Source organism: Alosa pseudoharengus, unplaced genomic scaffold (assembly GCF_046254945.1).
Source record: "Alosa pseudoharengus isolate Yale_2024_CS ecotype anadromous, Long Island Sound unplaced genomic scaffold, YU_APseudo_1.1 YU_APseudo_1.1_scf_3, whole genome shotgun sequence".
Classification (NCBI taxonomy): Eukaryota; Metazoa; Chordata; class Actinopteri; order Clupeiformes; family Clupeidae; genus Alosa; species Alosa pseudoharengus.
In genome coordinates, this window is record NW_027468718.1 from 46,476,672 (window position 1) to 46,607,892 (window position 131,221).

General features: G+C 40.7%; 4 long non-coding RNA genes across 4 annotated transcripts; 1 reads left to right on the forward strand and 3 right to left on the reverse strand.

The window, feature by feature from the left end:
• Positions 1-17,067: 17,067 nt before the first annotated feature.
• On the forward strand, positions 17,068-19,112 carry LOC143099864 (uncharacterized). The gene is made up of 2 exons (XR_012981775.1): positions 17,068-17,626; positions 17,896-19,112. It is a non-coding gene; the product is annotated as an uncharacterized LOC143099864 (long non-coding RNA).
• Positions 19,113-25,377: 6,265 nt separating this feature from the next.
• On the reverse strand, positions 25,378-120,837 carry LOC143100893 (uncharacterized). The gene is made up of 3 exons (XR_012981965.1): positions 120,755-120,837; positions 26,206-26,280; positions 25,378-26,075 (listed from the first exon to the last, which is right to left on the reverse strand). It is a non-coding gene; the product is annotated as an uncharacterized LOC143100893 (long non-coding RNA).
• LOC143100890 (uncharacterized) lies at positions 46,672-51,292 on the reverse strand. The gene is made up of 3 exons (XR_012981963.1): positions 51,278-51,292; positions 47,901-49,801; positions 46,672-47,668 (listed from the first exon to the last, which is right to left on the reverse strand). It is a non-coding gene; the product is annotated as an uncharacterized LOC143100890 (long non-coding RNA).
• Positions 54,804-62,238, reverse strand: LOC143100892 (uncharacterized). The gene is made up of 2 exons (XR_012981964.1): positions 61,985-62,238; positions 54,804-57,051 (listed from the first exon to the last, which is right to left on the reverse strand). It is a non-coding gene; the product is annotated as an uncharacterized LOC143100892 (long non-coding RNA).
• Positions 120,838-131,221: the final 10,384 nt, after the last annotated feature.

Sequence of the window (131,221 nt, forward strand, 5' to 3'; positions counted from 1 at the left end):
TTCTTCTTAAGTTTTTTATTAAGTGTGCTTGCAAAGCAGCACACTTATTGTTCTTCTTAAGTTTTCTTATTAAGTGTGCTTGCAAAGCAGCACACTTATTGTTCTTCTTAAGTTTTCTTATTATTATTAAGTGTGCTTGCAAAGCAGCACACTTATTGTTCTTCTTATTAAGTGTGCTTGCAAAGCAGCACACTTATTGTTCTTCTTAAGTTTTCTTATTAGGGGTCCGAGCAGCGTAGCTGCAGGAACCCTATTGTTTCTGTATCGTTCATTTTTTGGCCAAAATTCTGTAAAAGTCATACTGCAGCCTAAACCGTAACTCCAAAACTCTTGAAATTTTCAGGTATGGTTACCAGTACCCCCCTCTACCCATAACCCAAAATTTGGGGTACTGCACCCAAAGGTGGCGCTATTGAAAAAAAAAGTTAATTATGCTTATTTCTCCTTACCAGATTCACCTAGACTCAAAATTCTTTCAGAATATTAATCTCTAAACTCAGATGCATCTTTTTGGCCCTGGTCTTATGGTCTACAAATGTTTACTTTTTCCACAATGTCATGGAAAAGCCAAACATTATAAAAAGTTTCACACTCTTCAAAAATAATCGAATCTTCACCAAAATTCTCACAGACAATGTTTAGACCAAGCCTCACAAAAGTTATCGCTCAGAATTTTGATATTTTGTTCCATTTCAGAGATATAGGCCAATAAAGTTAGACCACTTAGGCCTTTTTTCCTAGATCACCTATATTCCTATAAACCGTAAGTCCTAGAAACTTGACATTTTCAAGTATTGTTACCAGTACCCCCCACTACCCATAACCCAAATTTGGGGTACTGCACCCAAAGGTGGCGCTCTTGTCAAAAACGCTTATTTCTCCTTACCAGATTCACCTAGACTCAAAATTCTTTCATCATATTAATCTCTACATTCAGATGCATCTTTTTCACCCTGGTCTTATGCTCTAAAAATGTTTACTTTTGCCACAATTTCAGAGAAAAGCCAAACATCATAAAAAGTTTCACAGGCTTCAAAAATTATCAAATCTTCACCAAAATTCTCACAGACAATGTTTAGACAAAGCCTCACAAAAGTTATCAAAAGAATTTGGATACGTTGTTCCATTTCAGAGATATAGGCCAAATATAACCGCAAGCGGTGATTTACGGGGTCCGAGCAAAACGAACATGATGGCATAGCTTTTTAGTTTTACATATGCTTTGATTGTTTGGGCACAATTGTTCAAAAGAAACGTGATCGGATTTCGGTTATCGGATTTCAGCTATCGGATTGGATCAAATCTTGAAAATGGGTTGTTCAAAGGGAAACAAGGATCCTGAAATTGGATTAGATCACATAATCTATTCTTGGTTTTGATCTGGATAAAACCTTCACTTTGTGTCGTTCAACACTTTTGAGTTTGATTGGAATAAATTTGATGCATAAAATTAGGATTACCCTGTGCTGTAACATTATAGTGTGCTAACCTCCACAACCCAACAGTATTCTAACAATACTTGATTCTACAGGACTATTTATTTGTTGTGGATAAGATGAAGGGTTTGATAATGGAAGGCAGTGTTTCCCACAGAATTGAATTGTATTTGTGGTGGTGGGTTCTGTGTCGGAGTCAATAAGATAAACAGCGTATAATTATACAGTTATACTTGCCTTGCACTACAAGTCCATATTGACAAGTAGCTGTAATGCTGTAATGTTATAGTGTGCTAACCTCCACAACCCAACAGCATTATATTCTAGTATGCTAACCTCCACAACCCAACAGTATTTTAACACTAATGCTTCAGGTGGGATTTGAACACTCAACATAAGGATGACCAGTACAAGGCATTATCCCACTAAGCCACTGTCAATCCTACATCTTTGCCAGTCACATTCACATGCTGAAAATGTGTATTGGTAAACACACAAGAAAAACTCCAAGTATACATTTGACAATAAAATGAAGGGCTTTCCTGAAAGAGAACACCTGAAAACGTTTGGAAATTCTGGGACAATTAGACATTTGTAGAGAAGAACAGTAATGGATGAAATATAAATATGATAGACTTAATGATGAAGGAAAAATAGTAAACAAAGAAGTTCCCCTATATGTCTTCGAGTGTGTCGGCATTCTGATTCTTGGCAACTAATGAGTGTGAATGTTGATTGCCTGATGTCATTCAGGTGCTGTTCAATGGTGTGACTCTTCAATAACCAATAGCATGTGCATCTTGAGCCTAAAGCTCTAGCAGGATTCGAACTCTCAACCTAACAAACACCAGCACTAGGCATTATCCCTCTGAGCCACTAACAATCCGACATATTAGGCAGTCACATTCACATGGTGAAAATGTGTGTTGGTAAACACACAAGAAAAACTCCAAGTATACATTTGACAATAAAATGAAGGGCTTTCCTGAAAGAGTACACCTGAAAACTTTTGGATATTCTGGGGCAATTAGACATTTATAGAGAAGAACAGTAATGGATGAAATATAAATATGATAGACTTAATGATGAAGGAAAAATAGTAAACAAAGAAGTTCCCCTATATGTCATAGAGTGTGTCGGCATTCTGATTCTTGGCAACTAATGAGTGTGAATGTTAATTGCCTGATGTCATTCAGGTGCTGTTCAATGGTGTCAATCTTCAATAACCAATAGCATGTGCATCTTGAGCTTCAAGCTCTAGCAGGATTCGAACTCTCAACCTAACAAACACCAGCAGTGTGTAATGAGTGTGAATGTTAATTGCCTGATGTCATTCAGGTGCTGTTCAATGGTGTGACTCAGAAGGCTCAATGGTATGGAGTGATGACACGAAGATGGCAGGTTTCGGTGCAACACAAGTTAACTTTATTTGAGTTTCAATTCATCTGTTCTTTTGTTCTTTACTTGTATGTGTGCTGCATCAAAGAGGAAACAAACAGAAAATGGAGTAATCAGTGAAATGGGGTAAATCAGTACAGATCCCAACTCACAAACAAACCAATTGACATTTGAACAATAAACTGAAATCATAAGGCTATATAAGGTACAACTAAACAATACTTGACATCCCAAGTCAACCAACATCACCTAATCATCTCTCACATGGGACTCCAACACACCAAACCAACAAACAAAGACCTTAACTTTACACATGATGGCAGAGCTACTCTACAAACTGATAAACATCACAAAAGTCATAGTGAGGGTGATTAAAGTGATGACTTACGTTAACTCAAAGACGCACACAGAGCAGGACACACTGGAGTGCTGGGTTGAGATGAACAAAAGAGCGAACTGAGGGCGAGCAAACAATTTATCCTGGTCTGAGCCCCTGCTCCGGAGCTACAGGGTTTCCCAGCGGGTAAACTTTGGAAAGATTTGCAAAGATTTGGAAAAGATTTTTGAAAGACTACAGTCTCAGACCCTCTCACATCTAAAGACAAGTAGTAGAGTTTTAAGTCACAGACTATGATTTTGCAATGACTAGGGATCTTGCAGGGTCACTATTTACAAGACTGCAACATGATTCCTTTAAATTATTAACCATTGTGCAATAGATAAACAGGAACTGAAAATTATAGCCTACTAAACTCAAAGTCGTATTTTCATGTTTCTGCAGCATTGTTTCATGCGTGACATCCTTAACCGATATAGAGTTGTTCTGTCAAGTGGAAGAGCCGACTAAATATGTATAAGAAATGACAAATATTATAAGAATAACAAATAATTATAGGCTACAGCTTATAATTATACAGTAACACTTGCCTTGCACTACAAGTCCATATTGACAAGTAGCTGTAATGTTATAGTGTGTTATCCTCCACAACCCAACAGCATTCTATTGTAGTATGCTAACATCCACAACCCACTAATGGTTCAAGTGGGATTTGAACTCTCAACCTAAGGATTACCAGTACAAGGCATTATCCCACTGAGCCACTGTCAATCCTACATGTTGGCCAGTCACATTCACATGGTGAAAATGTGTATTGGTAAACACACAAGAAAAACTCCAAGCATGGAGGGGCGATTAGACATTTGTAGAGATGAACACTAATAGATTAAATATAAATATGATAGACTTAATGATGAAGGAAAAATAGTAAACAAAGAAGTTCCCCTGAATGTCATAGAGTGTCTCGGCATTCTGATTCTTGGCAACTGATGAGTGTGAATGTTGATTGCCTGATGTCATTCAGGTGCTGTTCAATGGTGTGAATCTTCAATAACCAATAGTATTCGAGGTAGAGCCTAAAGCACTACCGGGGATTCGAACCCTCAATAATAGAATAGAATGTTGTGGAGGTTAGCACACTATAACATTACAGCATTACAGCTACTTGTCAATATGGACTTGTAGTGCAAGGCAAGTATAACTGTATAATTATAGGCTGTTTGTCTTATTGACTCCAACACAGAACCCACCACCACAAATGCAATTAAATTCTGTGGGAAACACTGCCTTCCATTATCAAACCCTTTATCTTATCCACAACAAATAAATAGTCCTGTAGAATCAAGTATTGTTAGAATAATGTTGGGTTGTGGAGGTTAGCACACTATAACATTACAGCACAGGGTAATCCTAATTTTATGGATCAAATTTATTCCAATCTAACTCAAAAGTTTTGAACAACACAAAGGTTTTATCCAGATCAAAACCAAGAATAGATTATGTGATCTAATCCAATTTCAGGATCCTTGTTGCCTTTTGAACAACCCATTTTCAAGATTTGATCCAATCCGATAGCCGAAATCCGGTAACTGATATCCGATAACCGAAATCCGATCACATTTCTTTTGAACAATTGTGCCCAAACAATCAAAGCATATGTAAAACTAAAAAGCTATGCTACCTCATGTTCGTTTTGCTCGGACCCCGTAAATCACCGCTTGCGGTTATATTTATTATTATTATTATTCCCGTCTCCCTTAAATTTTTTCTCCCTGTGCCTAGGCCCTTTGAGACAGAGACACCGTTCCAACTTTAAAACGTCCGGGCAGTACCGGTGTAACTTGCTCGAGAAGATGACGTCAAGTGGGCGTGTCGTTCGTCCGCCATATTGGATTGAATAGAAAGCGAAACTAAATTTTCACAGGTCACAAATTTGGTCCGAACGCCACGAAACTTGATGTACATCATCATTGGACCAAGCCTCACAAAAGTTACTAGAAGGATTTTTGATTTTCGAAAGCGTTTGCCCGTCACAGCCAAACGAAATCGGCGGCGAAGCTCCGAAACAGGAAGTCGTCCATATCACAGGAACACTGTCACATATCGATACCAAATTTTGTATATGAACTGGGGACTCCAGTGTGAGGGTGCATAAGCTAAAAAAAAAAAAGAAATATTCCAAAAGTTTCCATCATTTGGCAAACCACCCACAGGTATTTGGTAACTCTCCCCGTTCACCTTTACACCATTCACCTTCTATCACAACGCCTTCCGAGTATGCTCAATCAATGTCTCTGGGTGTTCACAATGTCTCCGGGCAACCTTGCCCAACCATGAAATCCTTGCTCTGCCATGGGATAGTATGGACTTACGAACTGAAATAGCAAGGAGAACGGTAGCTATATATAGCTTACATAATAGAGTTGTTTTCACATTGACGGTATTCAAATAAAAATTTCCATTATTGTTACATATCATGATGGGAGAGTATTATTAAAAATGTTACAAGTATGCAAATGCATATGTTTACGGGCATTTAGGTTTTACTGTGTTGTTTTATTGTAAAGACATGCAAGGCATTCTGGGCCATGTAATAGACAAACAGTGGTCGGCAGCGTTAACTTGATTTCCATACGTATTAATATGAATAGGTGTTTCTGTAAACCTAGGGACAATAAACAGCTATCTCTGTTACAAAAACGAGCTGGTAATCGCTCATTGAAGAGGGAACTATGATAAAAAGATTTTTTTCCTCAAAGCATGGATTTGACGACAGTACAAGCAGAAAATACCTTGAAAAGACTCCGTTTATTTGATGTTGCCATAGCAACGCAGCCTTCAGAGCAAAGATTCTAGAAGAGCTTCAGGGAGACACGTTTTGAGTTCGTGGCCAAGTACCTAAAATATCGGTTTCCATGTGTATGTGCTGGATGGCGTGCTTCATTTATGAAAGTAAGTGTTTTATAGAGTTACAGACATAATGAGTCATGTTGTAGTGGTCAACATAAATGTGCCCCTTCTGTTATTAGAATGCTAAGCGGAGATTTAAAATCATTCATTTCTTGTGTGGCTAGAAGCTAGCTAGCTATGTCAGGGAGGAGATGTTGCTGTAACGTTAACGTTATGAGATTTATGTTGCTTGATATGCTTGTACTCGTAACTTCGTCACTCGTAACTTTAGGACTCCTATTTTTTTTTACTAAGAGTAATTCAGGAAGCATTTTAGCCCTAAGTAGCGCCTGAGTCTGTGACAGCTTAAGCGAGGACTCCTAATAAGACCGATTCACAAACAATGTTTTGAGGTGGCATTTCACGTCGCGATGTTTTGAAATGCGTCTAACAATCACGAGGGAACAATTTTGCATTGTAGGCATAATAACTAAGGGATGCAGTAACACCACCAACAACAACCAAAACTAGCCTACTCATTGTTTACATGTACATTAAATGTAACGTTTCATTGTGAATCAAATTAAAAGATTCTCCTCTTTGCAAACGTTGGCATAGGCATATGGTGACAGATTAATTTAATAATGCTGCTGTATGAATCACGGTAAGCACGAATGAAGTGGCCACTTCTTAATGGGACTCACTGTATGGAAGTAGGCTAAGTAAAATAGAGATGTTTAAAATAAGATAAAGTTAGGATATGCCCGCTTGACAACGGCAGAGATAACTGTGGCCTTTGGCCATAGCAACCATCCATTTAGAACGACTGGCCTTCATAGCAACCAAGGATCTTAGCTGTGATTCATGTAGCTACAGTATGCATGCAATGTGATGCAAAGTATAGAAAGGTGATGAAATATACAGAGACAGGTCAAGAAATATAGTGCAATGTAGACAGTAGTATACAGTTGATTTACAGAAGGTGGTTTAGAGTAATATGAATTAAATATAAATATGTGCAGTGTATTAGCAGTTATCTCATACAATAAGTAGAATAATGCATGTAGATGTAGCAGTAACAGTATAATAGTAGAAATAATAATATAGATATAGGCAGTGTATTAACAGAATATAATAAAACAGAATAATTATGGATATTCAATTTGACAAATATATAACAGAAATGTACATAACATACAGCTATGTGCAGTGTGGAAACAGTGTCATTGTAGTGCAGAAACAACAACTTAAGAGTAGTAAGAATAAGTCTATGTGCAGGATGAATAGTATAAAGATCAGTAGAATAACTATGTATAAATGTAATTACAGTAGGCCTATGTACATTTGTAAATAAATAAAAAACTATGGGTGAGAGGGATAAATTAATTTTATTTAATCGTAAAAGTAAATTGCATTCAATTAAATTGCAATTAAAGATCTTTCCAGTAGGCTTTAATGTCACGCAAAAAGTACAACCAAAGCTGAGCTTGATCAACTAGAACGTCTAAAGAACCAGAACTTGAGTGTAGTTTTTTGCTGGGTCCCAGGCCATGTTGGTCTGAGGGGAAATGAGAAAGCGGACAGTGCTGCTAAGCAAGCCCTCAATGAAGAAGTCACAGAATGTCAAATCCCTGCCCCAGACCTTAAACCTATACTGAACTCTTACATCTCAGATAAGTGGCAATCTGAATGGGATTAATGTACCAACAACAAGCAAGGAATGTGAATTTTGGCACATTTTCATGATCCACTGGGTCGTTATGGGCCACACAAAATACGGTGTTGCTAAAATTACTCCTATTGTGGCTATTAGAGACATGCGTTCATGAGTATCCAGCTACATTCAATGAGTTAAGTAAAATACATTCACACACACAAAAAAAACATCACTAATGTTGTGGACATTCCTTTATTCTGAGATACATCAATAGGCTCTCAAAACAATCCCAAACAGATATAAGTTCTTTATAGAGCAAATCCATATAGATTATTTGTCAAATAAACCAGTAAAACAGAATTAGGGGATGGAATATATAACATTCACACTCATAGCTCATATTTTTTTTTTTTAATAAATCAGTGAAAAAGTATCCTGACAAACAAGCAGCTTTTTAATGCCTTGGTCATATTTCATAATTTCAATTCCTCTGTAGGTTACCTGATAGCCCAGTTTGAGAGGTGCAAGACGCGTGACATTATTTATTTTTTGCAGCCAATCACTGCTGTCATTTTATTTTATTGATTTGATCTCAGTCATAGAAGCTAAATTCGAAGGCAGGCCAAAGGTAAAATCCAACAAATCGCATTCAACCCGCAAGCCAATAGTTGAATAGCCCTCTCCTAGAGCTTTTAAGATATTGCCACTGCTCCAACATTGAAAGGCACTGTTCAAATGCCTGGATCAAGCCAGGTTCAGCATAGCGTATGTCACTGTCCGCTCACGTTGCTGACCGGACCAGGGCAAGCACACTTTCGCAGTTCCCACCGGAAATGCAGTCTAGTTTATTTTTGCAGCCAATCACTGCTGTTGTTTTATTTGATTGATTTGATTTTAGTCATAGAAGCTAAATTCGAAGGCAGGCCACAGGTAAAAGCCAACGAACCGCATTCACCCCGCAAGGCAATAGTTGAATAGAGCTTTTGAGGTATTGCCACTGCTCCAACACTGAAACGCACTGTTAGAATGCTTGGATCAAGCCAGGTTCAGCATAGCGTATGTCACTGTCTGCTCACGTTGGTGACCGGACCAGGGCAAGCACACTTTCGCAGTTCCCGCCGGAAATGCAGTCTAGTTATTAATATTATTATTATTCCCGTCTCCCTAATTTTTTTCCAGCTCCTGTGCCTAGGCCCTTTGAGACAGAGACACCGTTCCAACTTTAAAACGTCCGGGCAGTACCGGTGTAACTTGCTCGAGAAGATGACGTCAAGTGGGCGTGTCGTTCGTCCGCCATATTGGATTGAATAGAAAGCGAAACTAAATTTTCACAGGTCACAAATTTGGTCCGAACGCCACGAAACTTGACGTACATCATCATTGGACCAAGCCTCACAAAAGTTACTAGAAGGATTTTTGATTTTCGAAAGCGTTTGCCCGTCACAGCCAAACGAAATCGTCGGCGAAGCTCCGAAACAGGAAGTCGTCCATATCACAGGAACACTGTCACATATCGATACCAAATTTTGTATATGAACTGGGGACTCCAGTGTGAGGGTGCATAAGCTGAAAAAAAAAAAGAAATATTCCAAAAGTTTCCATGATTTGGCAAACCACCAACAGGTATTTGGTAACTCTACCCATTCACCTTTACACCATTCCCCTTCTATCACAACGCCTTCCAAGTATGCTCAATCAATGCCTCTGGGTATCCACAACGCCTCCAGGCAACCTTGCCCAATCATGAAATCCTTGCTCTGCCATGGGATAGTATGGACTTACGAACTGAAACAGCAAGGAGAACGGTAGCTATATATAGCTTACATAATAGAGTTGTTTTCACATTGACGGTATTCAAATAAAATGTTTCATTATTGTTACATATCATGATGGGAGAGTATTATTAAAAATGTTACAAGTATGCAAATGCATATGTTTACGGGCATTTAGGTTTTACTGTGTTGTTTTGTTGTAAAGACATGCAAGGCATTCTGGGCCATGTAATAGACAAACAGTGGTCGGCAGCGTTAACTTGATTTCCATACGTATTAATATGAATAGGTGTTTCTGTAAACCTAGGGACAATAAACAGCTATCTCTGTTACAAAAACGAGCTGGTAATCGCTCATTGAAGAGGGAACTATGATAAAAAGATTTTTTTCCTCAAAGCATGGATTTGACGACAGTACAAGCAGGAAATACCTTGAAAAGACTCTCCGTTTATTTGATGTTGCCATAGCAACGCAGCCTTCAGAGCAAAGATTCTAGAAGAGCTTCAGGGAGACACGTTTTGAGTTCGTGGCCAAGTACCTAAAATATCGGTTTCCATGTGTATGTGCTGGATGGCGTGCTTCATTTATGAAAGTAAGTGTTTTATAGAGTTACAGACATAATGAGTCATGTTGTAGTGGTCAACATAAATGTGCCCCTTCTGTTATTAGAATGCTAAGCGGAGATTTAAAATCATTCATTTCTTGTGTGGCTAGAAGCTAGCTAGCTATGTCAGGGAGGAGATGTTGCTGTAACGTTAACGTTATGAGATTTATGTTGCTTGATATGCTTGTACTCGTAACTTCGTCACTCGTAACTTTAGGACTCCTATTTTTTTTTACTAAGAGTAATTCAGGAAGCATTTTAGCCCTAAGTAGCGCCTGAGTCTGTGACAGCTTAAGCGAGGATTCCTAATAAGACCGATTCACAAACAATGTTTTGTGGTGGCATTTCACGTCGCGATGTTTTGAAATGCGTCTAACAATCACGAGGGAACAATTTTGCATTGTAGGCATAATAACTAAGGGATGCAGTAACACCACCAACAACAACCAAAACTAGCCTACTCATTGTTTACATGTACATTAAATGTAACGTTTCATTGTGAATCAAATTAAAAGATTCTCCTCTTTGCAAACGTTGGCATAGGCATATGGTGACAGATTAATTTAATAATGCTGCTGTATGAATCACGGTAAGCACGAATGAAGTGGCCACTTCTTAATGGGACTCACTGTATGGAAGTAGGCTAAGTAAAATAGAGATGTTTAAAATAAGATAAAGTTAGGATATGCCCGCTTGACAACGGCAGAGATAACTGTGGCCTTTGGCCATAGCAACCATCCATTTAGAACGACTGGCCTTCATAGCAACCAAGGATCTTAGCTGTGATTCATGTAGCTACAGTATGCATGCAATGTGATGCAAAGTATAGAAAGGTGATGAAATATACAGAGACAGGTCAAGAAATATAGTGCAATGTAGACAGTAGTATACAGTTGATTTACAGAAGGTGGTTTAGAGTAATATGAATTAAATATAAATATGTGCAGTGTATTAGCAGTTATCTCATACAATAAGTAGAATAATGCATGTAGATGTAGCAGTAACAGTATAATAGTAGAAATAATAATATAGATATAGGCAGTGTATTAACAGAATATAATAAAACAGAATAATTATGGATATTCAATTTGACAAATATATAACAGAAATGTACATAACATACAGCTATGTGCAGTGCGGAAACAGTGTCATTGTAGTGCAGAAACAACAACTTAAGAGTAGTAAGAATAAGTCTATGTGCAGGATGAATAGTATGAAGATCAGTAGAATAACTATGTATAAATGTAATTACAGTAGGCCTATGTACATTTGTAAATAAATAGAAAACTATAGGTGAGAAGGATAAATAATTTTTATTTAATCGTAAAAGTAAATTGCATTCAATTAAATTGCAATTAAAAATCTTTCCAGTAGGCTTTAATGTCACGCAAAAAGTACAACCAAAGCTGAGCTTGATCAACTACAACGTCTAAAGAACCAGAACTTCAGTGTAGTTTTTTGCTGGGTCCCAGGCCATGTTGGTCTGAGGGGAAATGAGAAAGCGGACAGTGCTGCTAAGCAAGTCCTCAATGAAGAAGTCACAGATGTCAAATCCGTGCCCCAGACCTTAAACCTATACTGAACTCTTACATCACAGATAAGTGGCAATCTGAATGGGATTAATGTACCAACATCAAGCAAGGAATGGGAATTTTGGCACGTTTTCATGATCCACTGGGTCGTTATGGGCCACGCAAAATACGGTGTTGCTAAAATTACTCCTATTGTGGCTATTCGAGACATGCGTTCATGAGTGTTCAGCTACATTTAATGAGTTAAGTAAAATACATTCACACACAAAAAAAAACATCACTAATGTTGTGGACATTACTTTATTCTGAGATACATCAATAGGCTCAGAAAAACAATCCTAAACAGACATAAGGTCTTTATAGAGCAAATCCATATAGATTATTTGTCAAATAAACCAGTAAAACAGAATTAGGGGATGGAATATATAACATTCACACTCATAGCTCATATTTTTAAAATAAATCAGTGAAAAAGTATCCTGACAAACAAGCAGCATTTGAATTCCTTAGTCATATTTCATCATTTCAATTCTTCTAGGTTACCTGATAGCCCAGTTTGAGAGGGGCAAGACACGTGACATTATTTATTTTTGCAGCCAATCACTGCTGTTGTTTTATTTTATTGATTTGATCTTAGTCATAGAAGCTAAATTCAAAGGCAGGCCACAGGTAAAATCCAACGAGCCGCATTCACCCCGCAAGTCAATAGTTGAATAGCCCTCTCCTAGAGCTTTTGCGGTATTGCCACTGCTCCAACACTGAAAGGCACTGTTAGAATGCTTGGATCAAGCCAGGTTCAGCATAGCGTATGCCACTGTCTGCTCATGTTGGTGACCGGACCAGGGCAAGCACACTTTTGCAGTTCCCGCCGGAAATGCAGTCTAGTTATTTTTCCCGTCTCCCTAATTTTTTGTCAGCCCTAGCGCCTAGGCCCTTTGAGACAGAGACACCGTTCCAACGTCCGGTCAGTACAGGTGTAAGTTGGTCGCGAAGATGACGTCAGGTGGGCGTGCCGTTCGTCCGCCATATTGGATTGAACAGAAAGCGAAACTAAATTTTCACAGGTCACAAATTTGGTCCGAACGCCACGAAACTTGACGTACATTATCCTTGGACCAAGCCTCACAAATGTTAGCAGAAGGATTTTTGATTTTCGAAAGCGTTTGCCCGTCACAGCCAAACGAAATAGGCGGCGAAGCTCCGAAACAGGAAGTCGTCCATATCTCAGGAACACTGTCACATATTGATACCAAATTGTGTATATGAACTGGGGACTCCAGTGTGAGGGTGCATAAGCTAAAAAAAAAAAGAAATATTCCAAAAGTTTCCATCATTTGGCAAACCACCCACAGGTATTTGGTAACTCTCACCATTCACCTTTTCACCATTCACCTTCTATCACAATGCCATCCAAGTATGCTCAATGTCTCTGGTCAGCCACAACATCTCCGGGCAACCTTGTCCAATCATGAAATCCTTGCTCTGCCATGGGATAGTATGGACTTACGAACTGAAATAGCAAGGAGAACAGTAGCTATATATAGCTTACATAATAGAGTTGTTTTCACATTGACGGTATTCAAATTACATTTTTCATTATTGTTACATATCATGATGGGAGAGCATTATTAAAAATGTTACAAGTATGCAAATGCATATGTTTACGGGCATTTAGGTTTTACTGTGTTGTTTTGTTGTAAAGACATGCAAGGCATTCTGGGCCATGTAATAGACAAAGCAGTGGTCGGCAGCGTTAACTTGATTTCCTGTATTAATATGAATAGGTGTTTCTGTAAACCTAGGGACAATAAACAACTATCTCTGTTACAAAAACGAGCTGGTAATCGCCATTGAAGAGGGAACTATGATAAAAAGATTGTTTTCCTAAAAGCATGGAGTTGACGAAAGAATAAACAAGCATCACGTTAATGTTAAATAGCCTACCTATCTGAATGCTAGGTGGCAGCGTTGTATTACATTTCACTAGTGTAGCCTACTTGAAATACGGTGTGAGATTCACAAGTAAGGAAGGTGCAAATATTATGTCATTTATCATGGGAAATTATTGGAAATGTTATTTCTTGTTTATCCTAATTGCAAACCACACACATCCATTCGGAATCACACGTACACATTTAATACTGAAAGACTATCATTTCGTTTATTTGATGTCGCCTAGCAACACAGCCTTCAGAGCAAAGATTCTAGAACAGGGCTTCAGAGAGACACGTTTTGAGTTTGTGGCCAAGAACCTAAAATATCGGTTTCCATGTGCTGGATGGTGTGCGTCCTTTATGAAAGTAAGTGTTTTATACAGTTAACGTTACAGACATAATGAGTCATGTTGTAGTGGTCAACATAAATGTGCCCCTTCTGTTATTAGAATGCTAAGCGGAGAAGCATGCTAAGCAGAGATTTAGTATCATTAATTTCTTGTGTGGCTAGCTATAGGGAGGAGATGTATGTTGCTAATTGGGATTTATGTTGTTTAGGTAATGCCATGGTTATTTGATATGAGATGCTTGCACTCGTCACGTGTAACTTTAGGACTGCTATTTTTTTTTACTAACAGTAATTCACGAAGCACTTTAGCCCTAAAAGTAGCACCTACATCTGTGACAGCTTAAAAGAAGTGGCAAGGACTCCTAACGCGATGTTTTGAAATGCGTCTACTATTGTCTACAGGAGCTTCCAATCGCGAGGGAACTTGCATTGTAGGCATAACTAAGGGATGCAATAACACCACCAACAACCAAAACTAGCCTACTCATTGTCAACATGTACATGAAATGTAACGTTTCATATGAATCAAATTAAAATGTTTTCTTTGCAAACGTAGGCATAGGCGTATGGTGACAGATTAATTTAATAATGCTGCTGTGTGAATCACGGTAATCACGGTGAATGAAGTGGCCACTTCTTAATGGGACCCACTGTATGGAAGTGGGCTAAGTAAAATAGAGATGTTTTCAATAAGATAAGGTTAATCAGAATTCTACGATATGCCCGCTTGACAACGGCTTGACAACAGCAGAGATAGAACTGGCCTTTGGCCATAGCAACCATCCATTTAGAACAACTGGCCTTCATAGCAACCAAAGATCTGAGCTGTGTTGCAATGTGAGGCAAAGTATAGAAAGGTGATGAAACATACAGAGACAGGTCAAGAAATATAGTGCAGTGTAGACAGTAGTATACAGTTGATTTACAGAACGTGGTTTAGAGTAATATGAATTAAATATAAATATGTACAGTGTATTAGCAGTTATCTCATACAATAAGTAGAATAATGTAGGCTATAGATGTAGCAGTAACATTATAATAGTAGAAATAATAATATAGATATATGCAGTGTATTAACAGAATATAATAAAACAGAATAAATATGGATATTCAATATGACAAATATATAACAGATATGTACATAACATACAGCTATGTGCCGTGTGGAAACAGTGTCATTGTAGTGCAGAAACAACATTATTAGAGTAGTAAGAATAAGTTAATGTGCAGGATGAATAGTATAAAGATCAGTAGAATAACTGTATAAATGTAATTACAGTAGGCCTATGTACATTTGTAAATAAATAGAAAACTATGGGTGAGAGGGATAAATTAATTTTATTTAATCGTAAAAGTAAATTGCATTCAATTAAATTGCCATTAAAAATCTTTCCAGTAGGCTTTAATGTCACACAAAAAGTACAACCAAAGCTGAGCTTGATCAACTAGAACGTCTAAAGAACCAGAACTTGAGTGTAGTTTTTTGCTGGGTCCCAGGCCATGTTGGTCTGAGGGGAAACGAGAAAGTGGACAGTGCTGCTAAGCAAGCCCTCAATGAAGAAGTCACAGAATGTCAAATCCCTGCCCCAGACCTTAAACCTATACTGAAGCAAGGAATGTGAATTTTGGCACATTTTCATGATCCACTGGGTCGTTATGAGCCACAGAAAATACGGTGTTGCTAAAATTACTCCCATTGTGGCTATTAGAGACATGCGTTAATGAGTATCCAGCTACATTCAATGAGTTAAGTAAAATACATTCACACACAAAAAAAAAACCCATCACTAATGTTGTGGACATTCCTTTATTCTGAGATACATCAATAGGCTCTCAAAACAATCCCAAACAGACATAAGGTCTTTATAGAGCAAATCCATATAGATTATTTGTCAAATAAACCAGTAAAACAGAATTAGGGGATGGAATATATAACATTCACACTCATAGCTCATATTTCTAAAATAAATCAGTAAAAAAAAGTATCCTGACAAACAAGCAGCATTTTAATGCCTTAGTCATATGTCATAATTTCAAATTTTTCTCTAGGTTACCTGATAGCCCAGTTTGAGAGGTGCAAGACGCGTGACATTATTTATTTTTGCAGCCAATCACTGCTGTTGTTTTATTTTATTGATTTGATTTTAGTCATAGAAGCTAAATTCGAAGGCAGGCCACAGGTAAAAGCCAACGAACCGCATTCACCCTGCAAGGCAATAGTTGAATAGAGCTTTTGAGGTATTGCCACTGCTCCAACACGGAAAGGCACTGTTAGAATGCTTGGATCAAGCCAAGTTCAGCATAGCGTATGTCACTGTCTGCTCACGTTGGTGACCGGACCAGGGCAAGCACACTTTCGCAGTTCCCGCCGGAAATGCAGTCTAGTTACTTAATATTAATCTTAGACTGGCGAACTTCAGGGAAAACTCATGAATCAAGTTTATTCTATTACAAGCAGAGAGAGTACAAAAAAAAGGTCTATGGTCTATGTAGGCCTAGCCCAGGCCTGAAAGGCCTAGGTTGGCCTGTAGCCAACTCCTCCTCTCCTCAGTTCTCCATGTTCTAATCTTGTGTCTTACAATGCAAGTTAATCACTTTTGTATGAGTTAAACAAAGAGGAAAATGGCGCCAAAAACAAGCCCACTTGATTGGTTCTCCAGTTGGCATCAGACACACCTACTCACACCCACTTCACACCTATCTGAATAGCATGAGGAGAGATATCTTATATATCAGAAATATCACTTATAGAATGTTCCAAACATTCTCAAATAATTACAATCCTTGTACTGAGACTATCAGAATGATACCAAACATGAATACATTTACATTTCATGACACATGGATACATTATATCAAGGTAATATCCTTGGTCCTGTGTAAATGATAGGCCTTGAACCAGCACATAAGCATTCCATTGGGGGAGGGGATGGTGTCTTTGTTTAAAACCAAGAAGGGTTACATGGCTAACTAAAAGTAGTCTTGAAATTAAATTATTATCCATTTTAACCATAAATTTATTGCTATCATTGGCCACTATGGGAAATGTTCTACCTATAGCGCCAGGATTAAACCTCTTCTATGTATGTCTATGTATTTCATCTCCTCACCAGCTTCCTCTTTCTGTCCTAACCAGCTTTTCCTGTGGGGCAACATTACTCAGGTGCAGAGATACATTTACTCTCCTGCAGGTGATGTGGAACACAGGTGCACAAAAGTACTATAAAAGGATATTTTTTTCAGTCTCTGACTGACACATCTCTCTGTCAACATGGAGAATATTGAAGCCCTTTTGTCTTTCTCAAGGAAGGGGGAATATGCCTTCAGTGGATTTCTCCTTTTTGTCTTGTTAAAGTATCATTTTTTGTGTCCTTGTGATCCAGACCATGGCATGCACATTCGCCTCTGTGTTTTGTACGTCCTGTTCCCTTCAGTTCTGTGTTTTACCTTCTCCGTTGTAATTGGCTGTCTGCGCGTGAAGCTATCTAGATCGAAAGACGACTGCTGCTGCTCTAGCTGTTCATGCTGCTCTATCTTTCTGAGGGCTTTGTCCATGGTGCTTTTGTGGGTGACCATCGTCCTTTTTGATGGAGACTGGTATGTGTGTTTAATGACACACAGTGAAAGTAAAGAGGAGGAACAACTTGCCTGCAAGGTGGAGACGAATTTGACGAAAAATGAAAAGATTGACATCAGGTATCACACCAATGTATCCCGTGTAAGTAACTGACCAAGTTATTTTTAAACTGGACAATATGCATTCCTTCTTAATACAGACATGTGGATAGTTCTGAAATGAAATATATAGGTTACGTCCTGAATCACTGGCCTATTGATATTCAATTCAGTAATTAACAAAATGGTTGATTAGCATGAACAAATATTAAAGGAACAGTCAATGAAAGTTGATATTGAGCTCAACAGCCCTCTGTTTTGTGCTCCTGAATGAATGGCAGATAACAACACTGTCTTTTTCATATTCTCTAGGTCATTGCCTTGGTTTTAACTTTGATGTTGGTGCTAATATGGTTGTGTCTATCACGTCGAACAAAGTCTTCCAAGCAACATCACAGCGAGCTCCAAAATGAAGAGGAAGAGAACTTCTTATAAATGCCTTATCACATTATCTTAAAAAAAAATACCCATGCAAAGGTACGCACAAAGTGCCTGTGATGTTTGTGTCATACATTCTTAAAATGAATGTATTTGAAAATAACACAACTTGTGTTTTTTTTAACACATATCTATGTCCAGATAGGCACAACACCATTATATACACATATATAATACACAATTACAATGAATGTTTTGAACATAACACAACTTGTTGCTTTTTTAACACATCTCTATAATTAGATAGGTGCAACACTGTTTCTGTTGTTTCTAACACATTTTTTTTAAGATTGGACTACAAAATATGTAAAGGGTCCTCTGGGTATGCGGAAATATATTCAGCCTTTCTGTAATTGAAACTTTCTCTTGGGCAACACAGGCAAAAAAGATATTGTATTCAGTTCCTGTTGAGATGAAGCTATGATAACACAGAAGGAAGGCACAAGCAAGCCTCCACAAACATGTTCATAGGAATTTATGAGGCTATTTGACATGAATGTGAGAAGGTAATGTTTTAATTACCTTTAGTTGAGTTCTTGAGCTGCTGTTCTTGAATTTGTATTGCTGGTTTTCTTGTTAGCGACTCACTTTGTTGTATGGCTATGCTAGTTGAATGATTACCCTATTACAAGTTTGTTTACCATCAAATTGGCTTCATAAAGGTTACATTAAGGTGAAAATCTTGCATAGGGTACCTTTAAATTAGGGCCCCACGTCACATTAGTGTGATGTGGGGCCACAAGTAAACAAAATAAGCAGATTAGCTGAAACCTTTTCTTTATTTTCTGGTCTAGTGTGGCCCTCAGACTATGAAATAGCACTGCCATGAACACACTTCATAAGAGCTTCATAAACTACATCTACACAATAAGCACATCTAAGCACTGCAGACTGTGGTAAAAATAGTTGCAAATGAATGAATGAATCACATTTCAATCACTGTACAAATCACAGGAAGTGAAGCTACCTTAATTTGTAAACACTGTTATTGAATGGGATTGTGAATACAATTAGTTCTGTCTTATCTGAATGTGTTCATATAGTCATGAATATGACATCTGTTCATTTTTAAATAAAATGTTGAAATGAAATACTGTATTTTCCGGACTATAAGTCGCTCTGGAGTATAAGTCGCATTAGTCAAAAAATGCTTCATGAACAGGAAAAAAACATATATAAGTCGCACTGGACTATAAGTCGAATTTATTTAGAAATGTATTTCACAAAATCCAAAAACAAAAACACAGACTATGTAACTGGACTATTGAGGCCAAAAAGATTAATGTTAATGAAGATGAAGGAGTGAAGGCAGCTAGAGGAGGGATGAAGGTCTAATTGTAAAGCAAAAGATTCACTGAAAGAAAATTCCATGTGGTACACCAAAATTTAGCTAAAATGTGGATAATACAATGCAATCAAGCATTTTGGGCAATGTGGAGTCACAAGCCGGCAGCAGATTAAATGTTCATGAGAGAGAAAAAGATGGTTTTAAAAGGACATGACCGAAGCAAGCCAGGCATAGACCTATAGGCCTGACAGTAATTGTAAAGCAATTTACAAAAGATTCACTGAACAAAAATGTTGATGTGGTACATGAATATTTAGCTAAAAATGTAATGAGAATGCAATGCAATCAAGCATTTTGGGCAATGTGGAGTGACAAGCCGGCAGCAGATTTTAAAAAGACGTGCACAGACTGGTTTTAATAGGACGTGCAGACCAAAGCTGCAGCAAACAGGTGATATTTATAAATTTATTTCACAAAATTCAAGACCAAGAACAGACAGATGTAACTGGATACATATACTGAAAAAATATTGAGAATGTTAATGAAGACGTGCTGTGCCTGTGCTAATTGTAAAGCAATTTACAAAAGATTCACTGAATGCTGATGTGGAACATGAAAATTTAGCTAAAAATGTGGAGAATGCAATGCAAGCAAGCATTTTGTACAATATATTGGCACAAGCTGGCAGCAGAAGAAATACTCAGCTGGCCACCTAGAAGAGAGCGAGAGAAAAAAATATGCGCATTTAAAACCAGGGCCTAAATTTCAGGGCGGGATTGCGGGTATTGCGCATAAGTTATTAAGTATTGAGCATAATAATAACAGTCCCACAACTCCATCATAATGAGAGAAATTCCCACAGATGTTACAGCACTGTCTGATAACCTGTTAATCTAATAATGGAGCGGCTTGAAAGCGTGACTATTGACTGGACGGACCAACTCTGACTTCAATTGAACCCCATGCACACACACGCGCGCCACTTTGCGGGTGCCTCTCTCTCTCCCTCTCTCACCGCTTAAGTCAAATTATAGCCTAGGTGCTTCTACATCAACCGCGATCGACAGGAAAGGAAAACAAACGTTTATCGATCAGGAACCGTCAGGAATTTTGCAAACACAGAAGCATGACAGCCAATAACGCTAACAATAATTAGTAGCAAAACAGTGATCAAATATTAGCCTACATGGCAGTGAGTTTTGTTTTCAAATGTTTTCATTCATGTCTAGATAATGGGTGAGGAATGTTTAGGAGACAGACTATCGTAAATCCTCAAATTATGGCAGGGGTCTTTTTATTTGTGGCATGGCTTGTACTGTTTGATATTGCTAAATATCGGGACTGATGACCACTGAAATCTGTGGGGTATTTGATGGTTCCTGTATGTAAGGGTGTCGGGATTTCCATCCGCTTATTGCGAGATAAGGCATCCGCTTTCATTTATTCATGGCACGGGTAGACTGAGTACAGTTGAGACACTTTTTGCCCACACAAAATCAAACAAAAAATAGATACTGAAAATAAGTGATTTTCCACACAATATTCCACATGCCATTTCCTTAGCTTGTAGACTAAAATATTATAAATCAATAATACCCATAAGTAGTTTATATTTTCCACAATTAGCTCATAAACATAAGGTGCATTTTTTGTATTGACTGTGTCTCAACTGTACCCTATAGAGTACAGTTGAGACACCTACCTGGTACAGTTGAGACACCCATCTTTAATGATGTAAAGGTAACTAACCGTTAGTTGGAAAGTTGAATAAATAAAAACATAGCAATTGCAAAGTGTAGTTCAAATTCATTCATTTCATTTAAATTAGCGTTGGTTAAAAGGAATACATCATGAAGAAAATGTGACACAGGAACAGATAGCGAACAGTAGCCTACAAATGGAATGTTCAAGTAGCCTAACACAATCCAATGTGTGTCTCAATTGTACCCCGCTGACCACCTCACACATTTCTCTAGATTTTGCAACGACCTTACATGACAATGCCATAAAATATGCCAGTTTTTAGGACACAGAATAATGTTTATAATGATACCAGTTACGTTTAACAGTAACATAAGTGTAATGAGCTATTCATTGTCGAAGGTGCATGGTGAAGTGAAATTCTTACTTTGGAAAAAAAACATTTGCCGATATCCTTGGATGGGAGATACTTGTGTCGTTCAAATTTTCGATGATCAAAGAGGGCACTAATATGCATGTGCATAGCAAAAATCACAACTTGGGCTTGCTGTGCAAGCAAGATATTTAAGGTGTCTCAACTGTACACATGTCTCAACTGTACTCAGTCTACCCTGTGTTGTGCTGAAATGGAAACCTTATTCCGTATAGCCAAAGAGGTCTACGATAGCCTAAATTTATTATGACTGCCGCTAGCGAAGCTAGCGAAGCGGTCATATAATGATTGTCAATTTTTTATTTTTTTTTTTTCTCGCCATCTACTTCCTGAATTTTTGGTCAACGATACCCGGGACACCGAAACACTGGTGCACATGAAATTTGGTGGGTATGTAGCCCCACTAGACTTTTACGAAAAAAATTTGTTTCGTCCCCGGGGGCCACCCCCCCCCGTGCTGGGCCCCCCGAACCGCAAAAAAAGCAGTTTTTCCTAAATAACTACCTGAACCGTGGCACTGAGGATGAAGAATCTTTTATGGTATGTTGGTCTCAAGGGCCCACATCAACCTGGCCCATAATCACTCATTTGTGATTTGCACCCCCCCGGTAAAAAATGAAAATGCAATATTATTCTGCTTTAATCGCCCCTATCTTCAGTTAAGATGTTCAGAATTGCACCAAATTTTATGTGTATGATTGACCTGGCATTCTCTGGAGGGAATGCCAAGTTTCGTAGAATTTCATCCATGGGGGGGTCTAAAAAAATTAGGTTATGTGTACATTTAGTGACTGTACACTCATTGGCCTGTAGATGGCGGTGCACACATATACACATGCACACACACACAGGCACCCACATACTATCGGTATTAGAACGGCCGATACATAATTACAAATTCAGTAGGATTAAAAGAAAGCCAAATATCCATCATCATCATCATGGCTGCATTTCCAGTATTGGCGATAAGTAGTCGTTTCTCCACTAGATGGCACATTGTTGCAGTGAGACGTAATTTTGTTGGAAGTTAATCTAAAGTGGGTTGGAAAAACAATGGACGCTTCCTACAAGGACTGTAGTTTACCGCAGAGAACGTCTAATAAGGATACAGTGGGTCCCTGTTAAGTTTGGACGGGTACCTTCAGGAATCACGATCCCCATTTTCTCGGCAGAAATGGCACAAACTGCAGTTGACACAAACAACCACAAGGTGTCACTTTGGTGCCACTACTATTTTTGATGCGACGTGACTTACTGCTTCCATGATGCAGTTTCCAAGTCAGTAGAACAATCAGAGAAAGCTGAGCCATTACCAAACATATATGATAATACAATAGCGTGAGTTTATATATCTTATACCCTATTTGTCACGGTTACTTATAGATTTGATAGTGTAACGATAAGCGCATAAGAGCATAAGAGACTTTCAGCGGGGGCACGGAAACTTAAATGGATCACGGTAGTTTAAGCTTACACTTGACAAAACATTCTAATATGAAAATGTAGATGCAATTGTTGTAAGATTGTGCAGCTCCTTTAAGAAAGCACCGTGCAAAAAAGTAGACGTGCTGTTGAGACTGGAGCGAGTCATATTCAAAATGCAAAAAATAACACCGCAGATAAAACCAATTATCCTCATTCATTGCAACCGCAGCATGCCTGCTTGCCGACGTTTAAACAAAAAAGATATCAAAGCACCTTTTGCGTTTGAATGTAACACGAAAAAATGTTTAAACAGCTGGACAAATGATTTAGCTAATTGATTATAGCCTGTACACCAGCAATTGTTGAACATTTGGAAAAAGATCGCTCAGCTGTTGCCACAGTCACAGGCAATGTCAGAAACAACATGAGACCAGTACACACTTCCCCGAATGTGGATGTTACACTGTCATAATCTACCACCAGCATTTTGGCAAGTTGAAAAATAGATGACTTCTGTGAAATCTCTGCTTTAAAGCAAGACCTAAATGAGTGGAGTTGTGTTGGGAATGTCAGTGCAATGTCCATGCTATAATGGTCTGACAAACGTACTGCCTTTTCAAGCAGTTCATCATCACCTGCGAGTTGAAGGGTCATAGGACGTAAAGACTCAAACACATAACAAGTTTCCCGCATGCTTGCACATCTTTGGGAGAGCTGACTGATTATGATGTCAAGAGTTGCATTAGATACCTGCACTTTGAAGTATCTCTCTGCATCGGTTAAGCGTTCATCTTCCGATAGTTCGTCAAAGTGACGCTTCACTCTCCGTGCTCTAACATTTTCAAATGTACTCTGAACCCCCATTTATTTGCGAGTGTCTGCGCTGTAGCCTTGGCCTGGTCAAAGGCACGCAGGTAGTCAGAAAGGACCGGTATAGAATTTTCCAGCAATTGCATTGCGGGGGTAGCGACGGGCCCCGGGAGGTCACAGGCCCTGGTGCGACTGCACTTGCTGCACCTACTATAGTTACGCCACTGCGTGGAGCGCTAATGTGTCTACTGTAAATCATTCATGTGTGAAAGTCATTAGGCTGGAAGCGCTAATGTGTCTAAGCTCATTAGTCTACTTTCAATAGGCCTACTGTACAGCCTGAGAGGGGGAACATAACCTATAGCCTAGGCTACTGTAGAGTAGGCCTACAGTAGGCTAAACAATCTGTTGTGAAAGTCTGCAACGAAAGTTTCCTAATGGAAGCGCTAACGTGTCCATTGAGCTCATTAGCCTACTTTCAATAGGCCTACTGTACAGCCTGAGAGGGGGAACATTGTTTACTCTAGAGTAGGCTATCAGTTTACTTAGTTACATTTGTTTAGTTAAATCCAGTTTTCTACTCTATCTCCATGATATGCTTAGCCTATAGAAAGACGAAGTCGGGAAAGTGCTTCAGAGAAAACGTATTTATTGAAATAATGAACAGTCTACATTCTACAGTCTAAATTTAAAGCACGTTGAATCCCTGGGAAGATCTGCGTGTTGTGAGGAGGAATTCGTTGATCTTATTGATGCAGTCCTTCAGTTCATTCCTCCCCATAGCAGGGAACTTTCGTTGCAGTGTTGAGACTAGGGCTGTAACGATATACGATTCGAAACCGAAATCGCGACATTCATATCCACGATACTGTGTCGCGGTGTGAAAAGGCAGAATCGCGACACACCCTTTCTAGTGTTTCACGCAGTACTTTGCAGCTTACGCGCAAAAGCAACCCACATCTCCCGCTTTACTTATCGGTAGCCTACGTTGTCCAAAAACAAACAAATAAATAAATAATAATTTCATACCTCTCCTTGCTTTCATTGTAGACTATGTGTGCAACTTTACCAAACAGTATAGAAGTAAACCCCCTCTCCTTGCCCCGCTCTCTCCCGCGCTCCCTCCCTCTCACTCTCCCTCCCTCTCCTGCTCAATGAACACGCGCGACTTAAATAAAACATTCACAATCGTGAAAGCAATGATATGACGCATAGAAGACGACTAGCTAAATTACTATTAAATCCGCTTAGCATCATTAGCAAGCTGCACATATTTGTTTAAAACTCTTGCATTGAAGTTGACTGATCATCTCAATACCAACGTTTCCCAAAAGGGCCTGTCCCAAGGAGAACAAGTATTACATTGAAACTTAAACACACATGGGGAAACTGAACAGTCCAATCAGTAGACTGATAGGCTAAGCTAGCCAACTATGCTACTTTGTTTACAATATTTCCAGGCTTCAACCAGACAGCTGAATTAAAGAGGTAGAATTGTAATAAAAAATAGTAGGCCTAGGCTATAGGCTAATCTGCAAGTGTGCTGTCATAAATGTCATTCAGAAAAATATTTTTATATCAGGATATAAAATAATAGATATATTATATTGTAATCCTCTGGTGTTCTAAGGGAGGCTATTAAAATGTTATTTAATAAAATGTCTACCCCCCCCCCCCCCCCCCCAAAAAAAAAAAAAAAAAAAAAAATCGAGATTCATATCGAACCGTGGGTCAAAAATCGTGATACAAACCGAATCGTGAGGTTGGTGTATCGTTACAGCCCTAGTTGAGACCACAACGTTTTTCACATTCTGCGGCAATGCTCGCTTGCCCTTCGCTCCATCCCAGTTGGTGGTTTTGCTCCAGGCTTTATAGTGTTCCTCTGTGACGATGGACCTGAAGAGCAGGCATCCGTATCTGCCCACTTGGCCGTAGCTCTGTTGGTGAATCTTAGCGTGGTCTTCGGGACCAACATCACGCAAGGTCACGTCTGCGTGTTGACTAGGAACTTGGATGCTGTCGTTGAGTGTGACGGAGAGGGCCAATGGAGACATCTGGAAGGAGGACGTTTCTGGAGCTGGTGTCGAGGTGCACCTGGGGATTGGTCTCTCAGGCGTCGAATAACTTCTCTGCTCACGTAGCGTCGCCTGAAGTTCTCCGATTCCAGCTCTCGTCTCCTGTAAAATGTCTCTGTGGCTCTCCAAGTGTCTGGTCTCGGAGTTGTTGAAGCTCTCGTTTGAGGTCGTTGACCTCCGCTTTCAACCGAACATTCTCGGCGTCTCTCTCGACTACTCAAGCTTTCTCTGCTGCAAGCTGCGCTGTTCTGTCGGCCAGGCGGCTTTCCAGATGTGTCACCCTGTCTTCATGATGGTCCAGAACCAGCTTTGTAACAGCTGCCTGTATTAGAGATAAGTCACAAGTCATGGGTTAGTTAAGCAAGGGTGCTGACCTTATGTAGAGGTACAGTAGGCTACTGCACAGTAACCTATTATTCCATTGTAGGCCTAGACTACACAATAACACTTACCGCCTTTTTTTGGACGAAACGCTTCTGACGTTTTGCTTTCGGCAAAGATGATTGCGGACGTTTCACTGCAGTCACCTGTAACACAGAAACATTACAAAAAATTAGAGCCTTTAGATAATATATATAATATATGAACAGATATTTTAATATACTGCAGTAATAGCAAAGTAACTTCTGATTCTCCAAACAACAACATTTAGGCTACTTGATGTAAAACTTACTCTTTTTTGCACGCCTGCAGCTCCAGGAGATGAGTTCTCCTTTGGTGGGAAGAGAGTCTTCACCACTTTGGAAGGGGGTCCTCTTACTTCTTTCCCGCCGTAGAAACTTCTGGTCTCCATCACAGTGGCTTGTAGATTCTATTTTGTAGATAGCTACAGCAGAATAACTTTTACTGTCAGCTGAACATATATTTATATCACGAGCGGGGGAGGAGCTGCGAAGGGGCGTAACTAATCCACACCCACTGGTCAAGATAAATAGCAGTGTTTCACTGCCATTGTTAGAGATGGCTGTGATCAACACGGAAGTCAGTGAGGTCATCAAGAGTCTGCGGAAGAAAGGCTGGACGACTCGGTCTATCGCCAAACATCTGGAGATGAGTGGAATTAAACCTTCCATGGGCACTATTCGGCGTCATTGCTGACATGCTGTTGTGTTGAAGCATAAACGAAGGACACGAAAACTGAACAGTCAGGTGATGGAAATAATAGACTACATCCTGAAAACAGATGACGAGTTACCGGCAAGAAAAGTGAGAGCGCTTCTCCAAAGGCGGCACAACATACAGTAACGATGGGTTTAAACACAGTGAGAAAGGCAGTCCGGGCTCTTGGCTGGCACTTTGGGAAGCCCAGATTTATCTCAATGACCCGGGAAAAAAACAAAGAATTGCGTCTACGTCAAGCGCAAGAATGGAAGACTGCTGGTGAAAAGTTTGATGATGTTCTCTTCACCGATGAGTCAACAGTGGCATTGGAACGTTTTCCATTGCAGTGCTGGAGAAAGACAAACTTTAGGGGCATGGCAAAACCTAGAGTTAAGCACCCAGTCAAACTGCACGTCTGGGGTGGAATTTCGCGTTGTGGCCCGGGCCCACTCCTCATTTTTGATGGTGTTATGGATCAACAGTTTTACGCGGAAGAGATCATCAAAAAAGTTGCCGGTCCATACTTGAGAGCATTTCCTCATGTCTACACATAGATTCTTCCAAGACAATGATCCAAAACACACCGCTACCAGTGTCAGAGCCTGCATTCAGAGTGAGGGGATCAACCGGGTGCCAACACCGGCAGAGTCGCCGGATCTGAACCCCATAGAGTTAGTCTGGGCTTCGATGAAACGATATATTCGCTGCGAGGCCAAACCCACGAGCAGAGACGAACTGATCTCAGCAATAGAGTCATTTTGGAGGTACAAACTCACCACAAAGGTCTGCAATAACTACATATATCACCTGGATAAAGTCATTGAGCAGGTCATAGCCTTAAATGGAGGACCAACTGGAATGTGATCTTCCCAGGGCTATGGGATCCCCTACTGCTCCTGCTTCCATTTTACATTGACTTGAAATGGACTTGACATGTCATTTGCAACCAGCCAACTCGTTGATTTGAATCGAAATCCAAACAAAAAACGTTTTTCGCAAAAAAAAAAATGCCTTTTCATTTCAGAATGCCAAAAATGCCTTTTCAGAGACAGTTGAGCCAAACACAATACAATATTGGGATATTGTAGGCCTACTATAAAGAAAGTTTAACGTGTCCCAAAACAGCTATCAATTAATCACCAAACGTCAAGAGGGTTGAGTCTGAATGACACTAAAATCATTGAGCATCATTCACACATTGTATTCTGCACAGTCTCTACACGTGGATCGCTAATGTGTCTAGGCCTACTGTAAATCATTCAAAATGTGTGAACAAGTCGTTTTATGCGCTCATTATAAAGAAAGTTTAACGTGTCCCAAAACAGCTGTCAATTAATCAACAAACGTCAAGAGGGTTGAGTCTGAATGACACCGAGTTTTAGACACTGAGTTTTTGAAGTTAAGAAATATTTTCGTAATAAAAATGGTAATTTAACCAATAAAGGCTGAAAACATGTAGCCTACAGTAAAACTGTAGGCTATAGCCTACAGTACATGCAACCCAGTAGAAGACTATTATAGGCTATTGGCAAATCATTGAGCATCATTCACACATTGTCTTCTGCACAGTTTCTACACGTGGAGCGCTAATGTGTCTAGGCATACTGTAAATCATTCAAAATGTGTGAAAGTCATTAGGCTGGAAGCGTGTCTACTGTCAGTGACTAATGCAAGAAGCGGGTTCTGTGTTGTAGGCTATGCATTTTTCTGACACTTGGCTGCAAGCTCCCCTCCCCCACCCCCTTCTTTCACAAGCAGTGCAGCTTTCTGAAGCGGTGCCTTTTGAAGCTAATGTAACTAATACCACCAATATTGTTGTGTGGCAATAAAAGTCTATCCAGGGTTTGCGCAAGTAGCCTAGCCTAAATAGGCCTATATAAATAAATTAAGGACATACAATCCTTAAAGCTTAACGTAGCCTAGATTAATGTCCCAAAACAAGTCGTTTTATGCGCTCATTATACATGGATTTCACGAAAACATGCTGTGCGCAACCAAGAGGCAGAAAGCACCATAGAACAGCAAAAGAGCAAAAGAATAAATGACTTTTTGTGCTGACAACTGCACCAATTCGAAATCACGATGGTTAGAGAATGTTAAATATGTTCAATATCCCTAACAGAATGCATGTCTTCGCCAAAAATGACAAAATACGATGTTATGTTAATAATGCAAATGAACGGCACACTTTGAAATATAGTCGGAAATGAGATGTTATTATCATTGAGACAACAGGGGTATACAATAAAATCCGATTGTAGCTTACAGCAGCCGACTATTTAGGTTAAGTTTATAACGTTGTGGACGGCCACCAAGTGTCTTCTGCCCCACAGCTGCGGCACAGTCTTGAGTGACCGGATTCGTTTTCCTTTGTCATATGAATGCTGTCATTTTGTTAACATTAGGCTACTGTTAAGGAGATGCTGTAGGCAAAAGCTATATTTCAACCTCGTTAGTGTCAGAACTATTCACAAGGTTTCTGGGCAGCATTTTTATGTTCTGTTAGCAAGCGAACTTCTAATGACTACCGACAAAGTAGCCTACTGCCAGCTGACGAAGCTCTCATTTTAAAACATTACTGAGAGACAGACACTGTACAATCAAGAAATCTTGCCACTGAATCCAAAACTATGTTTAACATTATGTACAAGGCTTAGGCTACAGTGGACTAGCATGTTGCAGGGGCTGCTAAAAATACAGAGAAACGCACTGAAAACTCGGCCAATCACAGCCCTTGCTGTCGAATCCGTCTGGTTCGACCGTGGAACTCCACAGCGGACTATGCTGCCCCCAAGCGGCTGCAGTTGTACTTACATTTCACCATTCACCATGATCGTGAATGAAGTGGACGATGTTCACATGAAATGTAATTCCCATTTCTTCTCGAAGCCGAAATAAATCTGAGGATGTTTATCGGACATGCTTGGTTTTTACTGCAGGTACGTTAATCTTATAATAGGTCATAGGTAATGTTACCGTTAGCGTTGGTTGAGTGATTGAGGCCAATTTGATTGATTGCATTTGTAGAAAGCTATAAATGCGGTTCACTAGTTCACATTCCTGAATTTGCATAAAGACATAAAAGCATAATACATAAAAGCATAATAGAAAGCATGTTTGGCGAGGTCTCTGGCCATGGTCCTGAAGGGCTTCGCGGAATCGTGCCGGAGTCGACTGCGCAGGCAGGAGTCGGGCAGGATTCCGCCATACACCCCCTTATTCTTTAAATATGGAAGACGGGAGGCGTAAGGGGAGGTGGTGGGTTGCGAGCGGAGTAACACCGATGCTGCAACTTCGGCAGGTAGAGTGCAAATAAATAACCTGACTGATTGAAGAAGGAGGCGTGGCAAATTCCGTCACGCTCCTCCCGAACTTCCGTTTGTAAAACGCCATTTCACTAGTTCACATTCCTGAATTTGCATAAAGACATAAAAGCATAATACATAAAAGCATAATAGAAAGCATGTTTGCCGAGGTCTCTGGCCATGGTCCTGAAGGGCTTCGCGGAATCGTGCCGGAGTCGACTGCGCAGGCAGGAGTCGTGCAGGATTCCGCCATACACCCCAAAAATTGCATTTGAAGATGAAGGACCCTATGGCCAGAACCACGCTGAGCAAATTCAATGGGAGTGCGCGAGGTGCGCTTCCTCAGATCAGAGATTTGATCTGATATACGAGTGATAGGCGTCAGAGGACCACCGGCCGAGAGTTTTGAGGGCTTGATCGGACAGACCGTTATTTGCCGCAGTGGTGGCTGCACCAATCCTAAAGAATAAGTTGAGTAATGGTCTGCTGGGATTCCGACTTGCGTTAGAACAGCTTTGAGCTGCATTTGAAAACAGAAGCAAGTGACGGAGCGTCCGTCATCTGTATCAAATGGGGGATCTAATGGGGATGCGATAGGGGAACGACTTGAATTAAGACAGCCAGGGGCGCCTGTCGTCTATGGCAGATGGAGGTCTAAGATGATGCAAATGCCAATCTATGAGTTGACATGCAAAACAGCAAACTTGTTTGGCAAGATCCCTAACCAGGGTGAAGGAGTGCTTAGCAGATTGGTCAGACCACCAACCGCGGTGGTGGCTGTACCAATCCTGAAGTAATGGGAAACTTGAGCGCTAACTTAACAGGCATGCACTTGCACACATACTGTAACATGCACTTAACATGACATGCAGGGCAATGAGCTAGCAGTTGCAGAGCTCGACGTCAGTGCAGGGGAGTACAGCTTGCAGTTGCAGAGCTCGGGGTCAGTGCAGGGGAGTACAGCTTGCAGTAGCAGAGCTCGGGACCAGTGCAGTGGGAATAGAGGACTGATGTAGTTGCTGATGCTCATGGCATGTGATTCGAAGATTTGTGAGTGATTCATAAAGTTAACATTCCAAATTACGATCTACAATTCTGCTGTTTGGCAAGATCCCTAGCCAGGGTCATGGAGTGCTTTGCAGGGATCTTGCAGGAGTGTACTGCGCTGGCAGGAATCAAGCAGGATCCATGTCATGTGATCACCCCAAAATATGCAACCCAATTGAAAAGACCCTGGCTAGGACCGTGTAGGCTATAGATAAGGTGATATGAAAGGTATCTAAGGCGCCTAGAGTATTCTACTACTCGGGTAGACCGTTATTTGCCTGAATGAAACCTAAACGGTCTGTGCCAATACCAATATGCGTTGGTAGATATCCGAGTTGACCTTAAAACCAATGAGGGTTACATGTGCAAAAAATGTCAAATATATGCTATAAGGGGATCTTAGACATTACATAGCATACACATGGTCTGAATATAAGGATAGTTACTGAAAGGTGATAAATGGGTGTTACAGGTTTCTACTTTGCTGTATTAAGTTTGTAGAGAACACTGAGCTACCTAGCAATATGGTAGCCAATCTAGAGAGTAAATATATCTTGAAGCGAAAACTGATTAATGGATGTTAAGAAACCCATGCTTGGCAGAGTCTATGGCTCAGCCAAATTGCTCTGGGGGGATCGTGCAGGAGTCACTGTGCAGGCAGGAGTCAGCAGGATCCGTGTATACAGCCCAAAGATGAGGGCAACTAAGGCACCTTAAAAAATGAAGCAAAAGGGTTTGTAAAGAGCAAACATGAAGAGCGGAAAGAGAAGATTGACCTGGGTGTGATCTGGAAAACATTGTTAGAAGGATGCGGTGACCAGTGTTTCCCACATAATTGAATTCCAATTGTGGTGGTTGGTTTGCAGAATTAACTTGAATGGAACAGTTTATCAAATTAGCACAGTGTGGTTATGATGCTAACCAGATTTAAGCACAATTTAATACAACCTGGAAAATCATTGTTTGGTGGTCAATGTTGATATTGTGGTAGGCCGCTACAAATAAGTCAATGTATGGGAAACACTGGGTGACCCCATGGGTGGTGGCACCAATCCAGGGAAAGAGGGGTGAGGTCCCTGGCTGGGGAAGAGACACGGGCACGAACGCGGTTCACGCCGGTGGGAGATGATGGGGAAAGGGAAAAGGTAGCGATGCGGTCGCTACAGGGGAGGGGGAGGAGGTTGCACAGTACCCTGGGTCTGCAAAGAGAAGAGGCTTGATTAGCTGGAATAGAGAAAAGAGACCGCAGTAGTGGAAGGCAAGGTAGAGGGCTGCACGCGGGCACCCATAACTTGCTGGGTTGACAAAGCATGTTGCATGGACAAAGGGAGAGATGCCGGAGGAACGGAGCTCCACACTACGGTGCAGGTGCTTGGCTGATTGGCTAGCAGGAGGGAAAGAAAAAAGGATTGAGCTCAACACTCTGACTGAGGACAAGTTTCAGGAGAAAATCGGGAAAGTGTTGGCCTTGATTTGAAATTGTTTAAGAATGTATGTTTCATTTTAGCCAACACCTATCAAGCAATTCAAAATGAGCAAATTACATTTAGCCACAAAGTACAATGGAGACGATAGTAGTCTAGTAGTTGTAGGCTGTTGCTTACAACATGCTTTGATGATACAGGCCTAACACCCCAGGATAGTGCATATAATTACATAGAGTTGTGATAATTGAGTTTGAGTAATCCAGGGATAGCAATAGCGCCAATTTAGCAATATGAGGTGCTATGGAAACCAGGAAGTAATTAAAATACTGTAGCTAACAGCAAGAAAAGTGGTGAGCAGCACATTATTAGAGAGGATTCCAAGGAACAGCAGAGCTACACGCTGGTGTAGGTGCTTCCATGGTCAGCTAGGAGTGTAACAGAGCAAAGCTACACGCTGGTGTACCTGTGCGCCCATGTTAAGCTAGGGAAGGCTTTAATATGCTGGCACTCTCAACACAGAGGAAGGCGAAAAACTCCGAAACACTTTAAAGGAGAAATTCCTTCCTTGCCCTCTTAGCAATGAGCGACAGAGCAACAGCTCCTGTGTATCAGCTGCCTTACGGCCAAAGCCGGCATTGAGGTGGGGGTAAAAGCGGCAAAACTGACCTCAACTCCGCATCTCACACACACTGGGACTCCATATTTGTGCATGTCTGGATCAGAAAGATACCAGATTGTTGCGGCACAGAATCTGGCCGAATGACAGTTCAGCTTGGTGTTCATTAAAGGTTAGCATCATGAACACCGCAGCGCAATGCGTTCAATACTAATGCATATTAAACTGTTCTTATCACAAATCAAATGCCGAGATAAGACTCTTTAAACAGGCAAAGTGGTAGCCGTCAGCAACATGTAGATGTGTTAGCTGTAGAACGCAGCTGAGTTTGTTAGCTGTTTGTTATGTAGGTCTACTACTGATCTTTAATGAGATAGAAACTCGTCACAGCAATTGAGACTTTAAAGTTATTATTGAAATAATGTAGCAAGAATTAGCCTACAAACTAAGCTAGAACCCACTGCATAGCCCACGGTGACACACACTGACTAGCAGGGGTAGGCTAGTCAGTAGCCTACTAAAATCAAAACAGTAGGCTAGGTAATTTTAGCTAACGTTATACAATTACCCTTGGCAAACGGCAGCAGTTTGTAGCCTAGTACCAACTTCATGTGTAGGCTAACCATTAGCCATCTGCAATGAGGGAAGCTAGTTGCTTGCTAAAACAAACAAAGTGGCAAGAGATGTAACGTGTTAGAAGTTACAAGCTGGGACCCATGCAAATCACGGAATACAGGCACATTGGCTACTGAAGCAAATTTGAGTGACAAACAACTTAGGATAGACAACACGTTGGTTAACACAATTCCAAGCAAACTTTACCAAAGAACCACGAAGGACTGGAAGCCTGATTTATCAGAAATGTCACGTCTATATAACATGGCCGCTTGCAATGTTCAAGTGTGATTCACGGGATATTTAGCCTACACTGACTTCAGTTCACCCTATGCCTCTAGACAAGAACTCCTTTAGCCTGTAACTATTAACACGGCCAATGTGACCGAAAGTTGTTAGCTAAAAACAAGTAAGGCAAATAGCTAAACAAGTGCCTTCATCTAGTAGGCTATAGCCTACATGTTTGTGACATGTATCTCAACATTCATCAGGAACGAGTGGGCTTTACAAACAGCTCTAATACAAAGCAACAAGATAAGAACTACCTCCCTGCAGTAGTTTCCCACGCAACCTACACCATGAAAGTCTGTAACACATAGTGGGCAGCAAGTTCTGCTTGAGACAGGCGAGCAAACCGGTAGTCACTGCGAGCGGAGTAACACCGATGCTGCAACTTCGGCAGGTAGACTGCGAATAAATAACCTGACTGATTGAAGAAGGAGGCGTGGCAAATTCCATCACGCTCCTCCCGAACTTCCGTTTGTAAAACGCCATTTATACCAAGCAAATTGATAGCAGCACTGTAATTGTATTTTTCGACTGTCATTTGTTGCACGTGCTACAAAAATCATTCTGTGCAATGGAAGATTTACCAACGTTACACCGGTCTAATACAGTTTTGCCTATACATGCGTGAGACTGAGACGCCTGTTTATTTGTTTTAAGTGCGTGCAGGGTGTGAGAGGGGAATCGATGTGCTTTGATTCCAGCTTGGTAGTTGTAGTCTGTGAAATTAAAAAGCATGTGTGTGTGAAGTATCCAAACAATTACACCTTCATTTCATTATGGCTGCTTTAGCAACACACCTTAAGCTACTGTGTAGTGGGTCCCATTTTTGGCTACTTTATTCGCGCTTTCCTTGACTCATGGAGCTGCGTGAATTTTATTACAACTTTTCGCCACGATATGGCAGTTTAAGTCCGCTTGATACTGTAAGGTGTAAGCCATTGGTTTCCAAAGGAGATTTTATTTGTGTCGCCAGCATAGCCTATTGACAATTTATGTTGTAAATAAGCCTACCTGTAGCTTAGGGAAGCTAACAGCTTTCTATTAGGATCTAGTTTGTTAGTTACAGTTTTGTCATAACTCCCTGATGCATTTATGCATTTAGAATAGCCAGAGCGTGGATATCTCAATCGGAAAATTAAACAATATCGGGTGCCTATGGACTAGGCTGGGTGAACCCAGCCTGATCTGCCCGCTATTTATTTTTTGATTTCTTAAAAGATTGAGCTTGGTCTGGTGAAAGCCAGACTAGCCATGGACCTCAGTTACACAATGCAAGGGAACATGAATCAGCCTATATTTGCACGAACAATAACGGACAACAGCTCTTCAACTTTGGCTCGTTAAAATGTGTTTCAACAGTCTAGCGACGCATTTCATCAAGGCCTATTTGGACATGTCAGTTATTTGCACCACTGGTTAGATGTAAAACAGCATTTTGTTTCAGTTACTTAATTTGTGCATTAACAATAACGTTTCAGACTACTGTTACTTAATTTGTGCATTGACAATGAAGTATCACATGAACTAAAGATGACTAAAATCTTATGTAGAAGAAGAAACATTCACAAAAAATCCATCCATCCAAAAATGACCTTTGTTTTTGATAGCTGTTGAAAACGGCATGGAACTGACAGAGATGTTTTTGTTTATAAATAAATAAATAAATAACATTATGCTGATACCTTTTGCTTTTCCCAAATACAATGTAGCCTACAGGTGTAAGTGACCTTTCATCAATCCAGTTGCAATGGATGAACTGTGATGAACTGCCCTACTTGTGATTGTTTAGAGATTTTAAAGGTTTTATAACAATGCTACATCTTCTTTGGCTATTCTACAATCTATTCACCTTTTCAGCACCAGTAGGCTACTTTCTGTGCAGCTGCACACACACACTCAGGCATGCCAAACAAGCATACACAAAAGTTTCAAGAGTGGGGGATGGAGTAAAAGATGGAGACAAATTGAAGTGTGATTTATTTTCGCGGAACGGATGTACAGGACTGAGCGGCGGTCATATTTTGTACCGCTATGCGGTACATCTAGTTTATTTTTTTAATTTTGCATGATTTACTTTTTTATAAAATTCGTAGGCTGATGCCTGGCAGCAACAATTGTGTTTAAATGTAGATTACTGCTTCAGCCTCTGGCAAGCTCAGAAGGGGGCGGCATGCAACTGGTAGCTTGAGAGCAATGTGTTGGAGGCTCGTGGTGTAAGACAATGACTTTTCATTGGCAACAATATTAAACCAACCAACAATATAACATATTAAGATGAGCTCTTTTATGAGTTCAATTGAAACAAAATTATTACTGGCCTTTATTTGTCAGAATCCCCCATAATTTGAGGATTTAGGTATGCACATGTGCTTCAGGCATAGGGGCTACCACTAATCTCTGACTGAAAGTGCACAGAACTTGTGCATTTGAGAGCGCTCTCTCGTGGCTAGACAGTAATGTTTCATGTAGGGTTCATGTCAGTTAATATGAATTAACATTTAAGAACATGTTCAATTATATATTTTTTCATATATAAGTCGCACCTGACTATAAGTCGCAGTGCCAGCCAAACTATGAAAAAAAGTGCGACTTAGTCCAGAAAATACGGTAAACTATTTCTGTGTTTGGTATGTTCCCCATGATCAATATCTCAGTGTAGGACAACAAGCACAGAATTATCAAGATTACACCCTATGTCCTATCATGGTTCCACTGAGAGAGGGCAATAGCCATGGTGCAAATTATAGGATAGTTAGGATACAAGATGATAACATTTTGTTCTTCTTTTAGAAGCAAAACCGCTTATTTTGCTAAAACAAGCAGATTGTCATTACAAGTGTCAGCCAACATGGCAAAATTCCTATAGAAACACGCTTGTGCCTGTTCACCTGTATTAAGCCCTGTTCACCTGTATTAAGCCTTAGGGCCCAGTTTTGACACTAAGGGCCCTATCGTGCACCCAGCGCAACGTGCTGCAAAGTGCAATGCAAGTCTTATTCATATCTTACGCCCAATCAATGATGAATTTTTCGCCATGTGCTCCACTTTTATTAAACCTTGCGTCTGGGGTATGGCAATTAATGATGTTAAGTGTGGTCGGGCACTTGATCCAAAAATCACTATCTACACCCTCTAAAAATCATTACGCCACTCACCAAGTAAAATCTGGTCTATAGCGAAAGGCGCATTTTAAGCACAGCTGAAGACAATGTCACAGGATGTAAGCAGCCCTAGCAACAATTCCCAAACAACTCCAGCAACATCCAACATTATTGTGGTAAGTGTTTTTGATTTTATTTTATTTTCATATAACAGCCCTTATGTTTTTGATTTTATTTTATTTTCATATAACAGCCCCTATTTTTTACATTTTGAAGGACTTAGAGTTGTCTGCTCCTTAGCATTTTGATATCACCACTGTCATTACTGTGCACCTGACTGTTGACTTGATAACTTGTTTTCTGCCATGGCGCATTTACAGGAGGTCAGACTGTTGACTTGATAACTTGTTTTCTGCCATGGCGCATTTACATGAGGTATTTAGGGCCAGTTCTACTTTTGGGTGGGCTGGTAGAATTTGTGGGTGGGCAACCTAGCAAAAAACGGTCAAATTGGACAAAATTGACATAAACACAAAACAAAAGCACAGACAAATCGATAATACCTAGCTTGAGTTGCTGCAGTAAACAGCCAGGGATAGGCAGTATTTCTGATAAATGTATTTAATCATCGCCAGAAAGGAATTGTGATTGATTTTGTGTTCAGAAGAGAAGTTACGTAAAAAGGAAGCTTTCCCAGTAATGCCTTATAAACAAAAAATAGAGGGAAGATCATCCTACATTTTGGTAAAGTTTAGATCTAAACCCATCCCATGATTAGTTTGCTTACACATCAACCTCAAGTTTTCTGAGAATTTTAATAATCCAATTGGAAAGCATGGAACAAGCAATTTAAGCAAATTTGTTTTAGAAACAAGCAAATTTGGTTATGTGGTTATCCTGAAACATTACTCAATCTGGGCATGTATTGACGATGTCATAGACTTGTCTCCACTTTGTACTGCTTGACAAGTTCAGTTGTGACTTTTTGAGTGCATCTCTGATACAGTGTTTAGGCTATAAGATGTAACAGGCAGGGCAGCATAGTTGATCTATTGACTGTTTGCAGGTTATGGCATGCCTTGTAGGCAGAGAAATGTTATTGCTCTCAAACACTGTCCACTTTATCAACAGAGTCAGTGTACTGATGATTAAACTAGATGTACCACAGAGCGGTACAAAATATGACCGCCGCCCAGTCCAGCACATTTTTTCCACAAAAATAAATCATCTTGCCTGTTCATAATTCTGAGAAATTCTTGAATTGTGTGCATGTGTGCGTGTACACGTTCATGTTTATGTGTGTGTGTGTGTGTGTGTGTGTGTGCGTGCTTGTGTGTTTGCCTGCGTATGTGTGTTTGTGCATGTGCATGCATGCGTACATATGTCTACTGTGTGAGTATGTGTCATATGTATGATTACTGTGAATGTATGTGTGTGCGTGTGTATCTGTTTATGCACATGTGTGCACATGGAATGGGTTAACATGACCCCTGGAGGCAAACATACGGAAAAAAATGGTCATCCTAGGCCCTACGGTTCTCAAGATATTCACAGAAAACTGTGTCTGCCCTACCCTCCTTTCGGGGGGTCCAGTACAGTGGCGGGGCTACAGATCAAAGCGAAAAACGACGGTTCCATGCTATACATGTGGGGTTACATGCCCACCAAGTTTCGTGTACCCCGGTCTTTCAGTGTCCCGGGAATCTTTGTTGGTGTACGGTCACTAAATGTACACATAAATTATTTTATTGTAAGGCCCCCCATGAACGAAAGTTCACAAAACTTGGCATGCATTCGGAGAGTGTCATAATGATCCTACACTTTCAATTTCGTGCAGTTTTGACCATGTCAGCCAGAGATATTGTGATGAAAACACCTAATTTTTTGCTTTTTAATTTTTAACTAGGTGGCGCTATACATGAAATAAGTGGTAATGGGATGGGTTGACATGCCCCCTTAAGACCAACAAACAAAAAAAAGGTGGACCTCCTAGGCCATACGGTTCTCGAGATATTCACAGAAAACTGTCTCCGGCCACCTACAGGCCAGTTGGTGTATAGTAACATAAATGAATTTATTGTGTGGCCCCCCATGAACGGAATTCCACGAAACTTGGCGTGCATTCAGAGGGTGTCATAATGATCCTACACTTCCAATTCCGTGCAGTTTTGACTATGTTAGGTCATAGATACCTGCGATTACAACACCTCATTTTTACTTTTTTATGTTTAACTAGGTGGCGCTATACATGAAATGAGTGGTTATGGAATGGGTTGACATGGCCCCTTGAGATCAACATGCAAAAAAAAAAAGGTCCTCCTAAATCTTACGGTTCTCGAGATATTCACAGAAAACTGTGTCTGCCCTACCCTCCTTTCGGGGGGTGCAACAGATCAAAACGAAAAATGATGGTTCCATGCTATCCATATGGGGTTACATGCCCACCAAGTTTCGTCTACCCCGGTCTTTCAGTGTCCCGGGAATCATTGACGGAAATTTGGACATGCGAAAAAGAAAAAAAAAAGAAAAATCTGACTAAACCTATATGACCGCCGCTTCGCAGCACGGCGGTCATAATAAATTAAATAGATAGATATGGAAGGTTTGCAAAGTGATATCATGCTCCTTTTAAGGAGTATGTTTAGTACTTTCAAAAATACATATTCAATATTTTGTTTTGATACATGGTGTAACTATGTATTTTGTAGTTTATTTTGATACCGTTAAAACTAGGGTATTTGATATTTTATTTTAAAATAAATATAATTAATAAATAAATAAAAATTCTTCCTCACAAAAACGCTGTTGCTAAAATGTAGACATTTAGATTTCGCTATCACGTCTGTTGTACAAGATATTGACAACGCAATAACCAGAAAACAAAAACAATGTTAAGGCATTTGTGAAGAAGAAGGCATTTGTGGAGAAAAAGAACCCCTGTATTGTATAATCACATCCCAATGGCAGGGGCGCCTTAATACCACCTGAGGCCCCTGGGCTATATGTTTTGAAGCCCCCCCCCCCCCCCCCCCCCAAACCGCAAAAATGAATTATGATTAAATGATACCCGGCCCGTGATCTGACCCGTCTATTTAACGTGCGCTTTTGGTTAATATAGCCTATAACATGCAGTGTAGCCTATCATTATTGAGCCTATGTAAAACATTTACATAAACAGGAACAGAAAGCCCTCCTTAATCACGTCAGCCTACCCCTGACATCGCTTATCAAAAAGGCTAGCCTAAGCCTACTCCACGAAAACAAGCGTTGAACTCTTACAACACTGGCTGGCTAAGTTAAAAGATGCGTTAGGCTACACATATGGACGTTTCAAGCTTTTCAAAAGTGCATGTGTTTGTCGTGTCGGGGTGTTCCCCAGGAGGTTTTTTGAAACTCTGTCCACTTAACACACCATTTTAACGCAGCTTGGGAGGGACATAAATACTTTTAGCCTACAGAACAAGCAGCTGGCTCATGTGATGTGAACATTGGCTACCTTATGCATTATCACTATACTACCCTACATGGAGACATATCTCACGTTAACAATGGAGAAAACATAACATAGGCTATTATTTGTGCGAATGGGTTAGCACAAACTTAGCTTTTGGTGAAGGTATGCAGATCACTAATTCATTTCTTTGCGCAACAGCCCATGTTCTGCGTTCACTCCAGTGAGACAAGTGAAATTTGCCAGGCTATTTGCTACGATATTTACCTGCTATGCCTTCTGTTTTCATGGACAGTTACAGGAATCCACGTCATTCGTTTATCGTTGCTTCAATCCAACCCACGTTATCTCCAGAGTTTGTAAGTTTGTCATTCAGTTTCAGCCTCTCCTCTAGCTCCTCTACACACCCATTGGAATTTATTAAGTTTTGTTACATTTTGTTACACTTTAGAAGAGATGACAAAGGGGGCCTCTGCATGGATGTCATTGTAGAGCAGTGCGATGTGCTCAATTAGGCTAGCTCATGACTGACGCCGCGAATACGGACACGGCCGTTTAATATTATTGATTATCATTATTATTATTAGGAGGCCTCTCATTGGTCGAGGCCCCTGGGCCGAAGCCCAGGTAAGCCCCTGCATTAAGGTGCCAGTGCCCAATGGCAGTATGACTCATAGTCTGATTTTATCAGGCTAAGATAATCTAACAATAAGTTAAGATGAGAAATGACAAATGAGTTCTCATAAGAAGTTTTAACATACCTTGCTGATAAGTCATTGTCACTACCCTAAAAATGTTAATAAATAACTTATTAAAAAATAAGTGTTAACATATACTCTCAATAGTCATGTGTTCTCCTCCAGTTGAGCAAAGTATTGCTTGTTACTGAATCGATCTTATGCAATTTCAAGCCTGTACATTTTTTTTTCACATTCAGCAATCATCTCTTCACGATCTGCTAACTGCCCAGTCCATGAGTACACAAAAAAAAAAAACCTCTGTAGGCAGTAGAGATGCGCGGATGGGCTATTATTTCAACCGTAACCGCATAGCAAAACTTATCATCCATCCGCCATCCATCCGCACCAACGTTTTTTGACCAATTTTCAAATCCGCACCCGCCCGCCATCCGCTGGTTGTTTTAATGTATATGGGTGATGCGGTGCTGCTGACGTGAGGCTAGAAAGCTCTTGCCTGTTCTAGAAAGACTGATCCAATGCAGCAAATATATTAAAAGGCTAAAGTCCTACATTGGCTATGTTGTAGCCTATCCCCAGAATATCAGCAGCAAACTCAGTCTGCAAAAGTCTCCAAATAAAACGCAGCCTGCAGCCTACAATTGTATCATTGTAATAAAAAACGCAATTTAGCACATCATTTCAACATGCTGCTATTTAGCCTACTAATTAATGCCTATTGTACTTTATTTTTTGCAAAAAGAAAGAAATCCTTAATAAAATAACAAGTCATTCACATTATAGGCTACTTTACGCACTGTAACCCACCGCACAGCAGTGCAACGTGCATGTTTACATTTTTAGTAACAACTTGCTTGCTTGCCTTACACATCTAAGTTTTCCGACTATTTTTCTTACCTTCTTTTTTCCGCTGTGGATGTTACTGAGCTTGTAGAAGTTTTAGCTCTTACGTTCTGAACATCTAGCACTGCCATTGCCCGATGTCAGTTCTGAGTCATATCACACCATAATCTGTCTCCCTTTTAAATGCCTATTCCCTGAATGGTAGGCTAAAATGACTATGTGTTTTATATATAATATCGAAACAAAATAACCCAGTCAGTCTCATCTACGAGATGTTTAGGCCTCCTCCAATACTGGCAGCTGGGCTCATAGGTTGCAGATTTGCTTAGTGGCCTACCAAGGCTCTGCAACGAGACGCGACATGGGAGATGAATCATCGGTCAACTTGCACTGTAGCCTATTCTACTTTATTATTGCACACTGGAGAGAAAAACATGCTGGTAGGCTACGATAGGCTACTTAATTTAAACTTTGTTACCTTTAGTGTGTGTGTGTGTGTGTGTGTGTGTGTGTGCGTGTGTGAGGGGTTGCTCAGTGAAACATCGGAATACACCAATTCCGCAACACCGTCTCTGATAGATAAACAAAGCAGCATGCATAGAAGCAACTAGGCCAAACTGCCTGATGAAAATTTGACTATTTCAAAGTGTGCTCGTTTTTTTCGGATGTAGGTAACACAATTTAACAATGTATAGGCTATATTTTTTTCATTTGATTGGTTCAACCGCCACCCGCCCAAATTTAATTAAAATATTATATTTCTTCACGTCATCCGCCCGATCCGCGGTTTAACCGCGGAGTCCGCGGCTGTAACCGCGAACCGCGCATCTCTAGTAGGCAGCCCAGGCACTGAACAAACTGTAAACAAAGTGGGGGCATCAAACAAAAACGAAACACTGTATGGATGGAGTTTCTCTGGGAATACTGAAGAGTCAGGACAACATTTTTGGACAAAAGTGTCTGCTAATCATTTGAAATATCAACGTAAACATGAACAAAAGTGTCTGCTAATCATTTTAAATATCAACGTAAACACACAATGAGAGGAATGATTGGAATGAGGAACTGGTACATAATGGGCAATGTACAGATCATCTGGAGGGACACTCAAAGTTCAAGAGGATTTTTTTTGTGTGGTTGTGGTGCTAGGAAGAAGTGGGATTTTGGGACTTTTTGTTCCCAAAATACTGGGTGCCAACCACTGTGGACAGTGTCAGGGTGTGTGTGTGTGTGTGTGTCCTCCTCATGCTCCATGGGTTTAGGGAAGTGTCATTGTGACTGAGTACCATCACTACAGTTGCACTCTGACAGCCATACCAACTGGCCTGGCTCTTTGGCGTTGCAGTCAAGCTGCAGGTTTAGTGCCCCGGAGACCTGGGTTCAAGACTGTGTGGGGTCACTGCTCTCTCCTTTCGCTACATATGGTGTCAGAAGTGGGATGGCTTGCCGTGAGGTCATCAGAAGCTTGCCCAATGTGTGAGTCGTATAAGGGACCCCCAGGATAGGTTGACCCCGGTGAGAGAGCCCAGAGATGGGTGAAGCATGTGTGTGGAGCACCCTAGGATGGGAGAGGTACGGCTGGTGGTTGCGTGAAGGACGCTAGTGTGCAAGAAGCACATGGGTTAGCTTCCTGAAGAGGAGGGCAGTGTGACGGAGTACCGTCACTACAGTTGAGTATGCGCTCTGACTGCCATACCAGCGGGCCTGGCTCTCTGGGGTCACTACAGTTGAGTATGCGCTCTGACTGCCATAGCAACGGGCCTGGCTCTTTGCCGTTGCGGTCAAGCTGCAGGTTTAATGCCCCGGGGACCTGGGTTCAAGACCGGGTGGGGTCACTGGTCTCTCCCATGCTACAGTCATATTGTATCATCCCAGATAACATACACACACACACATTAGTGTGGTGGTAGGTAGAGTTTAAACTGTAGGTGAAAGAGGAGTTTATCACTGATTGTGGCCAGGATTATGGGCCCTATCATGACATTCTAAAGTGCATCGTCACTCGTCAAAAGTCTATTCAAATTTAGTAGGATGTCCAGTTCACATTGGGAGGGGTTTCGTTGGAGCGCATGGCGTAACAAGGTGTTCCTAGGTCTTTTAATCAGTCATATGGGTGTGTTTGGGGCGTAACATCATTTTAAACCAATGAGAATGACATCTGTCATTCCCTTTAACGGCGCAACGTGCGATATGTCAAATAAATGCATCGGTATTTTGGCATTCAACGGCGCATTTGAAGGAGGCTGCTTGCGAGACCATATGGAATAGTCATTCTTAAACCACGCTTTACTAAAACCTAGCATAGCCTTCACGCATTTGCACTCGTCTATTATTTGAACTCATTGGCAAAGTGAAACTAACTTCACCAAGGAGTCAGTCAACGACAAGACAGTTACATGCAGTTACTTTCACTATTGACTGACAATGGGTTACCATCGAAAACATAGGCTGGAAAAAGCAACACTTACCCTAATGTTGCTCAAATGACTGAATAAAACAACATTTATCCTGCAGAGGAGTTGCTTATATCTCGTGACAGTGCGTCTTCAGCTGTTCTCCATATGTGTCTCTCGCCTCTCCCCTAATCACTTTTAACCGTCATTACCAATTTGCAAATGGTGAATAACTACTCATCATGAGATGTACAGTATTTTGTAATATCTTTATTCTAATTATGTTTCCCATTGTAATCGTGCAATTTAATGCTTTGCATTGACGTGCGCTGGTGAGCGTTCATGAATGATAGAATGATGGTGCGTGCACCTGCCAATATGACTGTTGACATGCGCTCTTAAAATAGCATATGAACAACTCGCCATTGACTTCTGACCAGGTTTAGGTGGTGTATGATAGCGATTTTTAGACAATGCACGAGTCCCCTCCCTAGGTTGTTAATTGCCACACCCCTGGGCGCAATGCTTAAAAAAATAAACGTGCAAAATACCGAATTCTACGGAGCCCTCCGGGTGACATGGGGAAAAAAAACATGGGTTAGAAAAAAAAAAAAGTAGTGGGGAAAAAAAACATGAAGAAGAAAAAAAAAACTAGGCTGAAATTAGGCTGCTGTCTGTTAGGCAATTTATTGTAGCCTGCTGTGTGTGCGTGTCTGCACGCAGGTGTCTCCCTCTCCCTCCCTTGTCATAGCTATGTAATGTGTCCAGAAAACCCACAACACGCAACAGTGATAGAGCAATCATAGTATCATGATACGATTGCCATCTGGCGGTAGTGGTTTGTGGGCCTATTGGGGTCAAGTAGGAAGCCCAGCAAGTTCCAAAAGTAGAAAAAAAGTTTTGCGAGATCTCGCAAAGTTTTGCGAAATCCCGCAAAACTTTGCGAGATCCCGCAATGAGATCCCGCAAAAGTGCATCGTTTTTTTTTTCTTCCTCATGTTTTTTTTTCCCCACTACTTTTTTTTTTTTTTTCTAACCCATGTTTTTTTTCCCCCATGTCACCCGGAGGGCTCCGTAGAATTCAACTTTCCGCGGGTGAATAACGAGTATTACGTCATGCGCTGGTGACCCAAAATACAGCCCTATGTCTTTTTTTCTGTTTGTATGGCTCTGTAAACTAAACTGTTTGACATCTGGGCCAAAATATAGTGTTGAATGATGCTATTTTCTAGCCTGACAAAAAAGAACATAAAAAAGAAAAAAGGTTGGCATAACACAATTAACTCAGTAATTGTGGAGAAACACTATTGGTGGTAATAACGCTTCAGTTGTTTTGTCTTTGCGCGTTGGTTTAAAGTACATATATGAATGAAGGCATGAGGCAAAATAATAATCATTAATCAATAATGATCATTTTTGTCAAATCTGACTGAGTGATTTTGAATGTGATACATTGACTGGCATAGTAATTTTGTGAGACTGTATCATGATAGACTGTGTCTGTGTGCGCGAATAGTAGTAGCATATTTGGAGGAAAGTCCGTCTCTGGGTATCACTCAAGTCTTTGTGTCTCTGCACTGCACCTCTGGAGGTTGGTGTAGCAGGGGTAAGAAATACCGGTAGATCTTTTGGTTTGCACATTTCACCATGCATAGATTCAGCCTCATAACAGAACCACTTTCCTATTTTAGTCAACAGCAATAGTGATTAGTAATATAAGATAAGATAAGATAAGACTTTATTTGATCCCACACCGGGGACATTTACTTGTTACAACAGCCAGAGAAGATGGACCTAGCAATAATTTTGCAAACTGAATTACCTGCAAAAGCATTTTGCTCAAAATACTTAGTTTCAGATCCAGAGATTGAGAGATCATATAAATCATACAGGAAAAAAGATCAGAGTATTTTACAGTACAGGAACACTTTCAAAAAAGTAATATAAATGCTAAATTACATATTACATTTGACAACTGGTTCAACACTTTTCATATAATGACTCAATCAATAAACAAAGGAGGAGAACAGGAATTAACTGAGAATACTTTGAGAGATATTTATTGTTAAGCTGAACATACAGAGAGAGAGCGAAATGATACACACAAAATGATGACCATGAATAAAATATTTATATGATCCATATTTAGATGTTAAAAATATAGCCACTGTTTGACCTTTTTGCATTATTGGCAATATCATATCAGTTTAATGAGTCACAAGGAAAGCTTTTGAATTATGTAGCATGAGTAAAAGAAAAACAGTTTACAGAAGCTGAACTTGAAAAAACTCCAGCTGACTTCCTGAGGCTGGCTGAGAGAATGTCAAGAGTGTGCAAACGTGTCATCAAAGAAAAGTTTGGGTACTTTTCACTAAATAAAGAAAAAAAAAACATTTTGTTTGTTTTTACTACATACTGTTACACTTACTGGACTAATATTTTATCTTTGTATCTCTACTTTCTGTCAAGTACAGGGTTGACCACCACAGCAATAAGAGGAGTTGTGTCAGATACAAGAACATCTAATTATGATGGGCTCTCTTTTTCAGTAGGGTGGTAGACCACTTTCATCTTCAATCTACATCACTGAAGCAGCCTCTCCTCCTCTCCTGCTCTCCTCCTCTCCTCCTCTCCTGCTGTGCGTCTTCTGCCTCTCTCTTTTCTTTCTCCTCTTCCAGCTGGAGCTGCTTCAGGAATCTCCCCTGCTGCCACAGCCTGTGCATACAGATCTGGTGAAGAGATTGTCCTCCAAGCCTCTTCAATTTCATCTTCATGGTTTTGTCCGTCTCTGAATATTAGTCTTGGGTCACCTCTTATCATTTCAAGGGGGATCAGACATAACCGCTTTGCGCTTTCTTCAGCTATTTTGGTTAACTCCTCTTTAAGATGTTTCTCTACTGCCTCCCGTAGTGAATCCTCATAAAACTTTGCATAGAAGGGCGGGAAGCATTTTTTATTGCAGCACCGAGCAAGTCGAGGAATGAAACACCACAGAAGTAATGATGCTGTGATGACAACCAACCCCCAGAACTGTGTAAAAGAGAAAAAAAAATGTCATTCAAAACATAGAGACCACGCTAATAGCCTCTGTTTACAGTATATGCCCACATTAGGGTGAATTATGGCTAAATCAAAGTTATCATTAAAAGAAAACTGATTCCTCAATGTTGTATAAAGCAATGTCTTATAGTTGATTGAGATTTTTGTGAACCAAATAAGGTGAATAACTACAAACAACTAGAGCTGATGAATTGGTACTTACAAATGAATCATTTTTATAGAGTGCATTAATCATTTTCTCCTCTGTGGTGAAGTTACGTGGATCCTTGCAGGAAATCCTCTGGTGTTCAGTCACATTCTTTGTGAAAACACACAACCACCAATCTCCCTCTAAGAGGACAGCGCTGAACCAGAATGACGTTGCAGTGCAGGCGATACTAATTATGTATAGCAACACATTGCAAAATTGACATTTAGTTACATTTTGAATATTAGATTCAAAAAGATAAACGACTAGACATATTATGAGGATAGGCAAGAGTATAAATCCAACTTCATGCTTTGCTATTTCAGGTTCACATGAGCATACAAAGTCCAGTTCAAATAAACTCTTGACCAAGTAGAGTATAGCAATGAGCACAAAAATGTTTTTCACTTTTATCAGACTCAAGAAGATTTCTGGTACGTCATGCACAAGGTGTGTCATGTTTATGTAGGTGTATTATGAGTGATAAAAAAATAATGTTTCTTCTAAATTGAACTCTAATAATGATATTTTGAGAAGTTGAATCACGAGAGAAATTGTCAATATTCACAGTTTCTGTGTTCAAAGTTTCTGGGAATCCTTTTTCTCAGGTCAGGAAATATTATCCAAAATTTGATATCTTGAAAATCAGAAGTCTTCAGAAGAAGACTGATTACATCCTTCTATGGTTTATGGAGAAATATAGATGTATGCAGCTCCTTGACTATCCAGCGGCTTTGTTTAGCTGTTCATCTGCACTTTAAGTAGATCCTAGCAAGTACTGTGATACAAGTAGGTGATGCAAGTACTGTCATTCTTTTGAAGGTGTCTGCACTGTCTAGCCTACAGTACATCAATGGGTGGGCCTACTGGAGGGTAGTGTGGGAGGCACTGGTATGGGAGGGGGCAGACTGATGTGTAGCTCCCTGTGGGGGGTGCATATGGGTTACCAACTTGAGAGAAGAAATTATGAACATTCTCATATAGAAAGCACTGGCATTCAATTTTGTTAAAGGAATTTCGCTAGTTTCTCGATTGCTTAAACACTATTACCAGGCTTATGAGCTACAAAGTAGCTTCTTCCTTTTTCCTAAATATCAAAGTACATTTATATATTTTGATTTTGACATAGATTTATTTAATATTACCTGGAAACTATAACCATACATCAGCTCAGAGATTCATTGTTGGTGGAAACCTAATGGTGGAAACACACACGTTCATCTCAGCCTACCCACTCTGCCCTGTGGTTTCCTACTCACATGCCGCTTCTTTGCAACTGAAACTCTTGCATGACATTTTGAAGAAGCACTTTGAATTACAGTAAATACACATGATCTACTTAACTACTGACAAATCAAAACCTCAAATAAAACTGTAGTAAATGTGTACATATGTTTCTTCCTTTATCCTAAATATAACATGTTTAATAAGCAGCACATGAATGTTCAGAAGATGACATAACATAGTTTAAAACTAATACTGTTTGGCTGAATTTCTTAATGTGATAGGCCATTTAGAATGTTAATTATTCTTCAGATATATGCAGGTTTTTTGGCCGCACTACAGTTGTATATCAATTCGCCAAGCTCCTTACCTGTTATGAGACAGCATACCACCCACGTCACGCTTACCCCCCTCCTCACCTCTCCCCAACATTATAAATCAATTGTATACACCATATTGCTATAGCATAGTAATATTATATACCATTTGAAAGCTTGAACTCTTGAGAATCCATACACGACAATCTTTCCATATACAATCTGTACAGTGCTTTACATTGTCAAATGAATCCTACTATGTCTCAATTAAATTGAATCAAAAATGCTCCCCTACCCCTCCTCCACCTTTTGTGCTTCCCTACCTTCCAGCCATAGTGTATATCCTTAGCAATGTGTAGATGCTTCATATTGGGCCTGGAAATAACCACAAGAATCCATAGAAATATATTCATGTTGTTTTGTCCAATATTAGTTGTGCAGATGTATAGTCCATCTTATACACCAGTGTTTCTTAACTGGTGGGTCGGGACCCAAAAGTGGGTCGCGGAACAGTTCTGGGTGGGTCGCGGAGCTTGTGTTAAAAAAATAAGAAACCACTTAAAAATGTAAAATGCTACATTATCAGATCTCATAGACAATGTTGATCTATGTGACAGATCATGTTAGACATCATTTTAGTGGTAAACACAAGCTACAATCCTGAATATTTGAAGTAGGATATGGATTCACTTAAATTGGGGACAAAATGGGACAGAAACCCCAGTGTGTGGTGTGCAGTGAATTGCTGGCACATGAGAGCATGAAACCATCAAAACTAAAATGTCACATGGAAACCAAGCACCCCTGCCAATGACAAACCTGTCGAGTAGCCTACAGTACTTTGAAAGGTGACATCAGGGTCAGTAACTTAATTCTGCTTTTGTGCAACAGGCCCCAGGAGTTGAAGACTTCACAAATGTAATGCCAAACATCAGCATGTTCCAAACAAATAGGCCTACAGGCACTTTGCGTGTCTTAGCATGTTGTTCACCATATCTGTTGTCTTGAACGCTAAAAAAAATATGGGTTGCGACTTGATGAACATGGGAAATTATGTGGGTCCCAAAGCCAGACTAATTAAGAACCACTGCTATACACAACCATTGCACCAACGACAAAAATGCAAAAATAGAGACTTATTGTTATTCCATACTTTCCATAAATCGTTCAGAGCATAGCAACATTTTAGCATATGCCTGAGCTCAGTTAAACTGCATTTGGAGTAAGAGCATAGCAGCATTTTAGTCAATGATTTTACAAAGCTAAAGGTCAAAAGATTCTTGGGATATGTTGCCTTGACATATGCCTTGAGAGTGATGGTACTAACAATTGTTTATTCAATTGTTTAAGTGCTATCAAAGTGATTTTGGGAACGTTATGGTAAGGTAAAAAGCTTAGTAACTCTCAATACAGATGTATAGTATTTTAAAGATAGATAGATAGATAGATAGATACTTTATTGATCCCCAGGGGAAATTCAAGAAAATGTTGTGATGTTGGTACCCTTCAACTAAAACCATTCAACATATTAGTGATGAGCATCATATTTCCATGCAGACAATTCTCCATTTAAACACAACATTTTAAAATTCATAGACATATCTCTCGTGAAAATCATCTCTCTTGTATCATAAACAGGCTTGAATCTAACCTCCCCATCTATCACACACAGTTCATTCCTGCAGGAATTACTCCTTCCTCTCTTCACTGTCATGTTTATCAAATACACAGTACATTGTACACTGTCAAATTGCACGTCCTAATGAATGTGTGTGCAATATATAGTTTTATCAATTTCAAAAAGTGTGGGAAAATGAGCAGTCAAGAAGCACTAGGTAAATGCTACATTACCTCCGTTTCCTGTTGTGTTTCCTGTTGTCTGCTTTTGCACTGTGCAGATTGTGTCATGGCATGCCAGGCTCTGCTGTCTGTGGTTTTGGAGACAAATTGACAAGCGTGATTTATTTTTTGCGGAGAGAATGTGCAGGGACCTTGACAATGGGACAAACAATTAAGTGAACTTCTCAATATGGGTTGTCCTTCATCTTAAACTAGATGTAGAGCGGTACAAAATATGACCGCCGCCCAGTCCAGCACATTTTTTCCACAAAAATAAATCACGCTGAAAGGCCTATATGATTCTAACTGTCTCACTAAATTGCATTATCCACTCAATTCTCACTGGTATCTGCTAGACAACAAGTACCAAAACATGATTAGTTCATAGATTTCACATGTAAAATTGATTTTATACAACCCCATCTTGTCTGTTCATAATTCTGAGAAATTCTTGAATTGTGTGCATGTGTGCGTGCACACGTTTATGTTTATGTGTGTGGGTGTGTGTGTGTGTGTGCTTGTGTGTTTGTGCATGTGCATGCATGCGTACATATGTCTACTGTGTGAGTATGTGTCATACGTATGATTACTGTGAATGTATGTGTGTGCGAGTGTATCTGTTTATGCACATGTGTGCACATGGAATGGGTTAACATGACCCCTGGAGGCAAACATACGGAAAGGATTGGTCATCCTAGGCCCTACGGTTCTCAAGATATTCACAGAAAACTGTGTCTGCCCTACTCTCCTTTCGGGGGGTCCAGTCCAGCGGGGGGGCTACAGATCAAAACGAAAAACGATGGTTCCATGCTATCCATGTGGGGTTACATGTCCACCAAGTTTCGTGTACCCCGGTCTTTCAGTGTCCCAGGAATCCTTGTTGGTGTATGGTCACTAAATGTACACATAAATTATTTTATTGTAAGGCCCCCAATGAACGAAAGTTCACAAAACTTGGCATGCATTCGGAAGGTGTCATAATGATCCTACACTTTCAATTTTGTGCAGTTTTGACCATGTCAGCCAGAGATATTGTGATGAAAACTAGGTGGTGCTATACATGAAATAAGTGGTAATGGGATGGGTGGACATGCCCCCTTAAGACCAACATACAAAAAAAAGGTGGACCTCCTAGGCCCTACGGTTCTCGAGATATTCACAGAAAACTGTCTAAGGCCACCTACAGGCCAGTTGGTGTATAGTAACATAAATTAATTTATTGTGTGGCCCCCCATGAACGGAATTCCACGAAACTTGGCGTGCATTCAGAGGGTGTCATAATGATCCTACACTTCCAATTTTGTGCAGTTTTGTCTATGTTAGGTCACAGATACCTGCAATTACAACACCTCGTTTTTACTTTTTTGTGTTTAACTAGGTGGCGCTATTGAAATGAGTGGTTATGGAATGGGTTGACATGGCCCCTTGAGATCAACATACAAATAAAATGGTCCTCCTAAACCCTACGGTTCTCGAGATATTCACAGAAAACTGTGTCTGCCCTACCCTCCTTTCGGGGGGTCCAGTCTAGTGGGGGGGCTACAGATCAAAACGAAAAACGATGGTTCTATGCTATCCACCAAGTTTCGTGTACCCCGGTACAGTACAAAGTGGAGACAAGTCTATGACATCGTCAATACATGGGCTTGTGAACTTTGACAAAAAAAAGAGGCCGAACAAAATCGACACCCCCCTCCCCCTGTAAAACTGGCTGTATCTTGGAAAGTATTGATCTTACATAAGAGTAATTTTACAGTGTGTCTCCTGGGTAACATAGGTACACCTGGTAATTTTTTCAGAATTTTTTGAGATCTAAGTGCGTGGGCCCTGGTTGAATTGACGTGGAATGACCCCATTAATACAAATACATTTCCACGCAGAATTGGTGTATATCTGTTTATTAGCTGTATGGCTTCCTTAAAGGTCCAGTATGTAGGAAATAATGGAAAATAAACTGTAACCATTCCAAAAATGATCACCATATGTTGTCAGAGAGTGAGGAAACACGATGAATTGAAGTAATGGCTTATTTGACAACATTACTCTAACCCGTGAAACCCCGTAAAACCCATGAAAAAAAATCAGTTACGGGGCGGAATCTCTTGGAATGTTCGTTTATGTTTTGAACGATTAATTCTAGAATAGCGTATTAATAATGGGCTGGCGCGTCCTCCTATTTGGGTTGCCAAATTAGCAAAGGCCAACTGTCAACAGCTGTCAGTTGTAGTCATGAACGCCTACAAGAGGCAGGCAAATTTCCAAAATTAAAACAAGAAACAAATTAAGTAGACATCGGAGGAGCTTCCTGAAATGGTGACGTCTTCGTCAAACTAAGAATATCAAGTCTGACGCAGAGCTGGCCATATTTCTCCACAACAGGTAGCCTATGCTAAACTTCATCTGCATCGCTAACTTCAGCTAAATATGTTACGTTGGTTAGAGAGGTATTTTTTGTTTTCACTGTTTCCGTAATGTGTAGCTGGGTCATGGCTGGAGAAACGTTAAAGCAGCTGCAGGTCAACTAACGTTAGCTAAGTCTTCATTACATCTGGCAACCCAGAAGAGGCTTGCGTCTGGTAGTCTTGAGAACGTTCACCAGTGTTTTGATTTTGGCCTACAGAACGTTCGTAAACAATCCTACAAATCGCACCTTTAAGTAGCCCAACTGTGTTTATTCAATGCCTCATCTCCCGCTCTAAAAAAGATTCTTGACCTCTATGCGGGTACTCTGAAATCATCGGTTGCTATATTGTACTATTCATTACATATAGTAAGTCATGGAAATTCATTTTTTTTGTCAGGAAAAGTCATGGAATTTTACATTTGACTTAGATCCAGGGTTCCCACTCTGACAGAACAAGTGCATGCTTAGAGGCCAATGAGGCAAGGAAACAACTTTTTATCCAGGTCAAGATCCTTGGGGACTGGGGATGGATTGATACAGATGCAGGCTGGCAGCTACGTTGGACAACACTCCCTGAGGCATCACAGGCATGCTATGAGCTTGTGCACTGTGGTTGTAAAAAGGGTTGTACCGGGCACTGTAAATGCAAAAAGGCAGCATTAATGTGCACAGCACTCTGTGCTGGTGACTGCAGTGACTAAAGCTGTTTTGTAGGCCTTTTTCTTACCCCCAAAAGCTAAGGCCTCTACAACAACTTTCACTGTACTATTTTAGAATGCTGATATGTTACCTGTAAGGGTGTCACGATTTCGATTTTATTTCGAAATCGATCGAAATTACATCTCAATCTCGAACTTCGAACTTAAAAGTAGAATCGACGATGCAGCCACACCCCCAATGTCACGTCCAGCATGTATGCCAAGACGCACAAACACACATGCACGTGCTGAACTGCAGCACACTCCTCTAATTTTAGGCTGCAGCCAGTTAAAATATAGGCCTACACATCAACCTACCGAAATCAAAGCCACCGGTGTGGAAGTATTCGTTCATTCACGTCAATTAAACCTAACTTAGCCTACTGTCATGGAATTTACCTCAACATATTAGACACAAGAACCACAACACGTAGTATTGGTTTGCTCACAGACTCTTGGCGCCACGAGGAGAGAGTGCTAGTGAAAAGTTTGAAACCCCTCACCATCAGTCTCTGATCCTGCAGCCCAAAAAGTTATCTTTTATTGTACAGATGCACACAAAAAACAGGATGCCAGACACTCCTTCTGGCACTCTCCTTCAGCTTGATTTCCTCAAAACCCACGCACAGACGCACACGAAGAAGGGAGGCCTTTTCCTGTGTGTCCCAACTCGAATTCTGTGTCCTTGAAACTCAGTATAATATTTTTGCTTACAGAGGTGATTTATATATCTGTTTACACAGGTGTTTTATACAATGATAATAATAATTCCTTTACATTTCCCTCCTGTTTATCATTGGTAACTTTCACAATCATCTGTTCCATTGTAACATCTCCAATACAGGTTTTCTGTAACAACTTCATTGCTGATCATGAGGTTAATCAATTAATCATTACACTTCACTGTTGCCCTCAGCGAGGAGCCTACATGCCTCTTCTTGCAAAAGCAAAGCATTCATATTAGCAGTTACAGTCTTGGTTATAAGCTGGCAAAAACAAGGTAATACACATGTTGTGAATACACAGAACAAGATTAATACAGCAAATATAGGAGCACATATTTTCAAGATTATCTGCAGCCAGGTACCGGACCTAAACCATGAAAGAGGATCCCATCCTTGGTTAACCGTATCAGTAATCATTGCTTGTTGTACATTTTTCATTTGGTGCAAAGCTTCAGTAACATCATGACTGTTCGCCTCATCCGGAATGTATGTACAGCATGTATCATTCAGCATTGCACAAACACCTCCTTCTGCAGCTGCCATTAGGTCAAGCACCAATCTATTTTGCAATAACATTAAACGCATAGCAGACATTTCAACGTTTTGTTTCTCATTTACTTTGATAGATGAATTTACAAACAATCCAATTCTGTATTCTTGTGTTTCCATTCTTAACAGTAACTTTCCAACCCCTACCCAGGGGAACAGACTTAACCTTATTTTATGACTAGCAGACCACAACTTATGCTCATCAGGGACATCCTTTCCCCAAATAGGATCGTGTGGTTTCACATCTACTACAGCTCTGCGGCTACAACGGTGGTGGGTAGCCTGAGTTATAATGTAAGTGTGGTCAGTCAGACGCACCGGAGCACAAATTCCTACCCACTTGGGTGGAAGATTTAGGTAGACTTTGTGGCCACACATCCAATAGATACCGTCTAATGTGGTCGTACCATCAGGACTAGGCAAAACATAGTCACTCCAACACCTGCACCTGGTCTTATTTCTAGGATTGGGCCATGGACAGATATCACCACCTTCATCAAAACGTATAGTTTTCTTTTGACCTTGCATCACACACGTTTCCATAGGAACCGCTGTCTGACGACACCTGTAGAGAGGCAAACTCCCCACAGGCACTGAACCATTTCTGAAGAAACACAGCGGGAATATTGTTTTAGGTCTAACAGTGGCATAAGGGGTCAATGTTACGTTAGAATTTAGGTACTTCAAAGGGTGTGTCACTGCACAGGGTTCACTGATCGTGAAAGTGCCATTGTCATTTATTGTTAGGTGGGATGAATTATAAGCGCTGTAAACGCCTTGTTTGTTAGACGTTCGCTCACCTACACACACACTCTGTCTATAAGGGATTTTGGCGACTGTTAAACGGGGATGAGAAGCAGATATTGGCATCATAGAACATACATAACAGTCAGACACATTATTCAAATCAGCTAACATTTGAGCATAGCGATACCATGAATTCAAATTATACACATGTGTTATGTTGTAGGTATGCAGATCTTCAGACAAAATCCATCTTTTCCATCTTTTGTATCGGCTTCCTTTGTCAAAGTCGAAAAAGTCATTGTTCAGTCCTTGTAGCAGTCTGTGCAGTTCCACTTAGGCCTTGCAGCACAATTCCCAGCAAGGTGAGGGTAATGACCCCTCAGAGGACCAGCCTCCACACCAAAGGTCCGTGACCCCCAGGCATCGTCACTAAGCCGTGGAGGCTCTGTAAAAACACTGACGTTGAGACGACTAGATTCTATACCTCTAGACCCCTTTGTAGTCAGATTTCCTCTCCACAGCGGTTGACTCTGCAGCTGGAAGGTCCCGTATCTTACAGTGCGAGATGCGTCCAAGAAGTCTTCCCCTGTACCTTCACTGCGGTAGGAGTGGCTAGTATAATTCTATGATGAACACCCAGTCTCCTGGTTTCACTTTAGGGTCCTGTGGAGAGAGAGAGAGAGGGAGCAGTATTCGTGTCTACACATTTAGATGACAGAGTCTTAATCAACTGTCCCACTACTCCTTCATCATCATCATCAGGCGTGGACTTACTACGAGAGAAATCAGGCATGGTGTATGGTCTACCATACAACATTTCAAAAGGAGTTAGCTGTGTGGCAGCACTCCTCCCGTTGACACAATGACCATGTGTCACTATAACTGCCCATTTATACATATATTTAGGTAATACTGGTTTGCCACTTGGACCGACGTAGACATTGTCTTTTAGGTAGCACCCATGTTTCTTCCATAGGTCCCTCTTTTTAACAGACGCTTGCTGCTGTCGTGTCTGTAGGATTTCGTCAGTTTCCGTTTGCAAGAGGAACACGCCTGTGGCTTCCTTTGCACATTCATCTGCCAGGGCATTTCCTCTTGAAACAGTATCAGTTTTGTTAGTATGCGCTTCACATTTACAAATGGCAAGCTTTTTTGGTAATTGAAGAGCGTCATATAATTTCAGAAGTAAGTCTTTATGTTTTACTGGTTTTCCAGTAGAGGTTTTGTAGCCACGTCTTTTCCAATGTACACAAAAAATGTGAGACGCAGCAAAAGCATATTGACTGTCTGTGTAAATTGTTACTTCCTTTTTTGCAAAAAGCTCACATGCTCTGGTTAGGGCTGTCAATTCAGCTGCTTGTGCAGAGTATGAAGTGGGCAAACGTTTTGCCTCTATTTTTGTAGTTAGGGTAGTCACTGCATAAGCTGCTTTATTTACACCACATTTATCTTTTACGGCTGATCCGTCGACGAAAATTATTTCACCTTTTTTCAGCGGTTGATCAGTTAAATCAGCTCTAGGTTTCATGTTCGTTTGTGTAATCTCCAAACACTTATGCTCCACCCCGTCCTCAGCTGTTGGCAACAGAGTGGATGGGTTTAGGACAGTGCAGCGCTCTATGGTGATGTGTGGTTGTGATAACAACACTGTCATACACGAGAGGTGTCTTGCGGGAGATAAGAATGTCATGTTGGTTTGTAACAGCAGTAGAGAGACAGCATGTGGCACTTTCACAGTCAGTGGGTGAAAAAGCACGACTTCAGCTGACACTTGTACTGCCATTGCTGTGGCGAGTACAGCCTGCACACACACAGGAGTTGCTCTCGCCACCGGATCCAGTCGTGAACTGTAAAATGCCACTGGTCTATTTTTTGCTCCCCACTGCTGCGTCAAAACAGAAGTCATGAAACCATTTTTTGTATCGACCATTTGTGTGAACGGCTTAGTGTAATCAGGCAGCGCTAAAACAGTGGACCCAGCAATTAATTGTTTTATGTTTTCAAACGCAGTTTCAGCCTCTTTAGTCCATTTTAGTTTATCGTGCGCAGCCATGGGCTCGTCAAAGATTAATGCTTGTAAGGGGCGCGTCTTTTCGGCATAGCTTGGGACCCACATTCGACAATAGTTACAGAGCCCTAAAAATGACATCATTTGTTTCTTTGTCATCGGTTTTGGTGCTTCTAATATTGCTTTTTTACGGCTAGAATGCACATGTCTGCCATCCTTGCCACCTGTCAGTGTGTGTCCCAAATACTTTACTTCAGATCGCCACAATTGCAATTTGTCTTTGCTCACTTTATGTCTGGTTTTGTGCAAATATTGTAGAAGTGCCAGTGTATCAATTTTGCATTTTTCTTCGTTAATTCCTGCTATGAGCAGATCATCAACATAAGCCAAAATTTGACTTCCGCAGGGCGGGATAAACTTTGCCAAGCAGTTATGTATTGCTTCGGAAAATATTGTAGGCGACTCACAATACCCTTGGCTTAGGCGTGTAAATGTGTAACGTTTCCCTTCAAATGTGAATGCGAACCAATGTTGACTGTCTTTATGGACGGGGATTGAGTAAAACGCGTTTGACAGATCTAATACTGAAAATACTTTAGCTTCTGGATTTAATTGGTTCAACAGAGTATGGGGATCAGGCACATTTGGAGCGCGGGCTATTACTGCATTGTTTACGGCTCGGAGGTCTTGTACCATGCGCCAACCAGTAGATGGGGCCGCTTTCTTGACAGGAAATATCGGCGTATTACACGGTGACTTAGGGCATGGCACAATAACCCCAGCTTTAATCATTTCTGCTATCACAGGTTTTATCCCCGCTTCTGCGTCAGGTTTAAAGGGATATTGTTTTTGGCATGGATAATAACCTGTTTTTGCTCTAATTCGCACGGGCTCTATGTCTTTAATCAGACCCACGTCCGTAGGTCCTTTTGACCATAAGCTTGACGGAATTATTTTTAGCGCTTGATCCTCAGCCTCTGTCAAAACCATCAATCATGTCTCTGTTTTGTCATGTAGTATTACTGTTGGTGTAAAAGTCACCACATAATTTAGACTGGTGCGCCTCCAACAAGTGTTGGGGCTTTTTTTCAACATCTTGAGTTTCAGTTCTCCAATCTTGTATTTGTGTTATAAAGTTCACATGTTTGTCTAGACGTGACTGTTTTTCATTTGGGCTAGTGGACAGCTGCATGTGGGGTTTTAGTTCCCAACTCATCAGTTTCTGCGCGGGCGGTGGCAGAACTGTTTGACAAAAAGGTTCTTTGTCCAACCAACACAAATAAGTCAAAGTCACCCTAGTAGGTCCTAGTTTATCGACTAGTTTGTCATACTCTGGGTCTGGCCCAGGTGTAGGTTTGCGTCTCAGGTCAATTCTTAATTCGTCAGGGGGTATCAGACTAGCCAGTGGGTTAATTCTTTCCTTAACCTTTTGTACTATCGTCTCTATTGTTTTTCCTGGGTCCTGGTGCGAAGGCTCTAGGGCCCAGACGTAATATGGCGTACCTTTCCCCTCGACTAAGTGTATGTCAATTTTATCACATGTCCTAGACTCCATACCCCCCTGTAGATTTGGATAGATGGCTAATTTTAATTTCACCATTAAATCTCGTCCTAACAGGTTGTAGGGACAGCCAGGGGCCATGACTACAGGGGCGAAAACAGTGCTTCCTGTTTCTGTCAGCTTGACAGCCACAGGCTCACTGAAATATTGTTTTTGCACATGACTGTTGGCTGATTTTACGAGAATAGCTTGATCTGTTTTTTTGCAGGCCATCTATGTCTTTCATTACAGTTCTGCATGCTCCAGTATCACATAAAAAGATTACAGGTTTGGCATTAATATGTATCACTTTCTCTGGTTTTTGCTGTCTTAAAAGTGACAAAATGTTTTTCTATCCACCCTTTTATCTTTGACCTGAAACTCTGGAGTAATGCTTGTTTTAATTGTTGTTCATAGATTTTCTTATTGTCTTCAGTATCTGTTTTTAAACCGCTATAGGCTTTAAACACTTTTTCAAATGTGTCTCTAAACTCCCAAACGTCCTCATTATCTTTTTGTATTGTGGCATATATTTTGGTGTAATCGCAATGTTTTTTGAACACTAGTCTACATTTATCCTCTAAGTTCTGAACTTGTTTATTTAGTTCAGTGGAGCCGGGGGCATATGCTGTACCACCTGTATGGGCTACAAAACTGTCTTTCACGCGGCTCCAATCGGAGCCCATTTTACAGCGGAACATCCTTTCGACCTCGTGGTACACAAGTATTATATTTTTCATTTCGTCGCAGAATTCGTTGATCTGTGCTTTGTGAGAGGCTACTCCCTCAATTGCCTTCTTCACGTCCTCTTGGGTCCATGTCCTGTAGACATGCATTATTCGACGGTTGTCAGCAATTTCTTGTTCGCCTGGTCTAAATGTTGGATTAGGTAATTCTACCATTGGGAACGCGTTTATTTTAGACGGCTGTGGAGGCCAGCTTGGCGTTTTGTCATCATAATCAAAATCATCAACGTCATCATCATACAGATGTGTATGTGAAGTTGGCGGTTGTGGCGAAAGGTGAAGACCTGGAGAGAGACGGGGATATAGTGGGAGATTTACCGCGTCTAATAGAACTGGATTTGCGGATGCTCTAGTTCCTGTCTTTAAAACTTTATTTACGTCCCCAGACATCCTGGTGTCCCATTCTAAACGTTCACCGTGGGACCGCGTCAGTTGTCTAGGTCTTTAGGGCGTTTTCTCCTCCCCTCCCCTGGCTGGCGTCGGGACAGGGGGATTCAAGGTTACAGGAGCTGCCGCGGGCGACGGTGCAGACACGGAGGCACTAACCACAGCTGCTTGTGGTTGTGGTCTGTTGTAAGGAGGTGGTGAGGTGTAAGGCATATTGTCTTTCTCTTTTACATACGCTACGGTACATTTTTTTCCGTTCTTTTATTTTATTTTCGCGCTTTCTTGCCTCCTCCAAACACAATTTAACTGCATCAATTTCTTTTTGGTGCTGTGTTTTTATACCATTTTTCTTTTTCGAGTGGTGCATCATTATGTCGCGTAACAATTTCGAACAGCCAGGAACTGTTAATTTCCCTTCAAATTCGAACTTATCTTTCCATTGTGTTAGCCAATTTTCAATTCCTGGGTGAATTTTGGACATAAATTTGGCATCGCCTTTCAAAGCATTTTCTTTGTCTTGGGTATTACCCATTTTTACAAATAGGGGGTTATACTGTGTCGTCCTCAAATGGGCAAACAACAAATCTAGAAAGCAAGCTTCTAGATGTCAGGTGTTAACCTAACACCCGGCTTTCTCTGGGTGATCACACAGATTCTGTTGTTCGTTTTAACTTACAGATAATCCCCTCATTCACTCACATTCAAACACATTCAAAACTTTCCCTTTCTTGGAGAGACTTTTAGGCGGGACTCGAACCCCCTGTAGTACTCTCCCGATAAACTCAGGTGGGACTCGAACCCCCCTGTAGTACTTAGTTTATCGTTAGGCCTACTTTAACAGTACTGTATACAGAAAAGAGCAACTTAATGCGATCTTTCCCTTTCAAACATAGTCCCAGACTAGTTTTTACTCACGCTGTTATGGTTCTGCTCTGTTGCTATTCGGATCCCGTCAATCCAGTCCAGGGCCTGGTCGCCGTCGGTTGGCCAGCACGGAATTCACCGTACTGGGCTTTCCACGGTCCCGGACCGCGGGCTGTGCACAGTCTTCAACTTCCGACGATCAGTCCCAGGAACTTGGGTGTCTTGGGATCCGGCTCGAAAGGACCAAGTAATGTCATGGAATTTACCTCAACATATTAGACACAAGAACCACAACACGTAGTATTGGTTTGCTCACAGACTCTTGGCGCCACGAGGAGAGAGTGCTAGTGAAAAGTTTGAAACCCCTCACCATCAGTCTCTGATCCTGCAGCCCAAAAAGTTATCTTTTATTGTACAGATGCACACAAAAAACAGGATGCCAGACACTCCTTCTGGCACTCTCCTTCAGCTTGATTTCCTCAAAACCCACGCACAGACGCACACGAAGAAGGGAGGCCTTTTCCTGTGTGTCCCAACTCGAATTCTGTGTCCTTGAAACTCAGTATAATATTTTTGCTTACAGAGGTGATTTATATATCTGTTTACACAGGTGTTTTATACAATGATAATAATAATTCCTTTACACCTACTCAACTTAGCAAGTGAAAAGATGGTCTAATTACAGTCCAAAGTTACTTTAAGGCTTAAAATGCACATTTATAAGTACATATTCCATGAACACTAACCTTGGGTCTCTTCGGAGTGTGCTGAAACAATCAAATTAACATTCTGTGTTGTTTCATTTTACTATGTTCACGTCTCTGTTTTAGCCTAATGTTAGTTCTGTTTACATTACAACCTCGCGGTTGGAACGGTTTCAAAGCGGTTTCAAAATAAAAGCCCCCTGAAAAAGAAAAGGAAAAGGCCAAAAAGAGTAAATAACATATAAGGAATGCATTAATAGTAATATTTTTAAAAATCGAAAATCGAATCGAATCGTGATTTTAAAATCGAAAATTACATCGAATCGAGGATTTGGAGAATCGTGACACCCCTAGTTACCTGTTCAATGTTACATTGGGGATTTGTAATAGGAGTTCAAGTTGTGACTATTTGATAGGAGCTCAAGTTCAAGTAGGGCTACATTTTTGTCATGTCCATATTTACATGGAATTGTTTGGTGAAATGATACATTTTGTACTTGGATTTGCCCTATCATTGGATCTTTTGCCAGTGATCTTCACTGCACGTAATGATGTTGACCTCTTAGAGTGCTATCAATGCTATAGATAAGTTCCTCATGCCCAGAAACATGGAAAAACATATTTAGTTTATATTTCTATCACATTTAGATCCTAAGATAAACCCATTTCTAATTTCGGGCCTTGAAATTTCACAAAAATCACAGTGGTATAGGTGCTACAGGTGAATTACAGGATAATAGAAGTAAATGTCCGTAAACCCCTCGGTAATTCTTTTCCCATCTCATATGACAACAAAATTAAAAAAATATTTTGAGCCTGGCTTTATCAGACAATCTGATTTTGTTTTTTAAAATGTATGCAAATTAGCACATTTTTAATGAGATAAGGTCTAATTTGCATATTTAAACATTAACATATAAAAAACTTTCAATACATTTTTTTTTTAGTTTAACATGAGTAATCAACTGAGAAAGTTTCATGGTGATATCTATTTTTATTTTTTTTTACCCTATTTACCTGTAGTGTCATAACATATTACAGAGGTCAGTGACCTCTATCTGACCTCAGAGGTCAAACTGAGAATGCCTCCAGATCTAAAATCAAAGCTTAGGTCATCAAGAGCAAACCCTGAAAGTTTCATGCTTCTTTCATAAAAAGCAAGATCGTTGAGCTTAACAGCCCCACTATCTGCCTATCCAGCCTTTACAACTCACACTGGGCTGTTCCGATACTGTGTTGATGAACACTCAGATGATGTCTGGGTTAAACTCATTTAGCTGGCATTCAGAGGGGAATTTATATTAGACAACGTAATGCTATTCCTCCACTAATAATACCTTTGTACTGTTCACTTATTGAATTATGGCACATGCTCTACCATAAGCCTCACTGCATCACCTCAACTTACAGTATGCATACTGCATCACAGTGTCTGCTCTCTGCCTGGAATCTGAAATTGGGTGAATAGACTATCGCCTCTTGAATTTCCCCTGGGGATCAATAATGTATCTATCTATCTACCTCCCAATTGTTTTTCCATCTTTAGTGAATCTTCCATCTTTAGTGTTTCCATCATTGCAGTGCAACTGTGAGAGAGATGGTAGTGTAGAAACAGTCCCTGGGTTTATGGGGTGTACACATGTATTTAAAGTGTATGGTAGATGCTCATAAAAGTAGTACATCTTCATGTGTATATATATATATATATATATATGGATGATTAAAATGTAAATATGATTTAGGGATGTACTAAAATTTAGAATGTGCAACTATAGTTGAATTGTTAAACATTATGTACATTTTAGTTCTATTACCTGCAAACCTAAGTACTGAACAGTCTTGCTTTCATCTCAGCTCACCCTCTTTGCCCTGTGGTTTCTTACACACATGCAGGCAGAATCCTGCAACGGGTCTGGTATCCGCGGGTACCCGATGGGTACCCGCAGAAAAGTTGCTAAAACGGGTAAATTATGACGTCCCTAAAATGTACGGGCGGGTATGCGGGCGGGAAAAGAACTCCTTGCGGGCGGATACGATGAGAACCAAAACAGTATAGAAATAAAACATCATTTAAAAAACTCTGGGTCTTCAATCATTCGTTTTCCAAGCATTTAGGCTACATGAAGCACACGATATGCTGAAACGCATTCCATTCAGATAGCTAGGTGGATACCAGGCTCATAATTCACTTGTATTCGCAAAACGAAATGTGAAGCAACATGTCATTGCATACTTCCATTTCCAAAGCAATGAAGGTTGCTTAAAACAACTTAACATTGTGCATATTATTACAGTGCATGAAAATGCACTGTACTGTTCTTCCTAGGCAACTTCTTCTTATTACAGTGCATGAAAATGCACTGTACTGTTCTTCCTAGGCAACTTCTTCTTCTTATTACAGTGCATGAAAATGCACTGTACTGTTCTTCCTAGGCAACTTTTTCTTATTACAGTGCATGAAAATGCACTGTACTGTTCTTCCTAGGCAACTTATTACAGTGCATGAAAATGCACTGTACTGTTCTTCCTAGGCAACTTATTCTTATTACAGTGCATGAAAATGCACTGTACTGTTCTTCCTAGGCAACTTCTTATTATTATTACAGTGCATGAAAATGCACTGTACTGTTCTTCCTAGGCAACTTCTTCTTCTTATTATTACAGTGCATGAAAATGCACTGTACTGTTCTTCCTAGGCTTCTTCTTCTTCTTATTATTATTATTCCGCTTACCACTTTTTCTAGACGCAATTTCTCTTGAACAGTTTAACTTAGAAACTTCATTCAAACTTTGTAACGTAGGTCTTCAAACAGATCGGGTTGCTATCTCTTTTCAACTTTGAAACTTTTATACTTTTTAAACTATTAAAGAAAAACTTTTTAAAAATCCCCATAGACTTAACATTGCCGATTATGACATCATAATACGGCCATTAAGCAATTAGAATCCTATGGCAGGTGTTCAGGCCACCTGGATCTCAACTGCCAGTCTTAGGCTTTAAGCATACAAACTGGCCCTATTAAGACTACACATCCTGTTAAACTGCTTCCTCTGCCAAAAACTGTTTCAAAATAAAAGTCCTCACTACAATATTTCACTGTTAAACAATTTAACCCTTTAAACTACTGAACTTTTTAACTGTTTAGCCATTGTAACTATTACTTGTCATCAACTATGACTCCTACCCACTGTAGCTAGTTAGCATGGTTAGCATAATTAGCATGCTAATTAGCATTTTTAGCAAAATTACTAAAAATGATTAGCTAAGTTAGCTAAGTCACATGGTTAGCATAGTTAGCATGCTAGCATGTTAGCATTTTTAGCAAAACTGCTAAAAATGATTAGCTAAGTCACATGGTTAACATATATTAGCATGTCAGCAAGTTAGCGTGCTAACATGTTAGCATGCTAGTTAGCATTTTTAGCAAAATTACTAAAAATGATTAGCTAAGTTAGCTAAGTAACATGGTTAGCATAGTTAGCATGCTAGTTAGCATTTTTAACAAAACTGCTAAAAATGATTAGCTAGGTTAACTAAGTAACATGGTTAGCATAGTTAGCATTTTTAGCAAAACTGCTAAAAATGATTAGCTAGGTTAACTAAGTAACATGGTTAGCATAGTTAGCATAACTGCAAAAATTATTAGCTAAGTAACATGGTTAACATAGTTAGCATGCTAACATTGTTAACATAGTTAGCATGTTTAGTAAAACTGCTAGAAAATGTTAGTTAAGTTAGCTAAGTAACATGGTTAGCATGCTAGCACTGCTATAAAACATTAGCTAAGTAGCATGGTTAACAGAATTAAAAATCTTAGCATAACTGCTAGCAAACATTAGAGTTGTTCAAACTTTCAGTTATCGTCAAATATCTACCTATGCACAGCCATTAAACTATTTGAATATCAACATTCATTAAACTGCTAGAAAACGTTAGCTAAGTAGCATGGTTAGCAGGTTAGCATTGCTAGCACTGCTATAAAACATTAGCTAAGTAGCATGGTTAGCATAGTTAAAAATCTTAGCATAACTGCTAGCGAACATTAGAGCCATTCCAACTTTCAGTTATCGTCAAATATCTACCTATGCACAGCCATTAAACTATTTGAATATCAACATTCATTCAACTTTCAGTCTGTCAACAACTTTTAAACGATTTACCTTCAACTTTTAAACGGTCTACTTTTAAACTATCATTAAACTATCTATTAAACTAGCTGTCTATCAACAACTTTTAAACTATCTACTGTCTATCAACAACTTTTAAACTATCTACATTCAACTTTTAAACAGTCTACTTTTAAACTATCAACTTTTATTAAGCTATGCAACCACCATGTCTATCCTAGCATCACCGTAGTAACCATCTCTTTATTATCTGTTTTAACTATACATGATATTTTACATCACAACTTTAGCATTTTCATGCACTGGTAATTCCTTGGAATTGCATTTCTAGTTATTATTATTCCGCTTACCACTTTTTCTGTACGCTATTTCTCTTGAACAGTTTAACTTAGAAACTTCATTCAAATTTTGTAACGTAGGTATTCAAACGGACAAAGCTGCTATGTATTTTTCATCTTTGTAACTTTTATACTTTTTAAACTATTAAAGAAAAACTTTTAAAAATTCCCCATAGACTTAACATTGCCGATTATGACATCATAATACGGCCATTAAGCAATTAGAATCCTATGGCAGGTGTTCAGGCCACCTGGATCTCAACTGCCAGTCTCAGGCTTTAAGCATACAAACTGGCCCTATTAAGACTACACATCCTGTTCAACTGCTTCCTCTGCCAAAAACTGTTTCAAAATAAAAGTCCTCACTACAATATTTCACTGTTAAACAATTTAACCCTTTAAACTACTGAACTTTTTAACTGTTTAGCCATTGTAACTGTTACTTGTCATCAACTATGACTCCTACCCACTGTAGCTAGTTAGCATGGTTAACATAGTTAACATGCTAGCAAGTTAGCATGCTAGCATGTTATCATGCTAGTTAACATTTTTAGCAAAATTACAAAAAATGATTAGCTAAGTTAGCTAAGTCACATGGTTAGCAGGGTTAGCATGCTAGCAGGTTAACATGCTAGTTAGCATTTTTAACAAAACTGTTAAAAATGATTAGCTAAGTTAGCTAAGTCACATGGTTAACATAGTTAGCATGTTAGCATGCTAGTTAGCATTTTTAGCAAAACTGCTAAAAATGATTAGCTTAATTAGCTAAGTAACATGGTTAGCGTAGTTAGCATGCTAACATGTTAGCATGCTAGTTAACATTTTTAGCAAAACTGCTAAAAATGATTAGCTAGGTTAGCTAAGTAACATGGTTAGCGTAGTTAGCATGTTAGTTAGCATTTTTAGCATAACTGCTAAAAATGATTAGCTAGGTTAGCTAAGTAACATGGTTAGCATAGTTAGCATGCTAACATGTTAGCATGCTAGTTAGCATTTTTAGCAAAACTGCTAAAAATGATTAGCTAGGTTAGCTAAGTAACATGGTTAACATGCTAACATGTTAGCATGCTAATTAGCATTTTTAGCAAAACTGCTAAAAATGATTAGCTAAGTTAGCTAAGTAACATGGTTAGTGTAGTTAGCATGCTAACATGTTAGCATGCTAGTTAACATTTTTAGCAAAACTGCTAAAAATGATTAGCTAGGTTAGCTAAGTAACATGGTTAGCGTAGTTACCATGTTAGTTAGCATTTTTAGCATAACTGTTAAAAATGATTAGCTAGGTTAGCTAAGTAACATGGTTAGCATAGTTAGCATGCTAACATGTTAGCATGCTAGTTAGCATTTTTAGCAAAACTGCTAAAAATGATTAGCTAGGTTAGCTAAGTAACATGGTTAGCGTAGTTAGCATGTTAGTTAGCATTTTTAGCATAACTGCTAAAAATGATTAGCTAGGTTAGCTAAGTAACATGGTTAACATAGTTAGCATGCTAAGATGTTAGCATGCTAGTTAGCATTTTTAGCAAAACTGCTAAAAATGATTAGCTAGGTTAGCTAAGTAACATGGTTAACATGCTAACATGTTAGCATGCTAATTAGCATTTTTAGCAAAACTGCTAAAAATGATTAGCTAAGTTAGCTAAGTAACATGGTTAGTATAGTTAGCATGCTAACATGTTAGCATGCTAGTTAACATTTTTAGCAAAACTGCTAAAAATGATTAGCTAGGTTAGCTAAGTAACATGGTTAGCGTAGTTAACATGTTAGTTAGCATTTTTAGCATAACTGTTAAAAATGATTAGCTAGGTTAGCTAAGTAACATGGTTAGCATAGTTAGCATGCTAACATGTTAGCATGCTAGTTAGCATTTTTAGCAAAACTGCTAAAAATGATTAGCTAGGTTAGCTAGCATGTTAGCATGCTAATTAGCATTTTTAGCAAGATTCCTAAAATAATTCAGTGGAAATGCATGGATTCCAGTTTCTTTCAGTAGCAGCAACTGGAATCCATGCATTTCCACTGAATTATTTTTGGAATCTGATCCCTTATCATACCTGTTCATTCTTACTCGTAGCTCGACTTATCGTGACTAAATTCAAGATGGCTGCAAACGCTAAACTTCGTGAAGATACTGTCTGTATAAATCGTCTTGTAAGTAAACTACCAGTGCTTTTTCAAAGTTCTCAATGTCTCGTTTTAAATGTCAGGGCCCTCGGAAGTCTACCAATTAAGTGTGGAGATACATTGAGCCTCGTAAATGGTGTAAAACAGTTATTTATTTGCATGGCTAGCCCGATGCAGAAGCACCACAATTGAAAAAGCTGTTGGTAGCATCGGCTAACTAGCGCCAGATTTTGGAGTGCAGGGGACAAGCCGAGATGGGCTATGAGACATACGTTCACACTCGGTATCATGTTTCAATACACTTTAGGTCAATATCACACCGGAATTTTCCTTTAAGTGCCTGTGGATGAACGACAACAAAAAAAGCTGCACTATTTCACTATCAAATGCTAAAAACTAACAATGCATTTACATTTCTTACTTACAAAAATACACTACCGTTCAAATGTTTAAAGTCTCTCAATCATGTTGTAACACCAGTACCAATACCCCTCCCCACCTCCGTCGTCTCCTTGTCACCACAAAGACACAACAACATGGAATACACTACTGGAATACATGCTGAAAGCGGATCATCTGCAACAAACTTCCCAGAACCTCAGCAGGCAGATGGAGGGCTCTATCTTCCGTCCCGGCGCAATTGACTTTGTATACTCGCGCGTTTGTCTTTCCTATTTTGCAGTCAGCGCATATTGGAATTTTCCCTCCACAGGAACATGCCTGTAAATTAGGGAATTCGATTGCGCCCACGGGGGCGGTTCAGCAAAAAGACGGGGCGTGTTCCGGCGCAAACGTTCACTGTTGATATTTTGCAGTTTAAGAAAACAATTCCGCCACAGACCGGGAACTCCCGGGTCTAAAGTCTGTGGCGAAAATGCAGATGCTATTTTAAGGGCGCATGCATGACCACAGGCCTGCATGAATGAATGCGTTGCACACCAATCTAAAGACACCCCCGTGCACAGACGGAAACATTCAAAGCCTTGATAATATTTGTCCATTTCCCGGTTTTGTTCGTGCATTGGTGACCTAAATATTTAGTAGCCTATAAAGTACAACATCTACATGCAATATCTTTACAACAACGCCTAATTACGACCTATTAATCTGGACAACTTTATAGGCTACAGCCCTATAAAGGCTAAAGTTACTTTTAGTTTTGTTCCAATTTACCGTTGTGTAAGGTTTTAAGCACCATAATTTTGCCTACCTTGTTGTAGCCCATCTGAAATAACTCCAAGCTTTGCTATGTTCCCTCCATCCTTTCGTTATTTTCAAAAAACGTTTTATATCCATGATGGCCTTGAAGTCTTGAGTTAGTGAATTAGCTTAACTCAGCTTTTCATGTGCTGTTAACCAGCAACAGATATTACAAGAAAGCAGCAAGTATGGTTACAATTTCTGTACAATTTCTGTAGTTGCTGCATCCATTTATTGTTATTCTCTCTCCTGCTCAAATAAATGTTGTGCGTGAATTAAGTTGATGATAATGTGTTTACAAACTCTGCTTTACAGAAAATATTGTAAATAGTCTACTGTCACGCAGTTAATGGGATACTGTGCAGAGTTGAAAGTTAGGTCAACTTAAACAAAGCCCTTGCTTGGCCGCCTGTGCTGTGCAACGCACACTTAGCTCCTCTCATCTATACAATGTAGTTCCCATTTCTGTAAACCATACATAATTTCAAAGAAAAATATTACCACTCGAGGGAAATCAGTGTGGTGTCCATGTGAAAAAATAGGCATAAATCTAGCGTACACATTTTCACGAATCACTGATGTGTTGATGACATAAATTAGGAAATGTTAGAGGACTTAAGGAGACGTGATGTTGAACTGCATGCCGATGCCATTTAACCCAAATGCCCCAGCGGCAGCACGGGAGAGAAGAGATTAACTGACTGAAGATATGCATTGTCTATAGAGAGGTAATGTTAGATTACATTGTACATTGCAAATATATCACCATGCATTCATAACCTCGTGATTCAGTGAGAATGATCCCAAAACATCGGAAAGTATGTCTTTGTGACAATTCTGTATTACATTTTGTCAAGATGAAAAATCAATAGCTAACTGTTCCCAACTGAACAGTGATTATAGCGCTGTGAACGCTCCTGGCTGCGCCTGGCAAATACGCCACCATAATAGCAATCAGCTATGGAACAAGCGTGCCTGTTGTTAAAGGGAATGTGAGATGACGCTCTGATTGGTTTATTGCACGTTACCCCCAAACCACACCCATGATTAATGTAGCTACTTCAGACCACCCCATTTTAGATTTGCGTCGGGCGCCACAGTCAATATCGCGCCGGTAAAATAGCATCAGCGCCCAAGATCCGCCCACAAAGTCACTTGCGTTTTGCGCGAAGACACTTCCGTTTCAGACCATTAAAATAGGGCCCGGAGACTCTGGATCAATTTTCAACCCCAACCTCCTTGATTTCCCATCACCACCCACACCCAATCACATCCCCACCCAATCAAACTCCCCAGGCCACACAAACCCCCCTAATCTCCCATCACCATCCCTACCCCGTCATCCCACCACCCACTCAAACTCCACAGGATCCCCTGAATACCCATCACCATCCCCACCCAAGCACATGATGTTCCCTGCAAGAATGGAGAGACTGCTACCAGTAGCCATGCAGAGTTTTACTAGCCCAAGATCATTAGCACCAAAGAAGCGAAGGGCACCTCCACCCCCTCGCCCTCCCCGTTTAGAAGGATCTCTTAAGCAGCAGCAACCCCTTAGTTCATTTTCTCAGCCGGCATATAGCATGGAATGTGCAGTGGAAAATACAGATGGCAACAGCAGGGGACAATTGTATGATGACTGTGTTGTATGATATTCTCAGGGTCCCTGCAATATAAATGGTACTGACAGTAGTTTTGAGAACATGCCGGGACCCAGTAAGCCCATGACATTCTCTATTCCTGTATTGACAAGAAATAGAACACAAATGCATCGAGCTTATAGGGTAAACCAGTCCAATCTCCTACCCGTACCACATCAACCTCAGATTCGCCCCATGGATCATATTTCCCCAACACTTACAGCAAAATTAGCACTCCTAAATATCAGATCTCTTTCAAACAAATCATTCTTAATTTATGATCTAATTTGCACACACAACCTTGATTTTTTACTTTTAACTGAGACATGGTTAGATCAAGCAAACAGTGCTGCTACTCTCATCGAATCAGCTCCCCCATATTTCAGTTTTTTGAGTGCTACCAGAGCAAATAAAAGAGGTGGGGGGATAGCTACAATTTTCAAGACGTCTTTTCAGTGCAATCAGTCGTCATTCGGTGACTTTACTTCATTTGAATATCTGTGTGCATGCATTAAGTCTTCTCCTCAGATTTTATTACTGACAATTTACAGGCCTCCAAAACATTCAGCTAAAGTTTTTCTTGAAGAACTAGGTGAACTGCTATCAGTTGTTTGCATAGAGTTTGACTGTCTTATTATATCAGGGGATCTAAACTTGCATGTGGATAATCCTGAAAACAATTATGCCAAGGAAATTCATTGCACTAATCGATACTTTCTCCCTAACACAGCATGTACAGGGGCCAACACACTCTCTCGGCCATACCCTCGACCTTGTTATCACAAAGGGTCTCGATGTCTCTACAGCTGTTAAAGACCTGGCCTTATCTGATCATTTCTGCGTGTTCTTTGATGTGTCTATGTCCCCACACACTCAAAACACAGCTATGATGGTAAAAAGGAGAATCATAAATGATCAGACAAGTGCTCTCTTTGAGCAAGCACTTTCACTAAAGTCAAGTCAACTGTCAGACTCTGAAGACCTATTTGATCACTTTAATGCAAAAATGGCAAACATTATGGATGACATTGCTCCATTACAATTCAAGAAAGTTAAGGACAAACAGAAAGCACCATGGAGGCAAAATCCAGCAGTTAAACTTCTAAAAAGAGAGTGTAGGAAGACTGAAAGAAAATGGCGTAAATACAAACTTCAGATCCACTATGAAATCCATAAAGAGATGCTCCGCACATATAACTCTGAAATATGCAAAGCAAGACAGTCTTTCTTTTCTAACATTATCAATAGAAGTTCACTCGTATTCTATTTTCAACTGTTGATAAGTTAACAAATCCCCCCTCACAATTACCGCCTGAACTTCTCTCAACTAATAAATGCAATGAGTTTTCATCTTTTTTTAAAGGTAAAATTGACAAAATCAGACTCAACATATCTGCTCAATTACAAATTCAACAACCTGAACTTCTAGCAACAAACAGAGGGAAACTAAACTTGATGTCAGAGTTCAGCTTGATAGACTACGAAACACTTGAAAAAACGGTACAGAATCTCAGCTCTTCCACATGTGTCTTAGACACTCTGCCTACCAATTTCTTCAAAACTGTTTTTCACCTCATAGCGGCGGATGTCCTTCAAATTGTAAATGTATCACTGCTGTCTGGCACTTTTCCTAAGTCACTGAAAACAGCTGTTGTAAAGCCACTTCTCAAGAAGAATAACCTGGATGCCTCCATGCTAAACAATTACAGGCCCATATCCAATCTACCTTTTATTGGCAAAATTATTGAAAAAGTAGTCTTTAATCAATTAACCACCTTCCTAACATCAAATGGGTATTTTGATTACTTTCAGTCTGGTTTTCGGGCAAATCAGAGCACTGAAACAGCTCTCATTAAAGTTTCCAATGACATACGCCTCAACACAGATTCAGGTAAAACATCAGTCCTAGTGCTACTGGACCTTAGTGCAGCATTTGACACTGTTGATAACAATATTTTACTACACAGACTAGAACACTGGGTTGGATTTACAGGCATAGTTATCAGCTGGATAAAATCATATCTACAAGAAAGGAGCTTCTTTGTTGCCATCGGAAACTGTACCTCAACACCAACGTCCTTGACCTGTGGTGTTCCCCAGGGGTCAATCTTGGGGCCACTATTATTCAACCTCTATATGCTTCCACTTGGACAAATCATTCAAAATAATTTGATTTCATATCATAGCTATGCAGATGACACACAAATTTACTTAGCTCTATCACCAAACGACTATGGTCCTCTTGAATCTATGTGTCAGTGTATAGAACAAATCAACACCTGGATGTCTCAAAATTTTCTTCAGCTGAACAAAGAAAAAACTGAAGTAATTATATTTGGTAAAAATGAGGAAAGACTTAGGGTTGCCACTCTCCTTGGCACAAAAGGGTTGAAGGCAAAGGATACTGTTAAAAATCTTGGTGTATTAATTGACAGTGATCTAAATTTCAACAGCCACATGAAAGCGATAACTAAATCAGCTTTTTACCACCTCAAAAATATTGCCAAACTCAGAGGGCTGATGTCAAAATATGACTTAGAAAAACTCATTCATGCATTTATCTCCAGCAGGGTTGATTACTGCAATGGACTGTTCACAGGCCTTCCTAAAAAGACTATTAAACAGTTTCAGGTGATACAAAATGCAGCAGCTAGGATTCTAACAAAAACTAAAAGAACTAACCACATTACTCCAATTCTTAAGTCCTTGCACTGGCTTCCAGTAAGTCACAGAATTGACTTTAAAGCACTATTGCTTGTTTATAAATCAGTAAATGGAGCAGGACCTAAATACTTGTCAGACATGCTTCAGCAGTACACACCTTCTCGTCCTCTCAGGTCCCAGGTGAAAAACCTGCTAGTAAAACCTACAGTTAGAACTAAACATGGTGAAGCAGCTTTTAGCTGCTATGCGGCTCAGCTGTGGAACCAACTTTCGGATGACATCAAAAAGGCCCCAACTGTAGCCAGTTTTAAATCTAGACTTAAGACCAAACTGTTCTCAGATGCTTTCTGCTAACTGTGCCGAGTAACAAATTCTGAATCTGCCTTGATAATTATTCTACTTTGTCTTTTATTACTTTTTTTACTACTTTTGCCTTTGTTTTGCTTACTAATTATTCTTTATTTTTAAATGATTTTACCTTGTTTTATGTTTCCTTTTTATTATGATCTTTACCTTTTAACTATTCTTTGACTATATTGCCCTTCTATGCTTTTATTTGTTATTATTGTTTGGTTTTGTTTATGTAAAGCACATTGAATGACCTCTGTGTATGAAATGCGCTATATAAATAAACTTGACTTGACTTGACAATCACCCTAGGTAAAACACTGACAATGATTCCCAAACAATCCTAAAGGAGTTTTCCAAAAAGATATGTATGGAACAACCTTGTACTAACCTTGTATTTCTGGACCAAGTTCTCCCATCGCTTCCTGATGGCTTTGGCATCCAGCCTCCCCTCCAACCCCTTTTTCTTAATGAATTCCCTGGTAAAAACACAACAGCAGATCATATCAATGCATTAAATAATACAGAAGCCCACTACCAGAACATTTAACATGACACGAGTACTGGGTTCGCCCACCTAATGTTATGTTACACATGAAATGCAACTACAATATTTCTTATGTTTTGTTTGCAACAACAATATCAGAACATTTATTTTGAGGAGATTATTTATCCTGGGGTTGGGCCAGAGATGCATAGACTGCTTTACATGTGTTTAGCCCCCACTACAGCACTGTCAATAACGAGCATATGTGATCACGTTAGTTTGAAGTGAAGAACGTAGCGTAATACAACTGGTAATGCAATGTACTTACTCGAATCCAGTAAGGGTCGCATTTCTCCTCCCCGTAAACAAATCTGCGTTGGCAGCACACCATGGGATAAGCTCCCTTGTATCTTCGTCCGTCCCTAAAACAGATCAAAATACCTCGATGAGACAAAAGGAACTCACCTTGCCCGTCAATAGTATACGTGATATCAAACTACAACGGCACAACACTGTATTCACCAGCACATAATCTAAAATAGTCACGAAGCCAGTTTCATAACTTACTAGCGTTCACACAGATAACGTGCTCGTCCCAATGGATGTCTTAACGTGCTAGGTAGCATTAACATATAACGTTACGTTAACTCGCCAAATGATTATGTCGGCTTCAATCTGTGAGGCCACGTAAGTAATGCATTATACGTCAGTAAACGTTTCGTATTACTGCAGTTACTTAACATTAATACGATAGAGTTCACATTTATAACGTGCTCATCCCAATGGCTGGCTTAACGTGGCTTAACGTGCTAGGTAGCTATAGGTAGCTAGGTAGCATTAACATGTAACTTACGCTAATTAACTCGCCAAATGATTATATCAGCTTCAGTCAGTGAGGAACATGTAAGTGATGCATTAGACGAGAGTACAATGCCTCGTATTACCACCATTACTTACATTTATATGATTGCGGTGTCGCAGCTCCGGCTGTCTCGGCTGAATTCTCCGCCATTATTTTCAAAATGGGAAAATCTTCCCGACGTCCCTAGTCCCTCCCTTTCCGCTTTGTAGTCAAGATGGCGTCTGTTTAGTGCGAGTAGCGTCCATCGTTGCACACTGCATTTCACACCGTTTTTAGGGGGTCATCCGGGTACCTTCAGTGCACTGACTTTTTGTGTTATCTACACTATATACTTAAAACTAAGTGTTCGAAGTGTAGAAGTAGGCGGAATGAGACAGACCCTATGACTCCTACCCACTGTAGCTAGTTAGCATGGTTATCAAAGTTAGCATGTTAGCATTTTTAACAAAACTGCTAAAAATGATTAGCTAGGTTAGCTAAGTCATATGGTTAGCATAGTTAGCATGCTAGTTAGCATTTTTAGCAAAACTGCTAAAAATGATTAGCTAGGTTAGCTAAGTAACATGGTTAACATAATTAGCATGCTAACATGTTAGTTAGCATAAATACTAAAAATGATTAGCTAAGTAACATGGTTAACATAGTTAGCATGCTAGCATGTTAACATGCTAGTTAACATTTTTAGCAAAACTGCTAAAAATGATTAGCTAAGTAACGTGGTTAGCATAGTTAGCATGCTAATTAGCATTTTTAGCAAAACTGCTAAAAATGATTAGTTAGGTTAGCTAAGTAATATGGTTAGCATGTTAGCATGCTAGTTAACATTTTTAGCAAAACTACTAAAAATGATTAGCTAAGTTAGCTAAGTAACATAGTTAGCATGCTAACATGTTAACATGCTAGTTAGCATAATTGCTAAAAATGATTAGCTAAGTTAACTAAGTCACATGGTTAATATAGTTAGCATGTTAGCATTGCTAGCATAGTTAACATGTTAAACCAAACTACTAGAAAATGTTAGTTAAGTTATCTAAGTAGCATGGTTAGCATGTTAGCATTGCTAGCACTGCTATAAAACATTAGCTAAGTAGCATGGTTAGCAGAATTAAAAATCTTAGCATAACTGCTAGCAAACATTAGAGCCATTCCAACTTTCAGTTATCGTCAAATATCTACCTATACACAGCCATTAAAGTATTTGAATATTAACATTCATTCAACTTCCAGTCTGTCAACAACTTTTAAACTATTTACCTTCAACTTTTAAACGGTCTACTTTTAAACTATCATTAAACTATCTATTAAACTAGCTGTCTATCAACAACTTTTAAACTATCTACTGTCTATCAACAACTTTTAAACTATCTACATTCAGCTTTTAAACAGTCTACTTTTAAACTATCAACTTTTATTAAGCTATGCAACCACCATGTCTATCCTAGCATCACCGTAGTAACCATCTCTGTATTATCTGTTTTAACTATACATGATATTTTACATCACAACTTTAGCATTTTCATGCACTGGTAATTCCTTGGAATTGCATTTCTAGTTTCATTTGTAGTGTCACGTGACAAAGATTTTGATGCTCTGTGTGCCGTTGTTTGATAGCTGTTGCTTTTAAAACAAACACAAAAATAGTAGGCTAGACTCCTTTGCACGTACCTTTGATGTTCGATGCAGGCTACAGGATCCTGTGCCATAATTTCTGTTACTTCTCAGGCGTGGTCTGGAAGGTCCTGAACATTCAGTCGTGTTATCAACTTTATAAGTTTGATCACGAGATTTACAAGTTTCAGTAACTTAATACTTTCTATTGTTAGGTGAAAGCAAGACTGTGTGTTGAAAATCCATATATTAATAAGTTGAGACAGCTTTCTTTCTTTTTCAGTATTACAAACTCCTTAAAATAAGTTGTCAACTCACCTATACATGTACAAGTAGCAAACTTAATTTTTTTATGTCGAAAATGTTCTTCATTTTAAGTTTTATCTACTAACCTCATGAATCATTTTTTAGAGTGTATAGTTTTGTTCTATTTTGTTCTAGCGTAACGTGACGTCTTTAGTGCAGTCTAACGTTCTGACAAGCACACCAATTGCCTACCTTGTTCTTGCCCATCTGGAATAACTCCTAGCTTTGCTGCCTCCATCCTTTGTTTTCGTTGTTTAAACTTGTGATATCCATTGATGAGTATTGAGTTAGTGAATTAGCTCAACATTGTGTGCTGATAACCATATATAGATAGCCGAGAAAAAGAAAACAACAAGTAGCCTATTGCGTGTCTGCGTGCGTATTCTCTCTCCTGCTCAAACAAAATGCGTGCACGTTAATTTTGATAACGTGTTCACTAACTTTATGTAATAGAAAATGGTAAATAGCCTAATGGCATGCAGCTAAAGGGATACTGTGCATAGTTGGGAAGGTATGGTAGGCCAATTTGGTGTGAATACACACACAAGGGAAATTTTCTGTTGTTGAGTAGCACAGTGTGTATGGACGTAGGGGAGAACGGGTACAATTGTAACAGCGGTACAAATGTAACAGTGTTTTATTCTCAAGATATGGTGTAGCTACGGAAACGTAAACAGACACATATCATGTAATTATGTATAATCTTACAGCCATCCAAATATGAATGGTCTACTATACATACTACCAGAGATATTAAGCAAAAAGGTGCAAAATTCAAGCATCACGATTTTTTATTTATTTTTTAACCGCAACTGTTTGTTTAAGTTTGCTTTGTGAAATTTGAGCATGTGGACTTCAATCACATGTCATTCATATCTTCAGTCCCTCTGTTTCAAGTTAACATGAGTGCCATTTGATTTATGTAGTCACAGCAAATGCAATTAAATGAAAATAAAAACATGACCTGTGCGGGTCAGTTGTAACACCAGTCTCTATGGCAAAATGAACTGATTTAACATTCTCATTGCGAGTTATGGATTATGGTTTTTGTGCCGCCATCACCCAATTAAAGTTAACACAGCAACTTGAAATATCACTGTTGGCATGTAAGAAATAAGCAGTTTATCAACTATATTTACTGGTTTTATCAAGTGGATATGGCCAAAATAAGCACATTTAAAGGTTATTGTGAGCTAGCATAACACCGTAATATGGTCTGCACTGTAAAAAAAAGTCTGTAAAAATTACAGGGGGAAACTGTGAAATGGCAACAGAAACATACCATAAAACCTAAAACAGTATATCACTGTAGAAGAAACATCTAATTTCCCTAAATCAAGAAACGGCACAAAACTTTAATTTTACTGGCAAAATATGTGGAATATTACGATGAATAACTAGATTTGGCTACAGTAATAGACCATAAAACCTAAAACAGTATATTACTGTTGAAGAAACATCTTATTACCTTAAAACAAGAAACAGCACAAAACTTTCATTTTACTGTCAAAATATGCGAAATATTACGGTGAAGAACTGTCAATTGGCTACAGTAACAGACCATAAAACGTAAAACAGTTTATCACTGTAGTAGATACATTGAATTACCCTAAATCAAGAAACAGCACACCACTTTATTTTTACTATCATAATATGTGGGAAATTACAGTGAAGAACTGTGAAATGTCAACAGTAAATGGGCATACAAATGTGTTTTTTTTTTTCTTTTTAAAACGGCTGCACCCCTGGTAAAGTTGGGGAAAAAGAGTTATGAAAAAATACCTTTTGGTGATTTCTTAGTTTCAAAGTGAAAAATCCAAAACCTTGAAGACAAACATACATACTTACTTCCAAAATTACTGGCACCCCTCATGAACAAGTGTTACTGAACTTTCCCCCCCATTTTTGTTCAACTAGACTACTAGGCCACTGTTAATCAGTTTGAAGCAGTAGGCCTGACTTCATGTTTCACTAAGGCATAAAATAGTGACACTGAAGTCAAAGGTAATTATGAAGACTCTAATGAAGGGAAGGGTAGGCTACAAATGAAACGTCTACTTGCTTGGAAATGCCCATATTTAATATAAATAAAATAATAATAACCTTATTGGACATTATTTGATTAAAACAACTATTCACCAACTGGAACTTGCCATTCAAAAAAGCCATTTTATTTGGAGAGACCATATGGTTGAAAGGTCCACCTCAAAGGCATTTCCTCTTCAGCATGACCTCTTCCAGTATGTCAGACGCCCTGCAAACACCGAATTCAAGCCACAGTACTCAGTGAAGACAATTAAGCATGGTGGTGCAAGCATCATGATATGGGGATGTTTCTCCTACTACGGTGTTGGTCCTATTTACCGCATACCAGGGATCATGGATCAGTTCGAGTACATCAGGATACTGGAAGAGGTCATGCTGCCATATGCTGAAGAGGAAATTTCTGATCCATGATCCCTGGTATGCGGTGTTTGTAGGGCGTCTGACATACTGAAAGAGGTCATGCTGAAGAGGAAATGCCTTTGAGGTGGACCTTTCAACAAGATAATGACCCGAAACACACCAGCAAGCGAGCAAAAGCATGGTTCCAGATGAACAGGATTCAACTGATGGAGTGGCCAGCACAATCCCCGGACCTTAATCCCATAGAAAACTTGTGGGCTGACATAAAAAGTGCCGTGCATGAGGCAAAACCAAGAAACAAAGAGGAATTGTGGAATACAGTACAATTAACCTGGGCTGCAATACCTGTTGAACGATGGCAGAAGTTGGTTGACTCCATGCACCACAGATGTGAAGCAGTTATCAGAAACCGTGGTTTTGCAACAAAATATTAGTTTAGGATACTCAGCCAAGTTCACTTATCAAGAATTTCTTAGTTTGTACAATACATTTTTGAGTTTCCAAGGAAAGATGGCAACGCTGCTATTTCTTTGAACATGGCATTTCTGACTTTCTATGAAATATCATTATTATTATTTAAGTTTTGATGACTTTGCCCAATTGTTTTGCTTTAAAATAGAATGTACTGTGCCCCCAATGCATCTGTGTTCATGAAAGTATAATTTGTTTGAAGAATTTTGACATTTACTCATTTTTCTAAAGGCACTGCTATTTTTTTGAGCACAACTGTATAAGTCAAATCAGTCGTCAGGGAATTGAGGTTTATGACCCAACTTATTTACAACAAATCACTATATTAATTTAAATTTAAATTTTTACATTGCTTTTTTATTAGGCTATTGATTGAATTGATACTATTGTGTACTACAACTATTCTCCTTACTATATTTGACCTACATTTTAATCTGTTCCCTGTTCAATTTTAAATATTATTATGTTGTTTTGTATTTATGTGTCGCTTTGGACAAAGGCGTCTGCTAAATCCATAACCATAACCAAATTGTTGTGTTCACAAAGGTGTTTCTTCAACATCAACCCTGAGAGGGGCACAAAAGTTGAAACAAAGAAGAACAAGAAGCAGCTGTCAGTAAACCCGAGAGTCCTCACCCTCATCACTGATCTCGCTGATCATGAGTGGAGAGAGACAAATTAAACTGTGAGATTTTGAAAATTTTGACGGAGTGTCTATTCGTACCCCTGGTACGAATAGCCTTGGTCACACAACTGGGCTATTCACACCCTGTTACATAACAACAAAAACATGTTGCTCGCGTGCCCAAAAAACATGGCCGACATTCGTTTTTCCGTCAGCAGAAAGTGAAGAATTCTGAACGGTTTCAGCACTAATATCTGTTCAAATTAAAGTTGAGATGGAAAAGTTGTGTTTTATTTTCATAATCTTTGTTCAGTTGACACATACAACCGTGAGTTTGTTAGCTAGCAGAAATTTCGTGAATATGACGTTCAGGCCTATAAACTATAAGTTTACCTGCAAACTTCAACTTCTTGTTGAAGCAGATAGTGCAATAGTCACAGGCAAGGGCTGGCACGCGGGAGACCGGGGTTTGATTCCTGTGTGATGCGTTTTGGCGGAGTGAGTGTGCATGTGTACCAACGTCTCTGGAGAGAAGGCACGCAATTTGAACAAGAAATCGGTTCTCAAACAGAAGTTTTGATTGCAACAATTAGCTAGTTCATGCACCAGGGTGTAAATAGCATGCAGTACTATAAACACCTGGGTACGAATAGCATCCACTTCTAACTGTACATTGATGCAAACAGCATATCTTATTCAGAGTGTCTATTACACAGCTGAGCTATTCACACTCTGTTATGTAACAAAAAAAAAACATGTTGCTTGTTTTAAAAAAATATATATATTATTACATTGTGTGATCAATATGCCAGATTAAATGCACAGGGGTGCAAATAGCATACACTGATATTTGTACCAGACAAGGTACTAATAGAACACTTTGCTGTGTGCACCGGGGTACGAATAGCATACACTGATATTTGTACCAGACTGGGTACTAATAGGACACATTGCTGTGTGCACCGGGGTACGAATAGCATACATTGATATTTGTACCAGACGGGGTACTAATAGGACACATTGCTGTGTGCACCGGGGTACGAATAGAATTCACTTCTTATTGCACCATGGTACGAATAGCATACACTGCTAATTGTACCAGGGGTACAAATAGCCTTACCCAAATTTTGATGGCCTAACTTTATTATTTAAAAAAAATGGAAAATTCTAGTGCCATGTTAGTGTTTGTGTTAGTTCATGTTAGTATACTGTGCTGGAATTTGATTTTCTGAACATTCTCCAGACTGTAACCAACAGCTTTAATAAAATTAGCATAACATCCCCTATATCCCTAGATTTTCCACACTGGTCTGAAGCAGTAGCGTTTAGTCACTTGCACCTAGCTAGCTGCTATCCCTAGATCTTTCATACTGGTTTGAAGTAGTTAACTGGCTACTAGCCCTAGACCTTCCACACTGGTTTAAAACAGTATTTTGTAGCTGCTTGCATTTAACTAGCTGCCATCCCTAGATCTCCCACACTGGTTTGAAGTAGTTAACTAGCTACTTTCTCTAGATCTTCCACACTGGTTTGAAGCATCAGTACCTAGTTGCTTATACATATATATATTGTGTGTGTTTTTATGCCTTTTTTTTATATTGTAATAAAACTGAGTTTTATATATATCCAGTGTGTCTGTTGTTGTACCTCAAGGGTCAGTAGCATAATTCCTGCTCCCGTTACACTTACACATGCAAGTTCACCTCTAGACTGTAATCGGATATAATTGAAGAATGTTGCCGACCGCCAGTAAAGGTACCTGGAGTTTGTCGGCATTATGTTATGCTAATTCTGTTTCCTTCATTGCCCAAGTCAACTCCAAACTTAAATTGCAAATGGAATAGCTTTAATAAAACTAGAGGTGTTAAAAAAAGCATTATTCAAAAGCCATGTCTTTGTTTAAGTGTGGCTTGATTAATAGAAACTTTGTGTTTTGTTGTATTCCCATTTAATAGATGTGTGTGACAAATAATGCTGGCAAACTGTATTTTCTTATGTGTTCTACTGTAACCAACAGCTTTAAAATTAGAGGTGTTAAAAATAGCATTATTCAAAACAAATGCAAGTGTGGCTTGATTAATAGGAACTTTGTGTGTTTTTGTATTCCCATTTAGTAGCTTTGTGTGACAAATAATGCTGGTAAACTGTATTTTCTCATGTGTTCTACTGTATTTTATGCAGTGATATTCTGGCAAGCACAGCTGCCGGTAATTTACTGTAGGCTATCAAACTACAATAAAATACCGTGATGTATGATACAGTTGTGATGTGTTTTTCATAGTGAAAGGATGTAATGGGGTTCACAGAATATTTGGTATTTCACATTAGTTTACTGTAAACAGCTTCACATTATTGCTGTTGTTTTGCAGTAAAATACTGTGACATATGATACAGTTGTGACGTGTTATCATGGTGATAGAATGTAATGGGGTTTACAGAGTAAACTTTGTTTTTCACAGTAGTTTACCGTTCACAGCTTCACAGTATTTATTTTTTTTAGCAGGAAATTACCTTAAACAGGTTTACAGTATATTTGTTTTTAATAGTAATTTACCTTAAAATCAACTGTCTTAAACTGTAAAAATTACAGTTGGGAATAAAGCTTACCGTAATGTGCTTTACATTGTCACCGTATTTCTTACAGTAAAGTTCTGGCAACCACAGCTGCCAGTATTCTACCGTAAATTTTACAGATATTTTTTTACAGTGTAATCAATAATGCAATAAATTAGCTTTAACAGTCATACATTTGGACTTTTTTTCTTGATTTTATATGAAAACAGATGCTCTTTGTTTAACCCAGCACTGTTTTGTTTCATGATTTTAGCACTGTTACATTCATGACGCTACTGTTACAACTGTACCGCACTTTTTTATGGCTGTTAAGTTAAATTATTATACTAAACTATAACATCTTTTTTAAATTCTGTTTCAACTTTCATGGAGTAGACATGTACGACTCTGTTCTGGTCAAATTTCACAACTCTCAAGTCTATCGTCTTTGTGTAAATCGAATTTGAATTGGAAAAATAAAAAAGTTGTGCCGGTTCTCCCCTACACCTGCAGGCGCGCCTGTTTTAGTCAACGATACGACACTTGACCCATCACATCAGTACTGCGGCTTTTGAATTATTTGTTTGATGCATCTACATGTATGTGTGAAAACATTAAACAATATAACCGTCTCATAGTTGGAGAGCAAGAGAGTAGGCTAGGCTACAATGGATGAAGTCAAGGTAAAGTTGGCTAGTGGCAGGCTCAGGTTGTTTTTTTCTTGTTCTCTTTGTTTCATTAACAGGTCCATTTTATGTAGAATAATGTTCTGATGCAGCAAGGTTTGGGCTATGTGTCAAAAAAAAAAAAAGGTCGCCCTTTACGTGCTTCAATTGTGCGAGAAAAAAAATAAAGCACATTCATTTGAATGATTTTAGCTTGTGTGAGATTTATCGCAGGCACGGGTCGGGTAACGGGCAAAATATTAACGGGTCCGGGCGGGTGCGGATTTAATTTTAATATCACCACAGGTGACGGGTCGGATCTGGTGCTGAACTTCTCGGGTGCGGGCGGGGGCGGGTCTAAAAAAATGGACCCGTGCAGGACTCTGCATGCAGGTCCTTGATCAGCTATCACAGTGCATACACATTGCATTCATTAACATTTATTCATGTGAGTGAGAGTGGGGTTGGTCATGGATATTCCCACAGGTGTTAGCCACGGCCGTAGCCACGAGGCCGGAGGACTTGGTCATGGATATTCCCATACGTGGGAATATCCATGACCAATCCCACGATCACGAGTGCTATATTGCTTTTATACAACAATTCTACCACAAACTAAATAATCTGAATACACCCCATTATTGTTTAAAAATGTTAAAGCCTGTGGTGCAGGTTTTTTTTTTGTCTTTTCTGGCAATTTTCTAGTTGGTAATAAACATTTAAACAATTATAAATTGTATTTGATGTTGTAAAGTATCACAAAAAAGAAATATAATAAGGAAAAGTAGGTGATATTTAGCAGTTAGCAACAGGTTTGCGAAGATTCTTATTTCTCCCACAATGCATTCCATGACGTCACATGAGGTACTCGTTTTGGGACGACATAGGAAAGGCCGCCTTGATACCATTGAGAGAGACGACGATTAGTGAGAGTAGCAGCTAGTGAGAGAGTAACAGTGTCAGATATATAAGTAAATATAAAGATAGAGATAGCCTAGATAGATAGATATATAGAGATAGATAGATAGATAGATAGATAGTGAGAGAGAGATAGCATAGATAGATAGTAGTGAGAGATAGCATAGCACTACAGAGGGGGAGAGAGTAGATATATAAATAAATAGATAAAATGGTTTACTACTGTGTTTGTGCCGGGTGCAAGAACTCCAGCAAAACTGGACTTAGGGTCCATTGCTTCCCCAAGGACAAAGGGATCTTCCGAAGCTAGGTGCAATTTGTCAAGGTTAGGTGGGCAGATTTTTCAGCTAGCTCCGTCACCGCCTTCTCGAGAATATGCAGCACGCATTTCAAGGAGGAGGATTACCACTCAGGGGATGCCAAGATGGTCTCACTTGGTTTAAAGAGTGAGAGGATGGCGAAGTTAATTCCTACCGCTTTGCCGTCTGTGCATGCAAACCTCTCTGCCTGCCCTGTCCCGAGGTCCAGAGACACCGTCTGCCGCAAGCGAGATATTGCCACGGTAAGCATCATGCTAATGTTTACAAGCTGCACGTTAGCTAGCTCTGTGTGTATTTTGCATACCGTGTTCCCTTTGACACAGCCTCCACTACAATCATGATCAGTCTGACATTAGAGGATATTTCGTGATTCACGAATATGAGCCAAAACAAAATTGCCCTGAAGTAAATGTCCATATCGTCATGAAAGCATCATGGCTAGCGTTGGGATCAGTGGTGGTGATCATCAAGCAGCCTTCACAACTAAACAGTGTGTTTGCGTTTTGTGTTAGACTGCTACGGTTCTCTTTCACATATATTTGGCCATGACCGTGTCACCAGGGCTGTAGTGGAGGCTAACGCAAGTAAACACAGTTTACCCACCTCTGACATTTCAGAAACAGAGTTTATCCACTTCTCACTTCAGAGTTTAGCTACCTCCCAATACAGTAAATGCACTACCTCATAGAGTTTATGCACCACATGCACTCTAGACATTTATTACCACTAGTATTGATGTAAACATTTAACAGTAACCTTCAACATCATCAAATATGTTCTGAATGTCTTTCATGTATTTTTTAATACATCGAGTAGCGCATATCAGGGTCCACTGTACTGTAATCTTTTTTCTCTTGTGTACCCTCTTCGCTGACCTTTTTTATATTTGTTTTCACAAGATGTTGACGCCTCACAGCAGGAGACCATGGACAGTGTGATACTGGGGATCAGCCCTTGCCCACCTCCACTTCTGATGCTGGGACACAGGTGTACCAGGCTGGCTTTAGTCTGTTGGTTTGTGATGTCATCATATTTGAGTGTTATACTGTATTGGTTATGTAAGTGGTAATAATTGTCGCTGTACCCCATTCAAGGGGTGCTGCATGTCTGCTCCTCTGTCTGTGTGCTTGGATTTTCTTTTTTGTTGTTATTTGCATGACATCTCTTGTATGTAATTCAAAATAATTTACCAATCATTTTACCTGTGCCTTGTCAACCTCTGTGTGCGGTGTTGTCTGGGCTCAGTGTGTGTCTGCTTGATGTGCTTTTGCATGTGTCACTGCATGTATGCATGCATGAAATATCATGGGTTTGTGTGTGAGAAAGAGAACCATCAGCTGACCCTCAGGTAAGACCACACTATTGCAGGCCAAAGAAACAAGGTGCAAACGTTTCGCGTCTAGCCCTTCATCAGTGTTCCTTGTATGTGTACCCCACCCCCATCCCCAATACACACACACAAAACACACACACTTACATCATCACTGTCATCACCTCACATACATACAGCACACTGCTTGCTACAGTAAGCCTCCTCTACATACTTGCTGCACACTGCCCCCCCCCCCCCCCCCTACATACACAGCACATTGTCTTCAGGATCTTCTCCAACACACATCCTCTACTTACTTACAGCACACTGCCCCCACCTACCCACACACACACTACACACACACACAGTCACTGCTCCACTCCCCTCCCGCCCACACACACATCTTCACTGTCATCACTCACATACATCATACATACAGTACTCTGCTTGCAATAGTAAGTCCCTTCACCATACTTGCAGTACACTGCTCCCCCCTCTCCCCTACATACACAGCACATTATTTCATCAGGAAGCTTCTCCAACACACATCCCCAACATACTTACAGCACACTGCCCCCACCCCCCCCATACACAGCACATTGTCTCATGAGGAAGCTTCTCCAACACACATATTGCACACTGCCCTCTCCCCACATACACAGTACACTATCCCATCTCCCCTGTCATCCCCCCAACACACACACCAAGACCCCTGGCAGTTGGGTTAGCCCTTTGAGCCGTGGATCTGCCCAAGGTTTCTTTGTTGGTAAGGGAGTTTTCCCTTGCCCCTGTTGCTTATGGGTGCTCCTTGGTGCCCCCCCCCCCCCCCCATTCCAATCCTGCCCCACCTTTCTTATGCAGCCCTTGCCACTTAATCTACTAAACCCCTCTTCTACTGCACTTTTTACCCCCCCCCCCCCCCATTAATGCACAAATAGGCTGACACCAGACATAATTTCACTGCATTTCTTACTTCCAGTAACTATATGCATGTGACAATAAACTTCCTTGTATCCTTGTATGTTTTGTGCCTAACCATTTTTTTTTATAGATTTGTTTACTTCCAATCTGTCTTTGTCCTTGTTCAGTAAATGTTTAAATGTTCAGTAACCATTACAACTAATGCCAATAAACTGTTTGTTTTTAATCAAAATTCATGTGTTCTGTGTACTTTATAACATTTTAAGGGCAATGGAGCGATCACAACAGAATAAGCATAACAATTCTTTTTATTCATTTTCATCTAAACGAGGCCATTGAAAGCCCTGATAGGTCTGGTCACCACTTTGGAATTGTTGTCTGATGGTGAAACCACACAAGAGGGTAGAGGCTTCCTTTATACTCCTGCCTAAAACCCCATAAGCCCAGCGTATAGCCTGCCTGTACACAGTGTACCGGTTGCATAGGGATAAGTTGGAAAGATTGTTCAGTTTAAAACTCTGTAAGTAGGTTGGAGACGTCATTTTAAGCCTGTGTCTTATGCATGTTTATTGTGTATGCAACACATCTCCTCTCTCCTATAACTGTTGGTTCAAAGAACTCAGTGTAAAAAGATTGGTAAAGTAAACATAAACCATGAACATACTCGTGCGTGCTGGCTTGAAGGGGACCATGATCTTGCCTGGAGTGTGAGTGCTATGTGTAGCACAAACGGATTCAGGCAGCATGCCTCAAATCTAGGACGCTGTGTTAGGCACGTTATTTGCTGGCCGCGGGGTGAGCTCCTCAGCGACCAAAACGCGCTCACCTCCCTACAACACAAGCTCTCCACCACAGTTTCCATGGGACGACACCGCCCACACAGACACAATTTGCCAAACACAGCGACACAGACACGCTTATTACTCTCTCCCGGTAAGCGGTACCCTGACGGTGTCAATGACAATGTCAATCACGGGGAAAACTAGCACTATAATCACACTGAAGACACGACCAGCCTACTCGGCGTCGGCTACGTTTGCAAACAACATTTTCACCGGAGAAAGAGGTAGCCTGAAAGCTTAGAAATAAACATAGGGGTTCACAGGTGGGTCAAGCTACATAGCTAGCATAATATGCCTTCTATTTCTAGATCTTCTGACTAAGTTTAGGGTACTTATCTGAGCCAACGACATAATCACTGTCACTAGATATAAAGAAAACGTTGACTTTCACTCGACAGTAAAAAAAGTTGTTATTGTAGGCTACCCACTGCTATTCATAGACTAGCTCCAGCGCTCGTTGCTGCGCTAGCAACTCACCAGGACACTTCACCAACTCTCCAGTGATTCTCCTCTGACCATACATTTATTTCTCTTTGATGGCCATCAGCTCTCGGTATTTCCCCATTCGCCCTCTCACGTCTAACCGGTTCAAAATTATATGGCTGTGGGCCATCATAAATGTTAACTGTGGGTCTTGCCACCTCTTCCTCATCCCAGTTAGACACCAGTGCTAGTTCTAGTAGCTGCTATAAGGCTGAGGCTACTTCCACCAAAGATCTTTTTATATTTATAGTATAGTATATTTTTTGGGCTTTTTGCCTTTATTTGTATAGGACAGTGAATAGTGAGACAGTAAGTAAGTGGGAGAGAGAGATGGGGTGGGACAGGGATATGACCGCAGGTCGGATTCCTTCTTATCTCTGCTTCCACCCATAGACTGTAAAAGATAGCTTCCACCATGTCTACCTCATATGACGTCATCGCCGAATTGCGTAAAAAATAACCGTTACTAACAAAAAATTACAAAAACTGGACTTTAACACCATTTTGGAGACATATCTAACTTTATATACATATCTTGAGTGCTTAATGTACCCATTAATTGAAAGTGTTGTTTAACCTGCACCACAGGCTTTAATTTCGACATCGTTCTTACGCATCAAAACAAAGTTCCCTTTTCAATAGACAGCGTCTTGGTTGCTAGGTAACCAACATTCCAGATCCCTCGTTACGGGTCTTTGTGGTTTAAATGTCTTCTTGAAAGAAATGTTGAAAGTCGGGCTGAAATCACATTCATATCTAGGTTTTCTGCATGCATGTTACAAGGACACTGCAAAAAAACGGAAACATAGTCTACATTGCAGAACCACTCAACTTTATTAATTTATGGTGAATAAATGTTACACTACTGTGCACAGCCTGACGTGACGATGCTAGCACGTTAGCAGCAGTTAGCTAATTATGCTAACGTTAGTTATCTACAAGTCTCCTCCAAGTGACAATTGTATTATACACAATGCTGGCAATGCTGAGAGCATCCTCGTTTATCTTACTTACATTGAGTTGACTGTGTGGCTTAATCCACAGATGTGGTGAAGCACTGTTTCGTTATAGGGAGGGAAAGTAATCTCATCGCCATCTAGTGGTTGCGTTCCTAGAGTTTAGCGGAGTGGATGGGATTTTTTTTTTAGAAAAAATATATCTCGGTGCACATTGGGATCTTAATTTAATGCCTTCCATATGTTAGGCACTGGGGTCACCTCTATTGCTTCAAGTGGTCATACCTTATTTTTAGGAACAGTTGAATTGTTTTGAGTTTTTGTCGTAACATGGTGATAAGGAACTACAGCTGCATGACGTCACGCTTAATCTCTAACTGATCAATAGCAATTTGCTTAACTGGCTTAACATATTTTTGTAATAACGGAACGTGATGTAAACCGCATGGTGATAACCTTTATGTCAGGATAACTGGTGTTGTGCTTCTACTCACATGAAGAGCTAGCTGTAAGTGTTAAGTGTCAATGCTAACCAGGCTAATAAACAAACCATGCTACCGTGAGTAACATTGAAGGGTAAAGTCACGTGACTTCTTTTGTAGTTCGTTTATGAAACAAAAGGAGCAATTTCGATTTTCTTAAATAAGGCAAAATAGGGTCTGACATTTTCACAGTTAGAATATTATTACTGTATAGACACTGAAAAATATTTTTGGTGGATAACATCGCTGATTTGGCTTCACAATATTTTTTTAAAAATAGGTCTATGGGACTTAACATTGGAGCTGCTCTTCGATAGGAATGCAACCACTTGGGGCGCTGGTTTTCACTTTCCCTCCCTATGGTTTGCTTAGGAGTAACCCATTGCTTGAAATAGTGGAGAGCTGGGATGAGAACATTGTGTCAAATCTTCACATTGTATCGCGGAGTGATTTATTATTAGCTGTGCAAAGTCTGAGTTGAAATGTCCAGGGATATTCCAACTCATGGAACGTCTCTCGGCCAATCAGAAACAAATAAATAGTTCCATAGAACCCAATTGTTGTATAACATTCAAGATACAATGTAGAGGACACCTTATGAGTGCAGGAGTTTTAAGTACTAGTGTAGTCGAAGGAGTAAGTAGAAGAAAGAGGTAGAAGGGGAAGAAGGAAAGTGCATGGTAAGTGTATGGTATTTATACATAGATTTATTGCAACACATAGGCATTGACAAACATAAAGACTTTAATAGGCTGTATGCTCGCTTCCTACTAGCCTATCAACTTCCTGTTTATGCTGGCTATGGCAGAAAATTACTGATTACATGGCCTGTAGTTTTTATATGGTGGATATTGAACAACATAGCTAGAGTTATCTGACCAGTTCAGTAACATCAGTTCCTTGATTAAGGTTTAGAACAATTTTTAAACCCTTTCCCCATTTGCTGGAGGGAGTGGCACACAACATTTTCACAAATTCAGTCTATATTACCATGGGACGATGTGTTGAAGACAATGACTATGGAAAAGAGCCATTTGCCAATGTATTAATGTAAACAGGAAGTTCATATAATAGTACATTTAGTGAATCCAAAATTGTAATTATAAAAAAAACATAAAACCCCTCAGCATTCAAGACAGGAAAATCATAGTTTTGCTATGATCTGTGCACACAATTCCCAACATAAAACAAAACGTCATAACTTGTAGCTGTAGTGCATGGTAGCACTGCCGTCTCACAGTCAGACTTTAAAGGTTTGAGTCCAACCTGAGGTCATCTCTTGAACCCACTCCCCATGTCTCTCCCACTAGTACCCTGTCCTCTCTTCATTATCCTGTCTAATAATGACTAAACAAAAGCCTGGATCTCTATCAAGCGTAACCTTCTTCAGTTTGGTGCATGTTGACACATGTACAACAATGATCTCATCCTCAGTTATTTTCAGACAATGTTATTATTCCGTTTACGAGGAGGTTTTTCATTTGCCTTACGAAGAAGTGGAGTTTTCTCTTTTGCCTTGACTGCTTGTGATGAGCTTCCTGCACCTGTTGAACTGCCTCTAACTGAAGCTGTTTTCTGTCTTTTAGCTGAAGTTGTTTCAGCCTCAGCTGCACCCCCTTGTTCCAACTGCAGCTGCCCCCCCTTGCAGCACTGAACAATAGGAATGACCCACCACAGAAGGAACGTTACTGTGACGGCAATCAACCCATAAAACTGTGGAGAGAAGAGATGTATTGTGCTATTATTATATGAAAACTCATTCAGAACCATTAATGTTATGGTCATTGAGATAATTACGATTACTACTTCAAACTTCATGAAGTGTTGCATCGTGGCCGTTTCACCACCTCGACCGTGCATTTCTTTCTGTGAACCAAACGCTGTGTCGTCCATTATCTTAACTATCTATCTTACTTTTTAGCTATAATTGATGTTTTTATCACCAAGATGGTATTATGTTATGAATATTACAAAACATAATTGAATTATGATTATACTCATCAATTGAATATGTTAAAGGTACTCTAAGTGATGTTGGGTAACGTCACTTCTGTTGACATTCAAACAAAACAGAGAGCTAGCTCGCCCCAACCTCCCCTTCCCTCCCGTTCAATTAAAATGTTCTTGAACGCGTATCTCATCGGTGAATGGTTGGAAAAGTTTTTGTTTCATGTTCCAGGCTGCACCAGACTGTTTTTGTTGCCGTTTTTAGAGCCTGTGCTGTCTATAGTGCTGTCTACAGCTAGCGGATGGTGAGGAGATGTTTGCTGTATGTGACAAAATATTTTAGCTTAGAAATTGCTTAACATCACTTAGAGCACCTTTAAGCTACAAATAATCAACACTAGTAAACCTTCATTCACTGAATGACAATATATTGTTAACTCAAAGTTGTGCTCCCAATGTTTTATGCATAGAGTTACAGTACAATTCAATGCAGTTTCGCTAAATGTATTTCTTTTTTATATTTTTCAATAGCAATATAAAAATATTTTTGGCTAACCAAAGTTGGTAATGCACTAGAAAGAACACTATAACCAAAAAGTCAGTAGCCTACCTTCAAAATGTCACATACAAGACAACACAACAGTTTAGATTCTAAAGACAAACCAACTTACAACTGAATCACGTCGATGATTTGCCAAAACCTTTTTTTCTTCTGCGGAAAGGACATCTGTGTTCTTGCAGGAAATATTTTGATGTTCAGGTTCAAACTTTGTAATAAAACAGGGCCAGAAATCTCCATCTAAGAGGACAGCGCTACACCAAAAAACAGAGGAGGTGAGGAAGGTCACAATAATGTGGATGATGGAGTTCTTGCTGAAGCTTCGTTGAGTCTCTGGTTTAGAAAGTGTGGTGGATTTCTATGACTTAAAGGATGCATGTATGTTTTTTTATAAACTTTGATATTACTGCAATTATTATGAGACTTCAAGGCCTGTACACATCTTAAACAGACCAGACCAGCAGTCAAGGAGTGGGGTGAAGGAGTTCACAGTGACACCTGGCTAGATGGTCGAGGTGAAGGAGTTCACAGTGAACTAGATGGCCGAGAGCGAGAGGATGATGTAATTGGATGATGTAATGGAGGTAACAGCAAGGCCAAGTAACAGGTGGCAAGATAAGAAGCCCTGTTACAACTGGAAAAAAACAGAATCTGGGAAAAACCCAGAAGAAGACAGTTTTGCATATAATTTATGCATGATGAGACAATGGGTTCCACCAATAGTCGTAACCTTGGTGGATGCTGATAGGCCAACAGGTGTCTTTCGAGGGAGGCGAGAAGGCCCAACTTCAAGGTTAAGGAGTATAAAAGATAGGCCGCAGCCATTTTGATTTCAGATCTCATCGGGGGCGCCAGCTGATGACATCTCACATCACCCTATTGCTTGACACCTGGTCTGGACATCGTTTAGGCTGGACTATCACTGCAATACGGTGAATAAAGATCAACAGTCTTCAGAGATCTCCTGTCTGCATTGTCTCCTTCGGACGCTTTGTTCCAGAGTGCTAATTAGTAAGTAGTTAAGTGATAAATTGTTCATTGGATTCGGAAGTGGACCGGTTTTTCCACGACAGATCTGGAGGTTCCAACCGAGATTTGACACAGGATTCAACAGGAAAGCAGTTCTGCCCCGGGTGAAGCAGGTCAGGGCAGCCGTTTCCCCAAGGGCCCAAAAGGTAGGCAATTTTGCTTACATTAGGGGGAGCCAGGCTGTTGTGACTTGTGGTAGCCTGGGACTGAATTGTTTACTGAATCCTCAAAAGAATAGTGGAGACATAGGAGAGAGATTGAGTTACACTGTTGGTCTTTAAAAGCGCATGCGTTTTATGATGATATGGTATTTTTCTTTATGCGATAGAGAAGTCAGAATAGGGTTATTCTGAAACCTTTGAAGGTCAAAGGGAACAGACAGTGCGACTGATCTGTACGGTATTTTTTGTGATTTATGATATATGGTATTCCTCTATGCGATAGAGAAGTCAGAATAGGGTTATTCTGAAACCTTTGAAGGTCAAAGGGAACAGACAGTGCGACTGATCTGTAAGGGTTTTGTGTTTATAATGTTTTGGTATTCCTCTATATGGTAGAGAAGTCAGAATAGGGTTATTCTGAATCCCTTTTAAAGTTGAAGGGAGCAGGCAGCACAGCTGAACTGTAAGTGTTTTTTTTGGTGGTGTGTGAGTGTGTTTTTCCTTCTGCTTTGTGTGTGTGATATTACTCCCTCTGCGCTGCAGAGTAGAGGGAGGATAAGCGGCAACTAGGCCGTAAATTAACCTGTCAGTAGTTAAGTTGGCTAGTGGGGAAAGGAAAAATATATAATACATAATATACAATATAATAGTGATATTTTAGACAGATAGAAATATTTAAGAATAGACTGGAATGAGCTGACATCACTGGACAAAATATTAGCCAGCGATATACAGACAGATAGAAACACTTCAGAATAGACTGAAATGAGCTGATATCGCTGGACAAACAGATGAGCCAGAAGATATGCAGACAGATATAAATATTTTAGAATAGAATAACATGAGCTGAATATCACTTGGGCAAAAAATCCGAGCCAGTGATAATCAGACAGATAGCACCCCTCAGAACAAAGTTTTAAAATGTTTATTTGTTATGTGAAACTACTGAGTGTGTGTGAGCATGGGCCTACAATAGGTGCCGGGAGCACACAGACCTACACTTGTGATTGAGGAGATCGCCGAGGGACAGAGAGAGGGTCGGTTGAAGGAGATCGGGATAAAAGTGGATCATTACAGATAGCAATTGGGATACTGATCAAGGATTTGCACAGGATACATACGTTGGACATAAATGCTTTGATAAAAGTATTCACATGCCTCTCAACAGAGACGCCTGAGCCTCTGAGTAATGAGGAAGGCCTTTTCCCCTACAGCTCCTCTAAGTCCTCCTTACACCCAGAGAAGGACAGAGAAGAAGGTAAGGAGGCAGAGCAGAGTACAGAGGTTTTGGAAGACGAATCGGAGCTCTCAGTGGGAAGTGATTGGGAGACATAGGTTTGTAAGAGATTCTCCCCCTGTAAGGAAACGTGGAAGGCTCACACTAGGTTAAAAATTAGAAGAAACATCACTATAAAATCTTACAGTGTGGAAGGCTCACACTAGGTTAAAAATTAGAAGAAACATCACTATAAAATCTTACAGTGTGCCTTGCTATAATAAATGTCACATATAAAACAAAATCAAAAGGTTGTGATGCACATGGCAAAATGTATACACTTTTGTAGAACAATATACTCACAACAATAAAGAAATATAGTTATAACACTGTTAGAAGATTCATGTATACACGTTAGTAGAGCAATATATTCACATCAATAAGAAAATAGTTAGAACACTGTTAGAAGGTTTATGTATACACCTCAATAGAGCAATGCACCCACATTAATGAAGAACTAGAGAGTAACCTGTTAGAAGTTGATAACTTGTGTAAAACTGAAATAAGTAAATTAAAAAAAAGAAAGAGAAATAATTGTATGAAGTAATATTTGCCACAGACATTAAGCCCACAGGTGGGGGCCAGACTCAGCAGAAGACCTTGGCTCAACGCCCAGATCTGGGCTTGCTGCCCAGATCTTGGCTCACTGCCCAGACCTGGTTGACTGCCCAGAAGAGACAAGAGATAAGAAGTCTTACACACACAGGTAGGCCAGAGCAACATTCTCACACACACAGGAACAGCAAAAACTAGGATTAAGTGAAATAAGAAGTAAGAACAAAATTGTTTCTGTTAATTGTAAATTAGAAAAATAACAAACATCACCAGAGAACAGAGGATCAAGCTACTAACACAGGGTTGAGACAACAGTCAGAGTAGGGTACATCACATTGGAGGTAGATAGGTTAGGACTACTCAAGCACAGGGAAGAGAAAGGGAACAACCACATAGATTAAGATAGCAGTGGCCTATATTAACACACAGAACAAGAAAAAGCCAAACATCTTATCCAACAAGCAAACTACAGGGATATATGGCACAAGGAGGACATGAAGTGATCTGGACCATAAACATTACCCAGCATAGAGAATAGGGGTGTTATATAAACTTTGACACGTGGAATTCCAAGGCAAGAGGTTGCAACTCCCAACATACTGTAGAGAGTGGTGGGGCCTTGTTGAAGTAGTAATTGATACACTTGGTGACATAGACCCTGGCACGCATTTGCAGGAGAATCAGGAGTGGCCACAAACCCGAGCAATAGCTGGAGACGCACATAATAGTGAAAAGTCAGAGGAAGAGTGGGTGGTTAAAATCACCGAACACCCAAAAGGAGGGCGTAAGCGCCACAGACAAATAGGGGGCAGCGGTTCCAGGACAGAGAGTGCTGCTTCCAGTTCACTGTGAAACTTGGGGAGACTTGAGGGACGCCATACTATACACAGTCGGTGACCTACGCCCATATACATCAGAAGATAACCAGCCAGTGTGCATCATACCTAGCTTCGACGAACAAGAGGCACACCTCTGAGACTGGGAACTGGGTTGGTACCTGGAGTGGGAACAATCTAGTAATATAGAAGACCAAAACCAACGCCAGGTGCACCGGGAAGACGACGACTCGGAAGAGGATCTGTTATATATCCACGAGGAGGACATTCACTTGAAAGACCACAACTATTCAAAAGACTAAACCTACAGGAGGGAGAAGGGTTGTGAATAATGGCGACGGGAGATCAGCAAGAAATGGGAAGAAAGGACACGGACGCACCACACCCCCTGGGCATACAATGGAACATTTGATTTAAACACAATAGCCCAAATGCAGGAGAAGGTCCTGAACCATAAAAATCATGACAAGAGGCCCGCAAGACAAAAGAAAAGAGAAGAAGAACTATTGACCTTGGAAGCTTTCATGAAAATAGCCGAGCAGAAAAGGAAGGAGAAGGGTGACCGGGATAGGGTGTCGCCCCTAACAACAACCATAAAGAAAAAGCAAGAAGAGGGAAAAATGAAGACAAGTCAACAAAGGCAAGCATCCCCGAACCAGGCTCCAGATCCAAGGGCCCTGCCTATGGAGGAACTACGCCCACCTCCATATGCAGAAAGGGACAGACTGTATCCCGAGATACCATAACTGAAAGAAGATACAAAGGAAATGGGCCAACAGAAAGAAGGATCACCGGGCCCTGCAATCCAAGCGGCCCTAGTGTTGAGAGAAGTCACAATGGGAGGAGATCGCATGGAGGTGTGGGAAGAAATAAAGAAAATAATGGAGAGGCAACAGGACTCCCCGTCAGGAGCATCACCAAGACCAACAGCGCCCCTCTTCAGCCCTGGGACCCCTGAGCTTGCCCCGAGGGGTGAAGAGACCGGAAGGGCATTGAGGGAAACAGAGATAGACCAAAGGAGTTCGGGAAGGATACAGAGGACCGAAACAGTAGTGGCCAAAAGGTGGGAAGAAGCACTTCAAAGTGAAGACGAGGTGGCAACAAACCATAGGTGTGCTTTGTAAAGGCTGCAGCATGATTGGGGAGAAGGGTTAACCCACACCAGTACTCCCAAAGGACAGGAACAGAATAAAAACACAGGGATAGAAAATAAGAGATCACGAACAAAACAGAGGGATGATCCAGGAGAATCAGAGAATGATGGAGGAAGAGCAGGTTGCAGCCATTCAAAGAGAAGCTGAGATACAACTTGAGCGCTGGAGCGAGAGGAAAGCACTTGAAGCTAAACGACTTATATATAAACTGACAAAGACAGAAGGCAATGAGCAAGGAAAAGAAGAACTGGTAGCCAGAGCTTAGGAGAAAATGGGAGAGGCTATGAAATGGATATAAGAAAGAGTAAGCATGTGGGAATCTGAAAAGCACCAGAAATACAAGGTCAACTTCTTGAAGCTCATGTAAGAACAGAGGGAGAAATTAGAGTCATAGAGGAGATGAGCCTTGAGAAGAAACATGAAGAAGAAAGGGCAAAGGCAGAGCTTCTGGAACAAGAGAAGGAGAAGCATTGGAGGTGGACAAGAAGGGAAGAAATAGAGGAGGAAAGGCTAATTAGCCTAGCAGCTGAAAGGACTAAATTGGAAGAGCGGAAAGGGAGAACTAATGAAACTCTGGAGAAAATATATGAGTGTGTCCAAAAGATTAGAAACAAAAGCCAAGAAGAGGAGTGCTTAGTAAAATTCCGCGTAGAAGAGTCCGAATCGGAGTGGGACACAAACGACAGCGAAAGGCCTAGTGAGGAGGAGGACGACCTGGATATAGAGCATGACGGAGCCCATTACATCGCAGAAATAAATCAGGAGCAAGGGCGAACAATGGAGCAGGACCAGACACAGAAAACACAATCAAAACTACTGAAACGGGGGGCAATCTGTGGAGGGTGCAAAAAAAAAAAAACAGTTTGAAGGTACAAAAGGAGTACGATCCCACCAGGGCCGAAAAAAGGAATGCAGTGGAAAAGGAATGACGCTGCTCTCAGTAATGATCCCACCCAGTATGATCACCACAGGACTCTTGGGGATAAGCAGAGTAAAGAAAGGCGTCGAGAAAGGCCTGGAGGAAATCCGGAGAGGAATGAAAAAAGGGCTAAATGAGATTGAAAGAGAAGTAAAAAGGAGTTTGAAAGAAAACAAAAGAGAGCTGGAGAAGATAGAAAAAAGAAGAGAAAAAGAAAAAAGAACGGATTAGAAAGGAACGAGAGAGAATGCAAAAAGAGGCCCATGAAGATTCAGATGAAGAAACACATGTCATGGCACCAATAATAATAAAAGAGAAAAAATCATACTACCAGCCGTGGACTCACTCGGACGTGAACGGTCTCTTGGCAAGGCTCCCAGTGTTACACGAGGGAGGAGGTAGATGGATTTCAACGATAAAAAACCAGACACAAGGACGAACCTTGGCAGTAGGGGACATAAAATATGTGCTCAGTTTGTTACTGGGAAAATCTGAGACGGAAGTGGTGTTAGAGAGGGAGAAATTAGGGTATCTGATGGCAGAAAGCAGCCTGGATGCAAAGGACTTTGATAGCTATCGACCCCGAATATGGAAGGCCTTGAGGGCGGCCTACCCAAACCAGTACAGCCCCACGGCCGTCTACGTAGAGAAGCTTAAAGATGATGACAATCCCGCAGCTTTTGTGGAGAGGGCGGCCCAAGACTGGACAGCCAGGATGGAACAGCGACCAGAGGAATCATATGCATCCACCATACAATTCAGACAGGCCGTTATGGACACCCTGCCGAGACCAGTAAAGGCAGTTAGAAAATGACTGGCGCTTGGGTTGCATGACTAAAGATGAGTTCAGACTAGCAGTGGCACACTACGTAACACTCCACAGGCAAGGAGAAGATAAAAAGGAACAACAAGAAAAGGAGGTATTGCGAAAACTCACTCAAATGCAGTTCCAAGAGACAAAAAGCGCAAAAAAGGCCGCTACCCAAGCCCCAATGATGCCGGCCACAGACCCGGCACCAGGAGCCCAGACTCTTGCCCCACAACAACAATCAACACAAATGGTACAGCAGCCTGTGGCAACACCAATGGTACAGCAGCCTGTGGCAACACCAATGGTACAGCAGCCTGTAACGACACCAGTGGTACAGCAGCCTGTGGCAACACCAGTGGTACAGCACCCTGTAACGGCACCAGTGATACAGCAACAGGGGGTGATACAGCCACAACAAATGCCACCAATGACATTTCAACCAGTGATGTATGGGCCTATACAACAACAGAGACAACAATGGTACCCACAGAACAGACGCCGAGGTGGGCCCCGCCGAGGGGGATTTGGGCCAGGAAGAGGAGGCTATGGAAGAGGACAACAACGTACTCAACAAAATCAACGACCAGGAGGCTTCCAATGTTGGGTATGTGGAGGAATAGGACACATTTCCAGGGACTGCCCGACTCGGCCTAGTGGCCAAGGGGGACCAGCACCCCAAGCACAAGGACAGATGCCACAGGGAGGTCAAACACCTCAATATGGAGGAGCCCCGCCACAAGGCCAAGCCCAGTTTGGCAACCAGGCGACCCATTATGGGGGAGGCCCATCACAGGGGCAGACTCAGTCTGGCCCGGTCTCCCCCTATAGGGGAGCCTTCTATTGACAAGGCCCGGAAAACCCAGGGGAGGGTCAGTTCCCCGCCCTAACGAGGGTAGCTGACGCAGAACCGATGCTGCAGGTTCTAATACAGGGCAGAGAGGTTAAATGTTTAGTGGACACGGGAGCAACGTACACTTGTCTTCACCCAAAAGATGCCCAACACCTCCCCGGGTCTTCAGGAAAATTTATGAAGACGGTGGGTTTCTCGGGAAAAACGCAGCTTATTCCAATGACAGCCCCAGTATCGATTCAAATAGAAGACAAGGAAATTAGAATTCCAGTGTTAATAGCGGAACACACGCCTGTCAACCTGCTGGGGCGGGACGCGTTGTGCAATCTAAAACTCCAAATTGAATGCTCCCCGTCAGGAGAGCAGATAACGGGGTTAGCAACCCAGATGGCTATGATGATACATGGCCCTCCGCAAAGCAAGATCCAGCAAGTTTACTGGATCGGCCAGTTGGAACCAGACCTGGAACAAGAGCTATACAACAAACTTGCAGACCAAATAAGGAACCTCCATGGCCATCTACGAGCACCAAGATGTCCTTTTCACTGCACAATTAAGTTTGACCAGACGCCAAATGAAGAAAGAGAGGAAAAGTGGAACAGAGAAGTGGGAGGCTGGAAACACATTCCTCTGGACATACACGCAGTAATAGTGGCTAAAGAAGGAGTAGCCGCTGACGTGAAGTTCATGGAAGGAGGGAATATGGGAATACACTTTGACATGCCTGGAACAATGCCCCACATCACGTTAAAAGTGGCAGAAGGAAGGACACAGAGCAAGAGAGATGGGCCCAGTGATGCTCAAGGCTCGATGTGCCAAATGGAAGGGGCCAACAAATGATTTGGTCCAAATAGCCACTGACCCAGAAGACGGTCCAATGTACAGAATAACGCTAAACAACCCAATCACCGTATGGGGCGTCCCACAAATAATCGAGCTCATGGATGCAGGACTCCAGGAACAGAGGGACATACCTTATGCCAAAGGATGCCCCTATGGAAATGCATTCTGTTTATACAAGCTGTTCCCAGGAGCAGGACAACGATGCTGGGACAAAACGCGACACAAACCTTTTGACAGCAATGATATAGACTGGGACACATACATGCAGCACCTGTCATGACGTTTTAAAGAGACTGATGCACCACCGACGGCACACGCCTCAGACTTAAACCCAGAAAAGACTGAAGAGAAGCAGAAAAGAGGCCAAAGTCAAGAAACAGCCCTGGAAGAAGCCCTCAATATACCGTATGTCAAACCCTGTCTATATGGCAATCCCTATTGCATGCATGGCCTGATGGCAGGAATAGGGTACCGATGCTGGGACAAAAAGAATCATGTGCACTTCAGCAGGTTTGACCCAGACGGGGACAGAAATGTGACACAATGCATGGATCGTGAAGCAGAAGAGAAACTTGTGGAGCCAAAACAAGCAGCCTGAAAAATGATGATGCTGCAGGAGGCAACGGAAATGGATGAGAAGCACGTGGAAAGAATATTAGCCATAGTACCATCCGTGGTGTGGTCCCAAGGAGATGGAGACATAGGACTGGTTAAGTCAGCAAGCCCCGTAGAAGTAAAATTGAAACCAGTAGTAACGTTGCCATTCCAGCCACAATACCCACTCTCAGCAGAAGCAGTTGAAGGAATTAAGGAAATGATTGAAGACCTTCTGCAAGGAGGAGTCCTAGAAGAAGTCCCAAGCGCAAGGTGCAACACGTTGCCTATTTTCTCTATACGAAAGGCAGATTGAGTGAGATGGAGAATCATCCAAGATCTCAGGCCGGTGAATGCGTGCATTGAGGACTATCCGGCAGACATACCACATGCTAATGTGTACTGACAAACATCACGTCTGACACTATCACGTTTTCCGTCATAGATTTAACGCAAGCTTACTTCTCCATTAGAGTGGCACCAGCGAGCAAGGAACTTTTTGCATTCCAATATTTGGGGAAAACTTATCAATACAATCGTTTGCCTAAGGACCTCAAATTGAAAAGCTAATAACCTAAAGCGCATCACGTGTCAGAGCACGATCCTGCACTATTTCGATGACATTTTGATATGTGCCCTGGACAGAGAAACTTGTGAAAAAGGACACAGCCCATGTGTTAACCGTTCTGGCCGAAGGGGGGTACAAAGTGTCAAGAAAAAACTGCAATTCGCCCAGCCCAAGGTGATCTATTTAGGTGGACACAAGGGAATTGCCCCAGAGCATATTGAGGCCATCACAAAGGTACCAAGACCAACCATGGTAAAACAGATGATGTCGTTCAGTGGCCTCATAGGATTCAGTAGTGACTGGGTAGAGTGCTATGAACAGAACATAGCTCCACTCCGAGCTATGATCATGAATGCAGAAACCAACAATCTGAAGAACCGCCTCACCTGGACAATGGATAGAAATGAAGCATTTGAGCGCATCAAGGGAGAACTGCAGCAAGCACCTGCTCTTGCACTGCCGGACTATGGAAAACCATTCCACCTGTATGTGTCAGTGAAGAAAGGGGAGGGAAAGGACGCATACATAACAGCTATTTATCGCAGACACAGTGTCATGGGAGAAGCAAACAAGCAATTGCGTACTATAGCTCTTAACTGGAGGCAGTTGCTCAGGGTTATCCACCATGCTTTCAGGAACTTGAGGCAGTGTATTCAGCATATGTCAAGGCCTCCAGCATTACCATGGGATGGTCAGTGATCATACACATCAGTCGTGCAATAGCCCAGTTAGTTGAACAAGGAAAGTTCTGCCTGACACCCCAGAGACAGCTCAGATATTACAATCTGTCCCTTTGCCCTGATGTCAGCTTAAGGACATGAGACACAGCAGGAAAACCAGCAGATCTTGTTACTCTCGACTATGAGGGTTTACCACACAACTGTGTAGCAGACTCAGTAGCCTTCTGTAAGCTTAGGGAGCATCAAGAGAGTGAGCTACTGGGGGATGGGATAACATACTTTGTAGATGCTGTAGTCAAAATTATGACAACAAAACACATGCAGGCGCAGGGTTCAGTGTAGTGCAAACATTGTAAAAAAAAAAAATAATAATAATAATTACAGTCATGTGCGAGCCCGGTACACAACCGTGTTCAGCTCAACTAGCGGAGCTTAAAGCATTAACAGCAGCATGCTCACTAGCGGAAGGACAGGAGGCAACCATATATATTGACAGTGCATACACTCACAATGTTTGCCATGTGCATGGCGCACAGTGGAGGCAAAGAGGCTTAAAAAAAAAAAAAAAAAATTTTAAAAATCAGATGTTATTCAGAAATTCAGTTATTATTAGCTGCCATAATGCGACCAAAAAACGCTAGCTATATGCAAATACAAAGCACACTGTAAGGGGCATTACCGTAGGTCATGCTAAGGCAGATGAGGTAGCAAAGGAAGCTGCCTTAGAGGCAAGAAGGCTTAATGCAGTCCCAAAACCCCCTCAGGAGAATGAACCACATACAGTGTTGTTCGAGTCAAATTTGGATGGCGTGCCATGTACTATGCCATGCCCCACAAAGTGCCCATAACATTATAATGAGTGCACAGGGTGCTCTAAATGGTATGATGACGAACGTATACATCATCAGGATCCCCTCTGTTGTGCATTATGCCAAAGGGCAGACTGCCCTGAATGCTGGGACAAACCCTGTGAGGCCAGGTACCTGTCAGGTTTGATTGACCGAGTCCTGTCAGACTCAGAGTCAGTGGCCGTACAGGCTCCAGCTATAGCAGATCTACCAGATGGCAGGAGGGTCAGAGTTGTCATAGAGTCGGCCCCCAACTACGACTGGATGACATAAAAGAGGCTTGATACTGAGAAAGTGTTGTGGGAACAGAGAGGGGTTACAAAGGGAGGTGATGGGGTCTGGAGGAATCATGATGGAAGGATGGTGGCCCCAAATTGTCTCCTCGATCTCCTAATAGATCAGGCACATTGTGTTTCTCACAGTGCAAGGGAGGATATAAGGCAGCAGATTCTTGACAGAGGATTCTGGGCACCATCGCTTCAGGATCGCATTGCTTATGTGTTGAGGAACGGTCACATTTGTGCAATAAGCAACTCAAGGAAAGGCATAAAAACAGGCATAGGGCCAAGACCCCTGGGACACATTCCACTCCCAGAAGGTCCATTCAAACATCTGGTACTGGATTACATTGGCATGGGAAAAACAGTCAATTCATACAAACATGTTCTAGTGATAGTATGTCGATACTCAAGGTGGGTGGAAGCCTGACCAAGCAGGGGACAGGATGAAAAGACTGTGATTCATTTTCTGGCAAGAAGTGATCCCCAGGTTCGGAATTCCAGAAATAATTAGCAGTAATAATGGTAGAGATTGAGCGCAGATCCAAATTTGCCAAATCTAAATTGGGTAGATGCATTGTCAATTGCATTAATGATAATGTGAAAAAATCGCACCATGCACCTAACGCCGCATGAAATGGTGACTGGAAGAGTTATTCCTACTCTGTGAATTAGTGACGGAAACCCTCGCTAGAAATATGGGAGCAGAAAGTGAGCAGTTATACTAAACAACTTTCCCAAGTTCACAGGGCAATTTTGAATGAGCGGAAGAAGAGAAAGGAGATTGGAGAGGGGGTCCGAAGAAGGGCCCATTCAGGGCGGTGTCACAGAGAAGAACGGAGGAGCCGGACGATGATCAGGGGAACCAAGGACCGCCGGGACCCCCACCAGACTCCCCTGGGGTGGATGATGGTGGTGGGGAATCCGGGGGAGAATCAAGTACGAGTAGGGGTATGGCAAGGAGGATACTGCCAGCTCCTGATACTTCCCTAGGCGTGATGTGCCTAGGGGGCATGGTGTTTTCTCTCCCCTATCTGTTCCTGCAGGTGCTGTTAATGATGGGGTCGAGCCAGGCCCAAACGGGAGGAGGCGGACACTTCCACCCAGAACTGAGGCCACTTCCGAACCCCAGGTATCTGAGACCATGCCAGCTGCCCCGAGAGACAGCCATCCCTGTAACGAGCCCTCTAGAAGTCACTGCAGCTGGCTGTACAGTCGACTCCAAAAACCCCTACAATGATGGCTACACCAAAGAAGCGTCGGAACCAGAAGAAGGAGGGAAAGTGACAACACCGCCGCTGCTGCACCAGTAGAGGGATGCAATCGACTGGGGAATCTGGTACTCTTTTGACCTTCCTAATGACAGACCAGCCACTACAGAGGACTTCATAGGATGGTAGTAGAGAACAAGACAATGGGGACAGACTCATGTTGTACGTACATCCCTGGAACAGATGAAGACATGGAGGGTGTTGTAAAGGCAATGGATAGACTTAAGATCCTGAACACTGAAGCTCATGAAAGTTCGGGAAAAGAATAGAAGAATATAACATTAGATGTAGGTGATGTGTCAGGTATTTTTTAGTCCAGTGACTCAGTGGCTAAAAAACAACTTTGGGTCACTGGGAGCACTGATTGTGGCATCTCTTGGTACATTGCTGTTCGGAGCTGCCCTTGTCTTAGGACTGTTTTGTTGCATCACCCAATGTTGTAGGAGGATCTGCTCACAGGCAGTGGCCAAACAATTGATGATTATGGGAGATGATATGTATAGGAGAAAGTAATATGAGAATATAATGGTGTTGGAAGGGCTCTAGGCTTATCTGGAGCTTCCTCCTTCGAGTGGGCAAGAATAGGGTGGGGCCCTGCTAGGTGCCCACACCGATCCACAATAATACATAGATGCTATGTCTACGCACACACACACACACACACAATACTGATAGGTACCTCACAGGACATGTACCTGCACGCCCAGGTGACATAGAAAAAGGATAGAAGTCATGGGCTGTGACCTGATACGAATAGTCGCCTCAAAAAAGCATAAAGCGACAAGGGAAAGGTAAAAGGGATGTTGATGTATTGCTAACAACTACTTATTACGCATAGATGAAACTTAGAATTGTGGAGGATAAGCCCTCACCTGCAAGGCCATCCAGAACAGTTGAATAGTAATGCTTGCTTGAAACCTATATTACATGCTCTCACCCCAGCCTGCCGTGTGCTGGCCCCGGCCCGCCGCAAGGCGTGGCGGAGTTTGTGGCTCAGGCAGTGCCCAAGGACGGGTAAGACCCCATTTTGGTCAGCAGGGGCAACCTAAGGCAGGGGGCTGACGGCCCGGCTCCATAGTGTGGCGTACACTTGCGACCGGTGACGTCCACCCAGCCCGGAAGGGGCATAAGTGTTGAGATATCTGGGAGATATCTAAGGGGGGGCGATGCTACGGGAGAACAGGGGGGTGGGACATGTAAGGAAAATAATCAACCTAAATCAATATATAATCAATATATACTTTACTTACAAATATGTGAGGAGAAAACGGATTGGCAGATTGGGGACAAATGCGATCATGATGTTGTTATGTAACTCCGAATTGTCACGATGGCCGTTGCATGAAAATTATGTTTATGCTCAAAGTGACTGACATATTGTTTGGCTTTGGGGACAAATCCGTCTCGGGTCCTAGCCATTGTTCATAATAAAAATCGGTCTTTTTGTCACCCGGTCTGGGCGTCCAGGTCGATCATTTAGCAATATTACACATATCTGAGAGTACTAGTGCATAGTCATCATTTTAATAGATTAGGTAATGATATATTACATTTACATTTATATATATATACATTTTTTTTGCAATTACACATATGATAATGAAAATTGTATACTCATCACTTAGGAAGGGTGCTAACCATATACAAGGTTCCATAGTAAATGCTCACGCATGTCTGGATAACCAGGTCTTGACAATATATTAGGTCATGACATGTCAAGTATGCTTGCTGTAGAGTGAGGCTAATTTAGCCTCAAAGGAGGGAATATGTGGTGGATTTCTATGACTTAAAGGATGCATGTATGTTTTTTTATAAACTTTGATATTACTGCAATTATTATGAGACTTCAAGGCCTGTACACATCTTAAACAGACCAGACCGGCAGTCAAGGAGTGGGGTGAAGGAGTTCACAGTGACACCTGGCTAGATGGTCGAGGTGAAGGAGTTCACAGTGAACTAGATGGCCGAGAGCGAGAGGATGATGTAATTGGATGATGTAATGGTGGTAACAGCAAGGCCAAGTAACAGGTGGCAAGATAAGAAGCCCTGTTACAACTGGAAAAAAACAGAATCTGGGAAAAACCCAGAAGAAGACAGTTTTGCATATAATTTATGCATGATGAGACAATGGGTTCCACCAATAGTCGTAACCTTGGTGGATGCTGATAGGCCAACAGGTGTCTTTCGAGGGAGGCGAGAAGGCCCAACTTCAAGGTAAAAGGAGTATAAAAGATAGGCCGCAGCCATTTTGATTTCAGATCTCATCGGGGGCGCCAGCTGATGACATCTCACATCACCCTATTGCTTGACACCTGGTCTGGACATCGTTTAGGCTGGACTATCACTGCAATACGGTGAATAAAGATCAACAGTCTTCAGAGATCTCCTGTCTGCATTGTCTCCTTCGGACGCTTTGTTCCAGAGTGCTAATTAGTAAGTAGTTAAGTGATAAATTGTTCAATGGATTCAGAAGTGGACCGGTTTTTCCACGACAAAAGATAAGCAACCGTCCATATCATTATAATTGGACAGATAAGGAATAAAATCTCCTTTATTCTTTGTTGAGGGGAGGGTCACCTAACTTTTTTTGTCTAGGGGGGGGGGGGGTCACCCATCTTTTGTATTAATGAAAACAGCAAAAAATCAAAGTGGCTTGTTTGATTGTTGATTTCTGTCGCCATATAACGTTCTCTTTCGTTCCATAGCTCTGTCAAGCATTTCTACCAATTGACCTTGTTCCTGCCCATCTCTAGCTTTGCTGTCTCCATCCTTTCTGTTTTTGTTGTTTGCAAAAAAATATATAGTATTTATTGGTAACCAGCAACAAGTGCAATTTGTTAATCGCTGTCATTCTCTCTCCTGCCAACAAAAATGTGTTACGTTCCAAGTAGCAGTGCGTAAATTCTGCTTCATAAAGCAGAATACAGAATACAAATACATTGGTCATATAAATAGCCAGTTTATGGACTACAGTGTAGGCTAGAGTTGGTAAGTTATGGTAGGCCAACTTGGAGTGAATATACAGGGGGATTTCTTTGGCTCTTAGCCCGGCAGGTGCGCACGTAGACATAGCCTACGGCCGAACACTGCAAGCGCCAATGAATCGTGCTCTCACAACAACCACGTCGTTAACTTAAATAGGCCTACTGTAGGTTAACATCACTCTGAGTTCGCATTCAAGCAAGCAAAACGATGATTTGAATACATCTGTTTCTCTGGAAGGGCAAGGGGTAACAACAGGACAACACAGAGACAGGCCAGAATGCAGGACTAATGTTATGAGAGTATTACAGTAATATGGGATATTCTACGGGAAAATATTAAAACGGCAAGACAGCGGGGAAAAGTTAAAATGATAGGCCTAAACCCGGAAAAAGTTGGCATGTATTTTCGGTCCCTGTGATTATTTGTGAAATTGTGCAAACGGTCTTTTCAAGTCATTTGAGAAGAAAGGAGTGTAGCAAGCTCCCAAATTGACGCTCGTCTGAGAAATTGAGTTTTGGATAATGTTCAGCTTCGGCAGCTTTACGACTGAGGAAGCCTAGAGACGAGTCCATAGCAACAAGTTCATGTGTTGAATTTGTCATTACCCAGTGTGCTTTGTTGAATGGTCTCAATGTTTTATTGTTTTATTTCATTACTAGAGGAGTAAATTATTTCAAGTAGGCTAATGCAGTTGCAGGAAGTGTGCATTTAGTTTCCATGCTTATTGTGTTTCCACAACAATGTTAGTGAGTAAATCTACAGAAATGGCCACCATCTTGGTGAAGTGTGATGTGTAAGATCAGAAAGCAGAGGGTGAGTTTAGAACGATTGCTTAAGTCGATGTGTTTTCATAGCGCTCCATATAGCGCTAGGTAGGCCTATCGACGATTGGCCGGGGAGGGTCATGTCTTTTTTGAAAGGACTGCTGGAGGGTCGTTGAAAATTTTCTTGCAGGCAGGGGAGGGTCATGCAACTTTTGATTGAAGCACTCAAAATCCCTCCGGTGACCCCGTTTATAAATAACGAACGGTCCCTAAGAGTGGACACAAAGTCTGGCAAATTGTGAACTAAGTGAGTCATGATTATGTGATTATCACATGATCATCATGATTATTATGATTCACGAAAACAGAATGTCTCTTCCAAACGAGAGGTTCAATTGTGCCCCATCAGACACAATTCTGTCTATATTCTATGTTTTTGGCCAAGCATGGGAAAATGAGCAGTCAAGCAGCACTAGCTAAATGCCACCCTACCTCCATTTCCTGTTGTGTTTCCTGTTGTCTGCTTTTGCACTGTGCATATTATGTCATGGCAGACCAGGTTCTACTGTCTGCGGTTTTCTGCACAATGTCACCTTGACATTCAGACAGACAGTTATTGTGGTCTTCAACATAGATTGATCTTCATCGTGGAAATAGTCAACTTTAAAGCTATTATATATATATGGGGCAGTGGTAGTGTAGTGGTTAAGGAGCTGGGCTAGTGTGCAGTAGCCTGAAAGTTGTCGGTTCAATTCCCGGCTTCCACCGTTGTGCCCTTGAGCAAGCCACTTAACCCCAAGTTGCTCCGGGGACAATGTGATCCCTTGTAATATAGCTGACATAAGTCACTTTGGTCAAGAAGTGTCTGCTAAATGTAATGTAATGTAATGTAATATATACAACCCATTAAATTGTATCACTGTACACTTTGTATTGCCCCACACATGGTACACAATATGCTTCTGTGACTGTGTGTGACTTATGAGAGTTGTATGTTGTTATATACGAGTTCTCTTATGTTGCCCGTTTCAACACTTTTTCACTGGCATCCATGTATTTCACAGCTTACTAAGGCTGAAAAGTTCTGGTGAAAAGAAAAACAATAAAGGTCATAAGGGTTTAGGGCCTCTTCCCCTCTCCCCGTTTAAGGTTCTTGGAGAGGTTGCAGAGAGAGACCTAAAAGCCAGTTCAAGTCTAACTATATTTGTAAAATGAGAAAATGATCATCTGTTCATGTTTGTTATCATGTTAAATGTCTCCATGCGAGACATAAAACATTGTCAGTTGTAAAACAGCAAAGTTAATGCATATGTTTCTGTAACCTGGGAAATTTGATGCCCTCTCTGATAAGATGCACCCACATCCCTTGCTGTCAGATAGGAGAAAGCCCCTGGTGATTCAGGGGGTTTCAGGTGAATGTTGTCTATAGTATAGAGCAGGGGTGGGCAACTAATTTCCCCAAGGGGCCACATGACAAACTGGGACTGTTGAGGAGGGCCGGACTCAAAATACCGAACTCAAGTCTGAACTCAATTCTGTTCAATTCTATTCTGTTCTTGTATAACATTAAGTAAATCATATGGTTTTGTTTACTAGTCGTTAGAACAGATGAAAATGTGAGGGAGACAAAGGAAAAACAGCAATATTTAATCTATGTCCAGTATTTAATCCTCATTCTCGAAAAAGATTTTTTGACATTGACATTTTTTTCAGTTTTCAAAGACTGATATAAAAAAGTACTACAATATCTATATAATTAGGCTAGGTCATGAAAATGTGAAGGAGTCAGTACAACCGATAGGCCGTGCCACCATTTCATCAACACTCAGCAATATTTCATCATTAAATCATTACCATCATTAAATTAACTCTATGCAGAATTAGACTACGAAAATGTGAAGCAGACAAGAGTAGGCTGTCATTAGTTAATCAACATGCACAAAGAAAACTATTTTAAAAATGTAGGCTATGTTTTTGCTTTAACTTTATGCACATAACTGTGATTGGTGAACTCGCTCTGTGTTGAGCCGGCTGCTTCAAGCAACCTGTGGGTAGTAGCATCATACTAGTTCGCTAACATTTTTGCAAATAAAACAAGCTTTGCAAATAAACTCAGACATATTTTGGTTACAATTACGGGGTTATCCGATTGTAAACTGTCTATCTGCCAGTAACGTTTTGAAATGAACACTTCGTATCGCCAACGAGCAGCAGTTGGAGTTCGTTCTAACAACCTTTGCGGTGGTGAGCGACGCAGACATAAGAGACACAAAACTTTGAAAGGTTTACGCCGACGTAAAGGCAACTGCATTGTGTCGACGCAGAAGCATTTTTCTATTCACCAGCACATCAGTGAGGGTGTTTACGTCGCCGCATCCACACACAAATGTATGGGCGTACAAATAGCAGTCGCTTTCAAAATAAAAACAACGATATTGATTTGCATGCATTATCTCTATGCTAGACTCTTGACTATTGTTCTTTCACGGACCTTACGCGGGCCGGTCAGGGAAAGCCCACGGGCCGGATGTGGCCCGCGGGCCGTATGTTGCCCATGTATGGGTTAGGGTCACATTGTAGGGCAAGCACTGACTTACAGGCGGGGTTTCAGTGATGTCACTACCTGTGGCTAATTGGTAAATTGAACACCTGTCGTAACCTTTTGGTGGGAGAAACTGTTTTTGGCAGCGATTCGTTGTGGAAGGCCCAGCGGGAGCTGTTGCCTGTTTGTCCCCGCACGTTGCCGCCATTTGTGGACTATATTTTGGTTTTGGAAAAAGCACCATCAAATTATAATAAAAACTTGAACGTGTACTAGAACCATCGCTTGGGTTGGCCATAGGGCTACAAGTATCGGAGTACCGGGCCGGGAGCGCGAGGATGCCACAGGTATGTGACCGCTCTCTGATTCTCCTGCCAAGCTGACATGCACACACACACACACACCACAGTTAGGACCTACTTCCAAGTTTGTGCACCACACGTAGGGCTACACTGCAAAAAGTCTATGAAAACCCTCACAGCAGGTTGCAAAATGCTGAATTCACTCACCAGAAATGTTGTATAAGGCTGTTAACTGCTGCCACCCTGTGCTGGCCGCTGTTTTGCCTCTAAAGGAAGAAAGTCATAGAAAGACAAAATACACAACAATAGACAATTCTAGACCAGTTTTTGTTTTGTTTTAGGTAAAAAGAAAAGAACAGTGGAATGTCTGTCTCTGTTCGTATGCAATCCTGCCCGACTACGCCAAAATGTGGCGTTATCAAGAACTGGCAAGAAGTTTAATTTAGTAGCTGACTACGCCACCCTAGTATCAAACCAGGGAACAGGTTTCTGTTCATCAAAAGACTCAACAGGCTCACAGGTTCAGGCATGAGACGGAGACAGAGTTCCACAAAATTGTTTTTATTTAAGCACAGAGGATGAACAAATTAAGAGAAACCTAGACCGGAAGGAAAGCTGTAACACAGACTAAGAAAATATGAATTTATTATTAAAAATGTACAACTTTGTGCCACTGAGTGGGAAGGTAACAAAACATAAGACAAGACAATTAGTTGAACAGGAGGAAGGGGCTTACCAGAGGGAGGCAGGCTATCCTGAAGAAAGGGATGTCAGGATCACACGTGGATATAGGAGACAGCAACCACCGCAACCCACACAGGTGAACAGTACTGGAAACACACACAGTGAAGCCACACATGCACTACAAGCTAGACTCCCACCAACACCAGGTGACCAGCCTCCCCTGTAGCACCCCCTACTCCTGCAAAACAAACCACAACAGACAACGAACAATACAGACAACAACAGTAATCACACTAGGCCCGGATGACACAGGCTGACCCTTAGAGCTGACTGAATTGTCCCGTTACCACAATGAATACAAACAGGAACTAAATCAAAGACATACAAGACAAACACATAGGGCTGGGACAACGCGTCGACGTAATCGATGACGTCGACGCAAAAAATACGTTGACGCAAAATATGAGCGTCGATTCGTCAAGCATAACGTGTGCTGCTAAATATTTTTAATTTTACACCTTCAGTGTTTTCCATACGTTGACTAATCTGTGGCTGGGCACCACGAAATCAAAACCGGCCACCACACATTGATGTTCTATGTTGTAGGCCTGCTATTTAAACTAGACTGCATTTCCGGCGGGAACTGCGAAAGTGTGCTTGCCCTGGTCCGGTCAGCAACGTGAGCGGACAGTGGCATACGCTATGCTGAACCTGGCTTGATCCAGGCATTGTAACAGTGCCTTTCAATGTTGGAGCAGTGGCAATATCTCAAAAGCTCTAGGAGAGGGCTATTCAACTATTGGCTTGCAGGTTGAATGTGATTTGTTGGATTTTACCTTTGGCTTGCCTTCGAATTTAGCTTCTATGACTGAGATCAAATCAATAAAATAAAACAACAGCAGTGATTGGCTGCAAAAAATAAATAATGTCACACGTCTTGCACCTCTCAAACTGGGCTATCAGGTAACCTACAGAGGAATTGAAATTATGAAATATGACCAAGGCATTAAAAAGCTGCTTGTTTGTCAGGATACTTTTTCGCTGATTTATTTTAATAAAATATGAGCTATGAGTGTGAATGTTATATATTCCATCCCACAAATTATGTTTTACTGGTTTATTTGACAAATAATCTATATAGATTTGCTCTATAAAGACCTTATGTCTGTTTGGGATTGTTTTGTGAGCCTGGGGTTGTTTTGAGAGCCTATGTAGCCTATCTCAGAATAAAGGAATACTTCATATTAATCTAAACCACCGTCTGTAAATCAACTGTATACTACTGTCTACACTGCACTATATTTCTTGACCTGTCTCTGTATGTTATATCACCTTTCTATACTTTGCCTCACATTGCAACACAGCTCAGATCTTTGGTTGCTATGAAGGCCAGTCGTTCTAAATGGATGGTTGCTATGGCCAAAGGCCAGTTCTATCTCTGCCGTTGTCAAGCGGGCATATCGTAGAATTCTGATTAACCTTATCTTATTTAAAACATCTCTATTTTACTTAGCCCACTTCCATACAGTGGGTCCCATTAAGAAGTGGCCACTTCATTCACGCTTACCGTGATTCACACAGCAGCATTATCAAATTAATCTTTCACCATACGCCTATGCCTACGTTTGCAAAGAAAACATTTTAATTTGAAAATTTACATTTCATGTACATGTTGACAATGAGTAGGCTAGTTTTGGTTGTTGGTGGTGTTATTGCATCCCTTAGTTATGCCTACAATGCAAGTTCCCTTAAACTGTCACAGACGCAGGTACTACTTTCAGGGCTAAAGTGCTTCATGAATTACTGTTAGTAATAAATAATAACAGTCCTAAAACTTACATGTGACGAAGTTACGAGTGCTAGCATCTCATATCAAATCACCATGGCATTACGCAGTGGCGTAACAAACCAATGGTGGGCCCAGGTGCGAGAGCACTTAGCGGGCCCATATCGACATAAATTGGCCCAGGATGAATTAGCTCTGATACATGCAATACACATTAAGGGTGACTTTAATTGTTTATACAAAGGGCCTGAGGCACCGAAGTAGTTTAGTAATTACATATTACAATTTCAAATAAAAACACACGACTACATAGGATGCATTACATGTGAAAACATTAAACATAATTTTATTAACAGCCTGCAGGCCATGGTAATCTAATATTACTGCATTAACATCAACTCGCATGGAATTATGGGAACACTCAATGCGCTTCTTCAACCCTCTGCTGAAACTGCAAGCCTTGCTTGCTTAAAAACTCGCACTGCGCAGATACAAAACTTTATGTAGCCTAACTTATTTAACCGTGCAGAAACCAAATAAAATCATTCATATGCATACAATCCCCAATATGCGTGAATTAGGCCATTAGAAGAAGGCCATCTTACGAGCCTTTCGTTGAATCGTTAACGATGTTCCCAATATTTAATGCTCTTGCTCTCGTATTTTCAATGGACAGGATAGCTAACCCACTGAGCCTCTCCTGCCCCATGCTGCTCCTTAATAAGTTTGAGTTTGGAAAAAGATCGCTCAGCTGTTGCCACAGTCACAGGCCATGTCAGAAACAACATGAGAGCAGTACACACTTACCCGAATGTGGATGTTACACTGTCATAATCTACCACCAGCATTTTGGCAAGTTGAAAAATAAATGACTTCTGTGAAATCTCTGCTTTAAAGCAAGACCTGAATGAGAGGAGTTGTGTTGGGAATGTCGGTGCAATGTCCCTGCTATAATGGTCTGACAAACGTCTTGCCTTTTCAAGCAGTTCATTATCACCTGCGAGTTGAAGGGTCATAGGACGTAAAGACTCAAACACATGACAAGTTTCCCGCATACTTGCAAATCGTTGGGAGAGCTGACTGATTATGATGTCCAGAGTTGCATTAAATACCTGGACTTTGAAGAATTTCTCTGCATCGGTTAAGCGCTCATCTTCCGATAGTTCGCTTCACTCTCCGTGCTCTAACATTTTCAAATGTACTCTGAACCCCCAATTAATTTGTGAGCGTCTGCGCTGTAGCCTTGGCCTGGTCAAAGGCACGCCGGTAGTCAGAAAGGACCTGTATAGAATTTTCCAGCAATTGCATTGCGGGGGTAGCGACGGGCCCCGGGAGGTTTCCCATGATAAATTACATAATATTTGCACCTTCCTTACTTGTAAAGCTCACACGTATTCAGTTAAATGTAATACAACGTTGCCAACCTAGCGTTAGGCTATTTAACATTAAAGTGACATTGCTTGCTTATTCTTTCGTCAACTCCATGCTTTTAGGAAAACAATCTTTTTATCATAGTTCCCTCTTCAATGAGCGATTACCAGCTCGTTTTTGTAACAGAGATAGCTGTTTATTGTCCCTAGGTGTACAGAAACACCTATTCATATTAATACGTAGCCTATGGAGTGCTGCCGACCACTTTTCATTACGGCCCAGAATGCCTTGCATGTCTTTACAACAAAACACAGTAAAACCTAAATGCCCATAAACATATGCATACTTGTAACATGTTTAATAATACTCTCCCATCATGATATTTAACAATAATGAAAAATTTAATTTGAATACCGTCAATGTGAAAACAACTCTATTATGTAAGCTATATATAGCTAGTGTTCTCCTTGCTATTTCAGTTCGTAAGTCCATACTATCCCATGGCAGAGCAAGGATTTCATGATTGGGCAAGGTTGCCCGGAGACATTGTGGCTACCCAGAGACATTGAGCATACTTGGAAGGCATTGTGATAGAAGGTGAATGGTGCAAAGGTGAATGGTGAGAGTTACCAAATACCTGTGGGTGGTTTGCCAAATCATGGAAACTTTTGGAATATTTCTTTTTTTTTTTAGCTTATGCACCCTCACACTGGAGTCCCCAGTTCATATACAAAATTTGGTATCGATATGTGACAGTGTTCCTGAGATATGGACGACTTCCTGTTTCGGAGCTTTGCCGCCGATTTCGTTTGGCTGTGACGGGCAAACGCTTTCGAAAATCAAAAATCCTTCTAGTAACTTTTGTGAGGCTTGGTCCAATGATAATGCACATCAAGTTTCGTGGCGTTCGGACCAAATTTGTGACCTGTGAAAATTTAGTTTAGCTTTCTATTCAATCCAATATGGCGGACGAACGACACGCCCAATTGACGTCATCTTCTCGAGCAAGTTACACCGGTACTGCCCGGACGTTTTAAAGTTGGAACGGTGTCTCTGTCTCAAAGGGCCTAGGCACAGGAGGTGGAAGAAAATTAGGGAGACGGGAATAATAATATTAACTAGAATTGCGGTTCCGAGGAACTGCAAGAGTGGGTTTGATCAGGGGCATGGAACTCGGCCTCATCCAAGGATTCCAACGGTACCTCATTTATGAAAATCGGGCATACGGGTCAAAAGTTACATGCACACACCTTCATATACACAGACAGCCCAGCCCAGCCCATTAGAGCTCTGCCAGATGGCTCAGAACTCTGCCAGGTGCAAGCTTAAACAATTAGAGCTGTGATGTCACAATCGAATTAGAATCCTTGAACATTCCGCCATTCATTTCAATGGGGCCGAAAAACGCAGAAAAACGGGAATACCGCGAAAACGACAAGGGCCAGCGACACGAAAGTAACAAGCAAGTTACACCGGTTCGGGCCTGAATTTTTGGAGTTCGAACCGCGTCGATAGCTCAAACGGTCTAGGAGCAGTAGTTCGGCCAAAAAGTGGGTGAACAGGAATAATAAATAACTAGAATTGCGGTTCCGAGGAACTGCAAGAGTGGGTTTGATCGATCAGGGGCATGGAACTCGGCCTTATCCAAGGATTCCAACGGTACCTCATTTATGAAAATCGGACATACGGGTCAAAAGTTACATGCACACACCTTCATATACACAGACAGCCCAGCCCAGCCCATTATAGCTCTGCCAGGTGGCTTAGAACTCTTCCAGGTGCAAGCTTAAGCAATTAGAGCTGTGATGTCACAATCGAAATTTGAATTCTGAACATTCCGCCATTCATTTCAATGGGCCCAAAAAACGCAGAAAAACGGGAATACCGCGAAAACGACAAGGGCCAGCGACACGAAATCAACAAGCAAGTTACACCGGTTCGGGCCTGAATTTTTGGAGTTCGAACCGCGTCGATAGCTCAAACGGTCTAGGAGCAGTAGTTCGGCCAAAAAGTGGGTGAACAGGAATAATAAATAACTAGAATTGCGGTTCCGAGGAACTGCAAGAGTGGGTTTGATCAGTGGCACGGAACTCGGCCTCATCCAAGGATTCCAACGGTACCTCATTTATGAAAATCGGGCACACAGATCAAAAGTTGTCTGCATTAACGCAACATCCAATAAGCTAAAACGCATAAATAACATGGTTGCTATGCTGGTTGCTATGGTGGTCGCTAGGTTGACATTACAGGGGTGGTTTCTAGGTTGTTGCTAGGGTAATTAGTTAGTTGCTAGTAAGCCATCTTAAGCTGACTGCATAAAGTGATTATTTTAAGAGATACATTTTCAAACCAGAACTGTGTATAGGTCATGGTTAAAAACGTATCAGAATCTCAGAAATAATCACGTAATGCAGCCAGTTTAAGATTTTTTAAGAAGTCAGATTTTTTAAAGGCAATCAAATTTCTGCTGACTCTCTTCTGGCTGCGGTTAAAGGCCAGCGCCTCCTGAGAGGCCTGAAGGGTCAGTTCTGAGGTTGTTGGCTGCTGGAACCGAAAAAAGGACTGCATTTTCTTAAAAGACAATGTGACTGAAGTGCGGGCAAAGTTTGCACAGAAGTGTACGATTTTTCCCACCCTCATCGACCTCGTCATAAAACTTGTTTAAATGATCACACGACGCCTCCTTGCTGCTTTGTTGTCTACATCAGCATTTCTCAAACTTCTTTGACCTGAGGCCCAGTCAAGGCATACTTTGGGGTCATAGGGCCCACCTACATGAACCCACCCCCTCCTCCCAACCCCTATCAAATTGTAATGATATCACAATTATTATTTTTATACTAAATTGCCTACATGCACTTCAAAACAGTCAATGTTTAAAGTGCTAAGATTGTTTACAAAAGTTTGTGAAAGCATGCACATCCGAGTACTGCTTTACTAATGTAAAATATAATTAGGCCTACACTAGTTTCATTGTTTTTGCATTGTTGCATGATTGATATGCTATTTAATTACATTTCATTTGAATGCCTGAATGTAAGAATTCAGGAAACACAATACCAGCTTTTAACATTTCTGTTGTTAGTTTATGTAAATCACATAACACATGAACTGTTTACATACTACTGATAGCCCATTACTGTACACAATAATACTGTGCCCATTCATTAACATATATTAAACATCAGGCGTCTTGTTTACACATTTAAACCATATTTGCACTTCGAATTTCGCTTCCAAACTGTAATAACTACATCTACAAAGTCTAAAGAAGATAACCATGTAGTCTGTTCATAGATAAGATCAATTTTGACAGAACTACAGACTTCGTGAAAGTAGCCTAGTAGTCCTACATAAAAGGCTCCATATTCACTTCATTGCAAAATCGCGGTTGGTCTGTTTACACACTAAAACCATATTTACACTTTGAAATTCGCTTCCAAATTGTAGTAACTACATCTACGAAGTCTAAGGAAGATAATCATGTAGTATGTTCACAGATAAGATACATTTTGACAGAACTACAGACTTCGTGAAAGTAGCCTAGAAGCCCTACATAAAAGGCTCCATTAACATCATTGCAAAATCGCGGTTGGTCTGTTTACACACTAAAACCATATTTACACTTCGAAATTCGCTTCCAAATTGTAGTAACTACATCTACGAAGTCTAAGGAAGATAACCTTGTAGTCTGTTCAACGATAAGATACATTTTGACAGAACTACAGACCTCGTAAAAGTAGTACCTAAAATTAGTGTGATAAATGGCCATCACGTAGCCTAAAGCATATAGCACTAGCATATGACAACAGCAAATAGCTAACGTTTACGTTAGCCTAACTTACTTATCGTTGACGTTGACCCGACACGTTTATAAGTTAGACCATAGACTGATAAGGACGTCCATCAAAATTCCGTGTGTATCCTGTGTATCTTTCGTGCTGCTATCCTGTTGCCTTTTCCCTGTTGTTCCGGCAACAAGGTTTTTACGCGATATTTGCCACATCCCAGAGAGTTGTTGTTTGGTGGGTCAGGTGACGAGCCGTCGAATCACAGCACAGCACCCAGAATGCATTGCAACACACCGTCTTAAAGGGACTCATCGTTAGGTCGGCTTTAAATAGCATACAGAACCTATAGTAATATAACGTTGTCTGTAAGCTCCACAGATCGTGGCAGGACAATTGAATTGAGTGTGGACTTCTTGCCGGGCAATAATGAGTAACTTAACTTGAATAGTGATGCGTGGATGTGCATAGTGTCTGTATGAATGCGTGTTTCTCAATGTAATAATCTATACAACTGTACACATGACTGTGTTTGAATGGAGCTAGCTGGGCATAGAACTGGGCTGAATGGATTGGGAAAATACTTTATTTATTTATTTTTTTAATGACCTATATGAACATGGTTTGGCTTTAAAAAAAAGAGGAGACACATGACCTTGAACTGGGCTGAATGGATTTGGAAAATATATATATATTTTTTTTAATGACCTGTATCAACATGGTTTGGCTTTAAAAAAAAGATGAGACAGCGCTTCGCGCTGTCTCATCTTTTTTTACATTACCTTTACACTTAGTGCTGGCAAGGCATTGAACTGGGCTTCATTCGAGGATTCCAACGGTACCTCATTCATGAAAATCGGACATACTGGTCAAAAGTTACATGCACACACCTTCATATACACAGACAGCCCAGCCCAGCCCATTAGAGCTCTGCCAGGTGGCTTAGAACTCTTCCAGGTGCAAGCTTAAGCAATTAGAGCTGTGATGTCACAATCGAAATTTGAATTCTGAACATTCCGCCATTCATTTCAATGGGCCCAAAAAACGCAGAAAAACGGGAATACCGCGAAAACGACAAGGGCCAGCGACACGAAATTAACAAGCAAGTTACACCGGTTCGGGCCTGAATTTTTGGAGTTCGAACTGCGTCGATAGCTCAAACGGTCTAGGAGCAGTAGTTCGGCCAAAAAGTGGGTGAACAGGAATAATAAATAAATAAAGTAAACTTAAGAAGAACAATAGTGGGCTTGCTCCGCAAGCCCACAGCATGGCTTTGCCATGCTGTGGTCTTGCTGGATCAAACCCACTAACTAGAATTGCGGTTCCGAGGAACTGCAAGAGTGGGTTTGATCAGGGGCATGGAACTCGGCCTCATCCAAGGATTCCAACGGTACCTCATTTATGAAAATCGGGCATACGGGTCAAAAGTTACATGCACACACCTTCATATACACAGACAGCCCAGCCCAGCCCATTAGAGCTCTGCCAGATGGCTCAGAACTCTGCCAGGTGCAAGCTTAAACAATTAGAGCTGTGATGTCACAATCGAATTAGAATCCTTGAACATTCCGCCATTCATTTCAATGGGGCCGAAAAACGCAGAAAAACGGGAATACCGCGAAAACGACAAGGGCCAGCGACACGAAAGTAACAAGCAAGTTACACCGGTTCGGGCCTGAATTTTTGGAGTTCGAACCGCGTCGATAGCTCAAACGGTCTAGGAGCAGTAGTTCGGCCAAAAAGTGGGTGAACAGGAATAATAAATAACTAGAATTGCGGTTCCGAGGAACTGCAAGAGTGGGTTTGATCAGTGGCACGGAACTCGGCCTCATCCAAGGATTCCAACGGTACCTCATTTATGAAAATCGGGCACACGGATCAAAAGTTGTCTGCATTAACGCAACATCCAATAAGCTAAAACGCATAAATAACATGGTTGCTATGCTGGTTGCTATGGTGGTCGCTAGGTTGACATTACAGGGGTGGTTTCTAGGTTGTTGCTAGGGTAATTAGTTAGTTGCTAGTAAGCCATCTTAAGCTGACTGCATAAAGTGATTATTTTAAGAGATACATTTTCAAACCAGAACTGTGTATAGGTCATGGTTAAAAACGTATCAGAATAATCTCAGAAATAATCACGTAATGCAGCCAGTTTAAGATTTTTTAAGAAGTCAGATTTTTTAAAGGCAATCAAATTTCTGCTGACTCTCTTCTGGCTGCGGTTAAAGGCCAGCGCCTCCTGAGAGGCCTGAAGGGTCAGTTCTGAGGTTGTTGGCTGCTGGAACCGAAAAAAGGACTGCATTTTCTTAAAAGACAATGTGACTGAAGTGCGGGCAAAGTTTGCACAGAAATGTACGATTTTTCCCACCCTCATCGACCTCGTCATAAAACTTGTTTAAATGATCACACGACGCCTCCTTGCTGCTTTGTTGTCTACATCAGCATTTCTCAAACTTCTTTGACCTGAGGCCCAGTCAAGGCATACTTTGGGGTCATAGGGCCCACCTACATGAACCCACCCCTTCCTCCCAACCCCTATCAAATTGTAATGAGATCACAATTATTATTTTTATACTATATTGCTATATATGCACTTTAAAACAGTCAATGTTTAAAGTGCTAAGATTGTTCACAAAAGTTTGTGAAAGCATGCACATCAGAGTACTGCTTTACTAATGTAAAATATAATTAGGCCTACACTAGTTTCTTTGTTTTTGCATTGTTGCATGATGCTTGCATGAAAAATACTTCTCAAAACAACAGCAATTATATGGGTGCCGTTGTTTTGGGATGTTTCCCTCATGCAAGCATCATACACTGATAGAGTATATATATGCTATTTAATTACATTTCATTTGAATGCCTGAATGTAAGAATTCAGGAAACACAATACCAGCTTTTAACATGTCTGTTGTTTACTAGTTTATGTAAACCACATAACACATGAACTGTTCATACTACTGATAGCCCATTACTGTACACAATAATACTGTGCCCATTCATTAACATATATTAAACATCAGGCGTCTTGTTTACACATTTAAACCATATTTGCACTTCGAATTTCGCTTCCAAACTGTAATAACTACATCTACAAAGTCTAAAGAAGATAACCATGTAGTCTGTTCATAGATAAGATCAATTTTGACAGAACTACAGACTTCGTGAAAGTAGCCTAGTAGTCCTACATAAAAGGCTCCATATTCACTTCATTGCAAAATCGCGGTTGGTCTGTTTACACACTAAAACCATATTTACACTTCGAAATTCGCTTCCAAATTGTAGTAACTACATCTACGAAGTCTAAGGAAGATAATCATGTAGTCTGTTCATAGATAAGATACATTTTGACAGAACTACAGACTTTGTGAAAGTAGCCTAGAAGCCCTACATAAAAGGTTCCATTAACTTCATTGCAAAATCGCGGTTGGTCTGTTTACACACTAAAACCATATTTACACTTCGAAATTCGCTTCCAAATTGTAGTAACTACATCTACGAAGTCTAAGGAAGATAACCTTGTAGTCTGTTCAACGATATGATACATTTTGACAGAACTACAGACCTCATAAAAGTAGTACCTAAAATTATTGTGATAAATGGCCATCACGTAGCCTAAAGCATATAGCACTAGCATATGACAACAGCAAATAGCTAACGTTTACGTTAGCCTAACTTACTTATCGTTGACGTTGACCCGACACGTTTATAAGTTAGACCATAGACTGATAAGGACGTCCATCAAAATTCCGTGTGTATCCTGTGTATCTTTCGTGCTGCTATCCTGTTGCCTTTTCCCTGTTGTTCCGGCAACAAGGTTTTTACGCGATATTTGCCACATCCCAGAGAGTTGTTGTTTGGTGGGTCAGGTGACGAGCCGTCGAATCACAGCACAGCACCCAGAATGCATTGCAACACACCGTCTAGAAGGGACTCAGCGTTAGGTCGGCTTTAAATAGCATACAGAACCTATAGTAATATAACGTTGTCTGTAAGCTCCACAGATCGTGGCAAGACAATTGAATTGATTGTGGACTTCTTGCTGGGCAACGATGAGTAACTTGATTAGTAATGCTGCGTGGATATGCATGATATCTGTATGAAAGTGTGTTTCTCAATGTAATAATCTATACAACTGTACACATGACTAAGTTCAAATGGAGCTAGCTGGGTATAGGACTGGGCTGAATGGATTGGTGAAATACTTTATTTATTTAGTTTTTTAATGACCTATATGAACATGGTTTAGCTTTAAAAAAAAGAGGAGACAGCGCTTTGCGCTGTCTCTTCTTTTTTTACATGACCTTTACACTTAGTGCTGGCAAGGCATTGAACTGGGCTGAATGGATTTGGAAAATATATATATTTTATTTTAATGACCTGTATCAACATGCCATTAGACATTGCCAGATGGCTTAGAACTTTGCCAGGTGCAGGTAATCAACTCTAGCAGCAGAGCTCTACCAGGTGCAAGTAATGAGGTGCTGTGATGTCATAAAGCCCCAGCATTCCGCCATTGATTTCAATGGGGCCCAAAAACGGCGAAAAACGGGAATACCGCGAAAACGACAAGGGCCAGCGACACGAAAGCAACAAGCAAGATACACCGGTTCGGGCCTGAATTTTTGGAGTTAGAACCGCGTCGATAGCTCAAACGGTCTAGGAGCAGTAGTTCGGCCAAAAAGTGGGTGAACAGGAATAATAAATAACTAGAATTGCGGTTCCGAGGAACTGCAAGAGTGGGTTTGATCAGTGGCACGGAACTCGGCCTCATCCAAGGATTCCAACGGTACCTCATTTATGAAAATCGGGCACACGGATCAAAAGTTGTCTGCATTAACGCAACATCCAATAAGCTAAAACGCATAAATAACATGGTTGCTATGCTGGTTGCTATGGTGGTCGCTAGGTTGACATTACAGGGGTGGTTTCTAGGTTGTTGCTAGGGTAATTAGTTAGTTGCTAGTAAGCCATCTTAAGCTGACTGCATAAAGTGATTATTTTAAGAGATACATTTTCAAACCAGAACTGTGTATAGGTCATGGTTAAAAACGTATCAGAATCTCAGAAATAATCACGTAATGCAGCCAGTTTAAGATTTTTTAAGAAGTCAGATTTTTTAAAGGCAATCAAATTTCTGCTGACTCTCTTCTGGCTGCGGTTAAAGGCCAGCGCCTCCTGAGAGGCCTGAAGGGTCAGTTCTGAGGTTGTTGGCTGCTGGAACCGAAAAAAGGACTGCATTTTCTTAAAAGACAATGTGACTGAAGTGCGGGCAAAGTTTGCACAGAAGTGTACGATTTTTCCCACCCTCATCGACCTCGTCATAAAACTTGTTTAAATGATCACACGACGCCTCCTTGCTGCTTTGTTGTCTACATCAGCATTTCTCAAACTTCTTTGACCTGAGGCCCAGTCAAGGCATACTTTGGGGTCATAGGGCCCACCTACATGAACCCACCCCCTCCTCCCAACCCCTATCAAATTGTAATGATATCACAATTATTATTTTTATACTAAATTGCCTACATGCACTTCAAAACAGTCAATGTTTAAAGTGCTAAGATTGTTTACAAAAGTTTGTGAAAGCATGCACATCAGAGTACTGCTTTACTAATGTAAAATATAATTAGGCCTACACTAGTTTAATTGTTTTTGCATTGTTGCATGATTGATATGCTATTTAATTACATTTCATTTGAATGCCTGAATGTAAGAATTCAGGAAACACAATACCAGCTTTTAACATTTCTGTTGTTAGTTTATGTAAATCACATAACACATGAACTGTTTACATACTACTGATAGCCCATTACTGTACACAATAATACTGTGCCCATTCATTAACATATATTAAACATCAGGCGTCTTGTTTACACATTTAAACCATATTTGCACTTCGAATTTCGCTTCCAAACTGTAATAACTACATCTACAAAGTCTAAAGAAGATAACCATGTAGTCTGTTCATAGATAAGATCAATTTTGACAGAACTACAGACTTCGTGAAAGTAGCCTAGTAGTCCTACATAAAAGGCTCCATATTCACTTCATTGCAAAATCGCGGTTGGTCTGTTTACACACTAAAACCATATTTACACTTTGAAATTCGCTTCCAAATTGTAGTAACTACATCTACGAAGTCTAAGGAAGATAATCATGTAGTATGTTCACAGATAAGATACATTTTGACAGAACTACAGACTTCGTGAAAGTAGCCTGGAAGCCCTACATAAAAGGCTCCATTAACTTCATTGCAAAATCGCGGTTGGTCTGTTTACACACTAAAACCATATTTACACTTCGAAATTCGCTTCCAAATTGTAGTAACTACATCTACGAAGTCTAAGGAAGATAATCATGTAGTATGTTCACAGATAAGATACATTTTGACAGAACTACAGACTTCGTGAAAGTAGCCTGGAAGCCCTACATAAAAGGCTCCATTAACTTCATTGCAAAATCGCGGTTGGTCTGTTTACACACTAAAACCATATTTACACTTCGAAATTCGCTTCCAAATTGTAGTAACTACATCTACGAAGTCTAAGGAAGATAATCATGTAGTATGTTCACAGATAAGATACATTTTGACAGAACTACAGACTTCGTGAAAGTAGCCTAGAAGCCCTACATAAAAGGCTCCATTAACATCATTGCAAAATCGCGGTTGGTCTGTTTACACACTAAAACCATATTTACACTTCGAAATTCGCTTCCAAATTGTAGTAACTACATCTACGAAGTCTAAGGAAGATAACCTTGTAGTCTGTTCAACGATAAGATACATTTTGACAGAACTACAGACCTCGTAAAAGTAGTACCTAAAATTAGTGTGATAAATGGCCATCACGTAGCCTAAAGCATATAGCACTAGCATATGACAACAGCAAATAGCTAACGTTTACGTTAGCCTAACTTACTTATCGTTGACGTTGACCCGACACGTTTATAAGTTAGACCATAGACTGATAAGGACGTCCATCAAAATTCCGTGTGTATCCTGTGTATCTTTCGTGCTGCTATCCTGTTGCCTTTTCCCTGTTGTTCCGGCAACAAGGTTTTTACGCGATATTTGCCACATCCCAGAGAGTTGTTGTTTGGTGGGTCAGGTGACGAGCCGTCGAATCACAGCACAGCACCCAGAATGCATTGCAACACACCGTCTTAAAGGGACTCATCGTTAGGTCGGCTTTAAATAGCATACAGAACCTATAGTAATATAACGTTGTCTGTAAGCTCCACAGATCGTGGCAGGACAATTGAATTGAGTGTGGACTTCTTGCCGGGCAATAATGAGTAACTTAACTTGAATAGTGATGCGTGGATGTGCATAGTGTCTGTATGAATGCGTGTTTCTCAATGTAATAATCTATACAACTGTACACATGACTGTGTTTGAATGGAGCTAGCTGGGCATAGAACTGGGCTGAATGGATTGGGAAAATACTTTATTTATTTATTTTTTTAATGACCTATATGAACATGGTTTGGCTTTAAAAAAAAGAGGAGACACATGACCTTGAACTGGGCTGAATGGATTTGGAAAATATATATATTTTTTTTTTAATGACCTGTATCAACATGGTTTGGCTTTAAAAAAAAGATGAGACAGCGCTTCGCGCTGTCTCATCTTTTTTTACATTACCTTTACACTTAGTGCTGGCAAGGCATTGAACTGGGCTTCATTCGAGGATTCCAACGGTACCTCATTCATGAAAATCGGACATACTGGTCAAAAGTTACATGCACACACCTTCATATACACAGACAGCCCAGCCCAGCCCATTAGAGCTCTGCCAGGTGGCTTAGAACTCTTCCAGGTGCAAGCTTAAGCAATTAGAGCTGTGATGTCACAATCGAAATTTGAATTCTGAACATTCCGCCATTCATTTCAATGGGCCCAAAAAACGCAGAAAAACGGGAATACCGCGAAAACGACAAGGGCCAGCGACACGAAATTAACAAGCAAGTTACACCGGTTCGGGCCTGAATTTTTGGAGTTCGAACTGCGTCGATAGCTCAAACGGTCTAGGAGCAGTAGTTCGGCCAAAAAGTGGGTGAACAGGAATAATAAATAAATAAAGTAAACTTAAGAAGAACAATAGTGGGCTTGCTCCGCAAGCCCACAGCATGGCTTTGCCATGCTGTGGTCTTGCTGGATCAAACCCACTAACTAGAATTGCGGTTCCGAGGAACTGCAAGAGTGGGTTTGATCAGGGGCATGGAACTCGGCCTCATCCAAGGATTCCAACGGTACCTCATTTATGAAAATCGGGCATACGGGTCAAAAGTTACATGCACACACCTTCATATACACAGACAGCCCAGCCCAGCCCATTAGAGCTCTGCCAGATGGCTCAGAACTCTGCCAGGTGCAAGCTTAAACAATTAGAGCTGTGATGTCACAATCGAATTAGAATCCTTGAACATTCCGCCATTCATTTCAATGGGGCCGAAAAACGCAGAAAAACGGGAATACCGCGAAAACGACAAGGGCCAGCGACACGAAAGTAACAAGCAAGTTACACCGGTTCGGGCCTGAATTTTTGGAGTTCGAACCGCGTCGATAGCTCAAACGGTCTAGGAGCAGTAGTTCGGCCAAAAAGTGGGTGAACAGGAATAATAAATAACTAGAATTGCGGTTCCGAGGAACTGCAAGAGTGGGTTTGATCAGTGGCACGGAACTCGGCCTCATCCAAGGATTCCAACGGTACCTCATTTATGAAAATCGGGCACACGGATCAAAAGTTGTCTGCATTAACGCAACATCCAATAAGCTAAAACGCATAAATAACATGGTTGCTATGCTGGTTGCTATGGTGGTCGCTAGGTTGACATTACAGGGGTGGTTTCTAGGTTGTTGCTAGGGTAATTAGTTAGTTGCTAGTAAGCCATCTTAAGCTGACTGCATAAAGTGATTATTTTAAGAGATACATTTTCAAACCAGAACTGTGTATAGGTCATGGTTAAAAACGTATCAGAATCTCAGAAATAATCACGTAATGCAGCCAGTTTAAGATTTTTTAAGAAGTCAGATTTTTTAAAGGCAATCAAATTTCTGCTGACTCTCTTCTGGCTGCGGTTAAAGGCCAGCGCCTCCTGAGAGGCCTGAAGGGTCAGTTCTGAGGTTGTTGGCTGCTGGAACCGAAAAAAGGACTGCATTTTCTTAAAAGACAATGTGACTGAAGTGCGGGCAAAGTTTGCACAGAAATGTACGATTTTTCCCACCCTCATCGACCTCGTCATAAAACTTGTTTAAATGATCACACGACGCCTCCTTGCTGCTTTGTTGTCTACATCAGCATTTCTCAAACTTCTTTGACCTGAGGCCCAGTCAAGGCATACTTTGGGGTCATAGGGCCCACCTACATGAACCCACCCCTTCCTCCCAACCCCTATCAAATTGTAATGAGATCACAATTATTATTTTTATACTATATTGCTATACATGCACTTTAAAACAGTCAATGTTTAAAGTGCTAAGATTGTTCACAAAAGTTTGTGAAAGCATGCACATCAGAGTACTGCTTTACTAATGTAAAATATAATTAGGCCTACACTAGTTTCTTTGTTTTTGCATTGTTGCATGATGCTTGCATGAAAAATACTTCTCAAAACAACAGCAATTATATGGGTGCCGTTGTTTTGGGATGTTTCCCTCATGCAAGCATCATACACTGATAGAGTATATATATGCTATTTAATTACATTTCATTTGAATGCCTGAATGTAAGAATTCAGGAAACACAATACCAGCTTTTAACATGTCTGTTGTTTACTAGTTTATGTAAACCACATAACACATGAACTGTTCATACTACTGATAGCCCATTACTGTACACAATAATACTGTGCCCATTCATTAACATATATTAAACATCAGGCGTCTTGTTTACACATTTAAACCATATTTGCACTTCGAATTTCGCTTCCAAACTGTAATAACTACATCTACAAAGTCTAAAGAAGATAACCATGTAGTCTGTTCATAGATAAGATCAATTTTGACAGAACTACAGACTTCGTGAAAGTAGCCTAGTAGTCCTACATAAAAGGCTCCATATTCACTTCATTGCAAAATCGCGGTTGGTCTGTTTACACACTAAAACCATATTTACACTTCGAAATTCGCTTCCAAATTGTAGTAACTACATCTACGAAGTCTAAGGAAGATAATCATGTAGTCTGTTCATAGATAAGATACATTTTGACAGAACTACAGACTTTGTGAAAGTAGCCTAGAAGCCCTACATAAAAGGTTCCATTAACTTCATTGCAAAATCGCGGTTGGTCTGTTTACACACTAAAACCATATTTACACTTCGAAATTCGCTTCCAAATTGTAGTAACTACATCTACGAAGTCTAAGGAAGATAACCTTGTAGTCTGTTCAACGATATGATACATTTTGACAGAACTACAGACCTCATAAAAGTAGTACCTAAAATTATTGTGATAAATGGCCATCACGTAGCCTAAAGCATATAGCACTAGCATATGACAACAGCAAATAGCTAACGTTTA